This window comes from Leptodactylus fuscus, chromosome 1 (genome assembly GCF_031893055.1).
Source record: "Leptodactylus fuscus isolate aLepFus1 chromosome 1, aLepFus1.hap2, whole genome shotgun sequence".
In the NCBI taxonomy this organism is placed as follows: Eukaryota; Metazoa; Chordata; class Amphibia; order Anura; family Leptodactylidae; genus Leptodactylus; species Leptodactylus fuscus.
The window spans coordinates 22571803-22715981 of NC_134265.1; the positions used below are offsets into that span (position 1 = coordinate 22571803).

Below are 144179 nucleotides of genomic sequence, written 5' to 3' on the forward strand. Positions count from 1 at the left end.
AGAGGAACCAAGACAGGATACTCAGAAGGAAATTACGAAAAAGGATACAACAGAGCACAATCTGAAATGTTTTTACACAAACGCACAAAGCATGGGAAACAAACAAGGAGAACTAGAGCTGATGATACACAAGGAAAACTATGACGTCATCGGCATCACAGAAACCTGGTGGAACGACATGCATGATTGGAACATACAGATGGAAGGATACAACTTATTCAAAAAGAATAGAACTAATAAAAGAGGGGGTGGAGTTGCATTGTATGTTAAAAAAGAACACATCTCCACAGAAATGACAGTTTTACAGAATGATAATCTACTGGAAATTATTTGGGTAGTAATTCAAGGGAAAAACAATGATAAGGACATCATACTAGGCGTTTATTACAGACCACCAGGACAGACAGAAGACATGGATGAGATTTTTTCACAGCAAATGACCATGCTCTCAAAGAAACATGAAATAGTGATCATGGGAGACTTCAATTACCCTGACATTCATTGGGAAACCCACACAGCCAAGAGTAAAGGCTCCATCAAATTTTTATCCTCTCTAGCAGACAACTTCATTGCCCAGCTAGTAGAAGAAAACACGAGAGGAACATCCATTTTGGACCTAGTCCTAACCAACAAAGAGCACATGGTTAAGGGACTACGGGTAGCAGGGACACTGGGATTCAGCGATCATGCTATACTTGAGTTTGGGGTTGCAAGAAGAAGAAGACCTGAGAAGGCACAGACTTCAAGGCTCGACTTTAGCAGGGCAGACTTCAAGAGCCTGAAGGCAAGGGTTAGCAGAATTCCATGGTGCAAAATTCTTAAGCACAAAAATGCACATGAAGGGTGGGAAATCTTCCGTAGGGAAATCATTAAAGCACAGGAACTAACAATACCTAGAAGGAAGAAAAATGGGAAGCACCTAAAAATATCAGGATGGATGACCAAAAAATTACATAACCTGCTAAAAAGGAAAAAGCAAACATACAAAAAGTGGAAGATGGGAACTATACCTAAGGAAGCGTACACAGCAGTCTGCAGACTCTGCAAGACAAGCATCAAAGGAGCTAAGGCTGAACATGAATTGAAGCTTGCAAAAGAGGCAAAGAGTAAGGTAAAAGGATTTTGGGGATATGTTAAAAGCAAAAGAAAAGTGAACGAGACCATTGGAGTCCTGAAGAATGACAAAGGAGAAACAGTTAACATGGTGGAACAGCAGGTGGAGCTACTAAATTCATATTTTGTATCCGTCTTCTCCCAAGAAACTAATGGAAATATCGACATTAATGGTGATGGAGATGAGGGGAAGGAGGACTCCAAGCTGACTATAAGCAAAGGTCTGGTAAGAGAGCACTTAGCCAAGTTACAGGAAACCAAGTCCCCAGGACCAGATGATTTACACCCTAGAGTCCTGAAAGAGATAGCAGAGGAAATAACAGAACCCCTTGCTATAATCTTCGGTAAGTCATGGGAAACAGGAGTGGTCCCTTTAGATTGGAAAAGGGCAAATGTTGTCCCCATCTACAAAAAGGGGAAAAGGGACGATCCAGGAAATTACAGGCCGGTAAGTCTGACCTCGATAGCAGGAAAAATCTTTGAGCAAATTGTCAAGGAACATTTACTTCGGTACCTGGATGGGAAGGCATTAATTAACCAGAGCCAGCACGGCTTTATGACCAATAAATCTTGTCAGACTAACCTGATTTCCTTCTACAACAAAATCACTGAATGGTTGGACCAAGGGAATGCCGTGGACATAGTATATCTTGACTTCAGTAAGGCATTTGATAAAGTATCACATAACCTTCTTATTGAAAAAATGATTAAGTATGGCTTTGACAAAAAATCAGTTAGGTGGATTCACAACTGGCTTAATGATCGGGCACAACGAGTAATACTAAATGGCTACACATCGAACTGGAAGAAAGTCAAAAGCGGGGTGCCGCAGGGCTCTGTTCTGGGCCCAGTACTTTTTAATATCTTTATAAATGATCTGGACGATGGAATTATTGGGGAACTCATAAAATTTGCAGATGATACGAAGATAGGAGGAATAGCCAACACTAGAGAGGAGAGAGAGTGTATTCAAAAGGACTTAGACACACTGGAACAATGGGCTGAGGCGAACAAAATGATATTTAACAGGGACAAATGCAAAGTTCTACATCTGGGTAACAGAAATGTAAAAAACATATATAGTATGGGAGGAATAGAACTAAGTGATAGCATAGGGGAAAAGGACTTGGGCATAATAGTAGATCACAAATTCAACATGAGCCAACAGTGCGGTGCTGCTGCAAAAAAGGCGAATAAAATTCTGGGATGTATTAAGACAAGCATTGAATCTAGATCAAGAGAGGTCATTATTCCGCTGTACTCTTCCCTGGTCAGACCACACCTGGAATACTGTGTACAGTTCTGGGCGCCTCAATTCAAGAAAGACATCGATATATTGGAGCAAGTCCAGAGAAGAGCAACCAAAATGGTGGAAGGTCTGCAAACCATATCCTATGAGGAGCGGCTAAAAGAACTGGGATTGTTTAGTTTGCAGAAGAGAAGGCTGAGGGGAGATTTAATAGCAGTCTACAAATATCTGAAAGGTAGTCACAGTGCAGAGGGATCTCCCCTATTCTCATTAGCACAAGGAAGTACAAGAAGCAATGGGATGAAACTAAAGGGAAAGAGATACAGATTAGACATTAGGAAAAACTTTCTGACAGTGAGGGTAGTGAGAGAGTGGAATAGGCTGCCACGGGAGGTGGTGGGCGCTCCATCAATGGAAATCTTCAAGCGGAATCTGGATAAACATATAGCTGGGATGATTTAGGAAAACCTGCACTCGCAGGGGGTTGGACCCGATGGCCCTTGAGGTCCCTTCCAACTCCAACTCTACCATAAGAAAGTCTACCATAAGGTCCAGAAATGTTATCTGCAGGCTTCAGGACCTTCGATGAACAAAAACTCCAACCTACTCTTCTGACACGTCTTATTCTGTAGTGGTCTACTTAATCTGCCAATGATTAAAGAGTCACACTCACAGCAATATTTACTCTGACCACCTCTCATTCTATCTACGTTCTCCTGCATTAATTACATAGAATTCCATAGCCATGATATATATAAGATCAGAAAAGAATCTTCCAACTCTGTCCCATCTCTTGACCTCATATTCTCCCGATCCCCCTTCCTCTTTGTTCCCGTCCTCCCGCCTCTGCTCCCCTCGCACAGTAATGTTTCATGTAATTGAAGAGAATCCAGGAATAGCTCCGTACTTTACACTCCTCTACTAGAAGACAATGGAACCAACTATCCATGCAATCTCTTGTGTCGTGTCTTGAGAAATGACAGCGTAAATCTCTCGCTGTTTAACTCATTTTCTACCCCGAGTTCTTATTTCATGGCCGAGAATCTTCGTGAAGCCGCAGAGTTTTATGTTTCATCTGATAGAAGTTACCGTAATCTATCTGTGGCCGAGGTTAGCATAACACATTGTGAAGTAATTGGCCGCAAGCTTCGTTAAGCCCATTACTCTATTCCTCCATGAAGGTTTATATGGTATCTTCCACCTAATAACACACCGTTAGGACTCTCACATACAGGTTGTTAATCACAATGTTTAAAATGAGTGAAGTGTTCCTTATCTGGACGTCGAAGCAAATTGCAATTGTTCTCACTCTTGGAACTTCAGTTCATAAAGATGAGGCTCTGTTTTATATTCGCGTCATTTAGGATATGAAGTAAGAACCCAAAAATGGAGATAACTACAGCCAAAGAGCCTAAAGAAGTTGTATTTGAAACAGCGCCACATAAGTGCACAGGTTGTAAGCGGTATTGCAGTTCAGTCTGATTCACGTTAACACGGCCTAGTGAACCGTGGGCTTTTTTAATCACTTTCCTACTACTCATTGACTCTATAAGCTTGGGGATCAGCAACTAACTGCACCTTGCACAGTTGGCAACGGCACAAGTATGCGCAACTACAGGAACAAAGGGCCAGCTGTGAGCCAGGCTCCCCAAATAGAGAGCAGGGATGGATTATTACCGTCCCTGCCTTCCAGATGTCTACTGCTATGGATCCCAATATGATATGACTTCTTCCCTGCCCTTATATCATGTGATCAGTGATGAACCTGGTCTCTCTACAGACTGATACAACCTACAGAAAGGCACCCCACACCGTCAACAAAAAAAAACACCCTACCTATAGATCTTTGGTTCTGTGATGGAGCCCCCGAATTAAAATTGTAAGTTACACTTCCCCATTTGCAGATCAAAAAATCCCTTTATTTGGACCCCATATAATGGATCACAGAGAAAATGGGCCCCAGTAAGGAAATATATAAAACTTATATTACAGTCTGAGAAAAAATTCAAATCCACGATGTGTATCGAGATAAGGCAAAGGTCAACCAAATATCATTGGGGGATAAAGATGATACTGTACTCTCAACCCCAGGGGGCAGCAGCAAGGGTCCCAAAGGAAGGTAAAATACAAAAAAAAAATATAGGAGGGAAACTAAGAGCAGCCACTGGAAACATCTGGATAGCAAGTAACCTATGGATACATGAGGACTAAGACCGGGCCCATATACACACTTCGGCCATTTTAATTTATTGCCAAAGCCCCTGCTCTGATGCTAAATGGGCCATAGTGTTATACACTATGCTTTATAGATAGGTTCCTAGGAGTCCTGACAGTGTTATACACTATGCTTTATAGATAGGTTCCTAGGAGCCCTGACAGTGTTATACACGATGTTTTATAGATAGGTTCCTAGGGGCCCTGACAGTGTTATACACTATGTTTTATAGATAGGTTCCTAGGAGTCCTGACAGTGTCATACACTATGTTTTATAGATAGGTTCCTAGGAGCCCTGACAGTGTTATACACTATGCTTTATAGATAGGTTCCTAGGAGCCCTGACAGTGTTATACACGATGTTTTATAGATAGGTTCCTAGGGGCCCTGACAGTGTTATACACTATGTTTTATAGATAGGTTCCTAGGAGCCCTGACAGTGTCATACACTATGTTTTATAGATAGGTTCCTAGGAGCCCTGACAGTGTCATACACTATGTTTTATAGATAGGTTCCTAGGAGCCCTGACAGTGTTATACACTATGTTTTATAGATAGGTTCCTAGGAGCCCTGACAGTGTTATACACTATGTTTTATAGATAGGTTCCTAGGAGCCCTGACAGTGTCCTACACTATGTTTTATAGATAAGTTCCTAGGAGACTTGACAGTGTTATACGCTATGTTTTATAGATAGGTTCCTAGGAGTCCTGACAGTGTTATACACTATGTTTTATAGCTAGGTTCCTAGGAGCCCTGACAGTGTTATACACTATGTATTATAGATAGGTTCCTAGGAGCCCTGACAGTGTCATACACTATGTTTTATAGATAAGTTCCTAGGAGCCCTGACAGTGTTATACACTATGTATTATAGATAGGTTCCTAGGAGCCCTGACAGTGTTATACACTATGTATTATAGATAGGTTCCTAGGAGCCCTGACAGTGTTATACACTATGTTTTATAGATAGGTTCCTAGGAGTCCTGACACTGTTATACACTATGTTATATAGATAGGTTCCTAGGAGCCCTGACACTGTTATACACTATGTTATATAGATAGGTTCCTAGGAGCACTGACACTGTTATACACTATGTTTTATAGATAGGTTCCTAGGAGCCCTGACACTGTTATACACTATGTATTATAGATAGGTTCCTAGGAGCCCTGACAGTGTCATACACTATGTTTTATAGATAGGTTCCTAGGAGCCCTGACAGTGTTATACACTATGTTTTATAGATAGGTTCCTAGGAGTCCTGACAGTGTTATACACTATGTTTTATAGATAGGTTCCTAGGAGCCCTGACAGTGTCCTACACTATGTTTTATAGATAAGTTCCTAGGAGACTTGACAGTGTTATACGCTATGTTTTATAGATAGGTTCCTAGGAGTCCTGACAGTGTTATACACTATGTTTTATAGCTAGGTTCCTAGGAGCCCTGACAGTGTTATACACTATGTATTATAAATAGGTTCCTAGGAGCCCTGACAGTGTCATACACTATGTTTTATAGATAAGTTCCTAGGAGCCCTGACAGTGTTATACACTATGTATTATAGATAGGTTCCTAGGAGCCCTGACAGTGTTATACACTATGTATTATAGATAGGTTCCTAGGAGCCCTGACAGTGTTATACACTATGTATTATAGATAGGTTCCTAGGAGCCCTGACAGTGTCATACACTATGTTTTATAGATAGGTTCCTAGGAGCCCTGACAGTGTTATACACTATGTTTTATAGATAGGTTCCTAGGAGTCCTGACAGTGTTATACACTATGTTTTATAGATAGGTTCCTAGGAGCCCTGACAGTGTCCTACACTATGTTTTATAGATAAGTTCCTAGGAGACTTGACAGTGTTATACGCTATGTTTTATAGATAGGTTCCTAGGAGCCCTGACAGTGTTATACACTATGTTTTATAGATAGGTTCCTAGGAGTCCTGACACTGTTATACACTATGTTATATAGATAGGTTCCTAGGAGCACTGACACTGTTATACACTATGTTATATAGATAGGTTCCTAGGAGCACTGACACTGTTATACACTATGTTTTATAGATAGGTTCCTAGGAGCCCTGACAGTGTTCTACACTATGTTTTATAGATAGGTTCCTAGGAGCCCTGACAGTGTTATACACTATGTATTATAAATAGGTTCCTAGGAGCCCTGACAGTGTCATACACTTTGTTTTATAGGTAGGTTCCTAGGAGCCCTGACAGTGTCATATACTATGTTTTATAGGTAGGTTCCTAGGAGCCCTGACAGTGTTATACACTATGTTTTATAGATAGGTTCCTAGGAGCCCTGACAGTGTCATACACTATGTTTTATAGATAGGTTCCTAGGAGTCCTGACAGTGTTATACACTATGTATTATAGATAGGTTCCTAGGAGTCCTGACAGTGTTATACACTATGTTTTATAGATAGGTTCCTAGGAGCCCTGACAGTGTCATACACTATGATTTATAGATAGGTTCCTAGGAGCCCTGACAGTGTTATACACTATGATTTATAGATAGGTTCCTAGGAGCCCTGACAGTGTCATACACTATGATTTATAGATAGGTTCCCACCACGTTTCCCCAAAAATAAGACAGTGTCTTATATTAAATTCTTGTCCTAAATATAGGACCTGTCTTATTTTCGGGGGAATATAAGAAAGGTCCTATATACAGTCCTATGAAAAAGTTTGGGCACCCCTATTAATCTTAATCATTTTTAGTTCTAAATATTTTGGTATTTGCAACAGCCATTTCAGTTTGATATATCTAATAACTGATGGACACAGTAATATGTCAGGATTGAAATGAGGTTTATTGTACTAACAGAAAATGTGCAATATGCATTAAACCAAAATTTGACCGGTGCAAAAGTATGGGCACCTCAACAGAAAAGTGACATTAATATTTAGTAGATCCTCCTTTTGCAAAGATAACAGCCTCTAGTCGCTTCCTGTAGCTTTTAATCAGTTCCTGGATCCTGGATAAAGGTATTTTGGACAAACAATTCAAGTTCAGTTAAGTTTGATGGTCGCCGAGCATGGACAGCCCGCTTCAAATCATCCCACAGATGTTCAATGATATTCAGGTCTGGGGACTGGGATGGCCATTCCAGAACATTGTAAATGTTCCTCTGCATGAATGCCTGAGGATTTGGAGCGGTGTTTTGGATCATTGTCTTGCTGAAATATCCATCCCCGGCGTAACTTCAACTTCGTCACTGATTCTTGAACATTATTCTCAAGAATCTGCTGATACTGAGTGGAATCCATGCGACCCTCAACTTTAACAAGATTCCCGATGCCGGCATTGGCCACACAGCCCCAAAGCATGATGGAACCTCCACCAAATTTTACAGTGGGTAGCATGTGTTTTTCTTGGAATGCTGTTTCTTTTTGGACGCCATGCATAACGCCTTTTTTTATAACCAAACAACTCAATTTTTGTTTCCAAAATGAAGCTGCCTTGTCCAAATGTGCTTTTTCATACCTCAGGCAACTCTATTTGTGGCGTACGTGCAGAAACGGCTTCTTTCTCATCACTCTCCCATACAGCTTCCCCTTGTGCAAAGTGCGCTGTATAGTTGACCGATGCACAGTGACACCATCTGCAGCAAGATGATGCTGCAGCTCTTTGGAGGTGGTCTGTGGATTGTCCTTGACTGTTCTCACCATTCTTCTTCTCTGCCTTTCTGATATTTTTCTTGGCCTGCCACTTCTGGGCTTAACAAGAACTGTCCCTGTGCTCTTCCATTTCCTTACTATGTTCCTCACAGTGGAAACTGACAGGTTAAATCTCTGAGACAACGTTTTGTATCCTTCCCCTGAACAACTATGTTGAACAATCTTTGTTTTCAGATCATTTGAGAGCGGGCTGTCCATGTTCGGCGACCATCAAACTTAACTGAACTTGAATTGTTTTGTAAAAAGAAATGGTCCAAAATACCTTCATCCAGGATCCAGGAACTGATTAAAAGCTACAGGAAGCGACTAGAGGCTGTTATCTTTGCAAAAGGAGGATGTACTAAATACTAATGTCACTTTTCTGTTGAGGTGCCCATACTTTTGCACCGGTCAAATTTTGGTTTAATGCATATTGCGCATTTTCTGTTAGTACAATAAACCTCATTTCAATCCTGAAATATTACTGTGTCCATCAGTTATTAGATATATCAAACTGAAATGGCTGTTGCAAACACCAAAATATTTAGAACTAAAAATGATTAAGATTAATAGGGGTGCCCAAACTTTTTCATAGGACTGTATGTCTTATGGAGCGGCTGACAACCAGCAGTCATGCCTGCACTTCCTTAGTGGAGTGCCGGCATGACTGTCAGTTGTAGATAGTGTAGGGGAGGGGGGGGAGTATGCTACTTACCTTCCCCATCTTTGTAGCAGCACTGGTGCTGCTGTTTGCCGCCGTGGTGGAAGTGGCCGCTGCCTCTGCCTCTGGGATGAGCTGGGAGAGCTGACTCCCCGCAGCATATACACAGTGGGCATCTCCCAGCTCATCCTACAGCAGCAGGGACAGTGGATACCACAGCAGAGGCAGCAGCTGGCATACCTGTGCACACGGAATGTCGCGCACAGTGTTCAGCCAACTGCAATGATTTTTGAGGGATGTCTTATTTTCGAGGGGGTACCTTATATTAGGCAATTCAACAAAAAAAAACAAAAAACATGCCTTACTTTCGGGGGGTGACCTATTTTCAGGGAAACACGGTAGGAGCCCTGACAGCGTTCTACACTATGTTTTAAACCAATGTAGGCCGGGGCCCCATGGGCCGGAAACGCTATGATTTGCCTGTGGCGGAGATGCCGCAGGAAAAATCGCGGCATTATACAGTACTTGAAAAGTGGATGGGATTCATGTGAATCCCATCCCCACTTTGCAGAAGAAATCGCAGCGCGGACACAATGCAACTTCTAAAACCGTAGATATAATGGTAAGATAAAGTCCGTGGAGTAAAACTCAGTGAACTTTCTCTTCAAAGCGCTGCCGGAAGATCTGCAATTCGTTTACGCAGCGTTTCTTCCCGCAGCACTTTAGTCCTGCATTTACGGCCTATGGGGCCTTAGCCTTAAAGTGTAATTCGTAACAAACTTCACCCGAACCAGCCCAAACTAAATGAATCTGGTGGGGTTCGCCTCTAGCCCTGCTGCAAAACTACAGTCTGGGCCCCCTATACAACTCAACCATGACCCACATCCCATCCGTAAGTATAATTTACCATTTATAGTACTGGTCTCCTCATATTTGGAGAGGACACCTTATTAGCTCCATAAGGCTTCTGGATCCTCAGATGATGCGCCTCTGTAAGATATGCTGAAAAAGCGTGCAAAACATAAAGCATCTGCAGCTAAAGCTTTGGTGCCAGACACCGCAGAGGTCTTGTGAAGTTTAAGGGCTAGTTCACACGTGAGTATAAGGGGAGGTTTTTGACAGCGGATTTCGCGTCCAAAACCTCCCCTTATAATGGTGGTCTATGGAGACCGCCGGGCTTCTGTTCTCCGCTAGCGGCGAGCTGCTGCTAGCGGAGAAAAGAAAGGACATGCCCTTTCTTCAGGCGGAAGCCGCGCAGTCTCAGCCGCGCGGCTTCCGCCTCCTGCAGCTCCCTCCTATGTCGGCTCATTCATTTGAGCCGACAGCAGAGGGTTAAGCCGCGACAGCGATGGTTGCGGCGGGCGGGTTTTGACAAGAGAGAGACGCGGCTCGCCGCGTCTCTCTCTGTGTCAAAACCCGCGCGGGCAGTTCACGTGTGAACTAGCCCTAAGCCTTGATGGGTCATGACAGACCTAGACGATCTTAGGTAAGTGGTTTTATTGTTATGGCGGAAGATTGTATACCATAGTATACAGGATCCATCAGCCAGCGAGATAATGAAGAAGGTGCAGAGTTTGAGGTCCTGGACAGTATAGAGACACCTTGGATACGTGCAGGGTCCCTATTCCCCGATCCCACCCATACGACCTTCCAACACGTTCCAAGACTTGGTTATATTAAAATACATTTATTCCTGGTTAATATTAAAAACTGGCCCAAACTGCATAAAAACCAGACGAGATGTTAGAAAATAATCTATACATGTATTAATTATCCACTTTTTTCCATCTCCTTTACATAAATTAACATACACCTCGTATTCCTGCTTTTTTCTGTGATTTATCAAGCTTTCATTGTGTCCCATTGAAATGCTAAGTGAATTTGCGCGGCCATAACATTGTTTCCAATTTCCATCGTTCTCTAATTTGGCGCATCCATCATACGACTGATCTCGTGCGCAATTTTATTGGTGCATTCAATGGAAGGGGAAGAAAGACAACAATGTTGTTGCTTCCAGTATATGGGTTCCAGAGACCATGGATTGGCGGGGGTCCAACCAATGCTACCCTCACAATCACCTATAATGGAGGGTGGGAACCCCAGATATTAAAGGGATGGTTGTTAGAAGGTCATCGCGTTCCATGGGAAAACCTGATAGTAACAGAGGTAATGTAAAGCATTACACGTTTCCCAATGGGTTGTCTGTGTAGGACAAGGCAGGTCTCTATGACTGTTCTCCACTCTTCCCACCAGAGGAGGATTTTGGACCTCTCTTACATTAAAGGGATCCTATCATTATTATCCCTTTTTTTCTAACATGTAGGAATAGCCTTAAGAAGGCTATTCTTCTCCTACCTTTAGATGTCTTCTCCATGCCGCTGTTCGGTAGATATTCGGTTTTCCGTCTTTATGCAAATGAGTTCTCTCGCAGCACTAGGGGCGGGCCCCAGTGCTCAAACAGCACTGTGGGCGTCCCCAGTGCTGCAAGAGAACTCTCCAGTGCTGCCTCCAACTTCTTCAGGAACCGACCTCTACGCATCGTCTTCCGGCCTGGCTTTCAATCTTCTACGCATGCGCAATCAGCTCTGCCAGCAGGCCTTGGGCAGAGCTGACTGCAGCTGCGCGCGGCCATTTTTTTGTGGCCACTTACTACAAGAGTTCACGTAAGCAGCCACAAAAAAAATGGACGTGCGCAGTTGCAGTCGATTGTGCATGCTTTGAAGATTGAAAGTCAGGCCGAAAGACAACATGTAGAGGCCAGTTTCTGAAGAAGATGGAGGCGGTGCTGGAGAGTTCTCTCGCAGCATTGGGGACGCCCCCAATGCTGTTTGAGAGCTGAGGCCCGCCCCCAGTGCTGCGAGAGAGCTCATTTGCATAAAGACTGAAAACGGAATATCTACAGAAAGGCGGTGCAGAGAAGACATCTAAAGGTAGGAGAAGAATAGCCTAAAAAGAGATTCTAATGATAGGATCCCTTTAACTCTAAATTTCCTTATAGGATCGAGAGAGGACTGCCCCCATATATCCGATCCTAATAATAGGCGGTATTTATTAATTTCACGTAGGTGATGATTTCCCCGTAATAATGGCGCGGCTCGATATCATGGCGGCAATTAATTATTATTTACTATTACATTCATGTTTCCTTATTCAGAAGGTTCCTCCGGGGTACGGAGCGCAACGTCCTGGAGCTGTCACTGGCGAATATCCTTTCATTACGATACTCGCATTTCCTAATTAAAATTTTTACCCTTGATGATACCAGGTGGAAATTTCAATTTTAATTTTGCAGTTGAAATTTTAACTCCAACTTGTGACTCTCAATCGGCTGCGGAACTACAACTTCCAGCAGGTCCCGACGGCCGCCGTCTGTACACACGTGCCGTTGCACAGTGATTGTTATTTACATACGCCGTCACTCTATGAATTTCCTGCTTTACTGAGCAGTAATGTATCACTATAACCTATGGAAATCTACCGCCACGCTGCGCTGATGAAATGCCGCCGTGACCTTTCCTCGCCGCAGGTTGTAATGAGGACAATGGATTTATTGTCCACGTTCCATCCTTGAACTTGGGGTCTATGCAAAACTCTGACAATGATATTGTGTTGCGGGAGTAGATCATGTTTACAATGTGGCGACATTTCACCGTGCCAAGCGAGGAAATCCCATCAATAACATGATAGCGATGAGGTAATGCTGCGAGGATCATGGAACAGACTTCATGTTATTCCCTACCGGAATGTTTCCTTCTGCTGGATAAGTCGTATCAGTGGAAACTCCAAAAAGTGAAGTATTTTATATAAGTTACTTCTCAACTTAAAGGGGTTGTCCCATTATGGATACTACTCCCCTAGCCATAGCACAGGTGATACGTGTCCGATTGCTGGTGGCCAGGATCATGAGGACGGGGGACCGAAAGTCCCTCTAAGCCCTCCTTTTGAAAGGTGTTTTTGTATTACGTATACATGGTGTTAAAGGTCTTTGTAATTATTCTGATTATCTACACATGATTCTTGGGTTATATACACTTCACTTTGATAACACCAGACTACGACTAAGATCGACTCAGTTCGAAACGTGTCAGTCCTGGACAACTACAGTATGTTACTTTTGAATCATCCCATTTGAGTGTATATGTTTTTATAACATGATTATCTAAATAAAGATGCTGGATTCTCCGTCTGTGTTCATGTTGAATTTTCCCTAAGGGCTGTTTCCTAGGTCGGAGGAAACTCTTGGAGATCCAGGCAACGTCTTTTTCCAATGGGACCGTGAGTGTGTGTTTTTTCATAAAAATTTTCTGCTTGGGCTGTGTTTCCCTTCCCTCTCCCCTGTTTTCCTGACTTTTACGTTGCTATTCCTTAGTACTACTAACACGCTCAGCTGGACTATTACACTAAGGAATAGCCGAGCTGAGCAGGTTAGTAGTACTAAGGAATAGCCGAGCTGAGCAGGTTAGTAGTACTAAGGAATAGCCAAGCTCAGCTAGTCGTGTTAGTACAGGAGGAGTAGCTGGAGGGACGGTTGGGTGTAGTGCAGAGCTCTTTCATCTGTCCGGAGTAGCCGGGCTAACCGCATGGCCAGCTCTGCTATATCTCGCTATAGAAATTCATTGACCAGCGTTGATTGGCCAGTCTACGGGATTCGGCCAATCAACGCTGGTTCTGCCTGAGGAGGCGGAGTCTAAAATCGGACCAGAATGGAAACTGCTGTGGACCGATTTTAGACTCCACCTCCTCAGGCAGAACCAGCGTTGATTGGCCGAATCCCATAGACTGGCCAATCAACGCTGGTCAATGCATTCCTATGGGAAAAAGTCAGCTCCGGCATATCGCAAGCTGTCAGGGGATCCCGACATAATAAAGGTACTTGATGCCCCCAGACATGCTTCCCCTGCTCTCCCAGTTGCTTTCCAGGGTGTTGGCATCATTTCCTGGGGTGTCATAGTGGACTTGGTGACTTTCCTGAGTCAAATGCTGGGATCCCCTGTAGCGAAGCATTTTCTCCCATAGACTATAATGGGGCTCGATATTCAATCGATTAGTCGAATATTGAGCGGCTATTCATAACGAATATCGAATATCGAACATTTTACTGTTCGCTCATCTCTAATACAGACCCCAGACCATTCTACTAAACTAATACAGACCCCAGACCAGACCCTCTAAACTAATACAGAGGCCAGAGCTCACCCCTAAACTAATAGAAACTAATGCCATTGATTGCTCAGGAATGGTGAGGGCTTTCCAACTGTGTCGATATCAGTGAAGCGCCCCCTACTGAAGGATGCAAAGCATTGGAGGTGGTGAATGGTCATCTTTAAATATGTGTCTCTATCCGTTCATGAAAAATGTTGTATATAGTGTTTTCACCTTGTGCGACCTTCATGTAATATCCATAGATTCCCAGAGCGCCCCCTTCCTTTATTAACCCTTTGCGGTGTTGTACTTTGTACCCTCAGTATCGTCAGCGCTGGTCCGCATTCAGAATATGACATTAGATATCCAGAAAGAACATCTTGAAAAAGTGATGGAATCAGCGATCCGTCCGGTCCCCGAAGGACCGTATACCATAGCACCTATGTAAATAAATAATGCCATATAGCGTTAAATAATGAACGCCGTCGACTTCAGGCGCATGGAAATAACTCAAATCTGTGTTCTCTCCCTCTACCGTCTTCTCTCCAGTGAATTGACAACGTGAATTATTTTATAACTGGACAGAAGGAGAAAAAAAACGTGACTGGCGATAAGTTGCATTTTATCCCGGAGGCGACCCAAAATGGAACGTTCTGTATCAGTAAGAGTACACACGGTTCTATAGACAACGAAAGTTACCTCTGGATATATTGTACATCTTTAGGCCTTTACCGGTTTTGCTCATTTTTAGTTCGCTTTTACTATGAAATGTAGAAAACAAATCTTCTTGGAAACCATCAGCAAGTAGATGGATCCATCAACAGATATATATGGATGTTGTTGGATTTTGCTAAAATACATCTATTAGTCCAGCTCAGTAAAAACCATGAGCCACATTCGGTCCCTGAGGATATAATCTGCGGCCACATCCAACTGGACCAGCAGAATTGGGGAGAAAGGAACCCCCAAATGGGGCCACTGATGGGGGGGGGTTGTTTAAAGCTATGTGGGGCCAATGCTGCGGGAGATTGAACTGTACAGGGCCACTGCTGGGGTTATTTAGTATTAATTTGTATTGTGTAAGGAATTTTGGCCCATCAACTTCAAATTTTTTGTGGGCACAATTTGAGACCCCCGATCTACATCATCCAAATGATAGGATTCCTGTGACTTTCTAATATTGAGCTGGGTATCCCAATGCCAATAACAGATCCATCAAAATCAACTTGCTGGTTGTTTCCGAGGGGCAGCAACAGAAACTTACATGAAAAGACCTAAGTCAATAAAAATGGGTTACAAAATATATGGCATTGCCACAATTTTATTGACCCAAAGTATGTAATTTTGACTACACAGTGAATTCTGTGAAAAATAAACAGAAAAAAGGTGCCATAGAAATATAATATATGGGACAGTTATGGTGTCATTAATAAATACAACTCCTCCCACAAAAAACAAGCCCTCGTATATCAATACCAGTGGAGGAATACAAGAGTTATGGCTCTTGGAACATAAGTATAAAAAGTGAAAAATAAAATTGGCTTTAGGGTGTTTTTCCCTATTTATCCCCTATTCACCACTGGGACTCCCAGCGATTCTGAGAACAGGGGTCTGCAAGTGCCCCATTAAGTTTACATTTTGCTTGACCCTTTATTTACGTCTTTACCTATAGCAATGCCGATTCAGTTAAGAAAATTGGTGATAGCTGGAATTATCCTTACAAGAGTGTACAGTTAAATAGTTATAAGGCTGTAACCCCGCCCCCGAGGAGCAGTACTAAGCTGTTACATGATATTTCTTGGGCCTAGAGAGTATCTGGGTGGCCCTATATTATACATTGGGTCCTTGTCTTTGGTAAGTTAGCCTTGGCCTTTTGTGAGTCTCTCTGACAACTCGTATTTTTCTTGTTTGGAGGAAATTGTCTACATTTCCAGTTAATGTTATTGTATTATTTGCTGCTCTGCTCGGTGCCAGGAAACCTTCACTCTTCACTAATCACATTTTAGGAAGCGGACCTCATCTCACGTCTGCAGCTCCATACTTGTCATACAGATGGATTTCAACATTTTTGGTGCTTTCCTGTAATTCAGTGTTATGAATCTAAATCCTTCTCAGCTCAGTGACCTCAGGACTGCGAACAAATTGAAAATGAGGAATCCGAAGCGGGAGTCGTCTTAAGGGGATACACACTGGTTCTCGACAACAAAAGTCTAATGAATGCAGCAGTCGGGCGCTGGAGCAGCTCAAAAATCATCGCCTTGACAGACAAAAAGACACAAGACAACCCACAGAGGAAGTTTTTAAGAATCTGATGACAACCTTATCTTAAAGCCAAGGATTCACCCAAGATTGGGAGGTGAACAGAGAAATGGCGCCCCCAACCCTGATGTAGCTGAGTCAGCGGTAGAGGGTTGGATCACATTCACAGGGAGCAAAGGAAATATTAGTTCTGGATAATCTGTGCCAATTTGTGACCCCTTCATTATACAGCAAAATGAACAAAGACCCCAGATGAGACCCCAAACCACATACAAGGACTCTAAAAATATAGACCCCCTAATCTAATACAGACCCTAGAGCAGACCCCTAAACTAATACAGACACCAGACCCCTAAACTAATACAGACCCCAGACCAGAGCCCTAAACTAATACAGACCCCAGACCAGACCTCTAAACTAATACAGACCCCAGACCAGACCCCTAAACTAATACAGACCCCAGACCAGACCCCTAAACTAATGCAGACCCCAGACCAGACCCCTAAACTAATACTGACCTCATTCTGGTGTGTCCGTACATTATACCCAGAGTCCACTAATTCCCTGTATAGACAGATTGTTTATAGAGGAGATTACCCAGAGCAACCTAAAATCACCATTATATGGGATCATTAAGGGAGTATTATTTGGACTCCGATTTTCATTTTGTCCCTTGTGGTGTTATTATCCTACTAATATTATAAGTGTGAAAGTTTGTGTGTAAAAACGGCTGAACGGATTTGGATGAAATTCAGCACATAGATAGATTGTAACCTCGATTAAAACATAGGCTATGTTTTATCCCGGTGACATGGCTTCACGACTGTTATGAATTTATGTTCACATACTATATTACTGCTTTTATCTCTACTTCTGAGAAAGCCAGGTCTGTTATCTCTCTCTGTGTAAACACACGCTAACCCTCAGTGTGCACGTATCTGATCTGCTCCAGGCAGTGCTGAAAAACTGACATGGGCAAACACCTTCAATCCAAATTGCCAGTTTGCCAATTTTCAACATGCTTGGAAAAAGAATATCTCACAAACAACGAGAGCTGTGATGGAGCCAGAAGTCACAGAGTTCTCCTCAATCGAAGCTGACGGGGATCATCGGCGCCAACAACACGCTCATTATATGGTATCCCAGCGAGCTGCTGAGATCCTGGAACAATCACGGGCACAGCTCGAGGAATGAGTTCAGCGGCAGGCCAGCTTGACAGCTGCCAGAGCATGCGGATCATCAAGGCCAACAACACGCTCATTATATGACATTCCAGTGAGCTGCTGAGATGCCGGAACAATCCCAGGCACAGTGCAAGAAACAAGTTCAGCGGCAGGCCAGCTGGAGAGCTGCTAAAACGCCGGTGCAGGCGGATCATCAACACCAACAGCACGCTCATTATGTGGCGTCCCAGCGAGCTGCTGAGATGCCGGAGCAGGCAAACCATTGATAGCAGCAATTTGCTGAGTATAGGCGGATCATCAACGCCAACAGCCCACAGACGAAGTCGCAGGCAGAAGCTAGTGTGGCTATATATGGCACTTATCTCTATATTTATCTCTATATTTGCTTCCTCCCTATGGCCCTGGATTTTTTTAAAAAAATCATGAAATTGCAATGCTTGATTTGTCCTGCGGAGGCAGTACAGTGAAATTTAACATCTGAGACCCCTATCAGTGGGGCCGCAGCTGCAGAGCATTGTGTAATAGTGGAGCTGGAGGGACTGTGTGAGGTGTAAAATCCTTGAAAAACTCCGTTACCGGCTTCGGATCGGAGCTCCCAAAAGTGTACGCTGAAAAAGAGATACATTTTATAGGATTGCAGATGAAGGTCGTAAACATTATGGCTGCCCGTGAAATAAATACAGATTGAAGATGGTTGTTGTGATATTGACCAGATGTTTCGTTGTCGTATCCTAAGCTGTAAACAAGAGGGTGCTGTGCGGTAAGCAGAGGAAACTGCACAAAACATTAACTCTACATGGCCTGAACTGCAAGAAACTATAGAGACATGGTCTACAACCAAGGGAACAGTACACGCCAAGTCTATACACAAGAACTATGTGGCTATATGGTGTTAATGTGTCCCAGATCTAACCAGTACTTCATTGTCAGGGTGGTAAAGGGACATCACAATATATCTCCTGAGGTCAGCGAGTCAGCAGCTCCTACCAATGCCAAAGAGAAAGGTGTAACATCAGATTCTGAAAACACAATTCATATGGGGTAACTAATATGGCGGCACGTCCTGTCATCATATTTGCTAAAATGATTGTCGCAACAAGGCAAAGAATCTGAACATTAAAGAAACTGTTCCGGCAGCTCTACAACCCGATATACTAATGTAATACTTATGGGGAGACAATGATATCCCTATCCATAAAAAGTAGTATTATAGTGGTTATATTCTTGTACGTAGGAGCAGTATTATAGTAGTTATATTCTTGTACATAGGAGTGGTATTATAGTAGTTATATTCTTGTACATAGGAGGTAGTATTATAGTAGTTATTAGAGATGAGCGAACAGTGTTCTATCGAACTCATGTTCGATCGGATATTAGGCTGTTCGGCATGTTCGAATCGAATCGAACACCGCGTGGTAAAGTGCGCCATTACTCGATTCCCCTCCCACCTTCCCTGGCGCCTTTTTTGCTCCAATAACAGCGCAGGGTAGGTGGGACAGGAACTACGACACCGGTGACGTTGAAAAAAGTAGGCAAAACCCATTGGCTGCCGAAAACATGTGACCTCTAATTTAAAAGAACAGCGCCGCCCAGGTTCGCGTCATTCTGAGCTTGCAATTCACCGGGGACGGAGGTTTCCGTCCAGCTAGCTAGGGGTTAGATTCTGGGTAGGCAGGGACAGGCTAGGATAGGAAGGAGAAGACAACCAACAGCTCTTGTAAGAGCTAAATTCCAGGGAGAAGCTTGTCAGTGTAACGTGGCACTGACGGGCTCAATCGCCGCAACCCAGCTTTCCCAGGATCCTGAATGGAATACACTGTCAGTGTATTCCCGTATACCCGATATATACCCCGATACCCGTTCCAACGGTGTGCCCCCCCACCTTCACCCCAGAAATACCCTGCAAGTCCCCTAGCAATAGAATTGGGGCTATATACACCCACAATTTTTACTACTGGTATACAGTGCCATTGTCTGACTGGGAATTCAAAGAATATATTGGGAATACAAATACCCTCATTTCTTGCTACTGCCATATAGTGCCAGTTTCTGACTGGTAATTCAAAGAATATATTGGGGTTACGTGCACCCACAATTTTTACTACTGGTATACAGTGCCATTGTCTGACTGGGAATTCAAAGAATATATTGGGAATACAAATACCCTCATTTCTTGCTACTGCCATATAGTGCCAGTGTCTGACTGGGAATTCAAAGAATATATTGGGGTTACGTGCACCCCCAATTTTTACTACTGGTATACAGTGCCATTGTCTGACTGGGAATTCAAAGAATATATTGGGGTTATAAATACCCTCATTTCTTGCTACTGCCATATAGTGCCAGTTTCTGACTGGTAATTCAAAGAATATATTGGGGTTACGTGCACCCACAATTTTTACTACTGGTATACAGTGCCATTGTCTGACTGGGAATTCAAGGAGTATATTGGGAATACAAATACCCTCATTTCTTGCTACTGCCATATAGTGCCAGTTTCTGACTGGTAATTCAAAGAATATATTGGGGTTACGTGCACCCACAATTTTTACTACTGGTATACAGTGCCATTGTCTGACTGGGAATTCAAAGAATATATTGGGGTTATAAATACCCTCATTTCTTGCTACTGCCATATAGTGCCAGTTTCTGACTGGTAATTCAAAGAATATATTGGGGTTACGTGCACCCACAATTTTTACTACTGGTATACAGTGCCATTGTCTGACTGGGAATTCAAAGAGTATATTGGGAATACAAATACCCTCATTTCTTGCTACTGCCATATAGTGCCAGTTTCTGACTGGTAATTCAAAGAATATATTGGGGTTACGTGCACCCACAATTTTTACTACTGGTATACAGTGCCATTGTCTGACTGGGAATTCAAAGAGTATATTGGGAATACAAATACCCTCATTTCTTGCTACTGCCATATAGTGCCAGTTTCTGACTGGGAATTCAAAGAATATATTGGGGTTACGTGCACCCACAATTTTTACTACTGGTATACAGTGCCATTGTCTGACTGGGAATTCAAAGAATATATTGGGGTTATAAATACCCTCATTTCTTGCTACTGCCATATAGTGCCAGTTTCTGACTGGTAATTCAAAGAATATATTGGGGTTACGTGCACCCACAATTTTTACTACTGGTATACAGTGCCATTGTCTGACTGGGAATTCAAAGAGTATATTGGGAATACAAATACCCTCATTTCTTGCTACTGCCATATAGTGCCAGTTTCTGACTGGTAATTCAAAGAATATATTGGGGTTACGTGCACCCACAATTTTTACTACTGGTATACAGTGCCATTGTCTGACTGGGAATTCAAAGAGTATATTGGGAATACAAACACCCTCATTTCTTGCTACTGCCATATAGTGCCAGTTTCTGACTGGTAATTCAAAGAATATATTGGGGTTACGTGCACCCACAATTTTTACTACTGGTATACAGTGCCATTGTCTGACTGGGAATTCAAAGAGTATATTGGGAATACAAATACCCTCATTTCTTGCTACTGCCATATAGTGCCAGTTTCTGACTGGTAATTCAAAGAATATATTGGGGTTACGTGCACCCACAATTTTTACTACTGGTATACAGTGCCATTGTCTGACTGGGAATTCAAAGAGTATATTGGGAATACAAATACCCTCATTTCTTGCTACTGCCATATAGTGCCAGTTTCTGACTGGGAATTCAAAGAATATATTGGGGTTACGTGCACCCACAATTTTTACTACTGGTATACAGTGCCATTGTCTGACTGGGAATTCAAAGAATATATTGGGGTTATAAATACCCTCATTTCTTGCTACTGCCATATAGTGCCAGTTTCTGACTGGTAATTCAAAGAATATATTGGGGTTACGTGCACCCACAATTTTTACTACTGGTATACAGTGCCATTGTCTGACTGGGAATTCAAAGAGTATATTGGGAATACAAATACCCTCATTTCTTGCTACTGCCATATAGTGCCAGTTTCTGACTGGGAATTCAAAGAATATATTGGGGTTACGTGCACCCACAATTTTTACTACTGGTATACAGTGCCATTGTCTGACTGGGAATTCAAAGAATATATTGGGGTTACGTGCACCCACAATTTTTACTACTGGTATACAGTGCCAATTTCTAACTAGGAATTCAAAATGCGCAAGGCTCCCGGAAAGGGACGTGGACGAGGCCGTGGGCGAGGTCGGGGGAATGGTTCTGGGGAGCAAGGTAGCAGTGAAGCCACAGGGCGTCCCGTGCCTACTCCTGTGGGGCAGCAAGCATTGCGCCACTCCACAGTGCCAGGGTTGCTTGCCACATTAACTAAACTGCAGGGTACAAACCTTAGTAGGCCCGAGAACCAGGAACAGGTCTTGCAATGGCTGTCAGAGAACGCTTACAGCACATTGTCCAGCAGCCAGTCAGACTCTGCCTCCTCTCCTCCTATTACCCAACAGTCTTGTCTTCCTTCCTCCCAAAATTCCGAAAGCTTTACAGAACAATAACCCAAACTGTCCCTGCTCCCCAGAGCTGTTCTCCGCTCCTTTCATTGTCCCTCAACCTGCCTCTCCACGTCACGATTCCACGAACCTAACAGAGGAGCATCTGTGTCCAGATGCTCAAACACTAGAGTCTCCTCCATCTCCGTTCGATTTGGTGGTGGATGACCAGCAACCCACCCTCATCGACGATGATGTGACGCAGTTGCCGTCAGGGCATCCAGTTGACCGGCGCATTGTGCGGGAGGAGGAGATGAGACAGGAGTTGGAAGAGGAAGTGGTGGATGATGAGGACACTGACCCGACCTGGACAGGGGGGATGTCAAGCGGGGAAAGTAGTGTGGATGTTGAGGCAGGTGCAGCACCAAAAAGGGTAGCTAGAGGCAGAGGCAGAGGTCAGCAGCTTAGGCGAAGCCAGGCCACACCCGGAATCTCCCAAGATGTTCCAGTTCGTACCCAGCCCCGAAAAACTCCCACCTCGAGGGCACGTTTCTCGAAGGTGTGGAGTTTTTTCAAGGAATGCGCCGAGGACAGATATAGTGTTGTCTGCACAATTTGCCTCTCGAAATTGATTAGGGGCTCTGAGAAGAGCAACCTGTCCACCACTTCAATGCGCCATCATTTGGAATCCAAGCACTGGAATCAGTGGCAGGCAGCAACGGCAGGACAAAGGCCGCCTGCCGTTCACGCCACTGCCACTGCCTCTGCCTCTGCCTCTGCCACTGCCACTGCTGACTGTGCTGGCGATGCACTCCAGAGGACGAGCCAGGACACCACTTCATCTGCCTCCGCCACTTTGTTGACTTCTACCTCATCCTCCCCTGGTCCTGTCTTATCTCCTTCTCCTGCACCATCAAAGGCACCATCAGGCGTTTCTTTACAACAACCCACCATCTCTCAGACATTGGAGCGGCGGCAGAAATACACTGCTAACCACCCACACGCGCAAGCCTTGAACGCCAACATCGCTAAACTGCTGGCCCAGGAGATGTTGGCGTTCCGGCTTGTTGAAACTCCCGCCTTCCTGGACCTGATGGCAACTGCGGCACCTCGCTATGCCGTCCCTAGCCGTCACTACTTCTCCCGGTGTGCCGTCCCCGCCTTGCACCAGCACGTGTCACTCAACATCAGACGGGCCCTTAGTTCCGCGCTTTGCACAAAGGTCCACTTGACCACCGACGCGTGGACAAGTGCATGCGGACAGGGACGCTACATTTCACTGACGGCACACTGGGTGAATGTAGTTGAGGCTGGGACTGCTTCCCAAACTGGCCCGGTGTACCTCGTCTCCCCGCCTAACATTCCTGGCAGGGACACGAGAAGAACACCCCCCTCCTCCTCCTCCTCTACCGCCTCCTCCTCCGCCACCGCCTCCTCCTCCGCCACCGCCTCCTCCTCCGCTGTTAGATTGACCCCAGCTACGAGTTGGAAACGTTGCAGCACTGGCGTTGGTAGACGTCAGCAGGCTGTGCTGAAGCTGATCAGCTTGGGGGACAGACAGCACACTGCCTCCGAGGTGAGGGATGCCCTCCTCGATGAGACGGCAATATGGTTTGAGCCGCTGCACCTGGGCCCAGGCATGGTCGTTTGTGATAACGGCCGGAACCTGGTAGCAGCTCTGGAGCTTGCCGGACTCCAACATGTTCCATGCCTGGCCCACGTCTTCAACCTAGTGGTGCAACGTTTCCTAAAGAGCTACCCCAATGTTCCAGAGCTACTGGTGAAAGTGCGGCGCATGTGCGCCCACTTTCGCAAGTCGACAGTAGCCGCTGCTAGCTTAAAATCTCTCCAGCAACGCCTGCATGTGCCACAACACCGGCTTTTGTGCGACGTCCCCACACGCTGGAACTCAACGTTTCAGATGTTGAATAGAGTGGTTGAGCAGCAGAGACCTTTGATGGAATACCAGCTACAAAACCCTAGGGTGCCACAAAGTCAGCTGCCTCAGTTTCACATCCATGAGTGGCCATGGATGAGAGACCTTTGTGACATCCTACGGGTCTTTGAGGAGTCCACAAGGAGGGTGAGCTCTGAGGATGCAATGGTGAGCCTTACAATCCCGCTCTTGTGTGTTCTGAGAGAATCCCTGATTGACATCAGGGATAACTCAGATCACACAGAGGAGTTAGGGATAGCATCCGATCCGTCACAGCTGGAGAGTAGGTCCACACATCTGTCCGCTTCACTGCGTTTAATGGAGGAGGAGGAGGAGGAGGAGGAGGAAGAAGAGTTGTCCGATGATGTGATGGTGATACAGGAGGCTTCCGGGCAACTTCGAATCGTCCCATTGTTGCAGCGCGGATGGGTAGACATGGAGGATGAGGAGGAAATGGAGATTGAACTTTCCGGTGGGGCCAGAGGAGTCATGCCAACTAACACTGTGGCAGACATGGCTGAGTTCATGTTGGGGTGCTTTACAACCGACAAGCGTATTGTCAAAATCATGGAGGACAACCAGTACTGGATCTTTGCTATCCTTGACCCCCGGTATAAAAACAACATCTCGTCTTTTATTCCGGTAGAGGGGAGGGCCAATCGCATCAATGCTTGCCACAGGCAATTGGTGCAGAATATGATGGAGATGTTTCCAGCATGTGACGTTGGCGGCAGGGAGGGCAGTTCCTCCAGTAGGCAACCAAGTTCTCACCGGTCCACACAAACGAGGGGCACACTGTCTAAGGTCTGGGACACCTTGATGGCACCCCCTCGCCAAAGTGCCGCCACGGAGGGTCCTAGTGTCACCAGGCGTGAGAAGTATAGGCGCATGTTGCGGGAATACCTTTCCGACCACAGCCCTGTCCTCTCCGACCCCTCTGCGCCCTACACGTATTGGGTGTCGAAGTTGGACCTGTGGCTTGAACTTGCCCTATATGCCTTGGAGGTGCTGTCCTGTCCTGCCGCCAGCGTCCTATCTGAGAGGGTGTTCAGTGCAGCCGGTGGCATCATCACTGACAAGCGCACCCGTCTGTCAGCTGAGAGTGCCGACCGGCTCACTTTGATAAAAATGAACCACCACTGGATAGAGCCTTCATTTTTGTGCCCACCTGTGTAAAGCACCCCAACATGAAACTCCATGTCTGTACTCAACCTCTCCAATTCCTCCGCATCCTCATACTCATCCACCATAAGCGTTGCACAATTCTGCTAATACTAGGCTCCCTCCAACATGATTTCCCCCAACTCTGCTGGTTAGAGGCTCCCTCCACCCTGATTTCCACCAACTCTGCTGGTTAGAGGCTCCCTCCACCCTGCTTTCCCACAACTCTGCTGGTTAGAGGCTCCTTCCACCATGAATTTGCCCAAACTGGGCTGTTTAGAGGCTCCCTCCACCATGAATTGGTCCAAACTGGGTTTTTTAGAGGCTCCCTCCACCATGAATTGGTCCAAACTGGGCTGGTTAGAGGCTCCCTCCACCATGAATTGGTCCAAACTGGGCTGGTTAGAGGCTCCCTCCACCATGAATTGGTCCAAACTGGGCTGGTTAGAGGCTCCCTCCACCATGAATTTGCCCAAACTGGGCTGTTTAGAGGCTCCCTCCACCATGAATTTGCCCAAACTGGGCTGGTTAGAGGCTCCCTCCACCATGAATTGGTCCAAACGGGTTTTTAGAGGCTCCCTTCACCATGAATTGGTCCAAACTTGGCTGTTTAGAGGCTCCCTCCACCATGAATTGGTCCAAACTGGGGTGGTTAGAGGCTCCCTCCACCATGAATTTGCCCAAACTGGGCTGTTTAGAGGCTCCCTCCACCATGAATTGGTCCAAACTGGGTTTTTTAGAGGCTCCCTCCACCATGAATTGGCCCAAACTGGGCTGGTTAGAGGCTCCCTCCACCATGAATTGGTCCAAACTGGGCTGGTTAGAGGCTCCCTCCACCATGAATTGGTCCAAACTGGGCTGGTTAGAGGCTCCCTCCACCATGAATTGGTCCAAACTGGGCTGGTTAGAGGCTCCCTCCACCATGAATTTCCCAAAACTTGGCTGTTTAGAGGCTCCCTCCACCATTAATTGGTCCAAACTGGGCTGGTTAGAGGATCCCTCCACCATGAATTTGCCCAAACTGGGCTGTTTAGAGGCTCCCTCCACCATGAATTTGCCCAAACTGGGCTGGTTAGAGGCTCCCTCCACCATGAATTGGTCCAAACTGGGGTTTTTAGAGGCTCCCTCCACCATGAATTGGTCCAAACTTGGCTGTTTAGAGGCTCCCTCCACCATGAATTGGTCCAAACTGGGGTGGTTAGAGGCTCCCTCCACCATTAATTGGTCCAAACTGGGCTGGTTAGAGGCTCCCTCCACAATTAATTGGTCCAAACTGGGCTAATTAGAGGCTCCCTCCACCATGAATTGGTCCAAACTGGGTTTTTTAGAGGCTCCCTCCACCATGAATTTGCCCAAACTGGGCTGTTTAGAGGCTCCCTCCACCATGAATTGGTCCAAACTGGGCTGGTTAGAGGCTCCCTCCACCATGAATTTCCCAAAACTTGGCTGTTTAGAGGCTCCCTCCACCATTAATTGGTCCAAACTGGGCTGGTTAGAGGCTCCCTCCACCATTAATTGGTCCAAACTGGGCTGGTTAGAGGCTCCCTCCACCATGAATTTCCCAAAACTTGGCTGTTTAGAGGCTCCCTCCACCATTAATTGGTCCAAACTGGGCTGGTTAGAGGCTCCCTCCACCATGAATTTGCCCAAACTGGGCTGTTTAGAGGCTCCCTCCACCATGAATTGGTCCAAACTGGGCTGGTTAGAGGCTCCCTCCACCATGAATTGGTCCAAACTGGGCTGGTTAGAGGCTCCCTCCACCATGAATTTCCCAAAACTTGGCTGTTTAGAGGCTCCCTCCACCATTAATTGGTCCAAACTGGGCTGGTTAGAGGCTCCCTCCACCATGAATTTGCCCAAACTGGGCTGTTTAGAGGCTCCCTCCACCATGAATTTGCCCAAACTGGGCTGGTTAGAGGCTCCCTCCACCATGAATTGGTCCAAACTGGGGTTTTTAGAGGCTCCCTCCACCATGAATTGGTCCAAACTTGGCTGTTTAGAGGCTCCCTCCACCATGAATTGGTCCAAACTGGGGTGGTTAGAGGCTCCCTCCACCATTAATTGGTCCAAACTGGGCTGGTTAGAGGCTCCCTCCACCATGAATTTCCCAAAACTTGGCTGTTTAGAGGCTCCCTCCACCATTAATTGGTCCAAACTGGGCTGGTTAGAGGCTCCCTCCACCATGAATTTGCCCAAACTGGGCTGTTTAGAGGCTCCCTCCACCATGAATTTGCCCAAACTGGGCTGGTTAGAGGCTCCCTCCACCATGAATTGGTCCAAACTGGGCTGGTTAGAGGCTCCCTCCACCATGAATTTGCCCAAACTGGGCTGTTTAGAGGCTCCCTCCACCATGAATTTGCCCAAACTGGGCTGGTTAGAGGCTCCCTCCACCATGAATTGGTCCAAACTGGGGTTTTTAGAGGCTCCCTCCACCATGAATTGGTCCAAACTTGGCTGTTTAGAGGCTCCCTCCACCATGAATTGGTCCAAACTGGGGTGGTTAGAGGCTCCCTCCACCATTAATTGGTCCAAACTGGGCTGGTTAGAGGCTCCCTCCACCATGAATTTCCCAAAACTTGGCTGTTTAGAGGCTCCCTCCACCATTAATTGGTCCAAACTGGGCTGGTTAGAGGCTCCCTCCACCATGAATTTGCCCAAACTGGGCTGTTTAGAGGCTCCCTCCACCATGAATTTGCCCAAACTGGGCTGGTTAGAGGCTCCCTCCACCATGAATTGGTCCAAACTGGGCTGGTTAGAGGCTCCCTCCACCATGAATTTGCCCAAACTGGGCTGTTTAGAGGCTCCCTCCACCATGAATTTGCCCAAACTGGGCTGGTTAGAGGCTCCCTCCACCATGAATTGGTCCAAACGGGTTTTTAGAGGCTCCCTTCACCATGAATTGGTCCAAACTTGGCTGTTTAGAGGCTCCCTCCACCATGAATTGGTCCAAACTGGGGTGGTTAGAGGCTCCCTCCACCATGAATTTGCCCAAACTGGGCTGTTTAGAGGCTCCCTCCACCATGAATTGGTCCAAACTGGGTTTTTTAGAGGCTCCCTCCACCATGAATTGGTCCAAACTGGGCTGGTTAGAGGCTCCCTCCACCATGAATTGGTCCAAACTGGGGTGGTTAGAGGCTCCCTCCACCATTAATTGGTCCAAACTGGGCTGGTTAGAGGCTCCCTCCACCATTAATTGGTCCAAACTGGGCTGGTTAGAGGCTCCCTCCACCATGAATTTGCCCAAACTGGGCTGGTTAGAGGCTCCCTCCACCATGAATTGGTCCAAACTGGGGTTTTTAGAGGCTCCCTCCACCATGAATTGGTCCAAACGGGTTTTTAGAGGCTCCCTTCACCATGAATTGGTCCAAACTTGGCTGTTTAGAGGCTCCCTCCACCATGAATTGGTCCAAACTGGGGTGGTTAGAGGCTCCCTCCACCATTAATTGGTCCAAACTGGGCTGGTTAGAGGCTCCCTCCACAATTAATTGGTCCAAACTGGGCTAATTAGAGGCTCCCTCCACCATGAATTGGTCCAAACTGGGTTTTTTAGAGGCTCCCTCCACCATGAATTTGCCCAAACTGGGCTGTTTAGAGGCTCCCTCCACCATGAATTGGTCCAAACTGGGCTGGTTAGAGGCTCCCTCCACCATGAATTGGTCCAAACTGGGGTTTTTAGAGGCTCCCTCCACCATGAATTGGTCCAAACGGGTTTTTAGAGGCTCCCTTCACCATGAATTGGTCCAAACTTGGCTGTTTAGAGGCTCCCTCCACCATGAATTGGTCCAAACTGGGGTGGTTAGAGGCTCCCTCCACCATGAATTTGCCCAAACTGGGCTGTTTAGAGGCTCCCTCCACCATGAATTGGTCCAAACTGGGTTTTTTAGAGGCTCCCTCCACCATGAATTGGTCCAAACTGGGCTGGTTAGAGGCTCCCTCCACCATGAATTGGTCCAAACTGGGGTGGTTAGAGGCTCCCTCCACCATTAATTGGTCCAAACTGGGCTGGTTAGAGGCTCCCTCCACCATTAATTGGTCCAAACTGGGCTGGTTAGAGGCTCCCTCCACCATGAATTTGCCCAAACTGGGCTGGTTAGAGGCTCCCTCCACCATGAATTGGTCCAAACTGGGGTTTTTAGAGGCTCCCTCCACCATGAATTGGTCCAAACTGGGGTTTTTAGAGTCTCCCTCCACCATGAATTGGTCCAAACTGGGGTTTTTAGAGGCTCCCTCCACCATGAATTTGCCCAAACTCTGCTGGTTAGAGGCTCAATCCACCCTGATTTTCAAAACAAATGTTGGTGCCAACCTCAACTTACTACAAGGGCCAAATTCACTGCTGGTGACAAGCTCTCCTCACTGCAAGTGCCAAATACACATGTTTCAAGGTGTTTTCCTACTGTCAGAGAGGTGGTATTGAGTGTGTAAAGTGTGTAGTTGTTAGGCTGTGATGTTGGGGTAATAGAGGGTCTTTGGTGTGTTAGATGCCCCCAGACATGCTTCCCCTGCTGTCCCAGTGTCATTCCAGAGGTGTTGGCATCATTTCCTGGGGTGTCATAGTGGACTTGGTGACCCTCCAGACACGGATTTGGGTTTCCCCCTTAACGAGTATCTGTTCCCCATAGACTATAATGGGGTTCGAAACCCGTTCGAACACACGAACATTGAGCGGCTGTTCGAATCGAATTTCGAACCTCGAACATTTTAGTGTTCGCTCATCTCTAGTAGTTATATTCTTGTACAGAGTAGTATTATAGTAGTTATATTCTTGTACATAGGGGGCAGTATTATAGTAGTTATATTCTTGTACATAGGAGTAGTATTATAGTAGTTATATTCTTGTACATAGGAGTAGTATTATAGTAGTTATATTCTTGTACATAGGAGGTAGTATTATAGTAGTTATATTCTTGTACATAGGAGTAGTATTATAGTAGTTATATTCTTGTACATAGGAGGTAGTATTATAGTAGTTATATTCTTGTACATAGGAGTAATATTATAGTAGTTATATTCTTGTACATAGGAGTAGTAATATAGTAGTTATATTCTTGTACATAGGAGTAATATTATAGTAGTTATATTCTTGTACATAGGAGTAGTAATATAGTAGTTATATTCTTGTACATAGGAGTAGTATTATAGTAGTTATATTCTTGTACATAGGGGGCAGTATTATAGTAGTTATATTCTTGTACATAGGAGTAGTATTATAGTAGTTATATTCTTGTACATAGGAGTAGTATTATAGTAGTTATATTCTTGTACATAGGAGGTAGTATTATAGTAGTTATATTCTTGTACATAGGAGAAGTATTATAGTAGTTATATTGTTGTACATAGGGGGCAGTATTATAGTAGTTATATTCTTGTACATAGTAGTATTATAGTAGTTATATTCTTGTACATAGTAGTATTATAGTAGTTATATTCTTGTACATATGGGGCAGTATTATAGTAGTTATATTCTTGTACATAGGGGGCAGTATTATAGTAGTTATATTCTTGTACATAGGAGTAGTATTATAGTAGTTATATTCTTGTACATAGGAGTAGTATTATAGTAGTTATATTCTTGTACATAGGAGGTAGTATTATAGTAGTTATATTCTTGTACATAGGAGAAGTATTATAGTAGTTATATTGTTGTACATAGGGGGCAGTATTATAGTAGTTATATTCTTGTACATAGTAGTATTATAGTAGTTATATTCTTGTACATAGTAGTATTATAGTAGTTATATTCTTGTACATAGGGGGCAGTATTATAGTAGTTATATTCTTGTACATAGTAGTATTATAGTAGTTATATTCTTGTACATAGTAGTATTATAGTAGTTATATTCTTGTACATATGGGGCAGTATTATAGTAGTTATATTCTTGCACATAGGAGGCAGTATTATAGTAGTTCTGTTCTTGTACATAGGGGGCAGTATTATAGTAGTTATATTCTTGTACATAGGAGGTAGTATTATAGTAGTTATATTCTTGTACATAGGAGCAGTATTATAGTAGTTATATTCTTGTACATAGGAGCAGTATTATAGTAGTTATATTCTTGTACATAGGAGTGGTATTATAGTAGTTATAGTCTTGTACATAGCAGCAGTATTATAGTAGTTATATTCTTGTACATAGGAGCGGTATTATAGTAGTTATATTCTTGTACATAGGAGCAGTATTATAGTAGTTATATTCTTGTACATAGGAGTAGTATTATAGTAGTTATATTCTTGTACATAGGAGTAGTATTATAGTAGTTATATTCTTGTACATAGCAGCAGTATTATAGTAGTTATATTCTTGTATATAGGAGCAGTATTACAGTAGTTATATTCTTGTACATAGGAGCAGTATTATAGTTGTTATATTCTTGTACATAGGAGTAGTATTATAGTAGTTATATTCTTGTACATAGGAGCAGTAGTATAGTAGTTATATTCTTGTACATAGGAGCAGTATTATAGCAGTTATATACTTGTACATAGGGGTAGTATTATAGTAGTTATATTCTTGTACATAGGAGCAGTAGTATAGTAGTTATATTCTTGTATATAGGAGCAGTATTATAGTAGTTATATTCTTGTACATAGGAGCAGTATTATAGTTGTTATATTCTTGTACATAGGAGCAGTATTATAGTAGTTATATTCTTGTACATAGGAGTAGTATTATAGTAGTTATAGTCTTGTACATAGCAGCAGTATTATAGTAGTTATATTCTTGTACATAGGAGCAGTATTATAGTAGTTATATTCTTGTACATAGGAGAAGTATTATAGTAGTTATGTTCTTGTACATAGGAGCAATATTATAGCAGTTATATTCTTGTACATAGGAGGCAGTATTATAGTAGTTATATTCTTGTACATAGGAGTAGTATTATAGTAGTTAGATTCTTGTACATAGGGGGTAGTATTATAGTAGTTATATTCTTGTATATAGGAGCAGTATTATAGTAGTTATATTCTTGTACATAGGAGTAGTATTATAGTAGTTATATTCTTGTACATAGGAGGTAGTATTATAGTAGTTATATTCTTGTATATAGGAGTAGTATTATAGTAGTTATATTCTTGTACATAGGGGGCAGTATTATAGTAGTTATATTCTTGTACATAGGAGGCAGTATTATAGTAGTTCTGTTCTTGTACATAGGAGCAGTATTATAGTAGTTATATTCTTGTACATAGGAGGTAGTATTATAGTAGATATATTCTTGTACATAGGAGTATTATAGTAGTTATATTCTTGTACATAGGAGCAGTATTAAAGTAGTTATATTCTTGTACATAGGAGGTAGTATTATAGTAGATATATTCTTGTACATAGGAGTATTATAGTAGTTATATTCTTGTACATAGGAGTATTATAGTAGTTATATTCTTGTACATAGGAGCAGTATTAGAGTAGTTATATTCTTATATATAGGAGCACTATTATAGTAGTTATATTCTTGTACATAGGAGTAGTATTATAGTAGTTATATTCTTGTACATAGGAGTAGTATTATAGTAGTTATATTCTTGTACATAGGGGGCAGTATTATAGTAGTTATATTCTTGTACATAGGAGCAGTATTATAGTAGTTATATTCTTGTACATAGGAGTAGTATTATAGTAGTTATATTCTTGTACATAGGAGGTAGTATTATAGTAGTTATATTCTTGTACATAGGGGGCAGTATTATAGTAGTTATATTCTTGTACATAGGAGCAGTATTATAGTAGTTATATTCTTGTACATAGGAGCAGTATTATAGTAGTTATATTCTTGTACATAGGAGTAGTATTATAGTAGTTATATTCTTGTACATAGGAGCAGTAGTATAGTAGTTATATTCTTGTACATAGGAGTAGTATTATAGTAGTTATAGTCTTGTACATAGCAGCAGTATTATAGTAGTTATATTCTTGTACATAGGAGCAGTATTATAGTAGTTATATTCTTGTACATAGGAGAAGTATTATAGTAGTTATGTTCTTGTACATAGGAGCAATATTATAGCAGTTATATTCTTGTACATAGGAGGCAGTATTATAGTAGTTATATTCTTGTACATAGGAGTAGTATTATAGTAGTTAGATTCTTGTACATAGGGGGTAGTATTATAGTAGTTATATTCTTGTATATAGGAGCAGTATTATAGTAGTTATATTCTTGTACATAGGAGTAGTATTATAGTAGTTATATTCTTGTACATAGGAGGTAGTATTATAGTAGTTATATTCTTGTATATAGGAGTAGTATTATAGTAGTTATATTCTTGTACATAGTAGTATTATAGTAGTTATATTCTTGTACATAGGGGGCAGTATTATAGTAGTTATATTCTTGTACATAGGAGGCAGTATTATAGTAGTTCTGTTCTTGTACATAGGAGCAGTATTATAGTAGTTATATTCTTGTACATAGGGGGCAGTATTATAGTAGTTATATTCTTGTACATAGGAGGCAGTATTATAGTAGTTCTGTTCTTGTACATAGGAGCAGTATTATAGTAGATATATTCTTGTACATAGGAGTATTATAGTAGTTATATTCTTGTACATAGGAGCAGTATTAAAGTAGTTATATTCTTGTACATAGGAGGTAGTATTATAGTAGATATATTCTTGTACATAGGAGTATTATAGTAGCTATATTCTTGTACATAGGAGCAGTATTATAGTAGTTATATTCTTGTACATAGGAGGTAGTATTATAGTAGTTATATTCTTGTACATAGGGGGCAGTATTATAGTAGTTATATTCTTGTACATAGGAGTATTATAGTAGTTATATTCTTGTACATAGGAGCAGTATTATAGTAGTTATATTCTTATATATAGGAGCACTATTATAGTAGTTATATTCTTGTACATAGGAGTAGTATTATAGTAGTTATATTCTTGTACATAGGAGTAGTATTATAGTAGTTATATTCTTGTACATAGGGGGCAGTATTATAGTAGTTATATTCTTGTACATAGGAGCAGTATTATAGTAGTTATATTCTTGTACATAGGAGTAGTATTATAGTAGTTATATTCTTGTACATAGGAGTAGTATTATAGTAGTTATATTCTTGTACATAGGAGCAGTATTAATCTTTTAATCTTTTTGGTAGAGTTGGAAGGGACCTCAAGGGCCATCAGGTCCAACCCCCTGCGAGTGCAGGTTTTCCTAAATCATCCCAGCTATATGTTTATCCAGATTCCGCTTGAAGATTTCCATTGATGGAGCGCCCACCACCTCCCGTGGCAGCCTATTCCACTCTCTCACTACCCTCACTGTCAGAAAGTTTTTCCTAATGTCTAATCTGTATCTCTTTCCCTTTAGTTTCATCCCATTGCTTCTTGTACTTCCTTGTGCTAATGAGAATAGGGGAGATCCCTCTGCACTGTGACTACCTTTCAGATATTTGTAGACTGCTATTAAATCTCCCCTCAGCCTTCTCTTCTGCAAACTAAACAATCCCAGTTCTTTTAGCCGCTCCTCATAGGACATGGTTTGCAGACCTTCCACCATTTTGGTTGCTCTTCTCTGGACTTGCTCCAATATATCGATGTCTTTCTTGAATTGAGGCGCCCAGAACTGTACACAGTATTCCAGGTGTGGTCTGACCAGGGAAGAGTACAGCGGAATAATGACCTCTCTTGATCTAGTAGTTATATTCATGTACATAGGGCAGTATATTATATTCTTGCATATATAATGTCAATAGAAGGTAGTAAAGTAGTTTATATGGAGATGACAGACTTATTAGAACATGTACAGTTACAGAATGGATATAATATAAGGGAGATGATTCTTGCAGATCTGAACACGTTTATGACTGCACTGTTTGCACTTATAGTACAATGCTGCCACCTAGAGGCCAACTGTATATATGCAATCACAGATTTTGTATGTGGAGCCTTCTGTAGTGTAAAGCCATTTCATCTGGTTCTGTCATGTAAATCTCTCCTTCTCGTTCACATCCATTTGCAGGTTGCTCGCGGTGTTCGGTATATTCACCCGTCACTGTCCGATGACCTAATTAAAATTCACAGCCGGACTTGAGGCTGAAGAGCCGGCGTTTAGTGTTGGAGACCCAGGGTTCTGTTTTTACCATCTGTTCCTTACAACTGCCCTCTTTGATCGTGACCTGCGGCTACTGACTAAGAAAACTTTAAAGCGTTTATCGCTGTTGTGATGTCGCGGGCAGAGAGACGGGGAAAGCGGTGTGTGTGATGTTGGAGTAAGAGCGGACGCTTCAGCTTAGTGGGAGAGACTTTGGTCTTTTGTAGGATGCAGAATTCTGTAATGACTGCAGAGGACAGATGGACCAGTACAGTATGGGATCATGGGACCGGTGCGGGAAGGTCTAACGGAACACGTAGCCCAAGTGCAGAAAGTGACTGATCACACAACAGTACAGGGACAGGGTCCGCACTATAAGAGCCCTGCTGGCTGTCACTGACTGGAAACTATTACATGCAATCTCCCCCCACACACACATATTACTACACTCTTTATTACACCCCATAGTGGTCCCTGCACACAGTATTATCCCCCATAGTGGCCCCTGCACACAGTATTATCCCCCATAGTGGCCCCTGCACACAGTATTATCCCCCATAGTGGCCCCTGCACACAGTATTATCCCCCATAGTGGTCCCTGCACACAGTATTATGCCCCATAGTGGTCCCTGCACACAGTATTATCCCCCATAGTGGCCCCTGCACACAGTATTATCCCCCATAGTGGCCCCTGCACACAGTATTATCCCCCATAGTGGCCCCTGCACACAGTATTATCCCCCATAGTGGCCCCTGCACACAGTATTATCCCCCATAGTGGCCCCTGCACACAGTATTATCCCCCATAGTGGCCCCTGCACACAGTATTATCCCCCATAGTGGCCCCTGCACACAGTATTATGCCCCATAGTGGCCCCTGCACACAGTATTATCCCCCATAGTGGCCCCTGCACACAGTATTATGCCCCATAGTGGCCCCTGCACACAATATTATGCCCCATAGTGGCCCCTGCACACAGTATTATGCCCCATAGTGGCCCCTGCACACAGTATTTTGCACCATTGTGAACAGACATGAACAATTATACTCTGGGGTCTTTTCAGGCCCCAGAGTATAATAATCAAAGACCAAAGGGGGAGAACCAAAATAATTATAAAAAAAAAAAAAAAAAAAAAAAAAAAAAAAAAAACCACGGTCACTTACCTATCTCCGGCTCCGCTGCACTCCTCGGTACTATCAGCCTTCTTCAATGACGTCTGGGACGTCACATGGCCTGGGATGCAGATCCCGGGCATGTGACGTCACACAACTAGGCCCAAAACCTGCCCGAAGAGGTAAGTAACACTGTCTTTTATGTTCACTTACCTCTTCTGGGCCTCAGATCATTATACATGGGGGTCATGAAAAGACCCCTCCCCCCCGAGTATATTAATAGTGTTTGTGGGGCCCACGGTGTCACTTACCGATCTCGGCCCCTGCCAGGATCGTTAAGTAAATAGGGCCCGTTATCGGCTGGAGTTACTCCAGTCAGTAACGACCTATTCGGGGGGTAGGGAAAACGCAGCAGTAGCAGCTGTCACCGGGCCCTAATGTCCCGGGTCCTGTGGCAGCTGCTACCCTGGTAGTTATGCCCCTGCCCATACAATATACTGCAGTCTTTACAACCCCCCCCCCCCCTCCCAGTCTAGTGCCCAGTTATTGGCCCCCATACAGTATAATGCCTCCTCTGCTGGCTCCCATATAGTACACCGCCCTCTTTACTATCCTCCAACCCAGTATACAGCCCCCCTTACAGTATACTTACACCATATACGGCCCTCATACAGTATACGGCTGCGTTTACTGGCCCCACCCAGAATAATGCCCCATGACTGGCCCCCACACAGGACATTGTCCCCTTTACAGACACTTACTGACCCCTTCTCCCGCTCATAGCCGCCGCCGCTTTGACTCCAGCCTGTTGCATCCTAGTCTGAAGCCAGACAACATCCAGATGTTCATCTTCAGGTTATAATAAGCAGCGCCCCCTGGAGGCTGAAGCAGATTTAAAAAATAAAATTAGGTCAGGCCCCAAAGCAACTGCAAAGTCTCCACCAGTTTGTTATACGATCAGTACAGATGAAACGTCCAGAATACAGATGGTTCAGTTTTGTGGATCGACTGCTTTTCTTGGTGGTCTGTGATCTCCTTCTTGCTCGCTTATAACTCAGACACAGTACCATGGAGGATGGTACGGAGAAGTGCTGAGTAGTATTGATGTGGATAAGCCCTGGGGAGAGATAGAAAACTTACCTGCAGCAGCTTCTGTCTACCTGTGTGTCAGCCCTTCCCCTCTCCATAGACCTCTGAGCACATAGCTGATCCCTCCGCTTCCATCTTGAGAGATGGATTCATCAGAGATTTCAGAGTAAATGCCAGGTGATTTTAGGAGGGAAGGAAGAGAAATGTATAGTCTAATGACCGGAGAAAGCAGCATTGTGTAATTGCTGATATTTGTATATACTATTGAGTAAGTATTTTTAAAAACTTTGTTCAAATGAACCCTGCAGAATCAATTTATTTGCACAAGTCAATAGTGCATTGAAAGATCAGCAACTTTGTAATATAGCTGAGAAAAATGCTTCTTTCTCCACCCTGATGAACTGACATTTACTCTGAAATCTCTGCTGACTGTGTACCCCATCCAACCATCACCCCCGATGGATTGCAGGTTACAGAAGTATCAAGCTACATGTTCTCATAGAAGTCTATGAAGACTGGCGGGGATGAATAAGAAACATAGACAGAGGCAGTTGCAGATAAGTTTTCCATCTTGCCCCAGAGTTTATCTGCAGCAACCCCTCCACTCTTCATAAACTATGACAACATGTCGTCATTTGATCACTCTGTGGCTCCCAGTCCGCCTTAGACAGATTCAGCAGAGATTCCAGAGCAAGTATCAGTGTATCAAGGGAGGAGGAAGAAAAGAGCCTAATAAGTGGAGAAAGCAGCATTTTTCTCAAACATCATATTACAAAGTTGCTTAGATTGCCCTAAACTATTGAGGTGTACAAAGTTCCATAGTAAATATCAGTTTATCAAGGGAGGAGGAAGAAAAGATCCTAATAAGTGGAGAAAGCAGCATTTTTCTCATGCGACATATATTACAAAGTTGTTTAGATTGCCCTGAACTATTGAGGCGTACAATCTAAACAACTTTGTAATATATGTCGCATGAGAAAAATGCTGCTTTCTCCACTTATTACCCTGTTTCCCCGAAAATAAGACATGTTCTTATAATTAATTAGCTAACGAAATATATGACTTTTCTTATTTTCGGGGGATGTTTTATGCAGCGGCTGGAGCGGGGAACAATCGGCAAACAAAGCGGGGAACAATTAGCGGAGTGCCGGCATGACTGCCGGTTGTATGTGATCCAGAAGGTGAAGGGGGGTGTCTTATTTTCGGGGAAACAGGGTAGGATCTTTTCTTCCTCCTCCCTTGATAAACTGATATTTACTCTGGAACTTTGTACGCCTCAATAGTTCAGGGCAATCTGAACAACTTTGTAATATATGTTTGAGAAAAATGCTCCTTTCTCCACTTATTAGGCCCTTTTCTTCTTCCTCCCTTGATAAACTGACATTTACGCCTCAATAGTTCAGGGCAAAAGTTCCAGAGTATCAGTTTATCAAGGGAGGAAGAAGAAAAGGGCCTAATCAGTGGAGAAAGAAGCATTTTTCTCAAACAACATATATTACAAAGTTACTTAGATTGCCCTGAACTATTGAGGCGTACAAAGTTCCAGAGTAAATATCAGTTTATCAAGGGAGGAGGAAGAAAAGGGCCTAATCAGTGGAGAAAGAAGCATTTTTCTCAAACACCATATTACAAAGTTGCATAGATTGCCCTGAACTATTGAGGTGTGCAAATTTTGCTCCTATTGAATGTCCTTGGCATGTTAAAATATCCTTGTAAGTCCAATCCATTTTTTGGCCTGGGCTCTGCCATAAGTCACATTACCATAACTAGTAGGAAATTTCAGGATTCCCTACAGGAATAAAAACCTGAATGAAAGGAAGTAGAGCCCAGTCGTGGATCATTGCATATAAATGGTTTAATTTTTCATATACATTTAAATACAAGATGCCATTAAATGTACAGACGTCTGAGGTATAAAAAGGGACTTAAATAACCTGGAATTACTATAAACGCCGATCAGAAGACACGTCATGGGGTTTATTATATTAATAAAAAATCTGCTCAGGACACCGAACGTCGGCCTGGACCCGGATACGTAAAATCCAGGCTGGATTAATAATATTGCTTTACATTTAAAAAGTCAGACAAAATAAAGAATCACTCTGTTCCTTAATAATATAGATATGTACATCAAAAATAGAATTCTAGGAAGGCATTGGATCGGTGCAATAATAATAGAAAAAAATATATCCTATATAAAATGTGCATATGTCTTATTGTAAGGTCAGACCCGGGAATTGCATTTCTTGTTAAATAGTCGCGGCACCTGCAAAAAAAAAAAAAAAAAAAAAAAAAATTAAAATTAGAATAAATAAAATTACATATTAAAAATATTTTTATGTTCATATTATACATAAGTTTTTCCAAAAATTTTAGGTTTAGATTCACCACCAACAAATCATTATTAAAAACACCGATACTCAATTTCCCTCGCAGTGTCCGTTCCTCCATTGGCATTCCTGGGTATGACGTCACGACCCCACAGCATGGGCCTCAGCAGTCCCCCGGGTCATGATGTCACACCCATTGCCACGAAGATGCCTCAGAGTAGAATAGCAGTTCCAGTTCCGAACAAGCAAACCTTGCACAACAGCACCCTCCTCGTTAGTGGTGGTCTCAGGTATTGCAATTCATTCCAATTAAAATGTGGTTTTCTGGACCCCCAAGCAGTTGATATATGGATGACCTATCCTCAGCATCTAGTTGGTGCAGAGTCGATCACGTGCCCCCCCCCCCCCCAAATCTGCTTTTTTATTGTAAGCAGAAGGCAGCCCCGTGTCTAGTCGCCGTGTTGAGATACTGCAGCTCTGCCCCAATGAATGGTGCGTTACCAGACCCCACCTGTAAAGATTAGAGAGGCCGCGTTTTAATCGTTTCCTCTGGACCAATAAGGGACCCAACACATCATGCATTACACAGGCAGCCCACTGATTTTAGTGTGTAATGTCACTTTTTCCCCTCTGGGGGTGCTGTAGGGCCACCACTATTACAGCTGGATTCCTCCAAGGATCCCAGCACTTGACCAGCAAGTGATTTAAGGTCACATTGGTAGAGCATGACCTTACTAGATAGGGTAAGAGCCATCTTAGTTAAGGGGTTCTCCAGGGAGGGTTTCAATCCTTCACGTTTCGGTTTACCGGCTGGTTCTGAGGCGATCACATGATCAGAACCAGCACCTGACAACCCCATTCCCCACTCTGCCTCCTCCTCTCCTGTATAAGTTACCCTTACTATGGGGTCTGCTGGATTAGATTATATCAAGGCCAGACCCCATAGTACACAACTAGCCGCGACAGGAGGCGACGCAACTCTAGGTGCCGATTCCCATCAAGACCCAGTGTCAGAACCAGCCAGTCCTCCAGTACTAAAATACTCTCTGGAGGACTCTTTAGTGTAGCAAAGCTTAGCATCCTCCTCTCCTTTCCATAGACTTCTATGTTAAGAGTAGATAACTGGAGAAAGAAGCATTTTTCTTTCATATATTACAGTTTCATCTATAAAAGTTGATATTTAAGAGGCTCGGTCATCCTAAGTATATAATACGCCACATTATATAACAATTCTTGCAGTTCTGCGCTACATTCTTCCTGTTAATCCTCCTGGAAATTTATAAAATAACCTGACAAACAGCGTCCACCTCTGCCTGCCATTGAAAACAATGGGAGGCAAATTCCAGGTGGAATTTGTAGCCAACATGGAGGTATAATCCACCCCAAAATCTCCAGATTCCTCTAAGTGCCCCCGTTCTTCATATCCATGGGCACACACTTCTATTAAGCTCTTACCGAGGACAGAGAATTATGTTTCCATACAGATCTCTGTGTCGTTTTCTGTTTCGGCAGCTCGTGCCAATATGTCCGCCATTAACGCCTCTTCTAATTTTTTTCTAACGTGTTGCACTCTTTCCTCTTGTTTCCTGAAATAGACAAGGTAAGAGAGGAGTTACATGAGAAGATGCAGAGAGATCAGCGCCACAACATCTAAATCCTGTGGAATACCAAATTCTATGGAGCCTTAAAGGGATTGTCCCATTATGGACACCTATACCCTTGTCCTGTGAATTGAAGAGTCAGATTACTGCCCAGTCCCCCAAAGATCAGGAGGACTGGGGAACTTAAGGCCCCCTTATGAATGGAGCACCAGTATGTATGTGTGCTCTTTTCCCTTCTATGGGGGTCCTAAAACTGCAATCTCCGACAGCCCCATAGAAGTGAAGGGAGAGCCAGTCACACAAGCGCAATGGTTGTCCATGCACAAGGTAGCTCTGAAGGTGGGGGGGAGGGGAGGAGATTTTTGGTTGCCAGTCCTCCAAACCACTGGGGGAGCCGACGATACAGCCTCCAGTAAACAGAAACTTATATGGATAGGGGATAAATGTCTATAAAAACGGGACAAATCCTTTAAAAAGGGACAGACTGCCATGTTATTGCCATTATATTTTGGACCAACATGTAGGAATAGCCTTAAGAAAGCCTATTAGTCTCCTACCTTTAGATGTCTTCTCCGCGCCGCCGTTTGGTAGAAATCCCGTTTTCTTTGGTATGCAAATGAGTTCTCGTAGCACTGGGGGCGGTCCTCAGCGCTCAAACAGCACTGGGGGCATGACCAATGCTGTGAGAACACTCTCCAGCGCTGCCTCCATCTTCTTCAGGAACTGGCTCTTTGCGGGTCTTCTTTCGGCAATGGAGGGGTCAAACTTCTAGGCCTTGGGGCAGAGCCGACTGCACATGCTTGCTGGCCACAAGAAAATGGCGACTTACTTACTGTAAGTAAGCACCGGAAGAAGACGTGTGAAGAGGCCATTCCTGAAGATGTAGGCGACGCTGGAGAGTTCTCTCACAGCATTGGGGACGCCCTCAGTGCCGTTTGAGTGCTAGGGACCGCCCCCAGTGCTACGAGATAACTCATTTGCATACAGACGAAAACCAGGATTTCTACCGAATGGCAGCGCGGAGAAGACATCTAAAGGTAGGAGACGAAAGTCTTTTCTTAAGGCTATTCCTACGTGCTAGGCAGAATAAAAAAAAAAAAAATACTATTTTAAATGATAGAATCCCTTTAAATATAATAACATTCCTTTGAATGAAATCCGTGGAAAGCACAATAATATAGTCACATTCAGAAGTACATGCACTGAACCAGCAGGGGGTGCTAAAGCCATGTGCTTCAGCCATAAAGGCCTGCAGAATTATAAATGCATCTATGGAGAAAAACCGGTTATAAAACACAAGGCTGCGTTCACACCTGCGCCAAGTCTGTTAGAGAGTCAAGCGCCATGTCTGACTAAACATGGCGGGCATTTTTCAGTTTTAAAGTGACGGACACCCGAAGGACCTCATTATAAGCAATGGGGTCCGCCAGGCTCCATGTGACAGCACTAGTATGAACCTGGCACATGATTTCGGTACCTGGTAAGGGCGTCGGTCACACCAGCGTTATCTAATCCATCCTTCTGGTCCGCCAGAGAAAGAAAAAGGGTTAAATAGTAAAAATGGTGTAACGACAGTCAATGGCGTCGGTCGGGATCTGTTCTATTATGATCTGTTGTCTATTATGGAGTCTGTCAGATAACCCTTTCCTTGACATCGTTGGACGACAAAAGGATTTTTTAAGACCCCGATTTCAGTGGTGCAGATGTGAACGGAAGTCTCAGGGTCCATTCACACGGAGGAAAGTGGCGCCGATTCTGGCACGATAACTCGCGTAAGAAGCAGCGCTGAAAATAAGACTCCGATTGACTTCAATGGGTTCCGTTTTCCACCCATTGAAGTCAATGGGTGGCTTTTTCCCCCCATGGATTGTGACTATCCCCCGTATCCTGAGCACTGCGAAGATAAACCATCGTATAGGCCGAGAGTCCTGAGCATGTGCGAGCGGTGCAGCACGAGCACAGACTACCAAGATCCACCATCAGTCACCCTTGTAGCTCCAGGGACAACTCCACAGGACTTGGCAGAAGAGAGGAGGCACAAAACAGCCCCTTCAAGCGAGATTTGTAGGACTGGGCACGCTCCATTAATTTATTGATCAGCCTGAGCTGCCTGCATTAAATCCTAATGAGCGGAGAGCTCGCAAACTGCTTAGCCGCACAGTCCTGGCGAGAAGAGAGGATCACCGCACGGATGGGGAAGGGGGGCAGCGACGGAACAACTGCACACAATGCACTTGGGTTAACCCCTTAAGGCCAAGGTCAGACAATTTAAAAAAAATTTAAAAAAAATCTGTGGGGAAAAATGCAGTAATTTGATGGGGTCGGTATGTTCAGAAGAGCGCTGCAGCCTCTTCACGCAACCAAGTACAGCGCCATACTTTTTATGGCAACGGTGATCGGTAGCGAAATTCACTTGGATTGATAGACGTGACGTCACGTGGCCTGTGAAAGTGGAAGATGTGCTCACAGAGTCTCACTGCGACCGGCTGGTCCATGGGGGTCCTAAAGACATCAAGGGGCTCAGGAGGTGAATACAGCACTAACCAGACTGTTAGATATATATAAGCCACATAAGCAGTCTGATGTATAGATTTGGTATCTGCAGATCTTGCTATTGTACACTGCAGAGCTGCAGACTATCGCTCCCAGGCAGATGAGGGCAGTCCTATACATCACAATCCCACCACTTACCATGAGCGGAGATTCGGCCTCTATAAATCCAGCCTTGTTCTGCCCTGACGCCTCTTCTCACGCTAGACTCTCTCGGTTTAGATGACGCAGGGGAGATTTGCTCCCTCGCCCCACAAGCATTTTTACAGCTTTTTTATTGCCTGCTCAAGCTTATCCGATATAAAACTCTCAGATTCCTCCGCTGTATCTGTGTAATATCGCCGGAGTCTTAGTATAAATCTGACAACTTCCTTATAGGAGAATAACGGATGGAGCAGGCGGATAATACCCCGAGATCCTGCACAAAGAGCCACATACGGAGGATGGATCACCGAGGGGTGCAAGAGGTCTACAGCCAGAACATTAATACCACCTTGCTAATCTTGTATAGATCCCCCTTGTGCCCTGACCCATCCATTAGAAGACCCCACTAAACCTTTGAGGGCACTAACCACTGTATACCAGGACACCCAACAAGACCTGCTCACATGGAGATTCTAGCCCATCTCTTTAGCCGTCACAATTCGGGTTTGTCAGAGTTGCTCTTCTCCTTATACCTGCCCATTTTTCGTGCCTCATATATATCCCTCTCCTCGATAGGACCCTTAAGACACCAGAGAGTCAACACTAAGTCAGTGCTGAATGTGCAGCCAGCTCCTGCAGAGTGTTATTGGAGGCTGCCCCCTAGTGGCTGTACAGCAGACTGTATATAGATTGTGTCATATCAAGCACATTATAAATGTAACTAGGCTCTGCCCGCGACTGTGTTGTTGGCATTGATGATCCGCCTATATTCAGCAAATTGCTGCCATCGATGGTTCGCCTGCTCTGGCATTTTGGCAGCTCTTAAGCTGTCCTACTGCTGAACTTGTTCCTTGCACGTTGCCTGTGATTGTTCCGGCATGTCAGCAGCTCGCTGGGACGCCATATAATGAGCATGTTGTTGGTGTTGATGATCCACCTGCTCCGGCGTTTTGGCAACGGTCAAGCTGGCCTGGCGCTGAATTCGTTCCTCCCGCTGTGCCAGTGATTGTTCCAGAATCTCAGCAGCTTGCTGGAACGGCACATAATAATCGTGTTGTTGGCGTTGATGATCAGCATGCTCCGGCAACTCTCAAGCTGGCCTGGCACTGAATTTGTTCCTCGCGCTGTGCTTGTAATTGTTCCGGCAGCTCGCTGCAACGCCATATAATGTGTTGATGATCCCCCCTCAGCTCCGCTTGAGGAGAACTCTATGACTTCTGGCTCCTTCATAGCTCTCGTTGTTTGCAACAAATTAGATTCTCTTTTTTCCAGGTATGTTTAAAATTGGCAAACTGACAATATGGAATAAAGGTGTGTGCCCATGTCAGTGTGTCAGCACTGCCTGGAGCAGATCAGATAATAGGCAAATGTGTAAAGACAATCCACTGAGGGTTAAGTTTACACAGAGAGATAACAGCCCTGGGATCGGAGATAAGGCTACTGCAGCAGCAGTGTAATATAGTATGTGAACATAAATTCATAATAGTCGAGAAACAATGTCATTTACCAGGATAAAAAGTAGCCTGTGTGTTAATCGAGGTTACAATCTATCTATGTGCCAAATTTCATTCAAATCCGTTCAGCCGTTTTTGCGTGATTGAGGAACAAACATCCAAACGTTCACCTTATATTAGTAGGATAAGTATACGTGCTCAGTCCTACATCTACACCGTGTCCCTGCTCACACCCACACTGTACACAATACACACCTACTACACAGAGCGCACACCTATACAGTGGAGAGTATGAGCAGGCTCAGGACCTCAAGCACTGCTAACCCACGGCCCAAGACGGATATCAAGCCCCTTCCCCAGGTGCAGCAGATCCAGGACACACTATGAGGGACATCTAGAAATCTTCTGCCCTTACCTGATATCCTCGTCTGTGACTATGAAGGCTTTGCAGAGCGGCTGTGACGTGTTTAACCAGACGGACGGGTTTTTCTCTACAGCTGCAGACAGCTGTCCTGTGATGGGTGCCGAGCTGGTGTGCAGGGCGCTGGCAATGGCGGCGAGAAGCGTGTCCTCGTTGTTTCCTGGTCCGACACCTGCAGAAAGGAAGGAAGGAATCGTTACAATGAAGCGTCCTGAAACTTGGCATCAATGGCTTCTCATTTTCAAGAGCTCTGCTTTCAGTCAGTGAGTGGAGACAATGTAAGGGAGCCTGTACAGAAGCATTCAGAGAAATGGAGCTGAGCTGCAATACAAAGCACAGCCACTATACAAAGTACGGCGCTGTGCTTGGTATCCAGTGAAGAGGCCGCAGCTGATCTGCGGGGCTCCCGGGTATTACAATGGCTCATCAATACGTGATCCCGGCACACACTCACCCTGCAGACCCTTAGGAAGCTCCATGGACTTTATGACTTGTTCCGTGACATCTGACGCGCTCAGGCCTTCTAGTCTCTTCTCCCAGAAAAGCTGGAAAAACAAAGTACAAAAACTAAAGTTACAAAAGGCCAGAAAGCAAAGTTATACAGCAGTGTGACAGGTATACGGTGGTGGGGCAAGTGCACGAATATAGGGGGAGAATCCAAGAGTCAGCAGATCCATAGGAAAAGATGTGTCCATTCGATTCCATGCACGATCTATAAAGTTATGGCCGCCTGCAGACCAATACATCCATGAGCTCCCCCTAGTGGTGGCTGCAGCAAATGATGACTGCAGTCACACCAGGCCTATGATGCAGAGTTTACAGCGTGGTTTGCTTTCCAGCAGTGATCTATACTGTATACGTATGGGTGACTTGTCAGGTCTCATCTCCCAGACTCCTCAGCTTCCGCCTGTCTATGGAGCTAAATTAAGAGGCAGCGACATCTCGGCTTCTCAACCACACAGGATGGGTGTACGAATAAAGCTCGGTGACTTCCTGCTGACGGTCTCGTCATTCATTAACACTTTACTGACTGCGGATGGCTCAGCAATGGCACATCTGTCATGGAGCTGGGGTGCTGCCTCTATATATGTGGCCGTACCTGGTATTGCAGCTCAAGCAAGTTACTTAGGGGTAATGGCAGGCAAGACTAGGCTGCCTCAGAGATCCAACCCTGCCCAATCCTTGTCCCCCACCCTCAATATGAGGCATTGTAGAGAGTCTACACTACTAGATCATTGGCAGCCTGGGGTTGTGTTGTGGCGACCCCATGACAACACTTCCTGTGGTGATCCGTGCCAAGTCCAGTGTGGTCATCTCGGCATTGACCAGCCAGAACAATGGAGGCTAAGTGTGGCTATGTACGGGCGCAGATGTGCAGGGTCAGCAATTAGCATCCGACTGAGGTCGAGTTATTCTCTAGTCACAGTCAAAGCTGCAGCCTCTTAAAAATCCGCCAGCCCCTGGATAGCAGAGAGAATAGAGTGCAGGCCACTCGCCACGTAGCCCGATTCTAGTAGACGCGAGGGGCCAGTCTATACCGTTTAACCTCTCGCTTACCTGGCGAGGCTGTTCGATGACCCGCTGGGGGTCCGATCGGACTTTGTTGTTGGGATGGTTGGTTATTTTGGTGACGGGCTGCTTGAAGATGGAGGCGGTCTGACGGATGGGCAACGTCGTGTTCAAGTCTGGTTTGGACTGTTGGCGGAAACCCAAAGGGAAAAAAAAAAAAGTTATTTTTGAGGTTAAAGGGAAACTCCGAAGATATATAGTTAATACATTTCATTTAAAGCCATTATAATAGGGCCAGACACCCTGAAAAAAAGAGACCGCAGTGTTCAGGCGAGCGCTGGGGCGTCACATAAAATAACCCCCCGCCCCAAGCACAGCATCGTACGTTTTATAGTGGCTGGGATTGGTATTGCAGCTCAGCCCCATTCACTTGACTGGGTCAGAGCTGTAAACAAACCATGTGACCTTGTTTGCTCCCATAAAGTGGTGAACACGGGCGCACATCTGGTCACACACAGAGTACCAAAGCGAGCCACACACTCATCTTCACCCCTCCTCATAAAGTAGCAGAATGGAGAAGTGATACCGATGCCCCCGAAACCACTGCACCAAATCCGCTCTGGTAAGAAGCAGGTGCACTCAGCGGGAATAGGTGACATGTCTCTTATAGTTCAGACATCTGGCCCAGGAGCGAGCGGAGAGGTGCACTCAGCCAAAAAGGGGAACCAGAGCCCCAAGAGGATTGTAAGTGTCAGCATAGAAGATACACTGAACTGTGTAATGTGCAACACACTTACCCCACCCCCAAGGTGCAGGGGCAATCGCAATATTGTATCAATGTCACCTACTAAACTGCAACATGCACCAATAACCTGTATTATACTTCAGAGGTGAACTCACTGGGCTAGAATACTGGATAAGTAATGTAATGTATGTACACAGTGACTGCACCAGCAGAATAGAGAGCGCAGCTCTGGAGTATAATACAGGATGTAACTCAGGATCAGTACAGGATAAGTAATGTAATGTATGTACACAGTGACTGTACCAGCAGAATAGTGAGTGCAGCTCTGGAGTATAATACAGGATGTAACTCAGGATCAGTACAGGATAAGTAATGTAATGTATGTACACAGTGACTGTACCAGCAGAATAGTGAGTGCAGCTCTGGAGTATAATACAGGATGTAACTCAGGATCAGTACAGGATAAGTAATGTAATGTATGTACACAGTGACTGTACCAGCAGAATAGTGAGCGCAGCTCTGGAGTATAATACAGGATGTAACTCAGGCTCAGTACAGGATAAGTAATGTAATGTATGTACACAGTGACTGTACCAGCAGAATAGTGAGCGCAGCTCTGGAGTATAATACAGGATGTAACTCAGGCTCAGTACAGGATAAGTAATGTAATGTATGTACACAGTGACTGTACCAGCAGAATAGTGAGCGCAGCTCTGGAGTATAATACAGGATAAGTAATGTAATGTATGTACACAGTGACTGTACCAGCAGAATAGTGAGCACAGCTCTGGAGTATAATACAGGATAAGTAATGTAATGTATGTACACAGTGACTGTACCAGCAGAATAGTGAGCGCAGCTCTGGAGTATAATACAGGATAAGTAATGTAATGTATGTACACAGTGACTGTACCAGCAGAATAGTGAGCGCAGCTCTGGAGTATAATACAGGATGTAACTCAGGATCAGTACAGGGTAAGTAACACATGTATAATGAAAATATAACTATGACCTGTATACTGTTAGTCTATCACTGAGTACTTTCTCATTCTTTACCATCACAGCACCTACTCTAGAATGTCCCATAGACAGGACACATCTACAGCTCTTCCTGTCTGACAAAGTGTGTGTGTGTGTGTGTGTGTGTGTGTGTGTGTGTGTGTGTGTGTGTGTGTGTGTTTATTTAGCTGGAGTGTGTGTACAGCCCATGACACTGTGTCTGTCTGCGCCTCCACGTGTAAACGCGCTGTTCACTGGTGCGGAATGAGACATAATATGGTGTCGTGCAAGTCATACAACGTGGGAAGTGTATAGTCTACAGTGACATTTGGTGCAGGCGAAGAATATATATTACTAAAGAAAAGTGCAGCATTGACCCCAAACATGAAACTGCCGCACATTACTATTGTAAAATCTAATGAAATTTATTGATATCCACTAAATATAGACCACATAGCTCTGGGCTCTGCAAACAGTATAGGTATGTGATATGTGCGTTATGAATGATATTGTGGTAGTTGTGACACTAATTATTTAAGGATGTGGTTTACACCTTAGTACGTTACTGTATGAATCTGGTGACTCACACTTGAACATATTTCCATCAGATATTTGACATATCCATATCTACCTACCTACTGTTTTGGTTTACTAGTACTTTGATGTATTTTCATTCCCCTTTTGTATTGTGTTATGATATTTTTTGTATATGTGCAGGGCCGCCATCAGGAATTTTGGGGCCCCATACAGCCTAAGTGTCTGCCCCCCCCCCCCCCCCGCCATTTTAAAACTACTTTATTTTGCGTCATACCAATTCTGTATTACATTTCCCTTTATTTAGCAGCATTACAAGGCTTAATCAGATTCTATTTGCAGGTACAATCTGCTCCATGTGACAGCCCCTATAGAGAGCCAACACCATCTATAAGAGCCTCCTAATAAATCCTCAGGGCTTATTCACATTGCGTTTTTGGCCTCCCTTGCCGGGATCCGTTGGTAACCAGTCACAATCAGCTGTCAACTTATCCCTGCACAAAGAACTGGCCAATAAAAAAAGGGGGGCCTGCAGTTCTCCGTGCAGGGATAAGTGGGGAGCTGATTGTGACTGGTTACCAACGTATCCCGGCAAGGGAGGCCAAAAACGCAATGTGAATACTGCTTTAAAGTGAAAGTCCCACCCCCAAACAGGCTGCTATGCTAGTAACATAGCGGCCTACATCATTATTAATACAAAGCACACATACCTTTGGAGCTATTGTGTGCTTTGTAGTTCTCCAGCTAAGAACTTATATATTATATATTATTGCCCCAGTTCCCTCTCCGCAGTGCCGCACACCTGATGTCCCAACAATCCCCCCCGTCCACCTTCTAACATCTTTCCATTGCCCCCTGTACCCATACCTCCCAACTTTTGAAGAACCAAAAGAGGGACAAAATGCGCGCCGCAGCAAATTTAGCCCCACCCACTGTTATGTTGACTCCACCCATTCTCATTAATTTTTCATGTGCCCGCACACACTATAATCCTCCTACAGTCACCCATAAATTATATGTCCCCCCCTCTATCTCTCCCCCAGCTTCATATACACCCTTCATCTGCCCCCAGTTTCATGTCTCCCCCTCCATCTCTGCCCCCAGATTCACGTCCCCCATCTCTGCCCCCAGATTCACATCTCCCATCTCTGCCCCCAGATTCATGTCCCCCATCTCTGCCCCCAGTGTCATGCCGCCCTCTCCATCTCTGCCCCCAGATTCATGTCCCCACATCTCTGCCCCCAGTTTCATGTTCCACCTCAGCGTACACGACATTACACTTACCTTTTCCTCGTTCCCCCGCTGCTGTCTTCGCGCCTCTTCTCTCACTGGCGCACAGTTGTAGATGCGATGTGACGTCATCACATCGCGTCTACAAGCCAGTAGCAGTGGCGGCGGCGAAGCGAGGAGCTGACACAGGTCAGCTCCTCGCTTCAGCCGCATATGTGTCAGCGAGAGAGGCGGGCAGCGGCGAAGCGAGGAGGTGACCCGTGTCAGCTCCTTGCTTCAGCCGTATATGTGTTCAACTCAGATCTGTGTCCTCTGGATGCAGATCTAAGTTGAAATAGGACATACACAATGACTGCTACGGGCGCCGGCACACGGTGGCGGGCCAAAACCGGGGCCCCCCCCATTTTTCAATTTGGCTGGGCCCCTGACGCCAGTAGCAGTAGTACTGACCTATCGGCGGCCCTGTATATGTGGTCTATATTTAGTGGATATCAATAAATTTCATTATATATTACAATAGTAATGTGCGGTAGTTTCATGTTTGGGGTCGATACTATGCTTCCCACACATATGTTATGAATTTGCCTTGTTTTTGTGCTTATTAAAGAAAAGTGCAGGGTTAAAGAGTTCGGCATAGCAGAGCTGGATTAGTCTGGTTGTCTCTACGTCCTCAGGATCCTTGCTGTAGGTCTGATGCCACATTACGAGGTAGAGCAGACCTCAACACCTCTCAGGCTTCTTTTGGGTCCTAGGGTACAGGGTGACCTTCCTACTACCCATTACTGGAGGCCCCATTCTCAAAACGGTTAGGGCAGGAAACGTACGGCTCTCCAGCTGTTGCAAAACTACAACTCCCAGCATGCATACTTGCATTGCTGTTCTTGGAACGCCCATGGAAACGAATGGAGCATGTTGGGAGTTGTAGTTTCACAGCAGTTGGAGAGCCGAAGGTTCCCTACCCCTGGGTTAGGGGGTTGCAGCAGTCAGACACTTGTGCCTTATCTTATGCGACTATTTTAAGCCACCGAACAGATCTGATAAATCCCACCCCTTGCGTATCCATACGCCATATTCCTGCACCACCTAAATCCCATCCACTTATAACTAATACTTGTCTAAAATACTCATTTTTAGGTTCTGTCCCGATCAAAGCCATTTCCAATCTAGTCTAGTCCTAGTGCCCTTGACTGTACTACCTGCCCTGACCTCTAGGTGGCCCCGTCTATACCGGTTGTGCACATATCACTTAGGCCAAGCACATGATAACATCATTGGATCTTCTGACCAACCTTGGTTTGGTTGAGAGGGTCATTTCTTAGCCTCTGTTTGTTCTTCTGTAATTTACTGGGCATCATCTTTCCCGTCCTGAAGTCAAAACTGCTGAGGTCAACAGAGTTCCCCAGGTACCTGGCCAACTGGGGCTTGCTTCTGAACTTCTTACCGCTTGGACTGGAAAGAAGAAAATAGATAAGTATGGGTCCTCCGAGACCAGAGGGGGCGTCTTATCATATAATACTAATGCTCAGACTGGTAGGGAATAATCATGATCACTGTTTTATAGTTACACATAAAATAGACCTTGTAAGTGTGTATGGCAGGAGCGAGGGGGGGGGGGGGGGGGGAGTTTACCAGCTTTGTCCCAAGTCATATAGCATGCGCTTCTGGACCAAAACGAAATGTACAGTTCCAACCACTAGGTATCTCCCTTCTACACATTTTGCAGTTCACTCCCTGTTGCTAGCCGAGGTCTGTCCAGATACAAGGAAGACTGGATCACAGTTAATGAAGAGGGGAGGGGTACATTCTCCTCACATATCTGTGAAAAGGACAGAAGACTCAGCAAAATCTCACAGCTTACATTACAAGGAAAGGTAACAGTTGCAGTCCAATGTTCCTGGATCTCCTTGGGATTTGCTCAGCCATTTGTTTGCTATGGTACAGTTACTCCTGGCAGTAGGGCAGAACAGTATTAGTAATAATAGAGGAGGGAGCAGAGACAAATGTAAGATATGTCGAGAGGAGAAGCGGAGGTCCTTCTACCAGGATTTCCTCTACGTTTTGGCTGGCTCTGCCCCATATATTTCCCCAATGTGGGACTATTAAAGGATTATCTTATCTTATCTCTAAAGCTGCACACGAGCGCATACCGACCCAGATTTCTCAAACTCGCTCTTTCTACAACCCAACATCCTTCTCTGTAGCCCCTTGTTCACTGCTCTTCCATCCCTCAACCCAAGATAAGAAATACATGGTTGCCTTCTTCAAGAAAAGCACCACACCAGTCCACAGGTTGTCCCTAGTATTACAGCTGTTTTTGGCGACTTATGTGTTCGTAATTGTGGATCGCCACTTTAACCAGAGATCCAGCATCCTCTAGAAAATAGACCAAAGTGCCAATCAAATTTGGGAGTCTTCTAGAGCCGTGACCCACCGGACACTCCTTTTGGGGACTGGTCCAACACAGCCTTTAACCCTGCTGCCCAGTTAATCCATCTCTCCCACTGATGTGTCACTGGTACCCAACATTGCACCACTGAGGCTTGTGATTGGTCACTGTGGTCACCTGAACTTCTGATCCATCTGGCACATCTAGACTGAACTGGCACCCCTGAACAGCGGATCAGTTTTCTTTTTTTTTTTTTCACCCCTGCCCCTTATTGAGGTTTTAATTCATCCCAGGAAACCCCTTTACGATGCCATTCACAGCCATCTTCTCCTTACATCTCTACCCTAATCTCCTGAGACCACCCCACATGTACTCTCTGGTTCTTAAACATCTTCCTTCCTCACATCATTGCATTGACTGCCAGACTTCTCCCGCGCTTCCCCTATACTCTAGGATTCATTACCAGACTGCCTTGCCAATCTGACGGTCTCACGTACTGCTAGGATATGTCATTTTAGGATCGGGGGGGGGGGGGGGGGAGTTCAATCTTCTGGACCCTTACCACACCTAAAATAAAGACTATGCTGATGTAGGACCCTACAGCATTCAGTATTGCTCTTTTAGAAAGGTCACCATTTTTACAGGGCACTATAGCACGACCTGCTGGACTGGACTGACTGTAGTACCCTCTACTACCACTAGTTGGCTGGAACCAACAATCTATTGGAAGCAGCAGGATGAAGCGCTGCAACTCCATCATACTTGGCAGGTTGGACACACCACTGGCAGGGCAGTAATAGATACCATAGGGATCAATAGTCCCATCTCTGATGCACAGGTCACCGGCCTGAGGGGTCAATCTGCTTCTCTGTCGCCACCAGGGGTAATTAGTGAGCAGCGAAGAGTCATTAGCCAAAAGTCCTTACCCTGCAAGGAGTCACCGGACAAATCTCTTTACCCCATGAGGTCGCCCTCTAGAGTCCATACCATGGACTTTAGGGAGGGGTTGGGGGAGGAAGACAACGACAACTGCCCTGACTGCCATAAGTGCTAACAAACAGACTGAACTGTGACACCTTAAAGGGGTTAAGTCACAAAATATTTACCCTCCAGAGATCGCCACCGATCCTAAGAACACTTCTGACTATCAAGCCTAATGGGGGCGCTCCCAGTCACTGTACTGTGCCTATGTCTCAGGATCGGTGGGGTCTCAGCTTATGGATAGAGGATACATACTTTGTGGCATAACCCTTAAAGGGATGTATTGTCAGGATATGTGCTATTGTCTCTTCATGTTACAATTAGAACTTAAGTTTGTTTAACTTTAATCCGGAGACGTTCCATTAGTTGCGATGCCTCAGGCCTAATAGGCTGACACTTGCGGTTCTGTAGAGATCGCGTCTCAGCAGTACAGACAGGATTACACTGACAAGTAAGGCCTATAGGTAGAAAGCACAGCATGCAGCATTCACAGTAGGTGAGGTCACAGATTAGCTCCTCCCCCCTGTACAAGTTACAGAGCATGCCCACAATACTCACCCATGGAAATGTAAAGGGATTCTACCATCAAAATCATTTTTTTTTGACAATCACATATAGAAAGGCTATACTTCTCCTACCTTTAGATGTCTTCTCCATGCCGCCGTTCGGTAGAAGTCCCGGTTTTCATCAGTACGCAAATGAGTTCTCTCGCAGCACTGGGGGCGGTCTCCAGCGCTCAAGCAGCACTGAGGGCGTACACAATGCAGCGATAGAACTCTCCAGCGCCGCCTCCATCTTCTTCAGGGACGCCCTCTCCCTAGGTCTTCTTCCGCAGCTGGGGGTCAAACTTCCAGGCCTCGGGCCGAGCTGCCAGTAATGAAGTGGCTATTTTCTTGTGGCCTGTGGGTATGCGCAGTCGGCTTTGCCCGAGACCTAGAAGTTTGACCTCCAGCGCCGGAAGAAGACGGGTGAAGAGGCCGTTCCTGAAGAAGATGGAGGCAACGCTGGAGAGTTGGGGACGCCCCCAGTGCGGCGAGAGAACTCATTTGCATACTGCCGAAAACCGGGATTTTTAAAAAATATTATTATTAATTATTATTATTAATACTGTAGAATCCCTTTAAAGAAAGTATCCGTGTCCTGCTAACCCTAGACAACCCCTTTAATAACAGCCTAGACATATCCCAAGAGCCTTTGGGGGACAATCATCATGCGGGGAATTTTTAATGTCAGTTTTTCCAGAATGTGTTGCAATACGTTACGCCGCCGCTCTTACTGGAGCGAGCTGGTTACAAATTTTTGTAATTTTTTTGAAAGTCACATTTGACGACTCTGGCATACAGGCCGATCACGCCCCTCAAGTGGCAAAAGTGGAATAAAAATGGTCACCAAAAAGTCACCAAACCCCCCCATTTTTCCAAAATTTTGGAGTGCAGTGTAATGTCAATTCCCTCGAATAAGTAAGGTTGAGCGGTCGGGAAAGATCGGATCCCGATTGAGCCAATTTCACGATCGGGATCGGCTGGAAAAGGATCGGGGGAAAAAAAAAAAAAAAAAAAAAAAAAAAAAAAAAAAAAAAAAAAAAAAAAATCGATCCTCTACCGATAAGTCTATTGGTTAGAGAGAGAAAACTGCAGCCTGTGTGAACAGACCCTTATTTTCTCATTAGTGAACGAAGTCAGATCTTGAAGTGGACTCAAACGCCGACATTCGGAAACCGCGTGGGAGTCTCATATCCTAGAGTCTCTCTGTAAAGCCTATGGGATTCATGGGTGGGACGCTAAATGTCATGGCATTGTGCCAAATATCCAGAGGGTGCACATCAGCCGCAGCGTGGTAACCTACAATGGGTCAGGTACAACCTTGATCGGGTCGCTTTCCAAAAAATTAAAAAATTTGCAGTTTAGAAAGATCTGGCAGCGTTTGTGCTGAGTTTTTCGGTCTAGTCATTTGTACTCTCGGCAGGACCAGATGTTTTTCAACATCCTCTGCCCACACCGCCAAATTTTCTCAGGAATCTTCCATGAACTATTTTCCCGTACGTCGGCCTTTCACGTTGACAGACATCTGCCGCTCCGATCAATACAAAATAGTCTGCGCTCGTGGGAGGACGCGCACCGATGGACAGAGAAGTGCCCGACGGTCTTTAAAGGGGTTTCCAGCCTAACCTGTCCTTAGGATAGCTCAATAAGGATCGGCAGGGGGTTGACCGCCAATCTGTTACCACTTACCAAGCATAGCGCCGTACACTATATAGTGGCAGTGCTCGGTATTGCAGTTTAGCCCATTCACTTGAATGGGACTGAGGCCATGTGACCGATAAACAGGACACCACATGGTCTATGAAGCAGGAATAGTGTTCATAGAGCGCCACTGCAAACGGCTGATCTGTAAGGATCCCAAGTCGCTGAGATCTTCAACTCCCGAAGGGGAATCATTCCAGTTAACTCCTGCATAACTGGAAACCTCAGACGAGGATCGGTAGTCAGACTACTGGCATAGGCCGCCACTTTATAAGATGGAGAGATCCCTTTAAGAAACCGCCCATGTATATCCTGCACTGGAACCAAATCCGCAGCGACTTCCTCACCACAAAGGAAGGCAAAACAAGAACTACTACGTGTGGTCACCGCGACAAAACAGGAGGTCGGCGACATTGGTAGAAACCGCCGGCCCCTTTACTGGAAGCCACGACGCAGCGTGAACACGTGGCAAGACGATGAATCGCCCCGGAAGCGACCGCCTCAACGCGACGCCGGTCATACAGCGCCGCTGCAAAGCCTTCAAGGAGCTCGGCCATTAACCCCTCACTGGCTGGCTTAGTTCCCTGCATCGGGGAGTACCCTGTAGTGTACCCCACAGTGTCCAGCAACCAGAACCCACCCCCCACCACCCCCCATTGGTCAGCTTCCGCTTCACAGGACAGTGATGTCACGTTCACATGACCATTTCCTATGGAGCCAAGCTGCAATACCAAGCGCAGCCACTATATAAGGCATGGCGCTGCACTTCGTATTCAGTGAAGAATCTGCGGCACTCGCTCACCAAATACAGCTGATCGGTGGAGGTCCTTGATCTCAGCTCCCCCGCTGACCTATCCTAAGGGTAAGCTATATTTCAGTCCCAGAACACCCTTTAAAAATCAGGATAAGTCGCCCCAATATGTCCAAACTTTAAGATATCAGAAACTGCGCACGTCCTTATGGCCCAGAAACCTGCCGCTTGGTTTCCAAAAACAGTGCCACGCTTATACACAGGCTGTGTGTGGTACTACAGCTCGGTCCCGACGCATCTATAGAGCAGGTGTGAATGCGGCCTTGTGTTTCCTCTCATTGTTCTTCAGGGAATTAATTAACCTCGTCTACTCTACAAAACACCATCAGCACTCGGCGACAGGAGGAGACGTCGGGTTTTCTCGTACGGCGTGATGCAGGCGTCGCTGCTTTTATTTATGTGGATGAAATCTGACCTCACACGGGCTTGGATTCTGTACAAGTTGTCCTCGGTCTATAGACACCGTCACACACTAAAGCCTTGTTCACACGCCGCAGGGTCGCTCTGTATTTTGCATCTGTAATGGAGGCAAAGAGAAGAGAGAATCTTTCCAGGGTACTGACCCTGGGCATAGGATCCAAAATATTATGGCGCCCCCATCCTGCAACTGGTGGGAGCCTCGCAGAAATTAAAGGTTTTTCCCCCCAAAATTGACATTTTAACCCTCGGATAACTAGGATGTCGTCAGTCCCATAGACACATGTATGACCGCCGGACCACCCAATAAGGAATTCGGATAGATTGGCCCCTGATGATCAGATGTTTATCAGGGTTTTTTTGGACTGGAACCTGAGGCGGAAGCAAAATACGGGTAGCCACGATAATGGCGCTGCACTGCACCGGCATCCAGTCGCGCGCTCCACTCCGGCACCCAATGAATGTCGGGAGGAGGGAGTGTCTTCAGGCCAAATCACGGGGCGAAACGCCCTGAAGAAGGAGCATCGACGGAAAAGACACCTGATCGGCTCCCATTGATTTCAATGGGAGCCGTCTTTTTGGTCAGGATTTTGAGGCGGATACGGCCGTGTGAACTTACCCTCACTGGTCAAACGTGTAACGTCACTTTAAGGCCAAGGTTACAGTTATGGGGACATCCCGCATGGTGGTTCACAGGCAGCTGGACCTGGATTGTCACCACGATCCCGCCCCTGGCCCCGGATTTCAAGCTTCCCATTGGCCGACAAGCAGCAACAACAGGACATGCTGCGTGCTCGAAACCTAAGGAGCAGGACACTGTGTTGTGGGTTCTGTTATGCAGTGCGTGGATGGGATTATTATAATCCCACCCCCAATCCATCGAGGCTAACCTGCCAAAAACTCTCCATTACTGCAACATGTGGACTATTACAGAAACAAAGTACCGTATATACTCGAGTATAAGCCGAATTTTTCAGCCCAGTTTTTGTGCTGAAAAAGCCTCCCTCGGCTTATACTCGAGTCAGCAAAAAAAAAAAAAAAAAGTTCTAAATCCCTCCTTTCCCTAGAATACATACAAAAGTAGAAAATGACTGTGACACACATACACATTAGGTACCCCTGTGTCTGACAGTGCCCGGTCTACTGAATATAGGGGATCTGCAGCGCTCCTGTTCCATCGGGAAGGGGTTAAGGGCACTGCAGATACCCTATAGTCAGCCAGACTGAATTCAAAGTGGGGGAAGAAAAAACAGTCCTCAAGCTCAGGGAAGGGGCAGACAGACAACCAAAACACCCCCTCCCCTTCCCCAGCATCTAATGCACCCGAAAACTCTGACCATTTTAATTTTTGAAATTTTCCAGTAGCTGCTGCATTTCCACCCCTAGGCTTATACTCGAGTCAATAAGTTTTCCCAGTTTTTTGTGGTAAAATTAGGGGGGTCGGCTTATATTCGGATCGGCTTATACTCGAGTATATACGGTAAAAATATATATATATATATATATATATATATATATATATATATATATATATATATATATATATATATATATATATATATCTAAAATGTGGCCCCATACATGAGGACGTAGTGACCTGTTCATGATGTGTAGCACACGGGGCCCCCTGGAGGCTGAAGAGAAAGTAGGAGGCCATGGCCAGGAATGGGGATGGGTAAGGGCTCGTTCACACGAGGCAAGAGGGGGCGGATTTTGGCGCTGAATCCTCCACAAAATCCGCCCCCTCACAATACAGGTCTATGCAGACCGCTAGCGTCCTTTTTTCTGTGAGCGGTTTGTTCCCCTTCACGGAAAAAAAGAAGCGAGCTGTCCTTTCTTCAGGTGGATTCCGCGGCCGATTCAGCCCCGGCATCCGCCTCGCAACAGCACCCTCCGGACTAGGCCCATTCATTTGGAGTGGGAAGTCGCAACTGTAGGAAGCCGCGGCAGGCGCAATTTGTTCCTATTCTGAATCAGCTTCCCGCACCCAAATCAGGACCAAAATACGTGGCCCCTAGCTCTGTGTGAACTAGGCCTAAGTGAGTAATCCAGTAGGTAGCAGACTAAAGTCACTGTGCAGAGGGCACTTACCGTACAGGGAATAAGGGGGCTCCGCACCATGTGGACGCCAGTAAAGAGGCCCAGAGTTTGCCAAGGGACCCCGGTCTTTCCTAGTTATGGCCCTGGGTAGATAAGACGCAGAAGAGAAGCAAGTGCTGTGAAATAAGGGCCAAATCCCAAGATGGGTGGAGAGATTGGTAGAGGAGACGAGGCCTATAGAAGGGTCACAGTAGGGGGGGCAGGCATTATAAAAGATACCTACAACACAGAGGTGGGCGGGGGATGGGAGGGGGGGGACCAGGCACTGAGGCCTCCAGCACATTGTATACAACACACCAGGCAGGGAATAATGGGGCTGAATGGTTAGGATAGGTCATCAATATGTGCTCGGAGATGTGGGGGGTGGGTTGGGCAACACCTGGGGCACCCACAGATCAGCCAAGAGGCTGTAGTGGTCAGTAACTAGTGGCCCCGCCAAATATAAATCAAGTCTCAGGTTCATAAGGGTTAATAATGGGGTACAATCCTCAGGCCCTCTACTGATCAGCTGTTTGGAGAGGCCATAACGTTCAGTCTTCACCACTTACCAATGCATAGCGCCATATATTGTGTAGTGGCTGTGCTCGGTATTGCATCTTAGCCCCCATTCACTTGAATGGGACAAAGCTGCTGCAGTAGAATGTGACATGGGCACAGGAGAGGGAGGAAACGGCAATGCTGGCGAGGGTCACCGATCAGGGGGTGCTCAGCGGATCCATGACCCATAAAATGGACAGGTCTTCTCTTTCTGGGGTCGGCGCACCGTACAAAAACCTGACACAGGGGTTATCAGATAGACATAACAGCAGGGTGTCATGGGACGGGCGGGCCCGGGAGAGTCTAACACATAATTACCCGTCCGCATGGCGCAACGCTGGCTCTTTGTTGCTCCAGTGACTGGGGATTACGGCTGACGTCGCAACCGATAGCAGATGTTCCAGTGTAATAGAAGATACCAGTCATACAGGAGAGAATGCCCAGGATCAGTACCAGGCATCACCACTCAGGGGCGTCACCACACACACAGGCGATGGGGCCCTTTCCAGGTCTGGACCACATACACTGGTCCTATTTAGAACATCACACAATCTTTGACCATCACAGTGTCCTCTCCACGACTTACAAAGCACAGCGCCGCCCATTGTATAGTGGCTGTGTCTGGTATTGCAGCTCAGACTGAGTTGCTGCATGGTCATAACTGGTCTGCGAGGAGGAAATGAAGCTCAGTGTCCTGGAAAACCCCTAGTAGCCACCATGTAATACCATATTTGCCCTGTTGAGGCCGCTGCAGAGTAAGGACTGGCCAGACAAGGCTAGATATGGACTAATATACCTCTGGATGATATATTTGGCTTTGAAATGGGACCTCTCACTCGCCCCTCTCCACCGATTTAGACACTGCTGGAATGTTTTCTCTAGCCCTCGCCATTCCTGAACAATCGGTGTCCAATATACCAATTACACTGTCAAGTCCTGGGCAGAAGCGAATCGTCTGGGATCCGCCAAACCTGACAAAAATATGGTAGTCTATTTGGCATTGGGGCACAGAAACTGAGTGTAGTGATTGTTCAGGAATGGTGGGGGCTAGAAGAAAAAATAATAATAATAATATAAATAGTCATCTGAAAGTAACCACTTGCATGGTGGCGCTCACTAGACTCTAGAGTCCGTGTCCGTTCACTATATGGCCATACACGCCCAGATCTATAGGTGACAGCCCTGGACCAGCAGCCTGACTACAACCATCACACAGGCAGCACGAGCGGAGTAGTAGAGCTACACGCGCGGGCCACACCCTGCCATATAACCAATGCAAGATACGCCCGTCCTGGTGACTCACCCGCCCCGTCCAACGTCACATTATATAAGGGCCCCAGCAATAAATCGGACACCTGTACCCGCCATTACCCTACACCTTATGCATGGGGCAATCTCGCAGTAACCGCTGTGACCTAGTACAGAGACTGGCCAATGTACAAGGAAAAAGGTCCGAGAAAACATCTAAGACCCCCGAGACCCTCGCTGTAGTTAGGGTGACCATACCCGCTCTACAACCACAAAGCCTCCTCGCCACTATGGACGTCAGATCGAATGAGACCCCCGACAGCGAACGTTACAGGGTTATCGCCCCCCCCCCCATGCCAAAGTCAAGCCCCTGAACCAAGACTTTGTTTCTTCTTCATGTGGGTTTTCCAGGCTTAATAATTGATGACCTATCCAATGGGGGGGGGAGGGGGCAACACTCATGCCCCCCCTGCCGATCAGCCGTTTGAAGAGGACAAAATATGTCCAAGTCAGCGCTGCGGCTTATTCACTACTTACCAAGTCCAGTGCCATACATCATATAGTGGCCGTGCTTGGTACTGCAGCTCAGCTCCATTCACATGAATGGGACTGAGCTGAGAAAAGGCCACGGCGCAGCAAACCTGACATCACAAGGCAGTTTCAAACAACTGATCTGTGGCGGTCCCAGGTTTTTTAAAAAAACAAACAAACAAACAAACTATGATTAGAACATATGGGGCCCCATCAGACCCTGGAGGACTCAGCACAGCCAACAATTGACTTCAATGGGCGTAGTGCAATTCTACATTAAATGTGGGGTCCCCATTCCTGAAATCAAAGAAAGACCACCCATAACGAAGTCAATGGGACTCCTATATGTTGTGTTCCTCTGCTTGACGTCAGGGAATAGACCCAATCTTACTCACAGTTGAGGGTTTGTTACAATTGTATCCAGTCGAGACAATGCTCTGTGAGCTAAACCTATCCAGTCAATGTGTTACAATGTATCACAGTCTCCGAGGATTGTCTACACTGTAACAAACCTTCAGCTGTGAAGGGATCTGTGTAGGGATTCTCGGCCTGTGCACCGACAGCAAGCAGAGACCTTATAACTGGTGGACGTCTACTATGTAAGGCTGGCACGGACCCCAAAGGACCCCACTGACTATAATAGGGTCTGTGGGGTGTGCGCCGTTTTGAAGTGAACCCTGCCTTAGAAAGTTGTGGATCTGTGCACAATACGATGATTTAAGCTAAACAAGACCGGCCGCGCCTACCGTCAGGGGACCAAAGGTCAACAGGTCACCCTATGACTCTCAGTAGTGCCGGTCAATGGGGTCAGATGGCGCCCCCTGGGGTAGCGCAGCTTGTAGTCAGAGAGGTCGACCACTGCTCAATTTTTTGGGCTAAGAAGTCGCCATAACCTGACTGAGCGGTCGCCCTAAAGGGGTACCCGGGTTCAGCACAGTAGGCGGGAGATTACCAATTGTTCGGTGGGGTGGGGTCTGATCATTGGGACGTCCTGTATGGGCAGCGGCCACTCCATTCGATGCTAAGGAACCCCCCGCGCGCTGCTAATATGGACGATCCTTGTTGCACCCCCACAATCACGTGACCCCCCCCCCCATCCTGCGTCACCGCTGCAGCCAAAAACGTATCGACACGCACTTGTACCCCGAATCACCCCCATCATTATTAACCTTTACGTCACCAGACCCTGTACCCCCCCCCTCCCCAAATAACCGGAACGTTAACCGTGACACCTAAACGCGTTAACACCGACATTTCGAATTTTAAAAAAGTGATCTAAAAAGTCGCCAACGACAGACTCGCCCAATCACTTGACGCCGCCCCGCGATCCATTGAGGACGACTATAAGTATCTGGAGTACGATTATCCAGTCGCCGTCTTGTCGCGTGATGAGACGTGTCGTAAAATTGCAAAAAAAAAAAAGCGTAAAAAAGTGACCCGCCAAGTGACCCCTGCGGTGCCCACCTGACCCCAGCCCCTATAACCCCCTGACCCTGCCATGACAGCTCCCCCCCCCCCTCACCTGAAGTAATAGACATCGCTCTTGCCAGCGCTCAGCCCCGACTTTCTGATGACCTCCTCCTTCTTCCAGCCCGGCGGCAGAGCCGGACAGTCCATTCTTCTCTTCTCCATGGACCGGCTGGTGTGCTACACCATAGCCCCGCGACTCGCCTCTGCCCCCCGCCTCTCACTGCGCTGCCTACTGGTGACAGCAGCGCCCCCTAGCATCGCCATACTCTTCCGCAAACTAGTCCCGGGCGGAGGGATACCTCACACCAGGAAACCGGTCTGGCGAGCCCACGGTGACAGGCGCCCGCTTAACCCTTTCCTCGCGAGGTGACGCAAAGTAGTCCTCGGGTTACGTCTTTACCCAAAACTACCAGTACTGTCCACCCCCCTTAGCCACTTATGGGTCATAAACTACAACTCCCCAGAGTCTTAACTGTGTACAGTCCTGTGCGAGGCTTTGGGAGCTGTAGCTTAGTCACAAATGGCAAGGATCTTGGTATCCTTCCGCCCTATCTTATAACTCTAAGACATCTTGGGAGGAATGGGCAGGGATGGATCCTCTGAGGAGCAGAAACCGTAGGTGGTTAACCCTATCAGTGCGGTGCGGGAGACGAAGGATTGGGCGTCGCTTTGACGTTCCCTATAATAAGCGTCAAGCGTTGCGTTTTACGTAAACGAATATTGGAAATTTTTGTTGGCCGGAGACATGTTTGGGTTTACGGTGTGCTATGCTCACATTGGAGGAGACTCCATCGAAGTGGCCGCCTAAAATTGTCGGACGTTGCCAAACGTGCAATTTTTTCATCCGCCATGTTGAACTTTAATATAACGGACCCCCATTATTGTCAATAGGGCCATCAATAGTATTGTTAATCAATAATGTTCATAAATGTTATTTTAGCCACCACCAGCGGATCAGAACAACGGACAGGCAAAGCTCGTGTCCGGCACGCACAACTATTTCAGCCGCCATTTTCAGTTTTAAGACAACGGACCCCCATTATTGTCAATGGGGTCCACCAGACCCTATAAATAATATTATTTTAGCCACCACCAGCGGATCAGAACAACGGACAGGCGACGCTCCTGTCAACGAGCGAAGTTTCACAACTGCTTCGCCATTTACGTTTTCTGCTCCGTCATAGGGGCTAGAAAACGATCGTGTGACCGATTCGTAACAGGTCGTCGCCCATTTCACCAGGACTGATAGCGATACGAAAATCCACAGAAAACGCACTGAAATGGGTATGAACGCGTTTTCTGTTTGCCAAGGTGACCAGGCTGCTGTTCACAAGGCGCAGATTGTCCCGCAAGCCAACTTATAGGGGTTTCCAGGTTAATAGATTGAGGACTGATTCCAAGGCTAGACCATTAATTGAAGATCGCAGAACGCAATAGACCGCAGCACACACCTGAACCTTTTTACAGCGCCATACTTCATACACAGGCTGCCCTTGGTATTGCAGCTCAGCCCCTTCACTTGAATGGGACTGAGCTGCTCACAGGTCCAGTGATGAGCCTGATGTCACTAGGCCTCTGAGGCAGATCTAGGTCCCGGGTGTCGAATTCTGACCTACTTTTGATTCATAACCCAATGAAAGGTCATAGGTTGTCGGTGACTAAGCCCAAACAGTCTGGCGTATTGAGACTGGATGCAATTGTAACAAACCCTCAGCCATGACCGCATAACAGGCCCCACCCATGGTAGGGGGTGCTGTATACGATACAATACACTGGGTCTTACAAGGGCCATTGACCTGTTTTTAGGGTTTGTAGTCTATTTGCAAAAAATTGGGAATGGATCCCAGCATTGGGGGGGGTGCACATTTTGACGGAGATTGTAACAGAACCATTACCGATCAGCTAAGGAGTTTCCAACCTGGCAGCTGAGGGGTTAATACACACCCCCAGCCACTCTTTTTGTAATGATACTGCCTTGATGATACCCCCCCCCCCCCCCCAGAGAAATCCCTCCATTTGCATTAGTTAGCATGGGCCTGTAATTCACATGACGCAGGCTCCCTGCTGACTCTCCCACTTGACCCTTTCACAGCCAGACTAGGACGACACCGCACCCCGCCCCTACAATGACTGTATTCATATTCACGGCCCGTTTTTCTGGTGCGTTCCTTTACATGTGAAATCCCAGCACAGCCAGATGTTACATGGAATACAATAGGGGATCCCAGACTGTATTCACACAGGGCAAGCGAAGGACGTGCGTTATTGTCTCCCTGGTGTTCTCCTTTATAATCCCGGCATGTTCTGTAGCCGCCATCTGTCTGAGGTTATTACCCCCCCCCCCCCCTGAAAGTCCAAAACAAGGCTAATGTGTGTTTTACATATGGGGGGGGGGATGTAAAGTGGAGTTATTGGGGCAAATTTATGAAGACTGATATAACTCACACCAGTCTTTATAGCCTCAGAGCTGGCCGTGGGTGCAACTCGAGTCAGGAATCACACAGCTCACGACCGGGGCCTTTATATACCTTGTACTACAGAAAACTGGGATAGAAGGCAAAATAAATCTGCCCCACTGTGTGTACATGAATTACTTATCCTGCATTATACTCCAGAGCTGCACTCACTATTCTGCTGGTGCAGTCACTGTGTACATACATTACTTATCCTGTACTGATCCTGAGTTACATCCTGTATTATACTCCAGAGCTGCGCTCACTATTCTGCAGGTACAGTCACTGTGTACATACATTACATTACTTATCCTGTTCTGATCCTGAGTTATATCCTGTATTATACTCCAGAGCTGCGCTCACTATTCTGCTGGTACAGTCACTGTGTACATACATTATATTACTTATCCTGTTCTGATCCTGAGTTATATCCTGTATTATACTCCAGAGCTGCGCTCACTATTCTGCAGGTACAGTCACTGTGTACATACATTACATTACTTATCCTGTTCTGATCCTGAGTTATATCCTGTATTATACTCCAGAGCTGCGCTCACTATTCTGCTGGTGCAGTCACTGTGTACATACATTACATTACTTATCCTGTACTGATCCTGAGTTACATCCTGTATTATACTCCAGAGCTGCACTCACTATTCTGCTGGTACAGTCACTGTGTACATACATTACATTATTATCCTGTACTGATCCTGAGTTACATCCTGTATTATACTCCAGAGCTGCACTCACTATTCTGCAGGTACAGTCACTGTGTACATACATTACATTACTTATCCTGTACTGATCCTGAGTTATATCCTGTATTATACTCCAGAGCTGCGCTCACTATTCTGCTGGTACAGTCACTGTGCTCATACATTCCTTCTGTTCTGCTCTACAGGTGTATTATATTCAGAGCTTCATTCACAATTCTTCTGGCTTCAGAGCTAAACTCTTATTTCTCCTACTGGTTTGTTATCTCCACAGAACTTTCTCTGATTCCTTACATTATAAGGTCAACTCTGTATACACTGTACTGATGGTTTCCACTGACTATCATTAGAAAGCTATAATAAACTGTAGGCTGTAACTTGGCTTTTGAGCCTCAGGGTTTGCTTCAGTGACAACCTCAGAGTCCTCCAGGGTTATCACCCCACCACAGGGGCTTCTGGCAGCATAGTAGGTATCTATAATACTAAGTGCCCCTCTCCCATCATAGTGCTCAGACTGAGAAATCCTGCACACATGGAGTGGATGATGTGAATCTAGACTTACATAAACCTCCCTAATTATACAAATAGTATACTACCGCCATACAGGACCACTCACCAAACCAGCAGCCACCAATATCTCAGAGTTTGTCTCACGTATGGCCCCTTGAACTGCACAGCATTATAGCCCAGTAATGAGCTGAACTCCAACACCTGGACTGGGGTACATGGAAGACCCGTACTGGAGTGATGTGCCCTCCTACAGGAGTAATGTGCCCCCGTACTGGAGTGATGTGCCCCATACTGGAGTGATGTGTCCCATACTGGAGTGATGTGTCCCATACTGGAGTGATGTGCCCTCCTACAGGAGTAATGTGCCCCCGTACTGGAGTGATGTGCCCCTGTACTGGAGTGATGTGACCCATACTGCAGTGATGTGCCCCCGTACTGGAGTGATGTGCCCCCGTACTGGAGTGATATGCCCCATACTGGAGTGATATGCCCCATACTGGAGTGATATGCCCCATACTGGAGTGATGTGCCCCGTGCTAGAGTGATATGCCCCCATACTGGAGTGATGTGCCCCCATACAGGAGTGATGTGCCCCCATACTGGAGTGATGTGCCCCCGTACTGGAGTGATGTGCCCCCGTACTGGAGTGATGTGCCCCCATACTGGAGTGATGTGCCCCCATACTGGAGTGATGTGCCCCCGTACTGGAGTGATGTGCCCCCGTACTGGAGTGATGTGCCCCCATACTGGAGTGATATGAACCATACTGGAGTGATATGCCCCATACTGGAGTGATGTGCCCCTGTACTGGAGTGATGTGCCTCCATACTGGAGTGATATGCCCCATACTGGAGTGATGTTCCCCCCTACTGGAGTGATGTGCCCTATACTGGAGTGATGTGCCCCCGTACTGGAGTGATGTGCCTCCATACTGGAGTGATGTTCCCCCGTACTGGAGTGATGTGCCCCCGTACTGGAGTGATGTGTCCCCTTTACTGGAGTGATGTGTCCCATACTGGAGTGATGTGCCCCATACTGGAGTGATGTGCCCCATACTGGAGTGATGTGCCCCATACTGGAGTGATGTGCCCCCATACTGGAGTGATGTGCCCTCATACAGGAGTAATGTGCCCCTTACTGGAGTGATGTGCCCCATACTGGAGTGATGTGCCTCCATACTGGAGTGATGTGCCCCATACTGGAGTGATGTGCCCCCGTACTGGAGTGATATGCCCCATACTGGAGTGATGTGCCCCGTGCTAGAGTGATATGCCCCCATACTGGAGTGATGTGCCCCCATACAGGAGTGATGTGCCCCCATACTGGAGTTATGTGCCCCCGTACTGGAGTGATGTGCCCCCGTACTGGAGTGATGTGCCCCTGTACTGGAGTGATGTGTCCCCATACAGGAGTGATATGCCCCATACTGGAGTGATGTGCCCCCGTACTGGAGTGATGTGCCCCATACTGGAGTGATATGCCCCATACTGGAGTGATATGCCCCATACTGGAGTGATGTGCCCCCGTACTGGAGTGATGTGCCTCTGTACTGGAGTGATGTGTCCCCGTACTGGAGTGATGTGCCCCCGTACTGGAGTGATGTAGCCCCCGTACTGGAGTGATGTGCCCCCGTACTGGAGTGATGTGCCTCCGTACTGGAGTGATGTGCCCCCATACTGGAGTGATGTGCCCCTGTACTGGAGTGATGTGCCCCATACTGGAGTGATGTGTCCCATACTGGAGTGATGTGTCCCATACTGGAGTGATGTGCCCCATACTGGAGTGATATGCCCCATACTGGAGTGATATGCCCCATACTGGAGTGATGTGCCCCCGTACTGGAGTGATGTGCCTCTGTACTGGAGTGATGTGTCCCCGTACTGGAGTGATGTGCCCCCGTACTGGAGTGATGTAGCCCCCGTACTGGAGTGATGTGCCCCCGTACTGGAGTGATGTGCCTCCGTACTGGAGTGATGTGCCCCCATACTGGAGTGATGTGCCCCTGTACTGGAGTGATGTGCCCCATACTGGAGTGATGTGTCCCATACTGGAGTGATGTGTCCCATACTGGAGTGATGTGCCCCCGTACTGGAGTGATGTGCCCCCATACTGGAGTGATATGCCCCATACTGGAGTGATATGCCCCATACTGGAGTGATGTGCCCCCGTACTGGAGTGATGTGCCCTATACTGGAGTGATGTGCCTCCGTACTGGAGTGATATGCCCCATACTGGAGTGATGTGCCTCCGTACTGGAGTGATGTGCCCTCGTACTGGAGTGATGTGCCCCAGGGGTGAACCTGGGCTTTTTACCGCCTGAAGCGGCATCAGAAAGCCTCCCTCCCCGCAAGAAAGGGGTGGGGTCGAGCGAAAGGGGGTGGGGTTGATCAGAAAGGGGGCGTGGCCGAGCGGAGCGGGCGGCGTTCGCAGGCAGAGAGAGGACCTGCTCTCTGCCGAAGTATGAGGGGCGGCCGCTGGAGCAGCGCTGCGTCCAGCAGGGCTGCCCCAATACACCGCTCGCTTCCCGTGTCGGGCTGCTGACACGGTGACGCTAAGCCAGTCCAGGACAGCTTGTCCTGGACTGGCTTAGGTCAGCAAAAATGCTGCCCTCCCGAGGCCCTGGCATAGCGCCGCCTGAAGCGGTCGCTTCAGGTTGCCTCATGGGAGGTGCAGCGCTGATGTGCCCCCATACTGGAGTGATGTGTCCTCGTACAGGAGTGATGTGTCCTCGTACAGGAGTGATCAAAATCATGGAGCTCCCCCTAGTGGTGGCCGCAGACGGCATTTTATCATATAGAGCTGTTGCTATAGATAGGGGAGCCACGGGATCTATAGCTAAAAAGTCAAGTTTCAATTTTATTATTCTAGTCTAGACCATCAGAAACGTTCAATATTAACCCTTCCAATACTGTAAATCACTGGGGATACTACCCGGAATACTCTTACTAGCTCAGGCCCAGGGGTGTCCTGAGGGGACCCAAAAGTCCACCCGTGAGCGTCACAATTCACCTCTGACCCTGCCGCTATGTGGTCACGCTCGGGACACGGATGTTCCGTCATGTCAAGTGCTGTCACGGCGGCGACTTTCCTTCCATCCACTTATGATGTCATTTTTCCTAATCCTTACAAGCCATAACCTGATCTCGGCTTCCCGTGTGTACCCGAGCGAGTCCCGCACACGTCACTGCTACAACCACAAGCATGTGCAAGAATATACACGCCAGGATCACGTCTCATGTGGGATTCACTCAGCAGACGCTTCTCAGGCTGGAGACGGGAGAGGCGGCCGCTTTCATGTTGTCCCGGGGGCTGCCATGTAATACCTTACGTTCTGTGTCACGGTGAACATGGCGGATCGGCGACACCAAATACAATCAAGTTATCGTGGACGTGTCACCTGAAAATTAACAATTTTGTAAACCAAGTTTATATGGGAAACATATTTTTTAAGAATTTTTGATGATTCTATTTTTAATTTTCTATGTTAGTATTTATCTATCTATCAATGTAAAGTACTGTCCTAAAATTTTCACTCTGGCCACTAAGCCTAATAATAGACGGACACTTGCCAATTCTGTAGAGGTTTTCTTAGCAGCAGTCACATCACCAATAGCATTACAATAGACGTTAACGTCTCTCTATATAACAAAACCAGCCATCATTACATCATTACATCCACAGATGATGTCACAGTTTACTCCTCCCCCATAGATCTCAATGAGATGGCTCCAGACTATTGCTGCCTATGGCCATGAGACTGCTGTAAAGCACATCACTAAATGCTGTTAATAGAAGAGAAGCTCAGACAAGATGGTATTGTATAGTGGCTGTGCTTGGTATTGCAGCTGTACCATGTGACTGATGGACATGATGTCATCAGTACAAGGAAGAGGCCGCAGTGCTGATTGGCTGAGGTCGGATAATGACACAAGAGGACGACTTCAGGTAAAGCGACCTATAGGTGGCGCCAGGATAAGTGTCTTCATTCACAACTTACTATAAAAATTGTCCATAAAAAGTTCTTGAAATCGTCGCCTACAGATCCTATAGGTGAAGGATTACCGGAGGGATCGTAAAGTCTTAACCCTTCCCCTGCCACATAGCAAATATTCACCTCTGACAATGACATACCGGTTTCTAGTTTGCTTGCTGTATCCTCTCTAGCGCCCCCTATACTCCTGCTAGTGCGAGCGTCTCATGACCACGTCACATTACCGGCTGTATCCTCCTTGGCCACGACATCATGGCGTCTTTAGAAGCAGCTTTGCCTACAGTCCTATGACATCGTTTTGTGTATACAGGTCCCATGCAGGCCTATGCGCCTATGTGTCTCCATGGTTCGTTCTGCTTTTCCCCTGTTGTTTTTCACAAATCTCCCAAATATATGGTAGAAAGAAATGGAGGCGGGGTGATTGCAGGATCCGACTACGCAGGAGCTATTGGTAGTCTGCCTAGGATTGGTTGGAGATTTTTTTAATCCGGACTTTCTGCAGAGTTGATCGTTTTTTTTTTAATTGGAGCAATAAAATAGTAGCAAAGGTGAATAAAGGGGCAGTCGTAGGGGTCAGAGCGGGGGGACTTTTTTACAACCCCGGATTTTATTGTCTATGGTTGTGTAATACTGTATATACAGAGGGTAAATGTGGCTGTGACACTCCTTCCCCCTTCCTGGCAAAAACAGCTGCAAAACCAAAGGGTTAAACAGCCCCTATAGGTGTCAGCAAAGGAACAAATAGTCATTTTGTCAATACATTTCCAGGAGGAATAGCAGAGGAACAGCACAATATAGAATTATACAGACACCGGAACAAATAGTCATTTTATTCATACATTTCCAGGAGGAATAACAGAGGAACAGTACAATACAGAGTTATACAGACACAGGAACAAATACCGTAGTCATTTTATTCATACATTTCCAGGAGGAATAACAGAGGAACAGTACAATACAGAGTTATACAGACACAGAAAAAAATAGTCATTTTATCAATACATTTCCAGGAGGAATAGCTGAGGAACAGCACAATACAGAGTGATACAGACACCGGAACAAATAGTCATTTTATTCATACATTTCCAGGAGGAATAGCAGAGGAACAGCACAATACAGAGTTATACAGACACCGGAACAAATAGTCATTTTATCAATACATTTCCAGGAGGAATAGCAGAGCAACAGCACAATACAGAGTGATTCAGTCACCGGAAGAAATAGTCATTTTATCAATACATTTCCAGGAGGAATAGCAGAGGAACAGCACAATACAGAGTTATACAGACACCGGGACAAATAGTCATTTTATTCATACATTTCCAGGAGGAATAGCAGAGCAACAGCACAATACAGAGTGATACAGACACCGGAACAAATAGTAATTTTATTCATACATTTCCAGGAGGAATAGCAGAGGAACGGTACAATACAGAGTGATACAGTCACCGGAAGAAGTAGTCATTTTATCAATAAATTTCCAGTAGGAATAGCAGAGGAACAGCACAATATACAATTATACATACACAGGAACAAATAGTCATTTTATCAATACATTTCCAGGAGGAATAGCAGAGGAACAATACAATAAAGAGTGATATAGACACCGGAAGAAATAGTCATTTTATCAATACACTTCCAGGAGGAATAGCAGAGGAACAGTACAATACAGTTATATAGACACCGGAAGAAATAGACATTTTATCAATACATTTCCAGGAGGAATAGCAGAGGAACAGTACAATACAGAGTTCTACAGACACATCACCTCTCCTGTTGTTCTAGTAAACAATTGCATTCACTATGAAATAACGTTTCAGGAACATATTTTCTTAGATCTCTGTTTCGTATTGTCCCTCAGTTACTCTTCCTGGAAATCTAAGAATAAATTGACAACTGGGTGTGTGTCTCAGTAGTCTCTAACATTGTCCCATGAGTGTTGACAGTGCTACCAAGTGTAGTGACAGACCTTAGACAAACTGGGTAAAGAGTACCACTTAATAATCTTATTCATACATTTTCAGGAGGCATAACAGAGGAAAATCACAAGACAGATCTACGCAGTCAAGTCACCATGCCTCACGTGTGAATTTTAGTAAACTATAGAATTAACAATTCTAGGACATCTTAAATCTCTATATTGTGACGTTCCTCTGTTGCTCCTATTGGACATTTAAAAATAAAATTTACAATCGGAGTATACCCAAGCATAGTCTTACACTGCCCAAGCAGTGCTGCCAGTATCAGACTGAAGAAGAACACCTTGGTGTACAGGGAAATTATCAGGAGTCATTTAGTCATACATTTCCAGGAGGAATAACGGAGGAACATTACAATACAACATTAAAATACGTTATTTTACAGGGAAGGGAATACGTGTACACGTCAGGAGAGGTGACAGATCCTCTTAAAAGGGTGGATGGCAGATGTGTGAATTGACCCTTGGGCCCCCACAATCACATTATTAAAGGGGCCCCTGAACTTAATGGAGCTGTAATGGCGGGGTGGGGGGGATGGGGCTTTAACTATTACCAGACATGTTACCACTTTATTCCGTACTGCCTAGTATTAAAGCACAGCCCCTCCCTGATCACAGCGCCCCCTATCTTATTTTGACCACTTAGGGTCCCAGCGGTCAAGGCCGCATGAATCACCAACCAACCCATTGTAAGTACGGTGGCCCATGAGACCAAATCCCTGAGCACCAAAACGTCTTTAACCCTTTCGGGGCACCATCTGCCTGGGCATACTATACATTGTAGCCCAACCCATAGACAGCCCATCCCGATGGAGAGTTGAAATAATCCCTTTCCTGTCGTTTTCGGGTTGTTTTTGTCTCGCAATGACGCCGCCGTATAGGGGATTGGGGCCGGGAGGACATGACCTGCGCCTTCCCTGCATTCCTCCATGTACAGATCATTGACAATAGTCATCTAAGGGCCAGTTACACCACTAGTAGGGGCCCGACAATGAAACGCGTCGCCACTTTCAGATACCCCAATCCATTTGGTAACAATCACGTCCATCGGACGCCCCTATAGCGAAGTTAATTTTCGGTGATGGTACTACGTGGTCGGTGGGGGTGGGAGTGCGGTGCACAATGAATTCACCAGTGCTGCGGTTTGTCTCACGTTCTCAAGCTTCATCGCTTACAGAAGCGAAAAGGGTTAACACCAAAAAAATCACATGCTCGCATTCTGTCACATTTCCCGTAAAACTTCCCTGCTCCTGACCGCCAGAACTATCTGTTTGGCCTGCGGCCCTCGGTGACTCACCGTGCAGTTATGCAATATCACGTAAAACTTTTTCACCTTTTTTTTATTTTTTTTTTATTGAAGTCGTAAATCTATGAAATGCCTCGGAGGCGGGGAACGAAGGGTTAAAAATCTCACAGGCCGAGGGCGCGATTCTTTCCAATGAGCACGAGACGTTCTGCCAGATCAGAGGTCAGGACGAGGCGGACTTGGCAACGGCAATGGCGAATACTTTTTCGTGGTTTGTTGGGCTGTTGCTGTAATTCTGATCAGGACGGGTCAAGTTTTACCCATGCAAAAATACTGTGTCCCTCCACTAGTTCCTCCTGCCAGTCCTTTCCCCCGGGGGGTTGGGTGTATGATCTGTGGGGTCGTCCATGGCCTATCACTGGTGGTCACCGGTGGGGTGCAGATCCTAAGTGATCAGCCCGATTATAGGGGCTATCCCTATGACTGGTACAGCAGGGGTGGAGGGCGTGGACTGCTGCAGAGAGACTGACCACACTGACACTGCTGACTCACTACATGGCGGGTATTTACCAGTGTAGACAACCAGGAATATTAACCCCTAACCCACCCAACCTGTAAACCACCCTAGAACACCAGGGGTATTAAACCTAAGCCTCATGGCTAATAACGCCTAAACCACCCTAGAACACCAGGGGTATTAAACCTAAGCCGCAGGGTTAATAATGCCTAAGCCACCCTAGATCACCAGAGAAAATAACCTGTAAACCACCCTAGAACACCAGGGGTATTAAACCTAAACCTCAGGGTTAATAACGCCTAAACCCCACTAGATCACCGGAGAAATTAAACCTGTAAACCACCCTAGAACACCAGGGGTATTAAACCTAAGCCAACCTAGATCACAGGGTTAATAACCCCTAAACCACCCTAGAACACCAGGGGTATTAAACCTAAGCCGCAGGGTTAATAACGCCTAAACCACCCTAGATCACCAGAGAAAATAACCTGCAAACCACCCTAGAACACCAGGGGTATTAAACCTAAGCCACAGGGTTAATAACGCCTAAACCCCCCTAGATCACCAGAGAAAATAACCTGTAAACCACCCTAGAACACAAGGGGTATTAAACCTAAGCCAACCTAGATCGCAGGGAACACCAGGGGTATTAAACCTAAACCTCATGGTTAATAACGCCTAAGCTGCCCTAGAACACCAGGGGTATTAAACCTAAGCCAACCTAGATCACAGGGTTAATAACGCCTAAACCCCCCTAGATCACCGGAGAAAATAACCCGTAAACCACCCTAGAACACCAGGGGTATTAAACCTAAACCTCAGGGTTAATAACGCCTAAACCCCACTAGATCACCAGAGAAATTAAACCCGTAAACCACCCTAGAACACCAGGGGTATTAAACCTAAACCTCAGGGTTAATAACGCCTAAACCCCACTAGATCACCGGAGAAATTAAACCTGTAAACCACCCTAGAACACCAGGGGTATTAAACCTAAGCCAACCTAGATCACAGGGTTAATAACCCCTAAACCACCCTAGAACATCAAGGGTATTAAACCTAAGCCACAGGGTTAATAATGCCTAAGCCACCCTAGATCACCAGAGAAAATAACCTGTAAACCACCCTAGAACACCAGGGGTATTAAACCTAAACCTCACGGCTAATAACGCCTAAACCACCCTAAAACACCAGGGGTATTAAACCTAAGCCAACCTAGATCACAGGGTTAATAACCCCTAAACCACCCTAGAACACCAGGGGTATTAAACCTAAGCCGCAGGGTTAATAACGCCTAAACCACCCTAGATCACCAGAGAAAATAACCTGCAAACCACCCTAGAACACCAGGGGTATTAAACCTAAGCCGCAGGGTTAATAACGCCTAAACCACCCTAGATCACCAGAGAAAATAACCTGCAAACCACCCTAGAACACCAGGGGTATTAAACCTAAGCCACAGGGTTAATAACGCCTAAACCCCCCCTAGATCACCAGAGAAAATAACCTGTAAACCACCCTAGAACACCAGGGTTATTAAACCTAAGCCAACCTAGATCGCAGGGAACACCAGGGGTATTAAACCTAAACCTCAGGGTTAATAACGCCTAAGCTGCCCTAGAACACCAGGGGTATTAAACCTAAGCCAACCTAGATCACAGGGTTAATAACGCCTAAACCCCCCTAGATCACCGGAGAAAATAACCCGTAAACCACCCTAGAACACCAGGGGTATTAAACCTAAACCTCAGGGTTAATAACGCCTAAACCCCACTAGATCACCGGAGAAATTAAACCTGTAAACCACCCTAGAACACCAGGGGTATTAAACCTAAGCCAACCTAGATCACAGGGTTAATAACGCCTAAACCCCCCTAGAACATCAGGGGTATTAAACCTAAGCCACAGGGTTAATAACACCTAAACCACCCTAGATCACCGGAGAAAATAACCTGCAAACCACCCTAGACCACCAGGGATATTAAACCTAAACCACCCTAGATCGCTGGAGATAATAACCTTCAACCAACCTATAACATTAGGTATAGTAAACCTTAAACCATGCTAGATCACAGTGGATAATAAACACTATACCACCAGGGATATTAACCCCTAGCCTACTAGGATTATTAAACTCTAAGCCACCCGATATTAAACCCTAAATGACCCCAGACCACCAGGGATAATAACTCCTAAACCACCCTAGCCCACCAGGGATATTAACCCCTAAACTATCCTATACCACCAGGAACATTAAATCCTATACCACTAGGAATATTACCCCTAAACCTAGGACCACCAGGGATTTTAAGCCTTAAACCACCCTAGATCACTGGAGAATATTAAACCCTAAATGACCCTAGATTACCAGGAATAATAACCTATAAACCAACATAGACCACCAGGGATAATAGCCACTAGCCACCCTAGATCCCCAGGGGTATAAACCCCTAAACTAACCTATACCACCAGGAACATTAAACCCTATACCACAAGGGATATTAACCTATAAACCACCTTACATCATCAGGGATATTAACCATCAGACCCCTAGGGATATTATTCCCTAAAACCACCCTAGACCACCAGGGATATTCATCTCCAAATCAACCTATACCACAAGTGTATAACCCCTAAACCCCATTAGACCACCATATCAATTAACCCTGCCTTAATTTGGACCCCCACAACCTGATATTGAGGTCCTAACCTAAGGATAGTCCATCAATACCGTGAATGACCAGGCTCCATGTGCTGAGATCCGTTGTGGTGCAGGAAAGGGTTAATGGGGGCTCTAAGGCCGACACGAGGGTGTGAAATGTACTTGTGGACAGGGATTGCAGAGACAACCAAGTCTTCCTAAAATTAATTCTTAGAAGTAACAAGTATGTCTCAGGAGATCGGGGAGGAGTGACAGGAGTTCAGAAGAAATGTGCAAATTTACTGAAGGTGGTGAAATTTTTTGCAAATGGTCACAAAATCTGCAATGCTTGGATCACTTTATTCCTGGGAATCTCAGGACTCATGAAGCAGGTAAATTCACTTTGATACTACGATTAGTCATCCGAGGCAAGACCAGACGTCTACCACCATATGTTACTGTAGAAATGCGAGCTCCACCCGAGCCAGTATCCTCAGTGTGTGGCTGGAGGACATGACTCTAGAGTGGAGCTTGGTACTGCTGATAAATCTGTCTATCTGCGGCCACCACTAGGGGGAGCTCACTGCATATTAGGTATACAGCTGCTAGTAAACTCAGGCCCTATCAGAACGGATATCCAACGGTAGTGTGAACATCGCCTAGGCCCCATGAACATGAGTGAGTCTGCCATCCAAGGCTCCTATCTTGCTCTGCGACATGAGAACGGAAGGGGAGCAGAAAGCATTTGTATGTCATCTGAGTGCATTCTGTTATAACATTGCTCCCCCAACTCGACTTGCACACTCGGCCATGTGCCTGAAGCCTAAATCTGTAAGCAGTAGGACCCTATCTAGTGGCAGCCACAGCTAAAACAAATTTGGGTTTTCAAGAGTGATATGTTAACCCCTTCACAAAGCGCCATGAATGCAGGAGCCACACCGGTGCCATAGTCATAGGAGACCCCTGACCACATACATAATAAGCGTAGTAATTGGCATATGTCCAGGGGTCCTTTGAAGGAAGGGGGGCAAAGAACAATCTTATTATAGCTGCCCTTGCCAGATGAATCTTTTGGTGCAGTGTGATATCAGCTCCTAATAATAAACCTCCTATAGCTGATATGTGATATCTACCAGCGCCGCCGAGTCAGCGATCAGGGGGAAGGCTGTGGTGTATGACAGCTGTGATGTGTGCAGAGGAGCCTACACGTGTGTGCGTGTGCATGAGTGTGCAGAGATAGAATATACTGTGTATATGAGGAGGGAGTCTAGCTACATGTGTATATATAGCTATGTGGGTGCGTATATATATATATATATATATATATATATATACAGTCCTATGAAAAAGTTTGGGCACCCCTATTAATCTTAATAATTTTTAGTTCTAAATATTTTGGTATTTGCAACAGCCATTTCAGTTTGATATATCTAATAACTAATGGACACAGTAATATTTCAGGATTGAAATGAGGTTTATTGTACTAACAGAAAATGCGCAATATGCATTAAACCAAAATTTGACCGGTGCAAAAGTATGGGCAACTCAACAGAAAAGTGACATTAATATTTAGTAGATCCTCCTTTTGCAAAGATAACAGCCTCTAGTCGCTTCCTGTAGCTTTTAATCAGTTCCTGGATCCTGGATAAAGGTATTTTGGACAAACAATTCAAGTTCAGTTAAGTTTGATGGTCGCCGAGCATGGACAGCCCGCTTCAAATCATCCCACAGATGTTCAATGATATTCAGGTCTGGGGACTGGGATGGCCATTCCAGAACATTGTAATTGTTCCTCTGCATGAATGCCTGAGTTGATTTGGAGCGGTGTTTTGGATCATTGTCTTGCTGAAATCTCCATCCCCGGCGTAACTTCAACTTCGTCACTGATTCTTGAACATTATTCTCAAGAATCTGCTGATACTGAGTGGAATCCATGCGACCCTCAACTTTAACAAGATTCCCGGTGCCGGCATTGGCCACACAGCCCCAAAGCATGATGGAACCTCCACCAAATTTTACAGTGGGTAGCATGTGTTTTTCTTGGAATGCTGTTTCTTTTTGGACGCCATGCATAACGCCTTTTTTTATAACCAAACAACTCAATTTTTGTTTCCAAAATGAAGCTGGCTTGTCCAAATGTGCTTTTTCATACCTCAGGCAACTCTATTTGTGGCGTACGTGCAGAAACGGCTTCTTTCTCATCACTCTCCCATACAGCTTCTCCTTGTGCAAAGTGCGCTGTATAGTTGACCGATGCACAGTGACACCATCTGCAGCAAGATGATGCTGCAGCTCTTTGGAGGTGGTCTGTGGATTGTCCTTGACTGTTCTCACCATTCTTCTTCTCTGCCTTTCTGATATTTTTCTTGGCCTGCCACTTCTGGGCTTAACAAGAACTGTCCCTGTGCTCTTCCATCTCCTTACTATGTTCCTCACAGTGGAAACTGACAGGTTAAATCTCTGAGACAACTTTTTGTATCCTTCCCCTGAACAACTATGTTGAACAATCTTTGTTTTCAGATCATTTGAGAGTTGTTTTGAGTAGCCCATGATGCCACTCTTCAGAGGAGATTCAAATAGGAGAACAACTTGCAATTGGCCACCTTAAATACCTTTTCTCATGATTGGATACACCTGGCTATGAAGTTCAAAGCTCACTGAGGTTACAAAACCAATTTTGTGCTTCAGTAAGTCAGTAAAAAGTAGTTAGGAGTATTCAAATCAATAAAATGATAAGGGTGCCCATACTTTTGCAGCGGTCAAATTTTGGTTTAATGCATATTGCGCATTTTCTGTTAGTACAATAAACCTCATTTCAATCCTGAAATATTACTGTGTCCATCAGTTATTAGATATATCAAACTGAAATGCAAACACCAAAATATTTAGAACTAAAAATGATTAAGATTAATAGGGGTGCCCAAACTTTTTCATAGGACTGTATATATATACACATATGGAAAGAGCCTAGCTACATATATATATATATATATATATATATATATATATATATATATATAGATGTATACACACTATGTTGCAATACACATTTATATACTTATACTATATAGCAACACACACATATATTTGTATACTGATTTCGGTATAATCATACCTCCCAACTTTCAAAGAACAGAAAGAGGGACAGTATATGCAGTGCACGTTGCATGCCGTGGCAAATTTAGACACACCCACGTCTACATTGACTCCACCCATTTCTCTTTGTGCCCCCACACTGTATAATGCCCCCTACAGTCACCCTAATATTATATGCCCCCACATTATGATGTCATCCCCATACCTCCCAACTTTTGAAGAACCGAAAGAGGGACAAAATGTGTGGCGCGCCCAGCCCACTTTTGTGTTGACTCCGCCCACTCGTTAATTTTTCATGTTCCCGCACACAGTATAATCCTCCTACAGTCACCCGTAAATTATATGTCCCCCCTCTATCTCTCCCCCAGTTTCATATACACCCTTCATCTGCCCCCAGATTCATGTCCCCTCCATCTCTTCCCCCTGATTCACAGGGGCGGATCCAGGGCCGGGTGAACCGGGCAACCGGCCCCGCGGCGCGGCCCAGACCTAACAAAAAGGTCCCGGTCGGGTCCTGATTTCAAGTCATCGGCGTCCTACGGATTAAGCCAACCCCTAGAAGAAGATGCAAAGAAAACCGGTTCCTGAAGAAGATGGAGGCGGCGCTGGAGAGTTCTCTCGCAGCATTGGGGACGTCCCCAGTGCTGTTTGAGGGCGGGGGCCCGCCCCCAGTGCTGCGAGAGAACTCATTTGCATACTGAAGAAAACCAGGATTTCTACCAAACGGAGGCGCAGAGAAGACATCTAAAGGTAGGAGAAGAATAGACTTTATTAAGGCCATTCCTACGTGTTAGGGACAAAAAATTCGATTTTAATGATAGGATCCCTTTAATATCCCCCTCATCAGGCCGCTCTAGTTTAATGTCCCCTTCATTGAGCCCCCCCAGTGTAACATTGTCCATTCCATCTACACCACTTCTCTGCCATACATGTGCTGCAGTTTTGGTCCTTTGTTTGCTTTTTCTGCCAAAAACAATGTCAGTATATAGATGGAGGATTGTTTGCTAGGCAGCAGGCCGTACACACTACTGTCCATAGACTCTCTATACACCGCCTGTCATTGATGGATTTCCTCGCAGCACAGCGCCACCTCTCGGCACTAAATTGGCACGTGCTGTTATGAGCGCCCCCTGGCGGCTGTATGAGTACACGGCGGGGCTGGAGGAGGTGACGTGACTGCTGACCGCCCCGTCCTGTGCTCTGATGTCAGGCCGGGATTAGAGCAGTATTTCCCGCCTGTGGCCTCCGCTGAGAGAAGCATGGACTCACCGTGGGGAGAAGAGGAGGAGGAGGAGGACGAGACAGAATGGCTGAGCCGGGAGCAGGAGGCGGCTGTGCCCGGGGAGACTGCGGCAACCTACTGTAACTAGTGATACTAGCCCTAGCACGGACAGTGCCCCCTACTGGTCATGACACACGGGGGGAAAGGGGACACTAACCTGCCCCTCAGACTGTGCTGGTCTGGTGGATGTAGTAAAGGAACCTGAGAGTGCCCCCAATACATGACATGAGGTAATAAGAGCCCCCCCATACATGACATGAGGTAATGACAGCCCCCAATACATGACATGAGGTAATAAGAGCCCCCCCATACATGACATGAGGTAATGACAGCCCCCCGTTACATGACATGCGGTAATGACAGCCCCCCGTTACATGACATGAGGTAATGACAGCCCCCCGTTACATGACATGAGGTAATGACAGCCCCCCGTTACATGACATGAGGTAATGACAGCCCCCTGTTACATGACATGAGGTAATGACAGCCCCCCGTTACATGACATGAGGTAATGACAGCCCCCCGATACATGACATGAGGTAATAAGAGACCCCCGATACATGACATGAGGTAATAAGAGACCCCCGATACATGACATGCGGTAATGACAGCCCCCCGTTACATGACATGAGGTAATGACAGCCCCCCGTTACATGACATGAGGTAATGACAGCCCCCCGATACATGACATGAGGTAATAAGAGACCCCCGATACATGACATGAGGTAATAAGAGCCCCCCCATACATGACATGCGGTAATGACAGCCCCCCGTTACATGACATGAGGTAATGACAGCCCCCCGATACATGACATGAGGTAATAAGAGACCCCCGATACATGACATGAGGTAATAAGAGACCCCCGATACATGACATGCGGTAATGACAGCCCCCGTTACATGACATGAGGTAATGACAGCCCCCCGTTACATGACATGAGGTAATGACAGCCCCCCGATACATGACATGAGGTAATAAGAGACCCCCGATACATGACATGAGGTAATAAGAGCCCCCCCATACATGACATGCGGTAATGACAGCCCCCTGTTACATGACATGAGGTAATGACAGCCCCCCGTTACATAACATGAGGTAATAAGAGACCCCCGATACATGACATGAGGTAATGACAGCCCCCCGTTACATGACATGCGGTCATGACAGCCCCCCGTTACATGACATGAGGTAATGACAGCCCCCCGTTACATGACATGAGGTAATAAGAGACCCCCGATACATGACATGAGGTAACGACAGCCCCCCGATACATGATCTGAGGTAATAAGAGCCCCCTGATACATGACATGAGGTAATAAGAGACCCCCGATACATGACATGAGGTAATGACAGCCCCCCGATACATGACATGCGGTAATGACAGACCCCCGATACATGGCATGAGGTAACGACAGCCCCCCTGATACATGACATGAGGTAATGACAGCCCCCCGATACATGAGATGAGGTAATGACAGCCCCCCGATACATGACATGATGTTATGACAGCCCCCCTATACATGACATGAGGTAATGACAGCCCCCCTATACATGACATGAGGTAATGACAGACCCCCGATACATGACATGAGGTAATGACAGCCCCCGATACATGACATGAGGTAACGACAGCCCCCCTGATACATGACATGCGGTAATGACAGCCCCCCGATACATGACATGAGGTAATGACAGCCCCCCGATACATGACATGAGGTAATGACAGCCCCCCGATACATGACATGAGGTAATGACAGCCCCCCGATACATGACATGAGGTAATGACAGCCCCCGATACATGACATGAGGTAATGACAGCCCCCCGATACATGACATGAGGTAATGACAGCCCCCCGATACATGAGATGAGGTAATGGCAACTCACTGATACATGACATGAGGTAATGACAGCCCCCGATACATGACATGAGGTAATGACAGCCCCCCGATACATGACATGAGGTAATGACAGACCCCCGATACATGACATGAGGTAATGACAGACCCCCGATACATGACATGAGGTAATGACAGACCCCCGATACATGACATGAGGTAATGACAGCCCCCCGATACATGACATGAGGTAATGACAGACCCCCGATACATGAGATGAGGTAATGGCAACTCACTGATACATGACATGAGGTAATGACAGCCCCCGATACATGACATGAGGTAATGACAGCCCCCCGATACATGACATGAGGTAATGACAGACCCCCGATACATGACATGAGGTAATGACAGACCCCCGATACATGACATGAGGTAATGACAGCCCCCCGATACATGACATGAGGTAATGACAGCCCCCCGATACATGACATGAGGTAATGACAGCCCCCCCGATACATGACATGAGGTAACGACAGCCCCCGATACACGACATGAAGTAACGACAGCCCCCCTATACATGACATGAGGTAATGACAGCCCCCGATACATGACATGAGGTAATGACAGCCCCCGATACATGACATGAGGTAATGACAGCCCCCCGATACATGACATGAGGTAATGACAGACCCCCGATACATGACATGAGGTAATGACAGCCCCCCGATACATGAGATGAGGTAATGGCAACTCACTGATACATGACATGAGGTAATGACAGCCCCCCGATACATAACATGAGGCAATGACAGCCCCCCGATACATGACATGAGGTAACGACAGCCCCCCGATACATGACATGAGGTAATGACAGCCCCCGATACATGACATGAGGTAATGACAGACCCCCGATACATGACATGAGGTAATGACAGCCCCCGATACATGACATGAGGTAATGACAGACCCCCGATACATGACATGAGGTAATGACAGCCCCCCGATACATGACATGAGGTAATGACAGCCCCCCGATACATAACATGAGGTAACGACAGCCCCCCGATACACGACATGAAGTAACGACAGCCCCCCTATACATGACATGAGGTAATGACAGCCCTCGATACATGACATGAGGTAATGACAGCCCCCCCGATACATGACATGAGGTAATGACAGACCCCCGATACATGACATGAGGTAATGGCAACTCACTGATACATGACATGAGGTAATGACAGCCCCCCGATACACGACATGAGGTAACGACAGCCCCCCGATACATGACATGAGGTAATGACAGACCCCCGATACATGACATGAGGTAATGACAGACCCCCGATACATGACATGAGGTAATGGCAACTCACTGATACATGACATGAGGTAATGACAGCCCCCCGATGCCCCCCGATACACGACATGAGGTAACGACAGCCCCCCGATACATGACATGAGGTAATGACAGACCCCCGATACATGACATGAGGTAATGACAGCCCCCCGATACATGAGATGAGGTAATGACAGCCCCCCGATACATGGCATGAGGTAATGACAGCCCCCCGATACATGACATGAGGTAATGACAGCCCCTCGATACATAACATGAGGTAACGACAGCCCCCGATACATGACATGAGGTAATGACAGCCCCCCGATACATGACATGAGGTAATAAGAGACCCCCGATACATGACATGAGGTAATGACAGCCCCCCCATACATGACATGCGGTAATAAGAGCCCCCCGATACACGACATGAAGTAACGACAGCCCCCCTATACATGACATGAGGTAATGACAGCCCCCGATACATGACATGAGGTAATGACAGCCCCCGATACATGACATGAGGTAATGACAGCCCCCCCGATACATGACATGAGGTAATGACAGACCCCCGATACATGACATGAGGTAATGACAGCCCCCCGATACACGACATGAGGTAACGACAGCCCCCCGATACATGACATGAGGTAATGACAGCCCCCGATACATGACATGAGGTAATGACAGCCCCCCCGATACATGACATGAGGTAATGACAGACCCCCGATACATGACATGAGGTAATGGCAACTCACTGATACATGACATGAGGTAATGACAGCCCCCCGATACACGACATGAGGTAACGACAGCCCCCCGATACATGACATGAGGTAATGACAGCCCCCGATACATGACATGAGGTAATGACAGCCCCCGATACATGACATGAGGTAATGACAGCCCCCCCGATACATGACATGAGGTAATGACAGCCCCCCGATACATGACATGAGGTAATGACAGCCCCCGATACATGACATGAGGTAATGACAGACCCCCGATACATGACATGAGGTAATGGCAACTCACTGATACATGACATGAGGTAATGACAGCCCCCCGATACATGACATGAGGTAATGACAGACCCCCGATACATGACATGAGGTAATGACAGCCCCCCGATACATGAGATGAGGTAATGGCAACTCACTGATACATGACATGAGGTAATGACAGCCCCCGATACATGACATGAGGTAACCACAACCCCCCCGATACATGACATGAGGTAATGACAGCCCCCCGATACATGACATGATTCTGTCCTTTATCTGTTGGATCACATGTCCGTCCTGCCTTGATCCTTCACTGTTTTGCTTGCAGTCTCCCGGTATTCGGCGCCCCCTCCCCAGCGGGTGGTCGTGCACTTGGACATGGACTGCTTCTACGCCCAGGTGGAAATGATCCGCAACCCTGCGCTGAAGGAGAAGCCGCTCGGTAATTGTCTGTGCTGTCCAGGCAGCGCGTGTGTGGCTGGTACACTGTATAGGAGCTCACTGTATGGAGGGAAGACTGTATAGGAGGGAACACTGTATAGGAGCACACTGTATAGGAGGGAACACTGTATAGGAGCACACTGTATAGGAGCTCACTGTATGGAGGGAAGACTGTATAGGAGGGAACACTGTATAGGAGCACACTGTATAGGAGCTCACTGTATGGAGGGAACACTGTATTGGAGCTCACTGTATGGAGGGAGCACTGTATGGAGGGAACACTGTATGGGAGCTCACTGTATGGAGGGAACACTGTATAGGAGCTCACTGTATGGAGGCAACACTGTATTGGAGCTCACTGTATGGAGGGAGCACTGTATGGGAGCTCACTGTATGGGAGCTCACTGTATGGCTGGTACACTGTATAGGAGCTCTCTGTATGGCTGGTACACTGTATGGATGGTACTCTGTATAGGATCTCACTGTATGGAGAGAAAATTGTATAGGAGCTCACTGTATGGAGGGAACACTGTATAGGAGCTCACTGTATGGAGGGAACACTGTATAGGAGCTCACTGTATGGAGGGAACATTGTATAGGAGCTCACTGTATGGATGGTACTCTGTATAGGAGCTCACTGTATGGAGGGAACATTGTATAGGAGCTCACTGTATGGAGGGAACACTGTATAGGAGCTCACTGTATGGAGGGAACACTGTATAGGAGCTCACTGTATGGAGGGAACACTGTATAGGAGCTCACTGTATGGAGGGAGCACTGTATGGGAGCTCACTGTATGGAGGGAACACTGTATAGGAGCTCACTGTATGGAGGGAACACTGTATAGGAGCTCACTGTATGGAGGGAACACTGTATAGGAGCTCACTGTATGGAGCGAACACTGTATAGGAGCTCACTGTATGGAGCGAACACTGTATTGGAGCACACTGTATAGGAGCTCACTGTATGGAGGGAAGACTGTATAGGAGCTCACTGTACGGAGGGCACATAGTGGCTGTCACTGTGTGTGTCATATACTGCCTGGCACCGTATGGAGGGCACATCGTAGCTGTATAGTCCCATATCAGTAGTGACCACCTTGGAGATCAGATAATCCTGTGGATCCAGAGATCTGCTGTATGTGACGGGGGGATCTGCAGGCACCACATTACCCAATGTCATAGGTTACATACAGGAATCTTTAGTGGCCGTGTACATGGCGTCACAGCTTCCTCTAGAGCAGCCGCAGGGGGTCTCGCCTCTATGGAACCCATCTCTGAAATGTCTCTTCTATTTCAGGCGTCCAGCAGAAATCCCTTATGGTGACCTGTAACTACGTAGCCAGAAAACTCGGCGTCAACAAGTGCATGACCATCCGAGAGGCGAAAGAGAAGTGTCCGCAGCTAGTCCTGGTCAGTGGTGAGGACCTGACGCACTACAGGGAGATGTCCTACAGGGTCACAGGTGATGCCGGCTTTGGTGCCATTATACTATGAGGGCACTGAGGTGGGGACGCTGAGGGGGCCAAATAATCTTCCATTTTGCCCCAGGTCTCCTAGAGGAGTTCAGTCCGCAGGTGGAGCGGCTCGGTTTCGATGAAAACTTCATTGATGTCACCGAGCTGGTGGATAAGAGACTCCGAGACCCTCAGGGTGACAACGCCATGGAGGTGTCCGGTCATGTGTACAATGACCAAGGTGAGCTTGGAATGGTCGTGGGGATAATTCAGGCCCCTAATTATTGGGGCCGGGGGTGCTGATCACATGACTGGTTGCTGTATCCCCAGTTGTAGATGCCAGTGACTGGTCTCACAAGCGTCTGATGGTGGGCTCTCGCGTGGCAGCGGACATCCGGGCAGCGGTGCTGAGCAGGTTGGGGTTAACGGGCTGCGCCGGCATCGCCACTAATAAACTTCTCGCCAAACTCGTGTCTGGAACCTTTAAACCAAACCAACAAACCGTTCTACTCCCTGAAAGCTGCGGCCATCTGATCAATAGTCTTAGTCACGTCCATAAGATTCCAGGTAAGTCTGTATTCCCAGCCACTGCCATTTAGGACGTGAGGTTGTCGCCCCCTAGTGTTAGTTTGTAGTAACTGCAGTGTGATAGTATTCATCGCATATGATGACTATTGCCAGATTCTACAGTGCAGGAGGTTAGTACTGCTTAAATATCGTCATCTCTATTTCGTGCAGGGATTGGCTATAAAACATCCCAGCGTCTGGAGGCTTTAGGGTTAAGCAGTGTCAGTGCCCTGCAGTCTTCCCCTGTTGCGATCCTGGAGAAAGAATTGGGGGCCCCGGTTGCCCATCGTATCCAGATGCTTAGCAGAGGACAGGATGATTCACCGGTGACACCAACTGGACCTCCACAGGTAGAAAAATCCAGAGCTGTGTTGCACACGCCCATAGCACTGAGCTCAAATCCCCAGTACCCCCTGCTGCTTTGGTGTCCATCGTTGGGGGACCTAAATGACAAAGAACTGGTTCGCCAAGGCTGAGGTCACAGTCTACGTCCCAGAAACTGCCAAAAATTGGTTCTGCTCGGAGGAGGGTCCGCCAGTATCTTTTTTAGTGGTATGGCTCTACCATTAAAATTGAATTTTTTGTCGCTCACACGTAGGAATAGCCTTAAGAAAGGCTATTCTTCTCCTACCTTTAGATGTCTTCTCTGCGCCGCCGTTCGGTAGAAATCCCGGTTTTCGTCTATATGCAAATGAGTTCTCTTGCAGCACTGGGGGCGGTCCTCAGCGCTCAAACAGCAGCGAGGGCGTCCTCAATGCTGCAAGAGAACTCTCCAGTGCCACCTCCATCTTTTTCAGGAACGGGCTCTTCACGTGTCGTTTTCCGGCACAGGCGATCAAACATCTAGACCTCGGGCAGAGCCGACTGCGCATGCCCAAAGGCCACAAGAAAATGGCCGCTTACTTACTATGTGAGTGGCCATTTTCTTGTCGCCTGTGGGAATGTGCAGTCGGCTCTGCCCGAGGCCTAGTAGTTTGAACCCCAGCGCAGAGAGGCCGTTCCTGAAGAAGATGGAGGCGGCGCTGGAGAGTTCTCTCGCAGCATTGGGGACGTCCCCAGTTCTGTTTGAGTGCTAGGGACCGCCCCCAGTGCTGCAAGAGAACTCATTTGCATACCGACAAAGACCTTGATTTCTACCGAACGGCCGTGTGGAGAAGACATCTAAAGGTAGGAGATGAATAGCCTTTCTTAAAGCTATTCCGACGTGTGACCAACAAAAAAATTTTTAATGGTAGAATCCTTTTAATCATGTTCCCTGCCAGATCCAAATGGTGGAGACCACAATGCTAGTGAGAACCTAGACTAAAACAGCGGTTACCCAAGGACGCTTCCGGACCCCATTGACAATAATGGGGTCTGCTATTTTGAAACTGAAAGCAGCAAAGAGTCCTCCGTGCAGGACTTTTCTATCTGACAATTTGCGACAGTTTCTGCATCGGAGATCCCGGGGCAGATGTCTTGTATATCATTTTAAGACTATTGAGTTTTCCTTTCCTCCTACTTTTCAGTCTCTCAGTGAAGAAGATTCATTTAAGAACTGCTGCACAGTAGCGGATGTGAGAACCCGGCTGGAAGAACTGCTGCGACTTCTACTAAATAGGTGAGTAGAGGTGTCAGGGGGAGTAGACAACCCCAATACGGACACCTCTCACCCATGGACAAAGAGTCCTATAACTATCTAATATATCTTACTAGCCTGTGCCTGCGTCTTCGTCTGCGTGTTGTTGTTGTCGATGATCCATTTATATTTAGCCACTTGCTTCTGTCGATGTTCCGCCTGCTCTGGCATTTCGGCCTTGCTACATCTCTGCATATGGATAGCATGCCCAGCTCTATCTAGATCTCTGCATATGGATAGCATGCCCAGCTCTATCTACATCTCTGCATATGGATAGCATGCCCAGCTCTATCTACATCTCTGCATATGGATAGCATGCCCAGCTCTATCTAGATCTCTGCCTAAGCTCTGCTACATCTCTGCATATGGACAGCATACCCAGCTGTGCTACATCTCTGCCTAAGCTCTGCTACATCTCTACATAACCAATGTTATAAATAGTCTTGCTTTCCGCCGGGCAGCCAAGGTATCAGCCCAGCAGCGGAAGGTAAGACTGACATTTAATTTATTTATTTATTTAAGCGTTTCCATGTGTTTTTATGGGTCCTTTGTACCAACACTGGTTTATATAGATAGCAGACTGGATTTTAACACAAATTGAGAGGGGGATAGCCCCTTAACAAAGCAGTAAGTTTCACCCATTGCTTCATAGGGTATAGAGGATTTGTGACATGGTATGTAAAGTCACTGGCAGACTGGGTTTGGATCGTTTGGAACTTAGTCCCTAAGGTTGCACACAGATTCTAATGGTTATGGTTCATCAAATAATTTTTTGAGGCATTTTATATGCAGTTTTATATTTGTATGTGTATTTATGCATTTGAGTGCACCATGCTCAGACATGTGCTGTACCTATATATATTTTTTAATTGTAGAAACCGATACACCTGAGGAAGGGCGCGGTATAGCGCCCGATACGCGTTGTGTGAGAGTTTTTGAAGTAAATAAAATTGAATCTGCTATTTTACCAAACAAGAGAGCGCAGTTCCTTACTCCTGGATTCCCACTGGATCGGAGTTGTTGGTCCTCTACCTACATCTCTACATATGGACAGCATACTCAGCTGTGCTACATCTCTGCCTAAGCTCTGCTACATCTGGAAATTTGGATCAAAGGGGTTTTCTTATGTCAGTGCCTGAGCATCTTGTGTGTTATAGACGGCTGAATGGATTTGGATGAAATTTGGCACAGTTCTCACCCCCATCAGAGCCTGTACCCCACATTCCCCACTCTGATTCATGCAAAGTCTACTCCCCATATACCCATCTTGCCCACTTCCAGCCTGCATGTTCTCTTCTCTCCTCACCTTCCTTTAGATGCCATTCTCAGCAGCTTCCACACTGTCTGGTTCAATACTATATAGCCCCGCCCACAAAATATCATGTAGCTCTGCCCACACAATAGCGTGATTTTATCCTAGGACCTTTGATGACATCATCAAGGGTCCTTTAGTCTAGTATGAACATAAATTCGTTCCTACCGGTCGTGAAGCCGTGTCATTTACCGGGATAAAAAGTAGCCTATGTGTTAATCGAGGTTACAATCTATCTATGTGCCGAATTTCATCCAAATCCGTTCAGCCGTTTTTGCGTGATTGAGTAACAAACATCCAAACTTTCATATTTCTAATATTAGTAGGATGGTTGAATTCTTCGCTATGTACAAGACCTCTGCTTGCTGTCAGACTCCTGGTGACATTCACAGGCAGTAACGCTGTACATACTCGTAGCTGGGAAGTGGATACAGCCGTATCTAATCTAGGCCGTATCACTTAATGTAAACTTTTCCTTTCCAGACTGTCGGCCGATGGCAGGAGCGCCCACACTCTGCGCCTAACCCTGCGCCAGTTCACGCCAACCAATAAGTATTTCAACCGGGAAAGTCGTCAGTGTCCTATTCCAATGAACGTGGCTCAGAACGCGAGCGGCGGTAAGGACAGGAAACACAGAAGTTGTAGTCTGTAACAATGGAAACTCCTAGGTCATCATAGGGACTGTAGACACAACATGGGATTTAGTAACCACCGTTGTCAGCCTGGAAATAAGCTGTTGTTATCAGTGTAAGTCGCACAGTCTTTCTCTTGCCAGGTTCTGACGGTGCTGCCGCTGTCTCCGCACTGATGGAGCTGCTCATGAAGCTCTTTGAGAAGATGATCGATGTCAGGTTACCCTTTCACCTCACTCTCCTCAATGTCTGCTTTTCTAACCTCAAGGCGTCTAAGCCCTCAACCTCATCACGAAGCTCAATTGGATTTTACCTCACACAGAAAAAGTCATTGTCAGGAGATGAATATGGTGTCAGCCAGGTAGGACAGATCCTCTATATACTACACCACACAGGACAGGTCCTCTATATCCTACACCACACAGGAGAGACCCTCTATATACTACACCACACAGGACAGATCCTCTATATACTACACCACACAGGAGAGATCCTCTATATACTACACCACACAGGACAGGTCCTCTATATACTACACCACACAGGACAGATCCTCTATATACTACACCACACAGGACAGATCCTCTATATACTACACCGCACAGGACAGATCCTCTATATACTACACCACACAGGACAGATCCTCTATATACTACACCACACAGGACAGGTCCTCTATATACTACACCACACAGGACAGATCCTCTATATACTACACCACACAGGAGAGATCCTCTATATACTACACCACACAGGACAGGTCCTCTATATCCTACACCACACAGGAGAGACCCTCTATATACTACACCACACAGGACAGATCCTCTATATACTACACCACACAGGAGAGATCCTCTATATACTACACCACACAGGAGAGATCCTCTATATACTACACCACACAGGACAGATCCTCTATATACTACACCACACAGGACAGATCCCTCTATATACTACACCACACAGGACAGTTCCTCTATATACTACACAACACAGGAGAGATCCTCTATATACTACACCACACAGGACAGGTCCTCTATATACTACACCACACAGGAGAGCTCCTCTATATACTACACCACACAGCACAGGTCCTCTATATACTACACCACACAGGACAGGTCCTCTATATACTACACCACACAGGACAGATCCCTCTATATACTACACCACACAGGACAGTTCCTCTATATACTACACAACACAGGAGAGATCCTCTATATACTACACCACACAGGACAGGTCCTCTATATACTACACCACACAGGAGAGCTCCTCTATATACTACACCACACAGCACAGGTCCTCTATATACTACACCACACAGGAGAGATCCTCTATATACTACACCACACAGGACAGGTCCTCTATATACTACACCACACAGAACAGATCCTCTATATACTACACCACACTGGACAGATCCTCTATATACTACACCACACAGGACAGATCCTCTATATACTACACCACACTGGACAGATCCTCTATATACTACACCACACAGGACAGATCCTCTATATACTACACCACACAGGACAGGTCCTCTATATACTACACCACACAGGACAGATCCTCTATATCAGTGATGGCGAACCTTTTAGAGACCGAGTGCCCAAACTGCAACCCAAAACCCACAAAATTTTCGCGGAGTGCCAACACGACAATATAGACTTAATACTATGCGGATCCACAATTGCGGACAGTTACTGACCAAAAATTACAGTCATGTGGGGCTTTACAGAGCTTTCAATAATACAAACAACGTTGTACTGAAATGTAAAGGTCTCGGCATTTGGTACTTTGAACAATTAATTTTCACTATTTACATCGCACAGGATCTGTTTTATAGTTACCGTGTAATATTCTTACATCCTGTACTAATATCACGTCTGCTATAAAACAGATACTGTGTGATATAAATAGTGAGGGGACCCCAGACAGTATTATATGCTCTGCAGTGGGCCCACCACACAATATTATATTCTCCACAGTACCACAGTAGCCCCCCAGTGTTATATGCTCCGCAGTAGGTGTCCCCCCCCCCCACAGGATTATATGCTCCACAGTGGCATCCACACACAGTATTGTGTGCTTATAAATAGGCCCCCCCCAGTATTATATGCTCTTTAGTACACCCCCCAGTATTATAAGCCACCCCAGTATTATAAGCCCCCCCCAGTATTATACACTCCCCCCAGTATTATAAGCCCCCCCAGTATTATACACTCCCCCCAGTATTATACACTCCCCCCAGTATTATACACCCCACCCAGTATTATAAGCCCCCCCAGTATTATACACTCCCCCCAGTATTATAAGCCCCCTCAGTATTATACACTCCCCCCAGTATTATAAGCCCCCTCAGTATTATACACTCCCCCCAGTATTATATACCCCACCCAGTATTATAAGCCCCTCCAGTATTATACACTCCCCCCCAGTATCATACACCCCACCAAGTATTATAAGCGCTCCCCCCAACATCATATACACAGTGAGCCACTCTCATACTCACCCTTGAAGAGCCGCCGGCATCCACCTTCTTGTCACTGGCGGCGCTGATTACGTCATCGCGCCCGCGTCGGGGCAGAGGTCAAACTCTGCAGCCAGTGTAGGCCGCGGTCGCGCGATCCGCGGCCTACCCTGACAGTTTCAGCTGTATGTGCATTTGCACATACAACTGAAGGCAGTGATCGCTCATCAACGGGGAATCCTGTACCGGATTCCCTGTTGGTGAGCGATCCGGGCGACCGCACGCGTGCCAGCATGGAGGGCTCTGCGTGCCCTCTCTGGCACGCGTGCCATAGGTTCGCCATCACTGCTCTATATACTACACCACACAGGAGAGATCCTCTATATACTACACCACACAGGAGAGATTCTCTATATACTACACCACACAGGAGAGAGGATATGTATTTACATTACATACATGTATAATTGTTTCTCTTTTATGTAAGGCAATGGGATCCAATACAAAAAGTAATTCCGCATTTTTGGAAACGCCGAGTCCCTCTTCTTGTCCTGCGGGGGTGGATGTTGCTACTTCACTATCATTACCTGAGAACATTGACATGGACGTTTTCAGTCAACTCCCTGAAGACATTAAGAAGGAGATTATACAAAGTCCACAAACCTCCGTAAGGAGCAAGAACATCCAGACGAACCGTCCAGCGGTAGCCATGGGGGGGATACAGAGTTTCTTTGCTAGAGCTAAAACGGGGCATCAGGTCAGTTCTACCAGAGATGATCGGGGGCCTCAGGACTCTTTGGCGTCCCCAGTGAAGGAGTCTTTAAGAAAAGACTTTGCCAGCTGTTCCTCCAGCTCGGTCCTGGCTTCTTCTTGTACATTGGATTCTGCTGCCTGTCTCCAGGATACAGAACCAAATGTTGGTCTTGCAATGGATTGTAGAGAATCTGGAAGCAGCGGTGCGGAGGGGTCACTCCCTAAAAGCATCGACATGAACGTCTTCTCACAGCTGCCGACAGAGCTGCAGAAAGAACTGATGAGCGAATGGAAGAACCAAAAACTCACCCCTAAAATCCAGACCAAGAAGCTGCCGGACAAAGTAAAGACCTCAAAAGTTCAAAGGCCGAGTGCGGCAACTCGTCCCAACAACCTGCTCAAGTATTTCAAGCCAAGCTAGAGAGTCTAATGTGAAGATATGGGGTTATTGTAAATAAGGTTTATAAGATTGGGGGGATTTATTATAAAGGTTTCATAGAAGACGACGGCTGAGTGTCGCTATATCTCCTCGCTCCAGGATAGACAAAAACCATCCTGACTAGGCCGCATGTCCTAAGAGCACCGCCATAATATACATGTACAAGGGGTGGACTTGTGTACAAAGCTCCCTGACTGCAGCCACCAATAGGGGGAGCCCACCCCATAAGGAATTATACCGAAAATATTATAGGGATTTTTATAATATTGAAAACTTACCGTAATACTAAGTCATCAATATCTGATCCGTAAGGGTCTGACACTGGAGACCCTCACAGATCAGCCGCTCAAAGTGGTGGTGGAAGTCGAGGAGCCGCTTCGCAGGACTTGTGATGTCATGTTCATTTGTCGCATTGCCTGATCAATATAAGGAAGGAAGCAGTGAAAATCTATGCAGTGAGCGCCCCCTAGTGTTGGCTGCTTGGAAATGAAATGACTGATGGGAAGCGATTAAAAGTATTCTACCATTAAAACTCTTTTTTTTTTTTTCTCGTTGACACGTAGGAATAGCATTAAGAAAGGCTATTCTTCTCCTACCTTTAGAAGTTTTCTCTGCGCCGCCGTTCGGTAGAAATCCCGGTTTTCGTCTGTATGCAATTGAGTTCTCTCGCAGCACTGGGGGTGTCTCCAATCTGCGAGAGAAAAAAACACAAACAGCACCGCGCCGTACCTAGCGCATTATCCCCTATATTGAGAATTCCACAAATATAAGGTAGTGGAGAATCACCTTAAGATAGATGTTTATAGTGCAAAACAAATATCACTTCAAGAGAGGGGTAAAACACAGCAGCAGGATCACCATAATAGCTTAACCCATAAAAGACCAGTCGTCCAAATGCAAATATACACCGGATTGACAATAAATCAATGGATCCGCGCTTACCCTCCAATCGACTTTATTCAGCTTTAAAAGACAGTACACAACGCGTTTCGGGACAGTATCTGTCCCTTTCTCAAGTGTCCGTTTAGTCCTTTATCATCATGAGAAAAATACACCATTTAAATAATAGTAACAACAAGTGGGCGGTACAATCAAGCCCACTTCCGGTATTGGTAAATCACATAAAAACATTTATAAAGTTCTCACATTATTATGTAATCACTGACTTGATCATATGTCAGGACCTCATACCTTAGTCCGGAACGTGCGAGTATTCCATCAGGTACCGTCATTTTTCTCCGTTCCTCCCACATATGGAATAAGTGTATATGATCCTATCCGCAGTGGAACGCATATGCGTTCCATGCGGGCGGAAGTACCTCATACAATTGGGCCGGAGAAAATTCGGCCCACATTCTCAACAGTTTAAATGTATAACGATACCTCATATCCTAGCCTAAGGTATGTCGGCGATCGACTTAACCTGACCTTTTTATACAAGGGGCGTGTAAAGATACAACAGGCCAGATATTTATCCCGGCTCTCCTATGATTATCGGTGGAACGCAAATGCGCTTCACAGAGCGCACATGCGTACAACAGCCGGCCGGGCAAGGACTTCACTAGCCGTATCTACTGCTGTTGGAACGCAATAATGCGCTCCACCCAACACGCATGCCGGCTGTGTAGGCGAACATCCCAACTCCTGGTCATGCCCTTATAAGCCGCACATCACCATAAATATGAATGAAATTCATAATTCCTACCTAATCCTACCATAAACTCCTCTAAATTCTCATTCCAAACAATCACTGTCATATTGAATATTAAACCCAATCCTTAAAAAATTACTACTATACGTATAGCTATATACGTATATTTGTATTTGGACGACTGGTCTTTTATGGGTTACCCAATCTGCGAGAGAACTCTCCAGCGCCGCCTCTATCTTCTTCAGGAACGGGCTCTTCAAGTGTCTTTTTCCGGTGCAGGTGGTCAAACTTCTAGGCCTCGGGCAGAGCCAACTGTGCATGCTCGCGGCCACAAGAAAAATAGCCGCTTACACAGTAAGTAAACAGCCAGTGGGCATGCGCAGTCGGCTTTGCCCTAGGCCTGAGGCCTAGAAGTTTGACCGCTAGCGCAGGAAGAAGATGCATGGAGAGGCCGTTCCTGAAGAAGATGGAGGCGGCGCTGGTTCTCTCGCAGCATTGGTAACACCCCCAGTGCTGCGAGAGAACTCATTTGCATATAGATGAAAACTGGGATTTCTACCGAATAACAGCGAGAAAAAGACATCTAAAGGTAGGAGAAGAATAGCCTTTCTTAAAGAGGACCCTTCATGGGTTTGGGCACATGCGGTGTTATATACCGCTGGAAAGCCGTCAGTGCGCGGAATTCAGCGCGCTATCGGCTTTCCTGATCTGTGCCCCGGGTGAAGAGCTAGCAGTGCCGGTACTGTAGCTCTTCACCTGAGGCACAGATCGGGAAAGCCAACAGTGCGCTGAATTCAGCACACTTCCAGTGGGATATAACACCGCATGTGCCCAAATCCATGAAAGGTCTTCATTAAGACTATTCCTACGTGTGATTGAGAGATAATCTGAATTTAATGGTAGGATCCCTATAAGGATTGGTTCCCATATGTCCATAGTGGTCACTTGTTGTTCCTCTATATTAGCTAGACCTTTCCATATGGCCTGTGTACAGCACTCCCCTTGTACTAAGCAGAACCTCAAATCAGGTCAGCGAAAAAGACTTTATTAAGATAACTTGAAGTTTTCTTTAAAGGGGTTCTTCACTTTGAACAAATGCTACCAGATCATCGCCTTTGACAATAAGTTGATAACAGAGTGTTCCCTTTGTTTGACCCCCAGAGACCAGCAGGGAAACTTTGCCACAAGTGTGCAGTGTCTCTTCAGCGCCACCATAGGGTAAATTGAGTATTACACATGAGTCTATTCTAAGTTGCCTTTTGGTTTATACAGGCAACAATGCTTTGGTGTGCGGACTAAAACATCCTATCAGAGATAAGCCAATTGGCTTAGGACGTCCTTTAGTGCGACCAAAACAGAAACGTCATTAAAAAGTTTAAAAAAAAAATTGTTAAAAAATACAGATATTTAGTATTGCCGCAATCTTAACCAGATGCCTACCGCCCATTGCCTATATACCAATAAGAAGTTTCCATATATTCCTGCAAGGAGCACCTGCAGAAGAGCGGACGTCTTATGATGTGGCTCCCCTTCCGGGAATCACATGATCCATGGGAAACTGCAGGAGTCCTGTATGCTGGTTCCTAAAATATTGACATGGTTCCCAAAATGTCTATTATGATAGGGGGGTTACAATCCTTCCTACTAATAATATTATAAATGTGAACGTTTGTTCCTTAATCACACAAAAACAGCTGAACGGATTTGAATGAGACTTGGCACATAGATAGATTGTAACCTCGAATAAAACATAGGCTTCACGACTGTTATGAATTTATGTTCACATACTATATTACACTGCTCTTGGAAGCAGCTTATCTCAGGTCCCAGTTATGTTATCTCTCTCAATAAAAAAAACTCAGCTAACCCTGAGTCCATTGTGTACATGCATTTGCATATTATCTGATCTGTTCCAGGCAGTGCTGACACACTGAATGGGAACACCTTTATTCCAAAGTGGCAGTTTGCTACTTTTAAACATGTCGGGAAAAAGAAAATAATTTGTTGCAAAATTCTAAAACAACGAGAGCTATGAAGGAAGCCAGAAGTCACAGAGTTCTCCTCAAGTGGAGCTGAATGGCATCATCGACACCAACAAAACTCTCATTACATGGCGTCCCACGGGCACAGCACGAGGAATGAGTTCAGTGGTAGGCCAGCTTCACAGCTGCCGAAATACCGAAGCCGGCGGATCATCGCCGCCAAAAACACGCTCATTGTATGGCGTCCCACCAAGCTTCATAGATGCCGGAACAATCACAGGCAAGGTGTGAGGAACAAGTTCAGCAGAAGGATAGCTTGAGAGCTGCCAGAGCAGGTGGATCATCGACGCCAACAACACGCTTATTATACAGCATCCCAGTGGGCTTTGGAGATGCCGGAACAATCACGGGCACAACGCGAGGAATGAGTTCAGCAGCAGGCCAGCTTGAGAGCTGCCGAAACGCTGGAGCAGGTGAGCCATCGATGGCAGCAATTTGCTGCATAAAGGCAGATCATCGATGCCAACAAGACGCAGATGAAGTCGCGGGCAGGGGCTAGTGTATAAATAAACAATCTACCTCACAGATTCCAGTCCTGCCCCGAGCAAAATCACTGTAAAGCGGATGTCTTCCATACGTTACGGAAAAATCTGTGCAGCAGATACGTTGCGATTTCCCCAACCTTTGTGGTTTTGTAATGGCTGTGGGGACGCCCCCTCTGGACAGTACTGTCCATAGCTCTGAACTGTCAGATGGGGTGTTCCTTACCGCCCAGCCTAAACCCCAAAATAGGGATTAAAGGGATTTTCTAGGTGTTGAATATTGACCTATTCTTAGCATAGGACTTCAGTATCTGATTGGTGGGGGTCTAACACCCTGGACCCCACTGTTTGAAGAGCTTGAAGTGTTCAGGTGAGCACTGTGGCCTCTTCACTGAATACAAAGTACAGCGCCATATTTTGCATAGTGGTTGTGCTTGGTATTGCAGCTCAGCTGCATTCACTTGAAAGGGTTTGAGCTGAAAACAAGATGAATGAACAAGATGTCACGTGGCCTATGATGTGTCTCGGGTGTTGGACCTGCACTGATCAGGTATTGATGACCTATTCGAAGGTCAATGATAACAATCACCTGTCGGGGGTCCCTTTTTTTCAGGATCAAGTTTCTCCACCTTGTATAGCAATAGCTTTATTAAGAGAACCCCCCGACCCTTGTCATTAGGATTTCTTATTATTAATTTGTATACTATACAGGTATTATATGGATATACCATATTATTAATTTGTATACTATACAGGTATTATGTGAATATACCATATTAATTTGTATACTGTACAGGTATCACGTGGATACACCATATTATTAATTTGTATACCATACAGGTATTACGTGAATATACCATATTAATTTGTATACTATACAGGTATTATATGGATATACCATATTATTAATTTGTATACTATACAGGTATCACGTGGATATACCATATTATTAATTTGTATACTATACAGGTGTTACGTGCATATACCATATTATTAATTTGTATACTATACAGGTATTACGTGGATATACCATATTATTAATTTGTATAGTATACAGGTGTTACGTGCATATACCATATTATTAATTTGTATACTATACAGGTATTACATGGATATACCATATTATTAATTTGTGTACTATACAGGTGTTATGTGGATATACCATATTATTAATTTGTATACTATACAGGTATTATGTGGATATATCATATTATTAATTTGTATACCATACAGGTATTACGTGAACATACCATATTAATTAGTATATTATACAGGTATTACGTGGATATACCATATTATTAATTTGTATACTATACAGTTATTACGTGAATATACCATATTAATTAGTATATTATACAGGTATTACGTGGATATACCATATTATTAATTTGTATACTATACAGTTATTACGTGAATATACCATATTAATTTGTATACTATACAGGTATTATGTGGATATACTATATTATTAATTTGTATACTATACAGGTCCTACGTGGATATACCATATTATTAATTTGTATACTATACAGGTATTACGTGGATATACCATATTATTAATTTGTATACTATACAGTTATTACATGAATATACCATATTATTAATTTGTATACTATACAGGTGTTACGTGGATATACCATATTATTAATTTGTATACTATACAGGTATTACGTGGATATACCATATCCATCCATTACGTTCCCCTATATCCATTAGTTACATGTTCTAGGTCTCTGCAAAACGTTCACTGAGCACATTGCAGTTGAGAATTTCTGCCCTCAGGTAAGATGGTGTCGTCAGCTTCATATGTCACATGACCTAGGGAGGGAGTAGATGTGGCCGCTCTCCAGCACTTCCTGGCACGTTCCTTGCAGTGTGTGGTTATGTCACAAGCAGCCAAGAGCAAGCTCAAAGTCCACAGAGGAGGAGGAGGTGAGGCCGGCACTGCTGCAGCTTCCTGACAGCGGGGTAAGACAATGCTGATGCCAAGGAATTCCAGCCTGGCAAGACAGTATCTATTATGTGTAATGTGTTCACAGGAGAAGGGATTCCCCAACCAAATGTTCTTAAAGGAGCTGTCCTCCTAAATGGATGGCTCACCAAGGGTCCTGTTTGCAGATGCAATGTTCTGCAGCAGCGACTACACAAGATATCGGTGACAGTAAATGTCAGCACAGTACAGGTAGTGACATTAAGAAGCAAGTTCAGGAATTCTTCTAATCCGGCATCCAATAATCTGCCACTTGTTTCCATAAACTTCGCAAGCCCAGAACGGAAAGAATAAAGAATTAAAGAACTTCTTTGATTAAAGGGGTCATCCGACTCTTTTTTTTTTTTTTATGTCCACAGGTGCTGCAAAGGGGGACAGTCAAATTAACAACCTGTACTCACCTCTCCCTGATCCTTTGTTTCCAGGGGCGGCTGCTGCGTACAGGTCTCTTGGTGATGTCTTGTGAGACCAGCCGGTCCCGTGCCAATTGTGAAGAGGTCACCACTGAGGCCTTTGATTGGCTGCAGCGGTTGCTGATGATGTCATCCAGCGTCCTGTACATAGCAACTACCGCTGGAAACTTTCGGACCGGGGAGAGGTGAGTACAGATTTTTTTATTTTTATTTTACTGGCCCCTTTTGCAGGACCTACAGACATTAATAAAAGGAGTCGGCTGACCCCCTGTAAGGCTAAAGCCCCGTGTTACGAAAACGCTGTGTTTTTGCCGCTGTGTTTGACAGTGCCTGAAAAGTGAGTGAGACTCTGGCTAATCCCATCCACACATAGAAAAAAAACCCGCCGTGGAAAAGCCGCATATTCAAAAACCCCTGCATGTGGATTATGTCTACGGATGCTGGCGTTTTCCCGAATAGGTATAATAGTCCGGAATGGAACGCAAAGGGGAGAAAGTTCGGAACAAAACGCGATTCTTTTCTGCTGCGTTTTTTTCTGTTGTGGTCTTTTAGCTGCGCTTCGCTACCTGGGGCCAAACTCTAATAAAGCCAACCCCATGGCACCGAGAACGCAGACGACGATCTGTTTTCCATCCAATGTCTATTGGGCTCGTGCATCCATCAAAACGGACAAATATAGAAGATGTCCAAGCCGTGCAGGTCACAGAAAGGAGATAAAACCTAAAATATATTACACAATATATTAATGTCTCAAATACAGACAGAAAATCAAATGTTGTTCCAAAGAGTCTAAAGTTCTTTATATTATTGCTTTATGTAAGGATGGACTATAAGAAGATCGCCCAAGATGTCGCGCAGAAGATTCTAGCCTACAGTCAGGACACGTCTGGATGGAAAGTGGCCAAATCTACAGTCAGTATCTGTATCATACAGGACACGGGCACTGAACATGTTCTCCTCATCCTCTTCTGATGTTTTTGTATTTTTTTTCCCCGTCTTTTCTTGTCCGTTTCCTTATTTTTTGTCTCTTCTTGACATTTCCATCTTCTCTTACGTTTTTCTCCTTTCTTCCCTTTGTCATTGCATCGTCCTCTCCACTACACAATCCCATCCACCAATATTATTCTTCTCTATTCCTGTTAGGAATGTCTCTTCCGCTGCCACTTCTTTAAGGTGGCTGTGACAACTTGAGGAAGCTTTTCGGTTGTATACTTCCATGCCTTGCCCAGTTCCCAGCTGCAGAGGCCTATATAAGACCGCTCCTTTTTGACCCAGGTGCCGGCTATTTTAGTTTGCTCACTAGTTTGGCTCTGGTATCATCTGTGTATACCTGCATTATTACTGACCTCTGGCCTGAGCCTTGGATTCCCCTTTTACCTCTTGATTCTGTTTTGATATTTCCGGCTGGATTTCTGGCCCTTGGCTTTATTTCCTCTGGTGAAGGCGTCTGGGGGTCTGTCTTGGCTGGCAGAGGTGTTCTAGTTGTAGATGACTGTCTCTACTGCTCGCAGTTATCAGCCAATGTCTTGCTATTGCTTTATTGTGGCCTTACATCTAATCGTAACAATTCCTGTCCCCCTGCTGATTCCCTTTTCTCTCCTTATCCTCCCTTTCCATTCCTTCCATTTCGTCCTTCCCCTTCCGTCTGTCTCTTCCTCTTTCTTTCTCATTCTTTAGTCTTTTTTCCTTCCCTTCCCCATTCCTTTGTCCTTTTACTTTCCTTCCCTCTCTTTTCCAATCCTTCTATTGGTTCTTTTCTTCCCTTATCCTTATACCCTATCCCATCTTTCTGTGATATACTTCTCCTTCTCTTTCCTTAGTCCTTCTCACTTCTTCCTCTTCCCTCTCCCTTCCCTTTGTTCTTTTCTTTATTATTCTTACATGACATCTCTTCTCTTTTCTATCCTTCTGTCATTTCTATTCCTTATCCTTTTCCTTTCTCTTCTCCTCCCCTTCTTTCCTCCTCTCCTTCTTCCATGATCTCCTTATCCCTGTGCCATTTCCTTTATTTCTTTTTTCCCATCTTATGTTTCTTTTCCTTCTCTTCCCTTTTCCTTCTGTACTTTCCCTTTTCTTATCCTTCCCATCCCCTTCCTTCTGTCTCTTCCTCTCCTTTTTCATTCTTAAGTTGTTCACTTTCCTTGCCTTTTCTTTCTGTTGTTTCCTTCCCTTCCCCATTCCTTTGTCCATTTACTTTCCTTCCCTCCTTTTTCCAATCCTTCTATTGGTTCTTTATTCTTCTCTTTCCTGTTATTTATATTCTCTTCCCTTGTCCTTGTATCCTATCCCATCTATTCCATTCCTTATCCTTTTGTCCTTTCTCCCCTTCTTCCCTCCTCTCCTTTTCCATTATCTCCTTATCCTTGTCCCATTTCCTTTTCCTCCTTCTCCCCATCTTACATTTATTTTCTCCCTTCCCTTTGTTCTTTTTTTTTTTTTTATTATCCTCATATGACATCTCTTCTCTTTTCTATCCTTCTCTCATTTCTATTCCTTATCCTTTTCCTTTCTCTTCTCCTCCCCTTCTTTCCTCCTCTCCTTCTTCCATGATCTCCTTATCCCTGTGCTATCTTCTTTATTTCTTTTTTTCCCATCTTATGTTTCTTTTCCTTCTTTTGCCTTTTCCTTCTGTACTTTCCCTTTTCTTATCCTTTCATCCCTCCCTTTACTTCTATATTTTCCTTCTTGTCCTTACAGTTTCTCCTCTTCCCTTTTCCATCCTTATTTCTTCCTTTTGCCTACTCATCTGATCTTCCTCTTCCATTCCATGACGTATCACTTTCTTAATAACCTAGAAATCTTTTGCCCCTTTCTTTCAGAAAGATATCACTGTCTCATGGAAACCGTCCAAAGAATATCCAGGAAACCTGTAAGTAGAAAAGTAGTAGTTCAAGGAAACCTACTGAGACTGAAATCCTTCTCTGCATCCCTGGCATCCTCATAGAGACTTCACACCCAAATGTTCATCTTCTGTCACCTACTTACTAAAAAAATTTCCATTCAGCAGTTGATAAGTTTGGTTCCCAAGCTTTCCTAGGGTCCTGAATGTCAGATCTATAGGATATTTACCCCACTACAACTGCAGCGTCTAAAAGCATTTTTTTTTTTTTTTTTTACATTTTTGCAAAGAAAAAGTTCTATCTGATAAGATAAAATAATCCTTTAATTATCTTACTGCTGTAGACAGTATGTAGATTTTTTCAGTCTCTCTATATCGGATGATCCTATTTTTCAGATATCGTGGAGAGGGAATAATTGAGGAGGTCCCGGAGAAAGTTATACCCTTTATGTATCAAGCCAAATACAGAGCAAAGTGGGACAGCGCTCTGAAATCCTACTCCATCCTAGAAGAGATTGATGAAGTAAGGCGTGTACTGAGGTGGCAATATGGAGGGGCTGTAGGGGTAGCAATGGTGCCAAAGCACTAGTCTGGGAAGGGGCTTGAGGCCACATGAAACATACCAGTGTTATAAAGGAAACATGGCGGTGGCGTCACCATTTGGCATGTCATTTGCTTTTCCAGTCCTCTATACATGCACAGTAGTCATAGATCTATTTTTCTGACACAGAGCTCCAAATCCTCTGCTCTGCATAGATATAGATGTTAAAGGGATTTTTGGGATTTAAAAGTTTAACACCACAAATATTATTTATCCATAGGATAGATGGATAAATTACTGATTTTTGGGATCAGATGAAACCCCAGTCCATTCATTTCAATGGAAGTGAAAAAGATAACCAAAGTATAGCCTCAGCTATCTCTGGCACTCCCATTGAAATGAATGAGTGGCACATATCTGTCTCAGTGGTTGGACCCTCACCGATCAGTAATTTATCCTTTATCCTATCTTAGAAGAAGACAAATCTTTTTCGTGGCATGCCCCCTTTAAATCTTATAAGCTATCCGACACCTCCTCCGACCTGTGAACGCCATCGACACCCCCTCTGACCTTCCTCTTCACAGGCCTGGAATGTCACACTCATCAGTCACATGAGCTGTTTACAATGGGGTGCAATACCAAGTACAGCCACTATGCAATGTATGGCACTGTATCATCTGAATGCTGCAGCCTCTTCAGAGATGATCGGTATCATAGAGCACGAAAACCTTTCTTTCTGACTAACACGTAGGAATAGCCTTAAGAAAGGCTATTCTTCTCCTACCTTTAGATGTCTTCTCCGCGCCGCCGTTCGGTAGAAATCCCAGTTTTCTTCAGTATGCAAAAGAGTTCTCTTGCAGCACTGGGGGCGGTCCTCAGCACTCAAACAGCACTGGGGGCGGTCCTCAGCACTCAAACAGTACTGGGGCGTCCCCAATGCTGCGAGAGAACTCTCCAGGGCCACCTCCATCTTCTTCTGGAACGCCCTCTCCCTGTGTCTTCTTCCTTCCTGGCCGCTTATAACAGCTTACTGTGTAATCGGCCATTTTCTTGCGGCCCGGGCATGCACAGTCGGCTCTGCCCGAGGCCTGGAAGATTGAAACCTAGGAAGGAAGAAGACACAGGGAGAGTGCGTTCCAGAAGAAGATGGAGGCGGCGCTGGAGAGTTCTCTCGCAGCATTGGGGACGCCCCCAGTGCTGTTTGAGTGCTGAGGACCGCCCCCAGTGCTGTGAGAGAACTCATTTGCATACTGAAGAAAACCAGAATTTCCACCGAACGGTGGCGCGGAGAAGACATCTAAAGGTAGGAGAAGAATAGCCTTTCTTAAGGCTATTCCTACGTGTTAGCGAGAAAAAAAGGGTATCCAGTGATAGGATCCCTTTAACATATTGCAAATATCCCTGCCTGCAGACACCTCTATGCTTTCTGCATACTGTCGATACATTCAACTGTATAGTAACACTGTATGCAGTGAGCTCCCTCTAGTGGTGGCGCTAAGACATATGATCAGCAGACTTTTATGATATATGACCTTCAACCCTCCATACACTACTATACGCCCTTACAGAAGACGCCATATTCATGATTATATCACTGGCCTTACACAAACTGCTCTGCTTACATGTAAATCTCATGTTCCCTCGCAAAGGACACGGTTATCTGTCACTGCATCACGCACAGCTATGGCATGGGGATTATCTCAGCCAGGGAATTTGTGGATATCGTTCATATCAGTCGGTATGATGGTGGAGTAGTCACCACGAACTGTAAGTATCTGCTGTCTTGTTCTGTAAAGCATTGTATATTTAGGGTGGGGGTCAATGGGAGACTAAAGGGATACTCAAGGCTAAAAAGTTATCATGATCTATTCTAAGGATGGGTCACCCTGGTCCTGCGCTGATCAGCTGTTGATCTGATCTGATAGCGCCGTTCTCTCTGTAGTGGTTAAAACAGGTACTGCAGATCAGTTCCTATTCACTTCAATGGCAACCAAGCTGCAATGACTCAGTTCTGCCACCACACTGAGAACGGCGCTCTGTATTAACATGGTGTAAACAAAGCGGACTCTGCACTTATTTAGGGGCCACAATCGACGTCAAATTCCTGCGTGTGTCTTATTGGATGGGGAGCAGTAGGAGGAGACATCTGATTGGCTGACAGTAGTGTTTATAGTAGTAATCTGACATCAGGGAGGTATGGACAGTGCCATTAACCCCTGTGTAATATTCCTGTTTGCAGCCGTCAGTGTGGACTATGACAGATGCCCCATAACCAGCTCTTATGTCCGAGGCTATAATAATCCGTGCGGATACGTCTGTTCTCCATTACCTGAGTAAGTACATGGGAGTAATGGAGGATTTCTCTAAGATTTCTACCCGGTACCGGAGGTATTATTGATATAGATCACATACTAATAACCTATTCTGTAAGGAATTTCGATTTGGAGCCGGAAAATCCCTTTAAGTGATGTCATTCTTTCTGATGCCACTGGGGGGAGCCATTGCATATTGATTAATTGATATAGTTCAATCGGATCTGAATTCATTCCTATTCAGTGAGCTCCCCCTAGTGGTGGCTGCAGGCAGACCAAATGTTATCATATCGACCTCTAAGACTGAAAGGCAGCAGGGGGTTTGGAGCTATGTATCAGAAAACTTTAACTCTGACCCCCTATAGCAGGGGTAGGGAACCTTCGGCTCTCCAGCTGCTGTGAAACTACAACTCCCAGCATGCTCCATTGACTTCCATGGGAGTTCCAAGAACAGCAGAGCAAGTATGCATGCTGGGAGTTGTAGTTTTGCAACAGCTGGAGAGCCGTACGATCCCTACCCCTGGTCTATAGAGAATATTGATATAGTGATGGCCTATACTAAGGGTAAGCCATCACTATTGTAGTCAGCAACGGTCCCTTGAAGCCTTGGGTTGGTCAGCTGATCGCTCCCGATGCTAGCTCTGCAGTGGCCACTACAGGCGAAAGGTAGTATTACATGGCCGACCATGTAATATACGACCATCTCATGCCCACCGAAATCGGAGACGTTTCTACAGAGCGCCTCTCCATAAGGTCTCCAGGTCTCCGTCTTGCTCACGTTCCCTTCTTCCGCCCCTTCCTTTTTTTTTTTTTATCCTTTCTCATATTCAGAATCCCATTGGATCTTTTTGAGAATTTTTTTTTGACTGATTTATATTCCCCCCCCCCAGGAACCCGGCACATTCCAGACTGGTGGCGTTTATCCAGCCCAATCTCGGAGGTTTACTGCCGCGCTCCGTGGTGGATTCGGCTATACCCAGCAACGTGGTCAGCCTCATCCGTGACGTGCAAGAAGGGATAAAAAAACTTTTACACAATTGACGAACCTATAGAAAGAAAAACGTTATTAATAGCGAATAATATTCTTTACACCCGTCACCTCGGCCCTCTTCCTCATCCTACCTGTCACCTCCGCCCCGAATATTGGCAAATGTAGCAAAAACCATGGAGGACCGCGCACTGCGATTCCATTATTCACGTGCATTGATAATGTGACATCCGTTTCTGAATATCTTCTTTCTATCCCGAGGGCTTAAAGTTACAGACCGAAGGCCTGAGGCTGCACTACTGACATATTCTGATCACCTTCATTAAAAACTTGTGTAACTCCAGATCACCAAATACCTCAATGACCTACGTAAATACACATCTGGGTTCTCTAGTCTACTGTGTGGGCGGGGCTTGGGTCTGCTGCGTGTGCGTGGCCCACAAGTCTAACAAGACTGGGCAGGGCTTAACAAGTCTAAGGGGCGGGGCCTGTTCTGATGCAGACATTCTGATTGGCTCAGAGCTCACATGGCACTGCCGACACCACTGCCAGTAATGCCGGTGCCCGCAGCACAGACCCACAGCCTGGAAGGCTCCTGCCCACGGCCGCCTGGAGAGAGGGGAGCGCGTCATCCCCCAGAGCTGTCCCGTAGCAGCAGCAGCTCCAGGGCATGACGTGCTCCCCGCTCTCCAGTCTGACACGGAAAGTAGGCGGGGCTGCGGCACCGCCCACACAGCAGACCGCACCTGCAATGAACACTTCTGCCTGTGTCACGTGATTGATCCATACTTCCTTCACGATCGACAAATTGGGCACCCCTGGCCTAGGGGGACCCCCCCCCCCAAAAAAAATTAACTTTAATTTACAGCCGCCACTAGGGGGAACTGGCTGCACATGTGTTTGTACCGCACCAGTAGACATCAAAAGGGGCTATTTGAATCTGTATACAGTGAGCGCCTCCTAGTGGTGGCTGCAGAAGGATAGAATTTTATTCCTTGTGTTTATGGTCAGGTGGAGGGAATCTATGTATGAGAAACTGAACCCCAGGCCTATAAATATTGTGGAAGTGTCCCTGATGGCTCCGATATAAAGGTGTCAAATCACAGACGGGTCAGAGTACCCAGAGTAGCCCCTGTCTGAGGATAGGCTGTCAATGTTAGAAACCGGATAATCGCTTTCATAATAGACAGATGGATATCCTCCATGTAACATTCGCTTTTCACCAGCAGATGGCAGCAGTATTACATATGGACGGTGTAATGTGTAACAGCAGAAGGACAGACACTAGAATGGAGCGGTTACAAAGAAAGTTCTCCCTGGTCTGTCCAGGCCACCTCCTATGGCTATTAGTACGAGGAAGCGCCCCTTGTGTCCACATCTCACCAGGCGGGTTAGGGCTGCATTTAGGAGACCATACTGCACCTTAAAATGACAAGGTACAGCTGTCCAGAGCCGAGTCAGCACCATATACTGGATCCACGGCAGGGACCACCTTATAATGACAGCAGACAGCACCACAAATAGCCACAGGTTATATCCTGTACTGCACCCCCATCCCAGTAACTTTATTGGAGCTGCAATTGTAACATAGAGGGAGCTGTGATCAGTGGAGAGGAGAGAAACCACAGTAGAGTCTACAGGGAGGGAGCAGAGATTACACAAGAAGCATCAGCGAGGAGAGAACCAACAGAGTCTACAGGGAGGGGGCAGAGATCACACAAACCCCATCAGTGGAGAGAGAACTCAAGTAAGGTCTGCAGAGAGGGGGCAGAGATCACACAGGCATCAGCGAGGAGAAAGAGAACCTGCAGCAGAGTCTGCAGACAGGGGGCAGAGATCATACAGGCATCATCAGAGAGGAGAGAACCTACAGCACAGGGAGGGGGCAGAGATCATACAGGCATCAGCGAGGAGAGAGAGAACCTACAGCAGAGTCTGCAGACGGGGCAGAGATCACACAGGCATCATCAGAGAGGAGATAACCTAGTGCACAGGGAGGGGGCAGAGATTATACAGGCATCAGAGAGAAGAGAGAGAACCTACAGCAGAGTCTGCAGACAGGGGCACAGATCACACAGGCATCATCAGAGAGGAGATAACCTACAGCACAGGGAGGGGGCAGAGATCACACAGGCATCAGCGAGGAGAGAGAGAACCTGCAGCAGAGTCTGCAGGGAGGGGGCAGAGATCACATGCAGTATCAGTGAGGAGAGAGAACCTGCAGCACAGGGAGGGGGCAGAGATCACATGCAGTATCAGTGAAGACAGAGCCTACAGAAGGGTCTATAAGGAAGGGGCAGAGCTTGCATAGGCAGCATCAATGGGGAGAGATAACCCCAGCAGAGACTGCAGGTAGGGGGCAGAGATCACACATAACCTACAGCAGAGCCTACAGGGTCACTGGTCCTTATAGCCTGGGGGTGGCCCACATCTCCCTGTTGTAAAGCCAGCCATGCCTGAATGGAATAAGAACCTTTATATTTATCTAGAGAAGAGTGTAATGAGTCTGATGGGACACCTCTGGAGCTCCGGCACCTGCACAGTCCTTCAGGTACGCCAAGGTGGGATCCTGTGACAAACTGCACTGGACTGAGGAGAACGGCCGGTAAGCGAGTATAAAACTTTATTTTTAGTGTGAGCTTTACAACAAGACATCGAATCCCCAATGCATAAAGACCTTCGGATGACTTAGTGTCCCATATTGTCCCTTGGTCTCATCCGTCACTGAAAAAAGCGGCCATTGTGGTGTTTATATTACTGGCCGCAGACAGAAGAGGCGCCATTAATGTCTATTCTGCTCTTCCTATGATGGATAAGAGCAATGGACTCCGCAAACAGTAGTGTGAACTGCCTCTTATGTCTTACTAGCATTACCCGCAACTTCGTCCGCGCTGAGAAGACAGTATCACACTATGGGCTTAGATACAGCGGCTTAGCAGACAGTATCACACTATAGGCTTAGATACAGCGTCTCAGCAGACAGTATCACACTATAGGCTTAGATACAGCGGCTGAGAAGGCAGTATCACACTATAGGCTTAGATACAGCGGCTCAGCAGACAGTATCACACTATAGGCTTAGATACAGCGGCTGAGAAGGCAGTATCACACTATAGGCTTAGATACAGCGGCTGAGAAGGCAGTATCACACTATAGGCTTAGATACAGCGGCTCAGCAGACAGTATCACACTATAGGCTTAGATACAGCGGCTCAGCAGACAGTATCACACTATAGGCTTAGATACAGCGGCTGAGAAGGCAGTATCACACTATAGGCTTAGATACAGCGGCTCAGCAGACAGTATCACACTATAGGCTTAGATACAGCGGCTGAGAAGGCAGTATCACACTATAGGCTTAGATACAGCGGCTGAGAAGGCAGTATCACACTATAGGCTTAGATACAGCGGCTCAGCAGACAGTATCACACTATAGGCTTAGATACAGCGGCTGAGAAGGCAGTATCACACTATAGGCTTAGATACAGCGGCTCAGCAGACAGTATCACACTATAGGCTTAGATACAGCGGCTCAGCAGACAGTATCACACTATAGGCTTAGATACAGCGGCTGAGAAGGCAGTATCACACTATAGGCTTAGATACAGCGGCTCAGCAGACAGTATCACACTATAGGCTTAGATACAGCGGCTGAGAAGGCAGTATCACACTATAGGCTTAGATACAGCGGCTCAGCAGACAGTATCACACTATAGGCTTAGATACAGCGGCTGAGAAGGCAGTATCACACTATAGGCTTAGATACAGCGGCTCAGCAGACAGTATCACACTATAGGCTTAGATACAGCGGCTCAGCACACAGTATCACACTATAGGCTTAGATACAGCGGCTGAGAAGGCAGTATCACACTATAGGCTTAGATACAGCGGCTAAGAAGGCAGTATCACACTATAGGCTTAGATACAGCGGCTCAGCAGACAGTATCACACTATAGGCTTAGATACAGCGGCTCAGCAGACAGTATCACACTATAGGCTTAGATACAGCGGCTGAGAAGGCAGTATCACACTATAGGCTTAGATACAGCGGCTCAGCAGACAGTATCACACTATAGGCTTAGATACAGCGGCTGAGAAGGCAGTATCACACTATAGGCTTAGATACAGCGGCTCAGCAGACAGTATCACACTATAGGCTTAGATACAGCGGCTGAGAAGGCAGTATCACACTATAGGCTTAGATACAGCGGCTCAGCAGACAGTATAGGCTTAGATACAGCGGCTCAGCAGACAGTATCACACTATAGGCTTAGATACAGCGGCTGAGAAGGCAGTATCACACTATAGGCTTAGATACAGCGGCTCAGCAGACAGTATCACACTATAGGCTTAGATACAGCGGCTGAGAAGGCAGTATCACACTATAGGCTTAGATACAGCGGCTCAGCAGACAGTATCACACTATAGGCTTAGATACAGCGGCTCAGCAGACAGTATCACACTATAGGCTTAGATACAGCGGCTGAGAAGGCAGTATCACACTATAGGCTTAGATACAGCGGCTCAGCAGACAGTATCACACTATAGGCTTAGATACAGCGGCTGAGAAGGCAGTATCACACTATAGGCTTAGATACAGCGGCTCAGCAGACAGTATCACACTATAGGCTTAGATACAGCGGCTGAGAAGGCAGTATCACACTATAGGCTTAGATACAGCGGCTCAGCAGACAGTATCACACTATAGGCTTAGATACAGCGGCTCAGCAGACAGTATCACACTATAGGCTTAGATACAGCGGCTGAGAAGGCAGTATCACACTATAGGCTTAGATACAGCGGCTCAGCAGACAGTATCACACTATAGGCTTAGATACAGCGGCTGAGAAGGCAGTATCACACTATAGGCTTAGATACAGCGGCTCAGCAGACAGTATCACACTATAGGCTTAGATACAGCGGCTGAGAAGGCAGTATCACACTATAGGCTTAGATACAGCGGCTCAGCAGACAGTATCACACTATAGGCTTAGATACAGTGGCTCAGCAGACAGTATCACACTATAGGCTTAGATACAGCGGCTGAGCAGACGGTATCACACTATAGGCTTAGATACAGCGGCTGAGCAGACGGTATCACACTATCGGCTTAGATACAGCGGCTCAGCAGACAGTATCACACTATAGGCTTAGATACAGCGGCTCAGCAGACAGTATCACACTATAGGCTTAGATACAGCGGCTGAGCAGACGGTATCACACTATAGGCTTAGATACAGCGGCTGAGCAGACGGTATCACACTATCGGCTTAGATACAGCTGGCTATCTCACACATCACATAATGACGCCCCCCATCCATTACACTCCCCCCCCCGGGACTAGATTTTCTCATATCCCTCCGCCGGTCACGTGCGGTCTAGCAGGCGGAGCAGCACAGCGTTGCTAGGGGGCGCAGTGACCACGAGGCGTTAGGCGCGGGCTATAGCGGCGCCTCTATGGTTTAGGGCGGGACACGGAGGATGGAGAGTCCGGTGCTGCCCCGGGGACAGCAGGAGAGTGACGAGGAGGCCGGTAACGAGTCCGCACCGACTACCGGGGATTAGCACAGGTAACGGGCCGGGGCCAACTGACAGGACACTGAAGGAACTTTCAGAAGCGTTACTCTGCTCTCCTCTGATAGGCTGCTTTATCTGAGCCGCCGCCTCTGATTGGTTGCCGGCCTTTCCGTCATTGATGTTTCGCTCTGATTGGACGCCCGTTGTTGTGTGCTGATTGGCTGGCTGTTTAATAGTACGTTTTAATTGGCTGATGGCTTTGTTCCTGTCCCGTGATTGGTCAGCAGCTCACAGCTGAGATTATCGCATTGTTTCACTAAGGGCCTGAACTTTGTAGGGATAGTTTTCACTGTGCGAATCTAGTCATCATTGGCTCAGGTTTTTTCCCCCCATGGATATCATATTTAGGTTCATTCAACTTTTTAATCGATTTTTTATTAGTTTTTTGAAGTTTTATTAATTTATTTATTTTTTCATCGATGAACAGACATGTCAGATATTAGCGCCATTGTGTCAGCTGCCATGACACATAACACATCGGCCGCAAGGCTTCGCATTATGTGATCACCTAGATGCCGGGGTCGCTATTGACCGTGTCATCTAAGGGGTTAAACTGCCAGGATCTCTGAGAGTTGTGATCCTGGCAGTGGCGTAACTACGAATGGCGCCCCCCCTGACCGACGCTGAAGACCTAGACTGACAGACCCCAGACCCCAATTTCTGCACGCTCTCTTATGTCCCATAGTGGCCCCTGCACACAGTGTTATGCCCCATAGTGGCCCCTGCACACAGTATTATGCCCCATAGTGGCCCCTGCACACAGTATTATGCCCCATAGTGGCCCCAGCACACAGTATTATCCCCATAGTGGCCCCTGCACACAGTATTATGTGGCCCCTGCACACAGTATTATCCCCCATAGTGGCCCCTGCACACAGTATTATCCCCCATAGTGGCCCCTGCACACAGTATTATGCCCCATAGTGGCCCCTGCACACAGTATTATCCCCCATAGTGGCCCCTGCACACAGTATTATGCTCCATAGTGGCCCCTGCACACAGTATTATGCCCCATAGTGGCCCCTGCACACAGTATTATGCCCCATAGTGGCCCCTGCACACAGTATTATGCTCCATAGTGGCCCCTGCACACAGTATTATGCCCCATAGTGGCCCCTGTATACAGTATTATCCCCCATAGTGGCCCCTGCACACAGTATTATCCCCCATAGTGGCCCCTGCACACAGTATTATGCCCCATAGTGGCCCCTGCACACAGTATTATGCCCCATAGTGGCTCCTGCACACAGTATTATACCCCATAGTGGCCCCTGCACACAGTATTATCCCCCATAGTGGCCCCTGCACACAGTATTATCCCCCATAGTGGCCCCTGCACACAGTATTATACCCCATAGTGACCTCTGCACACAGTATTATGGCCCATAGTGGCCCCTGCACACAGTATTATACCCCATAGTGACCTCTGCACACAGTATTATCCCCCATAGTGGCCCCTGCACACAGTATTATACCCCATAGTGGTCCCTGCACACAATATTATACCCCATAGTGACCTCTGCACACAGTATTATGGCCCATAGTGGCCCCTGCACACAGTATTATACCCCATAGCGGCCCCTGCACTCAGTATTATGCCCCATAGTGACCCCTGCACACAGTATTATGCCCCATAGTGGCCCCTGCACACAATATTATCCCCCATAGTGGCCCCTGCACACAGTATTATACCCCATAGTGGCCCCTGCACACAGTATTATCCCCCATAGTGGCCCATGCACACAGTATTATACCCCATAGTGGCCCCTGCACACAGTATTATGCCCCATAGTGGCCCCTGCACACAGTATTATGCCCCATAGTGGCCCCTGCACACAGTATTATCCCCCATAGTGGCCCCTGCACACAGTATTATGTCCCATAGTGTCCCCTGCACACAGTATTATACCCCATAGTGGCCCCTGCACACAGTATTATGCTCCATAGTGGCCCCTGCACACAGTATTATACCCCATAGTGGCCCCTGCACACAGTATTATGCCCCATAGTGGCCCCTGCACACAGTATTATACCCCATAGTGGCCCCTGCACACAGTATTATGCCCCATAGTGGCCCCTGCACACAGTATTATACCCCATAGTGGCCCCTGCACACAGTATTATGCCCCATAGTGGCCCCTGCACACAGTATTATCCCCCATAGTGGCCCCTGCACACAGTATTATCCCCCATAGTGGCCCCTGCACACAGTATTATGCCCCATAGTGGCCCCTGCACACAGTAATATCCCCCATAGTGCCCCCTTGCACACAATATTATCCCCCATAGTGGCCCCTGCACACAGTATTATGACCCATAGTGGCCCCTGCACACAGTATTATGCCCCATAGTGGCCCCTGCACACAGTATTATCCCCCATAGTGGCCCCTGCACACAGTATTATCCCCCATAGTGGCCCCTGCACACAGTATTATACCCCATAGTGGCCCCTGCACACAGTATTATACCCCATAGTGGCCCCTGCACACAGTATTATCCCCCATAGTGGCCCCTGCACACAGTATTATCCCCCATAGTGGCTCCTGCACACAGTATTATGCCCCATAGTGGTCGCTGCACACAGTATTATGCCCCATAGTGGCCCCTTGCACACAATATTGTCCCCCATAGTGGCCCCTTGCACACAATATTATCCCCCATAGTGGCCCCTGCACACAGTATTATGGTTCCATAGTGGACACTGAACAATTATTATACTCTGGGGTGACCAATAACCCGTTTTATCTTGCTCTATCCATCAGACACCTTACCACATAGGTCCTACAGAGGCGCCATATATTTATATTTATATATACCATATAGCAAGACACACTGAACATCTAACATAACAAGGATTGGGGGTAAGGGCCACTGATTGTTCCCCCATAGACTTGCACGTGGGGCATTGATTGACTATCAGGTTTCTGACGTATAACATTATTTTCCAGTCACATTATATCCCGGACACTGATATGAGGGAATGGCTAGATCCAGTTCTCCGGATTCCTCCATCTCCATCTCGTCGCTCCTGGCCAGCTGCAGTCTGGGGATCAGCGGTCGTAAAGATGGCGGCCGGCCTGCAGCCTCTATAGAGTACAAGGACAGACTATACGACTCTGCATCTAAAGCCCTGGAGGATTACATTGGGGACTATGAGGCGTCTAGCACCGGGAAGATCACCATCCGCCCATCCACCGTGCTTAAGTCTCCGACCAGAAGAGGTACGTCTTGTAATGAGGAATACTTTGGACACTGGAAGATGGTGTATCTTTGTTATATCTGACGCCGGGTGGCATCCAGAGAAAGGAGGAGACACTAGTAGTTTTGATCTTTGCCCCTTTTAAAGGGATCCTATCATTAAAACTCAATTTTTTTGTCCCTAACACATAGGAATAGCCTTAAGAAAGATTATTCTTCTCCTACCTTTAGATGTTTTCTCCGGGCCGCCGTTCGGTAGAAATCCTGGTTTTGGGTCTGTATGCAAATGAGTTCTCTCGCAGCACTGGGGGCGGTCCTCAGAGCTCAAACAGCACTGGGGGCGTCCCCAATGCTGCGAGAGAACTCTCCAGCGACACCTCCATCTTCTTCTGGAACGCCCTCTCTCCATGTGTCTTCTGCTGTCCTGGGTTTCACAGTCTTCTAGGCCTCGGGCAGAGCCGACTGCACATGCCCGGGCCACAAAAAAATGGTCGCTTACACCAGCTGACTGCGTAAGTGGCCATTTTCTTGTGGCCCGGGCATGCGAAGTCGGCTCTGCCCGAGGCCTAGAAGATTGTGAAACCCAGGACGGAAGAAGATGTGTGAAGAGGCCATTCCTGAAGAAGATGGAGGCGGCGCTGGAAAGTTCTCTCACAGCATTGAGGACGCCCCCAGTGCTGTTTGAGCTCTGAGGACCGCCCCCAGTGCTGCAAGAGAATTCATTTGCATACTGAAGAAGACCGGGATTTATGCCGAACAGCGGCGCGGAGAAGACATCTAAAGGTAGGAGAAGAATAGTCTTTCTTAATGCTATTCCTATGTGTTAGTCACAAAAAAAGGGTATCCAATGACAGGATCCCTTTAAACTAGCTGATCAGTATGGGTCCCCCACCCATTGATGACCTATCCTAAGGTATCCTGTATGTCCCAGACCCCCATAGACCTTGAACAGCATGCATTCAAGTTTGTGCACCACAATGCAGTCGGTCCACCAGAGTGAGGCGCTCTTTGTAGCGTCTATACACTGCGGCCATGATGACATGTAAAAGATTTTTGGACAACCCAATTTCCAAGAGGGCAATAAAAGGATGTAGGTCCAGGTATTGGTGGAAATGCCCTTTAAGCTGACCGTAGTGTTCTCCTGTTTGCAGGTCGGCACAGATCACCCCTGACCCGGAGCAGATACGTGGCCCGTGACCCTGACTTGCTGAGCCTGACCACGGACGATCTCCTGGGCTTCCCTTCTGACGGATCTCTGCCCTTCACCCAAGCTTCTGAGCGGAAACGTCGGAAAAACCTGACCAAACTATATGGATATTCTCCCCATGTGATGACCCCCTTAACCCCTTCATCACTAAGAGGGAGGGACACCTCCGCCCTGGACCTCCGAGACCACAGACTCCGCACCCGGGATCTTCAGAGGCAGAAAGAAAAAAGTCATGTGGACCATTTATTACGAGAAACAGAAAACGACCCCAGACCTTATAACGATGTGGCCTCCCCCTTATATAAGAGTTACCCCCGCTGGATGACCAGTCACAAGTCTGACCTGGGGGTGTCTGGTATCACCAGTATCCCCGATGTCACGTATCCGGTCTGGTTAAGGGACCACAGACTCGTGGATGATATAGACAGCTGCAGGACTCTTCATAGGGATGGTGCCATCACCAAAATCCCCCATTACCCCTCCGGCTCCGCATCACTGGGGTCATTGAACCATTTACAGATACCACATTATGACCAGCGAGGCTACAAAATGGTTAATTCTACCAAATATGTGGACGCTAGAAAGCGTATTGCCCGCTCTGATTTGGATATGATGGGGGATTTACATAGAGCGGTGAAATGTAAGCATCACCCCATTGTTCTTCCTGGCAGATGATGTTTCCTCCTTCCTCTCATGGTTTGTTTTCTTCGTTTCTCATAGATCATCCCGAGCAGAAGTCAGAAGAAACCGGTGACCGCGCACACAAAGACTTGTCACCGCAGCGTCTACGTAATGACCAAAGCCCCCGAACTGAAGACGTCCTGGAGGCCGAGCGGTCCTGGGAAAAGGTCCCTTATACATAGTAAGATATTAGAACGGCCACTACCTGCTAATGGCGTGTTGGAGCGCCCCGTACCCGGACAACAACCTGCGCCTTCATGGGGTTTGGGCGAATGGGGGTTGGGCAATCCTTACATACTGTGGTCTGGGTATCTCCAAGGTCTACCAACACCCCCTGCCATAATACCTTTGGAGATTTGTTATCATGGGAAGGTTCCACTGCAGCAGGTGAATTAAAGGAGATTACCAGGACTTATTAAAGGGATTCTATCATTAAAATCACACGTAGGAATAGCCTTAAAGGGATCCTCTCGGTCAGACACAATTTTTTTTCTAGGTACCACATCGGAATAGCCTTTCGTCGTCTTCTCTGTGTCGCCGCTCGCCTACAATCCCGGTTCTTGTCAGTATGCAAATTTCTCTCGCAGCATTGGAGACGCCCCCAGTGCTGCGAGAGAATTCATTTGCATAATAACGAAAACCGGGATTTGTACTGAACGGCGGCGCGGAGAAGACATCTAAAGGTAGGAGAAGAATAGTCTTTCTTAAAGGTATTCCTACATGTGATTGAGCAAAATGTGATTTTAATGATAGGATCCCTTTAATTGATGAACTATATTTGGGATGGATCATCAATTGAAGGTCAGCGGGGGTCTGACACATCAGCTCTTTGTAATGTGCGGTATCATTCCCTGAGCACCAACTCTGTGTTACAGGCCATATGACGCCACGTTCATTGGTCACATGGCTTGTTCACAGCTCAGTCTCATTCAAGTGAATGGGCTGAGATGCAATACCAAGCACAGCCACTACACAGCGCTATACTTGGTAATCGGATTCTTATTTGCCCTGCCATCGGGGAGAGTCAGGAGGCCGCCATGTTCATTAGCACATCCGCAAGGCTTACTGACATTGTTAGATTCGGCCAATCCACCCGTAATGTCAATCCTCCCCCACCCAGCGACCGTCAGTGTCAGATTGTAGACCCGTCCAGAGTACATCTGCCCCGTCAGCAATTTTTGAAGACGCTCGGAGTAGCCAATGACTTCTCTATTATTTTCAGCAAGTCTCCTGTCCATGTCCTGTGTGAGGAGGAGGAGGAAAACCAAGGGATCGAGGCCCTTAAAGCTAATCTCATGGAAGATTTCTTTAAAGACTGTGTGCAGCAGGAGAAGACGGTAAGTTACGTGTGGTAAAAAAAATCTATTTCAGCCATTATACAGAGGTAACCTGAGACAACAAAAACCTATAAAAAATATTTTTTTCAATGATCTCTCATTGGTTTTTGTTGATATCACACTTCAGCAGTGCAACCAGTGCAACTCTGCTACATCTCTATACCTCCCATTGTGGTTGTCTTCTGGTTTTGACAGTCTTGTGGCCCTTCCGTCAATCTTGGAGGAAGTTGCTGGTGCTGAATATTTTCTATGCAAAAAATGTAGAAACATGTCAGCCATTCACATTATAGTCACACCTCTCGCTGAATACACCAAAGAGCAAGCGGCTCCCGACATTTATATCTGCACATTCCACCGGTGCCACGACTGGCATGGCGTACGTCAGTCTTCATAAATATCCATCAACGTGATTAGAACATACAGCAGTCAGAAATGACGTCCATCCTATAGACAGAGGAGGGTGTGAGTGCAAAGAGCGCCTCACTCTGGAGGACTTGGCATTGCCATGTATTACACTCAGATAAACTTTCAGATAACTTCCGATTTTGTGGCAGAATTTGTCTCACTAATGTATATGTATCTCCCTGCGTCTTCTTCCGTCCTGAGTTTCAATCTTCTAGGCCTCGGGCAGAGCCAACTGCGCATGCCCGCGCCAACAAGAAAAATGGCCTCTTACACAGTAAGCTGGTGTAAGCGGCCATTTTCTTGTGGGCCGGGCATGCGCATTCTAGAGACCTAGAAGATTGAAACCCAGGACGGAAGAAGACACAGGGAGAGGCCGGTCCTGAAGAAGATGGAGGCGTTGCTGGAGAGTTCTCTCGCAGCATTGGGGATACCCCAGTGCTGTTTGAGCGCTGAGGTCCGCCCCCAGTGCTGCGAGAGAACTCATTTGCATACCGATGAAAACACGGATTTCTACTGAACTGCGGCGCGGAGAAGACGTCTAAAGATAAGAGAAGAATAGGCTTTCTTAAGGCTATTCCGACGTGTTAGGGACAAAAAAATAGCATTTTAATCATAGGATCCCTTTAAAACCTAGAGCAGTGTCTGGTGTCCTGTGGAGGGTGAAATTTTTTATATAACACCAAGTTCTCTGTTCTACCTGTATCACACAGAGGGGATTGGGAGCAGCTGCGGATACATATCCCAATCCTGACTGCGTTTATAACTGGTGGAAATAATTCAGGTAGAACTGTCATCTTGGTGTCATGTGAAAGCGGAGAATCCTTTCTTATAGATCACCTTTCTACCTTATGAAATGCTCAAAAATTGTTTGACGTGAACCCCCCCCCCCCCTTCCCCACCAGCAACTCAGCGAGCCTGTACACCACTATACAAAAGCAGTGTACAGATTTTAGCTAGCAGTAGGGAAGTAAAGTGGATTTCAGCGCAAAATGTTAGAATGTTAAATAACCCCTTTAATGTATACTGTGTAATGCTTCATTTCCCCTGTGGGGGCGCTGCAGAAGAATTAAACCCCCATTATTTTCTGATGACACGTCTAACGACAAAATGGATCCTGTCTGTATTTTGCTTCTAATTTCCAGGGTAACCCTTTTTCCGGAGGGAATCACCACGGTCCCGTAGAGGCGCTGAAGCACATACTCTTCAACCTGCAAGCGTTCCAGCAGAACTTCAAGCAGGACACCGGCTCCGCGCATCTGAAGGAATTCCAGAAAGTGAGTGTCAGTCTTACCAATCACGATGTACTAACCCATCCTATCAATAGGGAATAACTTCAAAGCTGGCCAGGTGTTCTTGTCTCTAAAAAGGAACGAGGATATAGACTTACAATTATCTTACAAGTCATAAAATCGGACATAAAATCATAAAACTGCGCTAATGAAACGCTTTATTGACTCCAATCGTTATTACACAGATTTTTCTTACCTTCCCAGATTTCGACAGAAGCAGAATCTGAAATTCAGAAGGCGGACCAAGAGATTTTTCCAGTGAACAAGTCGCTACAAAAGTAAGTTCCGGTTCCTTAGAGAGCCTTAAAGGGATTCTACCATTAAAACCTTTTTTTTGTGGCTAAGACGTCGGAGTAGCCTTTAGAAAGGCTATTCGTCTCTTACCTTTAGATGTGATCTCCGCCGCGCCGTTCCTTAGAAATACCGGTTTTTACCGGTACGCAAATGAGTTCTCCCGCAGCGATGGGGGCGGGCCCCAGCGCTCAAAAAGAGATGGGGGCGTCCTCACTGCTGCCAGAGAAGTGTCTCCAAGCGCCGCCTCCTTTTTCGTCCGCCGTGTTATCTTCAATGTCTTCTTCCAGCGCAGGCTCGTAACGTCTAGCAGAGCAGACTGCGCAGGCGCACAGGCCACGGGAAAATGGCCGCTAACAATACTGTGCAAGCGGCCATTTTCCCGTGGCCTGCACAGTCTGCTCTGCCCAAGGCCTAGAAGTTACGAGCCTGTGCCTGAAGAAGACATTGAAGATGACGCTGCGGACGAAGAAGGAGGCGGCGCTTGGAGACACTTCTCTGGCAGCGGTGGGGACGCCCCCATTGCTGTTTGAGCACTGGGGCCCGCCTCCATTGCTGCGAGAGAACTCATTTGCATACTGGTAAAAAACAGTATTTCTAAGGAACGGCGCAGCGGAGACCACGTCTAAAGGTAAGAGACAAATAGCCTTTCTAAAGACTACTCCGACATCTTATCCACAAAAAAAGGGTTTAATGGTAGAATCCCTTTAAAGGGGTTGATCTATTTATCATCTACGAGCATAGGGCATTAAAGGGGTTGGACCAAGTTCTTCAGTTATCCCCTATCAATAGTAGAGGCAAGATATTCGTGATGGGTAAGGGTCTTCCCGCCAGTCCTGGCTGTCTCGTTTTGATGGAAGGACAGGCCAAGTGTGCACCCCGCTATATGTTCTTTATGGAACACCAGAGATATCTGTATTTGCATCGCTCCTATAGAGAATTATGGAACCAGCAGAGCACATACTTGACATGCCACTGGAAACCTAGAGCCCCATTCTTGGAATCAGTGGAGTCCCGGTAATATTATATGCTATATGAACAATGGAAATAAATAAGATGCTACATACCACTTAAGACGCCGCCTGACGCCTCTGATGGTATTTAGCAGGACGTTCACTATAATTCTGCTCTGTTTCGTTATTTCCCCACCAGGGCTCTGCACCATTTGTCCCGACTGAAGGAGCTTGTAGGTGACTGTAACCAGAAGAAAACCGAAGACAATAAGCTGGAGCTCCAGACGTAGCTGCGACCTCAACCAACGAGTGTTACTTTATTATTATAATATTTAATGATTTCATGTTGTATACATGTGTATTTTTATACTGGATCCCCCACATATCATCCCTGTGTTCTGTATATTTATCTATTGTATTGGACTCCATATTTGCAGTTTTTTGTTTTTCAATGTATAAAACATCTATTACACCTGATTATTAGTTTTCTGATGAAATGGAAAACAGCAGTGTGGGCCTCCAGCCTTAAAGGGATCCTGTCATTCAATCACTTTTTTTTCTAACACGTCGGAATAGCCTTAAGAAAGGCTATTCGTTTCCTGCCTTTCGTTTCCTTCTCCGCGCCGCCGTTCACCTAAAATCCCAGTTTTTCTCGGTATGTAAATGAGCTCTCTCGCAGCACTGGGGGCGGGCCCCAGCGCTCAAACAGCATTGGGGATGTCGCCAATGCTGCCAGAGAACTCTCCAGTGCCGCCTCCATCTTCTTCTGCTGCGAGGTCTTCACCGTGTCTTCTTCTGGTGGCGGCTTGTAACTTCTAGGCCTCGAACCTAGGACAAGCTGATTGCACATGCCCGCCAGCCACGCGAAAATGGCCTCTTCCAATAATATGTAAGTAGCCATTTTTCTTGTGGCCGCGAGCATGCACAATTGGCTTGCCTGAGACCAGGGGTGAATCATGAGTTTCTGCCGCCTGAGGCAGACATCAGAAAGCCGCCCCCCCCCCCCCCGGAGGAGGGGCGGAGCCAACCGGAAGGGGGCAGGGCTGAACGGAGGGGGCGGGGCCGAGCGGAGCGAGCGTCTTTCTTTAGCAGGTAGAGAGCAGGCAGGGAGAGGACCTGCTCTCTGCCTGAGCGTGAGGGGCGGCCGCTGGAGCAGCGCTGCTCCAGCGGCCTCCCCAATCCACCGCTTGTTCTGGACTGGCTTAGGTCAGCAAAAACGCCGCCCTCCCCGGGGCCCTGGCATAGTTCCGCCTGAAGCGGTCACTTCAGGTCGCCTCATGGGAGGTGCGGCGCTGCCTGAGACCTAGAAGTTACAAGCCACCACTGGAAGAAGATGCAATGAAAACCTTGCTGCAGAAGAAGATGGAGGCGGCGCTGGAGAGCTCTCTGGCAGCATTGGGGACGCCCCCAGTGCTGCGGGAGAACTCATTTACATACAAAGAAAAAACGGGATTTTAGGCGAACGGTGGTGCGGAGAAGAAAAGGAAAGGTAGGAGACGAATAGCCTTTCTTAACCCCTTCCCGCCGATGGCATTTTTTGATTTTCGTTTTTCGTTTTTGACTCCCCTCCTTCTAAACCCCATAACTTTTTTATTTCTCCGCTCCCAGAGTCATATGAGGTCTTAATTTTTGCGGGACAATTTTTTCTTCATGATGCCACCATTAATTATTCTATATAATGTACTGGGAAGCAGGAAAAAAATTCAGAATGGGGTGGATTTGAAGAAAAAATGCATTTCTGCGACTTTCTTACGGGCTTTGGTTTTACGGCGTTCACTGTGCAGCCAAAATGACATGTCCCCTGTATTCTGTGTTTCGGTACGGTTCCAGGGATACCAAATTTATATGGTTTTATTTACATTTTGACCCCTAAAAAAAAATTCGAAAACGGTGTTAAAAAATTTTTTTTCTAAAAGTCGCCATATTCCGACGGCCGTAACTTTTTTATACATAGGTGTACGGGGATGCATAGGGCGTCTTTTTTTGCGGGGCCGGGTGTACTTTTTAGTTCTACCATTTTCGGGAAATGTTATTGCTTTGATCACTTTTTATTCAAATTTTTAGCAGAATTAAAACAGTGAAAAAACGGCGGTTTGGCACTTTTGACTATTTTTCCTGCTACGGCGTTTACCGAACAGGAAAAATATTTGTATAGATTTGTAGAGCGGGCGATTTCGGACGCGGGGATACCTAACATGTATATGTTTCACAGTTTTTAACTACTTTTATATCTGTTCTAGGGAAAGGGGGGTGATTTGAACTTTTAATACTTTTTATATTTTTTTATATTTTTTTTTACTTTTTTTTTTATTTTTTTTTTGCATTTATTAGACCCCCTAGGGGTGTTGAACCCCAGGGGGTCTGATCACTAATGCAATGCATTACAATGCGAGGGAGCGGAGGAGAAGGTAAGTTTAATGTGGAGGTGGAACGTGAATCTGGGGGCAGATGAAGGAGAGGACGGCATGACACTGGGGGAAGAGATGTGGGGACATGAATCTGGGGGCAGAGATGTGGGGACATGAATCTGGGGGCAGAGATGTGGGGACATGAATCTGGGGGCAGAGATCTGGGGGCAGAGATGGAGGGGACATGAATCTGGGGGCAGAGATGGAGAGGACATGAATCTGGGGGCAGAGATGGAGGGACATGAATCTGGGGGCAGAGATGGAAGAGGGACATGAATCTGGGGGCAGATGAAGGAGAGGACGGCATGACACTGGGGGAAGAGATGTGGGGACATGAAATTGGGGGCAGAGATGTGGGGACATGAATCTGGGGGCAGAGATGTGGGGACATGAATCTGGGGGCAGAGATGTGGGGACATGAATCTGGGGGCAGAGATGGAGGGGACATGAATCTGGGGGCAGAGATGGAGGGACATGAATCTGGGGGCAGAGATGGAAGAGGGACATGAATCTGGGGGCAGATGAAGGGTGTATATGAAACTAGGGGAGAGATAGAGGGGGGACATATAATTTACGGGTGACTAGGAGGATTATACTGTGTGCGGGTACATGAAAAATTAACGAGTGGGCGGAGTTAACACAAAAGTGGGCGGGGCTAAATTTGCCGCGGCGCGCTACGAGCACTGCACATTTTGTCCCTCTTTCAGTTCTTCAAAAGTTGGGAGGTATGTATATAGACAGACACACATATAGACACACACACATATACACACACACACACATATAGACACACACACACATATACACATATAGACATATACACACACACTCTCCCCCCTGCAGCTCACCTTACATCTCTCAGTACTTTATGACACGCTCCACATCTTCGGCCGGCACTAAGACACGCCCACTAGACACGCCCCCCTAGTCAAAGCTGTGCGGGCCGGACTGACTCATTCAGAGGGCCGGATGTGGCTCGGGGGCTGGACTTTGCCCAGGTCTGCTTTAAGGGGTCACTGGCAAACTCTGCATACATCCATAGTTCAAGCATCTATGAATAACTTTTGCAATGCACAATATCTTAGAGAGAAATGCTCCTTTCTCCACTTATTATCCCCCCCACCCCTCATCCCAGCTAATATGACGTGCAGTCTGTCTTAGTCTCCAAGACAGATTGGTGTCTCACAGATGTATCAGATTAGATGTGTTCATAGAAGTCTATGGAGTGAGAGAAAGTGATGCCTGCAGAGAGGCTGCTGAATCTAATAGTAAGTTTCTATCATGTCCCAAGTTCTTTATTCACCTTCATATGTTTGGGATTCTCTATAATGTCCTGTATGATCCTGCTGAGGATTCTGAGTGTGAGAGTGAGTTATGGAGCAGATTCTCCTCTACTTTCTGTGTGCAGTGAATGGAAGACGTCATGGCGGCCTGGTCTATGGCTACCAGCTCAGATAGAGGGGAAAACTGCAAAAACCAAGTCATATAATGGCAGAAATAGTCCTTATATACACATGGCAATGTATACGCAAGGTGAGGTATACTTAAAGGGGACCTTTCATGCCCTTTAATATTGGTGGTGTTATATACCGCTATATTCAGCGCCCCGTCGGCTCTTCCAGTATCCCCTGGTTGCAGAGTTATCGGTGCTGTTAGTTCTGGAAGTGCTTTACGGCTTCTACAACGTGCCATGGGATAGCCCCTTTAAATATTTTGGTCCTATTGTACAGTGATCATTATAGACAGACATGGACCCCAGAGGTCGGACACGTCATCAATATTTTTGCCCTGAAAACCCCCCTTTTTTTTATTGTAGCCGCAGAGGAGGAAGTTGAGACCATTTTTTCTGCTTCTGATCTTGTTGTTTTTGTACATGGACATCTTCCCGCATCACTGCTTGTATAGCCTTAGCGGCACGCGTCTGATCAAACGCTCTTCCTTGTGATGGCGACTCTAAGAATGTTGGTTAACCGGTCTGTCGCAGACTTCCTTAAAGAAATCGTTCTCATGTAGAAGGAATTAAGCCTTGAGATCAATGTCTGACCTCATGTCATCTGTCACCTGGGGGTTGAGGTGAGTTGCGGTTGAGGAATCTCCATTGATCTAGAGACCTGCCTGCCAAGGTAGACCCTGGCCTATTATTTACACCCATATAATTCAATCAAGGGGGCTGTCTGATAGATACCCTTTATATAGGTACACCCACCAGCACATCACCCCAGCCCTGCAGATAGATAGGTTACTGTCACCAGAACCGGCATATCACCCCAGCCCTGCAGATAGATAGGTTACTGTCACCAGAACCGGCATATCACCCCAGCCCTGCAGATAGATAGGTTACTGTCACCGGAACCAGCATATCACCCCAGCCCTGCAGATAGATAGGTTAGTGTCACCAGACCCAGCATATCACCCCAGCCCTGCAGATAGATAGGTTAGTGTCACCAGACCCAGCATATCACCCCAGCCCTGCAGATAGATAGGTTACTGTCACCGGAACCAGTATATCACCCCAGCCCTGCAGATAGATAGGTTAGAGCCACCAGAACCAGCATATCACCCCAGACCTGCAGATAGATAGGTTAGTGTCACCAGACCCAGCATATCACCCCAGCCCTGCAGATAGATAGATTAGTGTCACCAGACCCAGCATATCACCCCAGCCCTGCAGATAGATAGGTTAGTGTCACCAGAACCAGCATATCACCCCAGCCCTGCAGATAGATAGGTTACTGTCACCGGAACCAGTATATCACCCCAGCCCTGCAGATAGATAGGTTAGAGCCACCAGAACCAGCATATCACCCCAGCCCTGCAGATAGGTAGGTTAGTGTCACCAGACCCAGCATATCACCCCAGCCCTGCAGATAGATAGGTTAGTGTCACCAGAACCGGCATATCACCCCAGCCCTGCAGATAGATAGGTTAGTGTCACCAGAACCGGCATATCACCCCAGCCCTGCAGATAGGTTAGTGTCACCAGAATCATACGCTTTTTTACCTTTGTGAATTGGTGACTCCGCAATGGCAAACCCTATGTTGCTCCCAAAGGCTCATTTGCATTTTGACAAAAACATTGATACCTCGGCAATAAAAACATCATAAATATCTGCAAGACATGAGTGTTATCTGTGGGTGACCGGATAAGAGGTGACATTGTTGTGAAAGGAGTTTATCTGGGCTGATAGAACATTTAGTGTAATATCCGCATTGTTCCTCGCAGGATCATTGTCCACGTCAATCATAATCCATGATTTATCCGGGAAGGTATTTATCACTGGAGTGACGTGTCGGCCATTATGTGAGAAATCAATAGGAGGACATGTGTAAGGTTTACAATCGGAAGATACTAGTTCACTTTGTGGAGATCAGGCCAGGGTAAGTTGTCTAAAGGTAAATTCATATGGCGGACCCACCATGCGAAATCCGACATGGAAATTTTCTTAGCTGTCCGCAGGAAGATTTCTACTCTGGAGACCCAGACTGACAGTATCATATACAGACCATGGGCCATACACATTAGATTAATGTTGGCCGAACATGCCGATTTTGGCAGGACAGGGCGACCACCTAATGTGTGGGAGTCTTCTCCCCTGATAGCCGATGTCAAGGAAGATTAGGATCGGGCAACTGGATTTCATTTGGCCCAATCCGTTTGTTCAGAGGAAGATAAGCCACTGCCGGAGGATTCTCCTCGCTCCCATTCAGAAAATTCCCAAACTTGGACAAGTCGAGCCTGCATGTGTATGGTGGAATCATGTTGAGAAAAAAATCATGTAGATTAGTGGCAGTGAAAGTCCCTACACTTCTACCAGTCTCTATTAGTTGGCACAGCTGGTCAACAACCAATATGGCAGCCATGACTGTTGTATCACAGATTGCCATGGATAGTGTACCTACTGGATTGTATCACTGGATAGTCAGATTTCCACTCCAGATCCTTGAGAAGCAGACATCAATCGGCTAACCACTAACCAGATGAGATCGGGTACAGCTTCAGCACCACCAACTGGAAGGGGTGATGATTACCCAAGGGACAAAAGACGCCCTAGGACTCCAAGACTGAGCTAAGATGCTGGAACCCAGGCTACATCAACATCCAAAATTATCAGAACCTATATGTGACTTCCTCCCTAAAATCGAGGCAGACCTCCACCACTTTAGAAGACCTGGGTCACCTCTTTCCACTGGGTCCTCTACATATTATCTACCCCCTGGAATATCCTCCTCACTTCTCCAGATAGCCTCTAACGCCCTCACCCCATGAACACCAGCTTCACCTAAGTATCCAGATCACCCTCCCCTCAGTCCCAACCCAATGGTTTCATCCTTTACAAGAACCCCAAGTCCAGATATCTTCTATACTACGGAAGATGTTTCTACCATATTGTGTTGCCATTTAGACCCATTATGGACATGGAGCCCCAAGTGCTGGACACATGTGGAGTCCGCCAAATGTTTAGATATCTCCCATAGGTGGAGAGGACGGGTTTACTGACCACTGTATTCTTGTGGTTCAACGATGTTATCGATGTGTTTTCCATGACTAGTGACACGCCGGTTGTTCTACTCTGTACAGAACATTCTACAACCTCTTGTAACCGGCACGGGGCCGATGGGCATTATATCACTGATGACCACCACTTTCTCTCCATTAACACTCTCCGGTATTGCGACACCTCCACAAACCTAAAACTGATATTGGCATTTTAGGAGACACATTGTCATCTAGACGACTTTGATAGAGTGAGGACATTCTGGGTGGGGGACGTCATTGTTCCTTCAGCCCAAAATAGAGCGGGTGGAGTACTAATATTGTTTAGTACGCCTATCTTACACTATTGTCTTCCGTTCCACTCATGACCAGGGTCGACTTGCTCAGGTAAATCGTACAACTCTGGCCCGGAGATTTCAGATAAATGGACCAAATGGAGACAATGAAGCGTTCTATCAATCCCTACGACCTACCCAAGCTGCAAATCCCTACATAGCTAAGACTATAGCTGGAGACAATATGAACCACTGTCGCCAAAGATCCTAATCGAAACTGACATATGGCGATATCACCATTCCGATAGTAGAGAATTGACTCATTATTCCTATGCCCATTGGCTTTGGTCCAGATTAGATTGTTTTCCATTAGACGCCAGACTGTGGCACCGATCTGTCCGCACCTGGTTATATCGGATCGTTCTCCACTCACCCTCATCCTTGGAGATAACTATATAAAAGGTACGGACTATAGAGTTCCCTCCTTCATGGCCATCGAGGAGTCTTGGATGGTTGTCAGCTTGGATGGAGGCTGGACTATGAGTTACGTTATCGAAGGCGAAATCTAACCCTTGCCTGTATTGTGAAGCCACAAAAGTGGTGCTCGGAGGGTCCTTATTACATACACAAAGCTAGAAACGCCATGATGTTGACCATATATCCATACGGAGACCATGATGCTGACCATGATGCCATGATGTTGACCGTAAATCCATCTGAACTTCATACCCAAAGCTTTCCCACAACAACATGGAAAACTGATAGAATTGGCGCCAACTAGGAGGGAACGCTTTTACCGCTCACATCTTGAAGCCGAGAATTTTAGATCCGGTAATGAGTCGGGTGAATTTCTAGCGAATATCAACAAGGTTCCCAGACCACACACATATCACTATGTTAGAGGACACGAATGGTAGACGGTGCCCTGGACACTATGGGGCATAGTTAAGAATAACGAATGCCAATCTTCATATCCCTGGCGCCGGCAAAAAATTCACCACATTTATTCAAGTGGCTCCTATGCTGGGCGGTGAACCTGTGCCGAAATCTATGCCGGCTTGTACCTGGCGGCGATTTCAGTGATCACTTGCTCCTGCACAATGTTTTGGTACAAAAATGCCGATTATTGTCATATCTAGGGGTCAATAAAATTGCAAACCCCATGACAATGACATGTGGAGTAGGGGAGTCGTAGTAGTGGCTGCCGTGCACATGCTCATCCCCAACACCCGCTAGGGTCAGGTGTTTGTACGGGAGCAGGTGACATCTTTAACAATTTGGGAAATTTATCAAAATTGGTGATAAGGAAAATCAGAGCAGCCAATCCAATTCCAGCTTTCATTTCTCAGAGGCCCTTTGGAAAATGAAAGAAGCAATCTGATTGGTTCCTATAAACAACTACTCCAGTTTTCTCTTGCACCTGTTTTAATAAATCTCCCCCATTGGGTTTATGTATATAGCGTACAACTGTTACTAGAGTTACAGTATATAGTGAAGACATCTGTTACTATGGTCATTGTATATAATAATGACGTCAATAACTTACGGTCATTGGTGAAGATTTTTGAAGACTGGAGTTACTCACCCCATTGCACGCCTCCTAGGGGACACGCTCTGGCGGGTTGTGCGCCTAAAATAAAACCTACGCCAGCTCATAGGTGACACAGATGTCCGATGTCATTTTCTGGCATAAATGGCAATAAATATGGGCCCCCCCACACATTATGATGCCCCCTTGTGACCTCACACAATATAATGCCCCTTTTTGGCCCCCACCTAATTGCTCCCTTTATCCTCCATATGGTAAAGTGTCAAAAAAGTGAATCCTCACCTTTCCCCACAGAAGGTAACGAGCTGCGCCTGATGTGAGTATGTAAGGCAGGGGTGCCCAATACGTCGATCGCGATCTACCAGTCGATCGCAAAGGACGTATGGATCGATCGTGGGATGTAGCCAGGGATCCCCAGTGTCTGCTTGTTCACAGTGCAGGCTGAGAATCGACTCTCAGCCTGCACTGTGAACAAGCACTCTGGACACTTGCAGGCCGGGCAGCAGCAGCTCCGGGGGATAACGCACTCCCCGCTCTTAGGGATGGAGGGAGCCGGGTGCTGCTTGTTCACAGCGCAGGCTGAGTCATCTACGGACACTGGCAGGCGGGACCGCCGCAGCCACAGCCTGCCAGTGTCCAGAGATAACTCTCAGCCTGCGCTGTGAACAAGCAGACACGGGGATCCCTGGGCGGCAACAGAACGCCGCTGTCTCCTGCTCTCACGCTCCACCCGATCCCGCCCACATGCACGGCCCCGCCCATAGACACGCCCCACACACATGCCCGCCCCAGCCCCGCCCACAAGAAGTGGGTAGTAGATCTTTTGCCTTGGTCAGTTTATGAAGTAGCTCACATGCTGAAAAAGTGTGAGCACCCCTGATGTACGGGTTCTGGTGGAGGGGCTGGGAGTTGAACCCCACCTAACTTTGGGAGATTTACCAAAACTAAAAAACATATTTCCATCCTTGCCAGTGGGAGTATTTAACGGACTAGATAGACAACGAGGGAGATTTATGAAGTCTTCATATTCCCTGCACAGGCGGAGGGGAGGTGCTGGTGCAGATTTCAGATATCATTTAATCTAGTAAACTGGCACAAATCAAACTAAATCTGCCATGTCCCTCATCAAGATACCCTTTTAGGAAATTGGTGATGGAAAATTAAAAAAAAAACTGGTTTGCATAAAAAAAAAGCCTTCTATGCCAGAAAACTGCTGTATTAGCCATAATAAATCTCTCCCAATATTGTATTGTATCTAACCCCAATTTCTACGGGGTATATCTCAGACTTCCTTAGAATGGGTACCATCATGTCTATATGATCAGCTTTTTACTTAGCAGTCCATAGGTAAATTACAGGTGGTCCCAAGGGGGACATACTAGTGCAGCATCCCAGAGTGCTCCTGCTTATATTGTCTTTGTACCTCTGGGTTACATTTGTGTGTCCTGTCTATATGTGATGTGTTCCATCCACGTATTGTGTTTGGAGCTTTCCCCTTGTTGTTCCCTGTTAGTTCCCCCATTGTTTGCCCCCTACACTTGGTGCAGCCCTGTCCTATTACAGGCCACTGGGTGGGGTGGGGTAATTAAAGTCTCCAGGGGACCGTTGGAGCCTCAGTCTAGTAGTTTGTGGTGTATACTAGCTCTGCACACTGAGCCCTGCAATTTCCAACACAGCCCCTGAGAAGGAAGAATTCAAACTCAAGGCTCTTAAAGAGACAGCGCTGGGGTCCTGTGACAGGAGGTGTTATCCAAGCACCTTCTACAAGGTAACCAGACCCTTGCCAGGACAGCCCCAGTATCTGCTGGAGGAGGCTGAAGAGTGGAGTTAGAGTCGGAGTGTATGGCACTAGAGCCTAAACATCAATGGCATCCCCTCAAGACCAAGGCTGGGGAGTTGGACACTGGAGACTACAACCTGTTCCAATCTGTTTAAACTGCACATCTACTTTCCTGAGTCGTTCCTGCATCACCATCAGGGGTCTTCCAAGCACCATCACACCAGCTCAGAGTAGGGAGGTCTCCTCTCCAACTGGAAGCGCCCCGGGGGAAACTACTTCCACCATCTTTAGATACTGCTACAGGACCCCCCTTATCAGTGTCTGACCTGGGAGCTGAGTTGGGGAAGGTGGTTGAGAGTAGTTGGCTTATCTGGTGGCACATCATCCACTACTACTATGCCCATCCTCGGGTTCCCTAGTTTAGTGGTTGGCTCCTCTGCCAGGCACCTTGTGAGTGGTTATTGCCCATACATAAGAAGTGGCTGTGTTAAAATCCATCATGCCCAATTCTCCTCCCCTTACATGTGCTATCGGGAGAGACGGGTCTCCATACACATTATATGGTGGACCGATCCTACCCAAATTGACAAGTTTGGACGACCATCTAATCTACATCTAATGTTAACAACCAGCTATAAAATGAAGTCACAACGTGGACAGGTCACTGGAGGAATCATTAACCATGCCCGCCTCCGACTCCCTGCTCATGACTCCCAAATTTATCAGTCCTTATCTGTCACTGACACCTCAAGTGTCCTCGATTGCTTCACATACGTAAACACGGTCGGGGTTAAACATCTTCATGCAAATGTGAAGTCATAAACTGGTCGTGACAATGAGGACTGGGAACTTCTATTCTATACTCAGTGAGTCATCAATGTGGAGAAAGTGGATTATATCCGTGTCACGCTGAAGAATATTCCTTATTTCTACGAATTTCACAATCTGATTTCCTACAGATATAGCAAAGTTTATCTTGACACATATACAACAATTTGCCATCAGGAATCCCCTGAAATACTTTACTGCAACATAGTACAGGGCAGGGGAAGATGTCTAGATATCTGGAGGATGCGCTACAACCCCCAGCATGGACTGTATGTGGACTGTAGTTATGAGATGATAATGATATCATTGGAATTTGCGTCATTATTGACACATTGTAGGACATTGGTGGTTTAATGTATATTCAAGTTACCCTATGCATGTCAAGTGGAACTTGGCTACATCTATAGGACATCAGATGGCAAATTATTATAACACAGGAACATTTCCATGCGGACAGAAAAGGTGCAAAACCTGCCCTCACATACTGACCACTGACAGGATAGAGATACCAAACTCTAACAGGGAATATCAAATCCGTGGTACGTTCACCCTTAACACACCTAATGGAGTGTATTTAATAATATGCACCAAATGTCCCACTGAAAATCTGTATGTTGGAGACACCGGACAGCAGATTAGAATGTGTATGAATTCACATCGCCATACAATTAGAGAACGAAGAATGGACCTTCCCGTATCAAAACATTTCTGCAATGAGGATCATAATATCGCCAGTGACATGAAAATTTTGGTTTTAAGAGGGAATTTTAAATCAAAGAAAGAGCGATGGATTTATGAGTATAAACTTATGACCGTGCTTCAAACACTGGAGAAGGGGTTAAATCTGTCACATGGGTTTATGGCAGCTTACAGAAATCACTGACCTGAGACCCTGAGAACTGATAAGAACCTGGAATGATTACATTGTTCTTACATTGTTTGTACCAATTACTAATAATCCTCTACCCCCCTTCCTCCTAGACTTCTATCCCTATGTCTCCTTTTGTATATAAATATGCATCCTTCAGAAATGGTTTAAATTTACTTGAGAAAGGAGCCGAGAGTCCCGAAATGTTGTAATCTGTCATCATTATTAGTTAGCCATTAAAAAGGTATCAACGACTGAAGACTATCAAGTTTTTTTTTTTACATTTCCTACCCAATGGCTAACACGGTACGATAACAACAGTGGCGTAACTAGGAATGGCGGGGCCCCGTGGCGAACTTTTGCCATGGCCCCCCCCCCCCCCCAACAGACACCGACGTCGAAGACCTCGACCGACCCCTCCTCCGCACTCTATTATGTCCCTTAGTAAGCCCTGCACACAGTATTATACCCCATAGTGGCCCCTGCACACAGTATTATCCCCCATAGTGGCCCCTGCACACAGTATTATCCCCCATAGTGGCCCCTGCACACAGTATTATGCCCTATAGTGGCCCCTGCACACAGTATTATGTCCCTTACTGGCCCCTGCACACAGTATCATCCCCAACAGTGGCCCCTGCACACAGTATTATCTCCCATAGTGGCCCCTGCACAAAGTATTATCCCCCATAGTGGCCCCTGCACACAGTATTATGCCCCATAGTGGCCCCTGCACACAGTATTATGTCCCTTACTGGCCCCTGTACACAGTATTATCCCCCATAGTGGCCCCTGCACACAGTATTATGCCCCATAGTGGCCCCTGCACACAGTATCATCCCAAACAGTGGCCCCTGCACAAAGTATTATCCCCCATAGTGGCCCCTGCACACAGTATTATCCCCCATAGTGGCCCCTGCACACAGTATTATGCCCCATAGTGGCCCCTGCACACAGTATCATCCCCAACAGTGGCCCCTGCACAAAGTATTATCCCCCATAGTGGCCCCTGCACACAGTATTATTCCCCATAGTGGCCCCTGCACACAGTATTATGTCCCTTACTGGCCCCTGCACACAGTATTATCCCCCATAGTGGCCCCTGCGCACAGTATTATCCCCATAGTGGCCCCTGCACACAGTATTATGTCCCATAGTGGCCCCTGCACACAGTATTATCCCCATAGTGGCCCCTGCACACAGTATTATGTCCCATAGTGGCCCCTGCACACAGTATTATGTCCCATAGTGGCCCCTGCACACAGTATTATCCCCCATAGTGGCCCCTGCACACAGTATTATGTCCCATAGTGGCCCCTGCACACAGTATTATCCCCCATAGTGGCCCCTGCACACAGTATTATCCCCATAGTGGCCCCTGCACACAATATTATGTCCCATAGTGGCCCATAGTGGCCCCTGCACACAGTATTATCCCCATAGTGGCCCCTGCACACAGTATTATGTCCAATAGTGGCCCCTGCACACAGTATTATCCCCCATAGTGGCCCCTGCACACAGTATTATCCCCATAGTGGCCCCTGCACACAGTATTATGTCCCATAGTGGCCCCTGCACACAGTATTATCCCCCATAGTGGCCCCTGCACACAGTATTATCCCCCATAGTGGCCCCTGCACACAGTATTATGTCCCTTACTGGCCCCTGCACACAGTATTATCCCCCACAGTGGCCCCTGCACACAGTATTATGCCCCATAGTGGTCACTGCACACAGTATCATCCCCAACAGTGGCCCCTGCACAAAGTATTATCCCCCATAGTGGCCCCTGCACACAGTATTATCCCCCATAGTGGCCCCTGCACACAGTATTATGTCCCTTACTGGCCCCTGCACACAGTATTATCCCCCATAGTGGCCCCTGCACACAGTATTATGTCCCATAGTGGCCCCTGCACACAGTATTATACCCCATAGTGACCCCTGCACACAGTATTATGCCCCATAGTGGCCCCTGCACACAGTATTATCCCCCATAGTGGCCCCTGCACACAGTATTATCCCCCATAGTGGCCCTGCACACAGTATTATCCCCCATAGTGGCCCCTGCACACAGTATTATGTCCCATAGTGGCCCTGCACACAGTATTATCCCCCATAGTGGCCCCTGCACACAGTATTATCACCCACAGTGGCCCCTGCACACAGTATAATGCCCCATAGTGGCCCCTGCACACTATATTATGCCCCATAGTGGCCCCTGCACACAGTATTATCCCCATAGTGGCCCCTGCACACAGTATTATGTCCCATAGTGGTCCCTGCACACAGTATTATGCCCCATAGTGGCCCCTGCACACAGTATTATCTCCCATAGTGGCCCCTGCACACAGTATTATGCCCCATAGTGGCCCCTGAACACAGTATTATGCCCCATAGTGGCCCCTGCACACAGTATTATCCCCCATAGTGGCCCCTGCACACAGTATTATCCCCCATAGTGGCCCCTGCACACAGTATTATCCCCCATAGTGGCCCCTGCACACAGTATTATGTCCCATAGAGGCCCTGCACACAGTATTATCCCCCATAGTGGCCCCTGCACACAGTATTATCCCCCACAGTGGCCCCTGCACACAGTATTATGCCCCATAGTGGCCCCTGCACACTATATTATGCCCCATAGTGGCCCCTGCACACAGTATTATCCCCATAGTGGCCCCTGCACACAGTATTATGTCCCATAGTGGCCCCTGCACACAGTATTATGCCCCATAGTGGCCCCTGCACACAGTATTATCTCCCATAGGGGCCCCTGCACACAGTATTATCTCCCATAGTGGCCCTGCACACAGTATTATCCCCCATAGTGACCCCTGCACACAGTATTATGTCCCATAGTGGCCCCTGCACACAGTATTATGCCCCATAGTGGCCCCTGCACACAGTATTATCCCCCATAGTGGCCCCTGCACACAGTATTATCCCCCATAGTGGCCCCTGCACACAGTATTATGCCCCATAGTGGCCCCTGCACGCAGTATTATGTCCCATAGTGGCCCCTGCACACAGTATTATGTCCCATAGTGGCCCCTGCACACAGTATTATCCCCCATAGTGGCCCCTGTACACAGTATTATCCCCCATAGTGGCCCCTGCACACAGTATTATCCCCCATAGTGGCCCCTGCACACAGTATTATGTCCCATAGTGGCCCCTGCACACAGTATTATGATCCACTGTGGACACCCATAAACAATTATTATATTCTGGTGTCTTTTCAGACCCTAGAGTATAATAATCGGAGACCCGGGGGAATAAAAACATAAAAAATTACTGTTTCTTACCTGTCTCTCGGCTCTTACGCTGTCTTCTCCGCTGGCGTCCTTATGAAATGACGTCAGACGTCACATGACCCAGGACGCAGGCCGGGTTCATGTGACGTCAGAGAGTCAGAAAGGAGGCCTGGCAGGATCGTGGAGAGGTAAGTAACAGTGTTTGTTATGTTTCTTACCTCTCCCGGTCTGCCGATCATTATACTTGGGGGTCTGCAAAGACCCCCGAGTATAATAATAGCATTTGTGGGGCCCGCGGTGTCACTTACCGATCCGAGCCACTATCAGCAAGTGAATAGGGGCCCTAATGGCCTATTTAAAAAAAAAAACCACAGCGGTAGCGGCTGTCACCGGGCCCCCTAATGGCCCGGGCCCTGTGGCAGCCGCCTCCGCTGCCTCTATGGTAGTTACGCCCCTGGAGAACAAACATTTTCCTTATATTATATGGTAAGTGTAAAATTCCGGGAAATAAGGACTATTTCTGTGACACAAGGATATAATCCACTTTCTGTACATTTATGACTGTCACAACCAGTTTATGACTTGACATTTGCATTATGATATTGATCCCCGTCCGTGTTTACATATGTGAAGCAATCGCGGACGCTTCCGGTGTAAGATAAGGATTGATAGAGAAGACTCGTGATTTACATTGATGATTCTATATGTGAACTGTCCATATTATACACATGACTGACGCGGTACACATTACACGTATGTCCGCCAAAGTGGACCGGCCTATCTTCTATCACAATCTACATTTTCCCTATCAGTATGTCTTTGCGATATGGGAGGAAATCCACGCAGACAACATACAAACTCCTTGCAGATGTTGTTCCTGGCAGGAGTTGAACCCAGGACTCCAGTGCTGCAATGCTATCCACTGAGCCACCATGTTGCCCACAGTCAGCACTGGTTTGACAATGTCAGTCTATGTAGGGACACATCGCTTTAACATGGGAGATAGTAACAACGAGTGGTCAATGTATTCGTGAATTTCTAGGAGGAGTAACAGAGGAACAGCACGAAGGAGAGAGATATTAGATGTTCCAGAACTGACAGTTTATGGACAATACAAGTATTTACTAAAACTGATAAGTCAGAAAAGCGGAGAGTCACTTTATGCTTAGGCCCCATGTTACGGAAATGCTGAATTTTTTTATTTTTATTTTCCTATCGGAATGTCCTTGTAGAATGGGAGGGAATCCACACAAACACAGGGGGAACATACAAGCCCCTTGCAGATGTTGTTCTGGGGGTGGGGATTTGAACTCAGGACTCCAGTGCTAACCACTGAGCCACCAGGTTGCTCTGTTTTTTCAGTTTTTAGTTTTTGGTTGCAGACTTTGTTGCATTTTTTTTAACCCAAAGTCAGGAGTGGCTATAGAAGGAATGGAGAATACATATGATTCCCATCTGTTAAATCCGCTCCTGACTTTCGCCTAAAAACCCCCCAGCAAAATCTGCAACAAAAATGTAAACGTTTCTGCAACGTGGAACCTCAGCCTCAGCCTCAGTAAACATCAGTATAAAGCAAAGGGGTATGAATACTTTTGCAACTAGTTCTATACTGTTCTGATGCATCTAATGCTAGCGTTGGAGTTTCTGTTCTTGGGGACCAAAGAACGGAAACCCAATCCACTTAAAAAGTGGTTACCCGCAAAAAACTTGCTGACCCCATAGACTATAATGGGGTCCGCAGAGTTTCCGCCCAAAAAGTGCAGACAGAAAAGTCCTGCTTACAAGTAGAATGGGGAACGGAATTCTCAAAGGCCCCGACAACAGTCTCCGACTCCGATGGAGTCCACCAAAAATCGGTGGAGAAGGAAGTCCTGCACGAGGGGCTTTTTTCTCTGCCACTTTCAGTTCCAAATTGACGGACACCCGACTATAATGGGGTCCACCGGTCTCCGCGTGTCACTGTTATTGTAGCTGTTGTGCCCAGATGAACCCGAACAATGGAGATCGTGGCGCACGTGTGAACCTAGGATAAGATAAGAGCATGAAGCTAGATAATATTAATAATAATACTCAATATTCAATATTGATCTTTGTACCCCCGACTACAACATATCTCACCTTTGGTATCACCAGGAATAACATGAGACATAAAACACAACTTTAAATATGTCCACAACCAGCTTGTTGTCTGACAATATAGACAGAGTATACAGTACTCCTCCGGCCATATACAGTACATTGTTGTCAGCTGAACACTTGGACTCCTCCCAATCCCCCATACACACAGACTCTTCTCTCGGCTGAGCGTGCATGTACTTTCAGTGGGGAGAGTGGACTAGCCTTCTGCCAGACACCATTTGTGGCAGACTATCCTGAAGAATATCCAACAGCCGAATCCTTCTTTCACCCGATTTCTGCTGCCAGGAAGAAGTTTGTACTCCTATTCATGTTTTGTGCCAAGCCTTGCCCAGAGAATCCTTCCTGGACTATATACTGCTGACCGTCTGCTATTAACATGAAAGGGCAGTTTCCTCCTTTCTGACAGTGGCAGGTGGTGTATCATAAATCTTCTCACTCCAGTGTACCAGGGGGCAGGGGAATAAAGTTAAGATGTATTGACTGGCAGCCATCAAAGGAATCAGAAAGGACATCAAATATATTTATGGAGCCCTAGTATGGTGAGGGGGACCTGTGGGCCTCCCTGACTTCTAGGCCTGGTCGCAGATGCAATGTGACCCAGAGGCGTAGCTAGCAGGGGTTGGGATGGTAGCCTTGTACCCACTTACTCTGTGGGGCCCACCTGCGGCGGCCATTAGTAGATGCTTTTAACTAGAACGGCGTCTGCAGGACATAACAGAAATGCAGTTTCCAATAGGCCATGACCACACACAAGATTTTTGCTTTTCTTTGTGGGAGGGAACGATGATGTCACAGCATCGCACCTCCTGCTCTGAGACACCGGAGTCCTATTCAGGGCCGGCTCCAGGGTTTTATGGGCCCTTGGGCGACAGAGCCTCAGTGGGCCCCCTTGGAAAGGAGGCGGGGGAAGTCGAGACACTGTGCGTCGCAGATGAAGCGAGTGACGTCATGCAGGAGTGTGGCGTCACCAACGCCATACCTCCCAACTTCTGAAGAGCAGAAAGAGGGGCAAAATGTGCGACGTGCTCTGCGCGCCGTGGCAAATTTAACTCCACCCACTTTTATGTTGACCCCGCCCATTCTCATTCATTTGTCATATAATCCTCCTACAATCACCCGTAAATTATATGCCCCCCCTCCATCTCTCCCCCAGTTTCATATACACCCTTCCTCTGCCCCCAGTTTCATGTCCCCCCTCCATCTCTGTCCCCAGTTTCATGCCGTTCTCCCCCTTCATCTGCCCACAGTTTCATGTCCCCCGTCTCTGCCCCAGTGTCATGCTGTTTCACCCCCCCATCTTCCCCAGTGTCATGCCGTTCTCCCCCCCTTCATCTTCCCCAGTGTCATGCCATTCCCCCCTCCCCTTCATTTGTCCCCCAGTTTCATTGGGCCCCCTCCATCTCTGTCCCCAGTTTCATGCCGTTCTCCCCCCCTTTATCTGCCCACAGTTTCATGTCCCCCTCCCCTCATCTGCCCCAGTGTCATGCCGTTCTCTCCCCACCCCCTTCATCTTCCCCAGTGTCATGCCATTCCCCCCCCTCCCCTTCATTTGCCCCCCAGTTTCATGGGCCCCCTTCATTAAGTTCCACCTTAATGTTTAATACAAAACAAACTTACACTCACCTTCCATCGCTCCCCCGCGTCATCACATAAAGCTGAGCTCACAGCTCCTGCTTTAATCGCCTATGTATTCAGCTCATCGGCGTCTGTCGGGACAGGTAAGTGCTGGGGCGGGCAAGTGCCAGGGGGCCCCCAGAGGCTCTGTTGGCCCGAATATGCCGTGCGCTGACGCCGGCCCTGGTCCTATTGGGGCTTAGAGAGTGACATAGGAAGAAGAGGCGGCTCCTTCTCTAATCTCATCCATCAAGAGGTCATAGGCAGGTGAGTATAACTAAAGGCAGCTGAGGGTCTTTTAATAGTATAAGGCCGGAGCCCCACGGGCCAGAAACGCGGCGTTTTGCTCGTGGTGAAAAATCGTGGAACTTTACAGCACTTGCAAAGTGGATGGGATGGCCAACAACTCTCTTATATCCATGGCCAACTTAATATCTTGTTCCTCTATGACCCCATATAATATGACTTGTAAGTCTCCGTACGCCTATGTAGGCACACACTCTTCCTAATGTGTATTATTATCCCCTGACCCATATAATAAAGGTAATTGGTCACAGACAATACAAGCCCTATGTATGGACAACGTACAATACCCCGGGAGATATCAGTTTATTACAATTTCCTCAATTGTGAAGGAGCAGGAAATGTTCTTGAGCCTAAAACAAGTTGGCCCATCTACAAAAACAACGACACAAACCACAAATGGGCACTGAGAGCAGTCTCACTATGACTGTGCACTATGGACGGGTTACCATAAACAAAACCTTGGCCCCATCTCCTGCCTGGATACCAACCTGAGGAGGTGACTATTCTCAAGATGAGACTTCATTAAGATGGTTATTTTTGTAGAAATTAGACACCAGGGGGCTTGTTTTTTGTTTGTTTGTTTTTGTGGGATGGTTTGCATTTTTCAATGGCTATATATAAGACACTGA

General features: G+C 46.4%; 4 protein-coding genes across 5 annotated transcripts; 3 read left to right on the forward strand and 1 right to left on the reverse strand.

Moving 5' to 3' along the window:
• Positions 1-39150: 39150 nt before the first annotated feature.
• MBD2 (methyl-CpG binding domain protein 2) lies at positions 39151-63781 on the reverse strand. The gene is made up of 7 exons (XM_075262372.1): positions 63587-63781; positions 52100-52259; positions 47351-47488; positions 46248-46338; positions 45788-45965; positions 41079-41209; positions 39151-39559 (listed from the first exon to the last, which is right to left on the reverse strand). Exons 1-6 carry the CDS (start codon positions 63694-63696, stop codon positions 41092-41094), a joined length of 795 nt encoding a protein of 264 aa, XP_075118473.1. The 5' UTR covers positions 63697-63781; the 3' UTR covers positions 39151-39559; positions 41079-41091.
• Positions 63782-81895: 18114 nt separating this feature from the next.
• POLI (DNA polymerase iota) lies at positions 81896-96367 on the forward strand. Its single transcript, XM_075262366.1, has 10 exons — positions 81896-82041; positions 86470-86583; positions 87882-88046; positions 88133-88279; positions 88369-88605; positions 88777-88955; positions 90114-90205; positions 92019-92152; positions 92311-92528; positions 95131-96367. Exons 1-10 carry the CDS (start codon positions 81939-81941, stop codon positions 95815-95817), a joined length of 2076 nt encoding a protein of 691 aa, XP_075118467.1. The 5' UTR covers positions 81896-81938; the 3' UTR covers positions 95818-96367.
• Positions 96368-101885: 5518 nt separating this feature from the next.
• On the forward strand, positions 101886-109348 carry STARD6 (StAR related lipid transfer domain containing 6). 2 transcript variants are annotated; one of them, XM_075262368.1, is made up of 7 exons: positions 101886-101942; positions 103235-103325; positions 105233-105282; positions 105649-105775; positions 107443-107560; positions 108033-108126; positions 108996-109348. In XM_075262368.1, exons 2-7 carry the CDS (start codon positions 103236-103238, stop codon positions 109144-109146), a joined length of 630 nt encoding a protein of 209 aa, XP_075118469.1. In that variant the 5' UTR covers positions 101886-101942; position 103235; the 3' UTR covers positions 109147-109348. The 2 variants fall into 2 exon arrangements, with proteins under 2 accessions (XP_075118469.1, XP_075118468.1); XM_075262367.1 differs by having other exon boundaries at positions 101888-101978.
• A 5201-nt stretch (positions 109349-114549) lies between these two features.
• On the forward strand, positions 114550-124416 carry C1H18orf54 (chromosome 1 C18orf54 homolog). The gene is made up of 8 exons (XM_075262369.1): positions 114550-114663; positions 117619-117891; positions 119020-119715; positions 119796-119937; positions 120979-121093; positions 122641-122772; positions 122992-123065; positions 124231-124416. The coding sequence occupies exons 2-8, from the start codon at positions 117651-117653 to the stop codon at positions 124319-124321; spliced, it is 1491 nt and encodes a 496-aa protein (XP_075118470.1). The 5' UTR covers positions 114550-114663; positions 117619-117650; the 3' UTR covers positions 124322-124416.
• The last annotated feature ends 19763 nt before the right edge of the window (positions 124417-144179 follow it).

What these genes read in the sequence shown, in the direction of transcription:
- POLI (XM_075262366.1), top strand. Translation starts at nt 81,939, where the DNA reads ATGGACTCACCGTGGGGAGAAGAGGAGGAGGAGGAGGACGAGACAGAA. An exon ending in TCATGTGTACAATGACCAAG is followed by an intron (nt 88,280 to 88,368) that starts GTGAGCTTGGAA and finishes CTGTATCCCCAG; the next exon opens with TTGTAGATGCCAGTGACTGG. An exon ending in CTGCGACTTCTACTAAATAG is followed by an intron (nt 90,206 to 92,018) that starts GTGAGTAGAGGT and finishes TTTCCTTTCCAG; the next exon opens with ACTGTCGGCCGATGGCAGGA.
- STARD6 (XM_075262368.1), top strand. Translation starts at nt 103,236, where the DNA reads ATGGACTATAAGAAGATCGCCCAAGATGTCGCGCAGAAGATTCTAGCC. An exon ending in GGAAAGTGGCCAAATCTACA is followed by an intron (nt 103,326 to 105,232) that starts GTCAGTATCTGT and finishes CCTTTCTTTCAG; the next exon opens with AAAGATATCACTGTCTCATG. An exon ending in TGGAGTAGTCACCACGAACT is followed by an intron (nt 107,561 to 108,032) that starts GTAAGTATCTGC and finishes TCCTGTTTGCAG; the next exon opens with CCGTCAGTGTGGACTATGAC.
- MBD2 (XM_075262372.1), bottom strand. Translation starts at nt 63,696, where the DNA reads ATGGAGAAGAGAAGAATGGACTGTCCGGCTCTGCCGCCGGGCTGGAAG. An exon ending in AGCGATGTCTATTACTTCAG is followed by an intron (nt 52,260 to 63,586) that starts GTGAGGGGGGGG and finishes TCTTCTTTCCAG; the next exon opens with TCCAAGCGGTAAGAAGTTCA. An exon ending in GCTTCCTAAGGGTCTGCAGG is followed by an intron (nt 45,966 to 46,247) that starts GTGAGTGTGTGC and finishes TCCTTTCTGCAG; the next exon opens with GTGTCGGACCAGGAAACAAC.
- C1H18orf54 (XM_075262369.1), top strand. Translation starts at nt 117,651, where the DNA reads ATGGCTAGATCCAGTTCTCCGGATTCCTCCATCTCCATCTCGTCGCTC. An exon ending in GAAAAGGTCCCTTATACATA is followed by an intron (nt 119,938 to 120,978) that starts GTAAGATATTAG and finishes TATTATTTTCAG; the next exon opens with CAAGTCTCCTGTCCATGTCC. An exon ending in ATCTGAAGGAATTCCAGAAA is followed by an intron (nt 122,773 to 122,991) that starts GTGAGTGTCAGT and finishes TTACCTTCCCAG; the next exon opens with ATTTCGACAGAAGCAGAATC.